We start from the raw sequence: 144,179 nt of genomic DNA on the forward strand, positions 1-144,179 counted from the left end.
GAGGATTGATCCATGAGAAAAAGAACCCAAGAAACAGCCCAAGAAGATACCAAGAATTGAATCAGAGGCAACGGAAGCAGAGCAGGTACTAGACCTGCTCTGATACCATAATAAAATTGGCCCAGCACTGCTCACTTGGATCTGCGGCCCAGCCCATGATGGCTTACTGCTGGATAGGCTTTAGGACGAATAGAAGGCGCCACGCAAGCAGTGTGTGAGGCGACTGTGAGAAGAGAGAGAACGGAGCGTTTGGAAGCTCCTCCAGGCGATGAGGCAGCAGTGGCGTCAGTGCAGACCGGCGGCTGTGGAGGCGACGGTTGGCGACAACGAAGAAGGCAAAGATGAAGAGGACAACAAGAGAGGTAAGAAAAATGTAGTCTTTTCTTATTATGTAAAGTTTCAAATATATTGATACAGAGAAAATGTATGTTCTGTTGCTTTCAAATGTAAAAGGGTGTTAAACTAACAAGGGAAACCTAATAACCGTAAAACCTAACAAACAGAAAGAGTTACTGTCTTTTTTACACTAAGGAATCAATTTGATTCCCAATATGTAACAATTTTTTAAATTAAAAATTATTGATATATATAAAATAATTTTTATTATTTTTAAAATTATAATTATTTTATGAATTAGAATCTAAATTAAGCTCTAAGTTGAAGTGACTGCAAATTTAATACTCTTCCAACTCGTCTAAGTTGGCTAATGCTTAAAATTTCACCTTTCTCCAAAGTTTTAGTAATGTTGAATTTGTTTCTATCACTATACACTGGCAGCTGTTTGTGCTTCTAATAAGAGCAAACTCTGTTAATGCTTAGTGATTCAATGAAAAGAAATTAGTGTAGTGTTTGATGACTACTCCCAATATATAACATATAAGTTGTAACGAATTACTACAAAAGTACATTCTTTTCATAAAACATTTAATAAATATTAATCTTTTTTATAAGATATTTTTATATTTATACAATTTTAAATTTTTGTTTCTTTGTTTATTAAATGTTATAAATATTCGTGTACTGTATTAATAATAAGTCATAAGAAAATTTTCTACAGAAATGTTATAAATTTTAGATTTGGTTTCTTTTATTGAATGTCTAATAAAAAATTTGAAGTATATGAATCCAAAATATCATTACCTCAATTAAAGAAAATATTTAATTCAGATTCATTGTCTTATGTTTTAAATAAGAATCCAAAAACATTGTAAACACGTTCGAGATCTAGATTTAGATTATTGTTTATCTAAAGTCTTTAACTTCTAGATTTAGATTATTGTTTATCTAAACTCTTTAACTTCTTTTTCTTCTAATAAATTACAAACTCGAATTAATGAATATCTAACTTTTATGATTAACTTGTACTATTTTTTTTACTTTTATAGGTATCTTCATTGACATCACAAGTCAATTAAATGAATGATGACATTTATATTGCAAAATTATCAGGGTCAATTGTCTTTATAATTTGTCATATTTCAACTTTCACACATAATCATTGCTAAATTTGTCTTATTTTTAAATATATTATTAACTAACTATTATTTTATATTGTAGGTATCTAATCAAGAAAGTGTATCAAATGATGAATGAAATAAAAAAGAACAAAACTAATCATTGTTATTGAACATATTTCTTTATAATGTTTACTATTGAATAATGTTATTATTTAATTTTGAAAAAAATAGTTTATCAAAACACGTTAATAGTTTATTTTATATATAATATTTAATTTTAGTTTCAAATTAATGCGTGTTTTGTTTATTAAAATATTTCTAAATAATTATTGTTATTGAACATGTTTTTTTAATGTTTATTATTGAATAATGTTATTATTTGATTTTGAACAATTAGTTTATCAAAACATGTTTTTAAATTATTTTATCAAAAATAATTTATCAAAACATGTTAATAGTTTATTTTATATATAATATTTAATTTAGTTTCAAAATAATGCGTGTTTTGTTTATTAAAATATTTCTAAATAATCATTGTTATTGAACATGTTTCTTTTAATGTTTATTATCGAAGAATGTTATTATTTGATTTTGAACAATTAGTTTATCAAAACATGTTTTTAAATTATATGTATATGTTTATAATTTATTTTATATATAATATTCAATTTTAGTTTAAATTAATGCGTGTTTTGTTTATTAAAGTATTTCTAAATAATAAAATAAATTAAATAATACAAAAAAATTAATTTAATTTGTATTTTCACTGTTTTGGAATCCTATTTAGTATTGGTATTTTTCAAAAACCTTTCGTAAGTTACGACAGTTTCCAAACCCTAATTAATTTTGACAGTTTCGAAATGGTGATTTCCAATAAACATTTACAAATAATGGCGATTTTCGTGAAACATATGTAAATAATGACAATTTCCATAAAACCTCTATAAAAACAGCAATTTCCATAAAACGTTGGTAAATAACGACAGTTTCTATAAAACCTTTTTAAATAGCAACAGTTTTTCCAAAATCCTAAAAAATTGTAGCGGTTATAAAAAAGTCGTTAATAATTACTTACAAATAATCTTACAAATGCTGTTTTTCTAATAATTTTTGCAACTTTGGAAATTGCATTTTTCAGAGGTTAAAATTATAGTAATGTTAAATTGTTAAAAAGTAACCCCTAATAAAATTTCAAAATGTTGTTATGAAATAATTTTAAAAATATTTAATGACAATAACATACTAAAAAAGTTTATTTAATAATAATTAACTATTATTGACTACGCTAAATGCTATTTTATAAACTAATAATAGTTAAACTTTATATACTTTAATTTACAAACTAATTATAAACTTTTATTAATAATATACTATTTTAAATGTTAATAATGATTTTTTATCAAATGCTGTCTAGTTTAATTAATATAATATAAGATTATTTTTTCTCTCTAAATTAATTACTATTCAATAATTTTAAATAATTTTCTTATAGTGCAAACTTAGTTGGTTTATAACATTCATGTAAAAATTTAATTTAATTAATTACTTTTATTGTCAGGCTTATGTCAAAGAACAGGATGAATTACCTAATGAATTATCTAATGATTATTTTTTTTCTCTAAATTAGTTATTATTTAATAATTTTAAATAATTTCCTTATAGTGCAAACTTAATTGGTTGATAAGATTCATGAAAGAATTTAATTAAATTAATTACTTTTATTGTCAGGCTTATGTCAAAGAACAGGATAATACCTAATGAATTTTGGAGTGACTCCCCTGAGTGAACATTATAATATTATAAAAATATAAAAAAAAGTTATGATTTATTTTTTAAAAGGACAGATAGCAACGACACAAAAGTTTCTGTATAAAGTACCATATTTTAACAAACAGAATTAAATAATTAAGATTCTTTAGCGAACATGATACCATAGCAGAGACGTGTTGTAACACCTTATTTATACAAATTACTGTATAATTGAGAGTCAGTCAACTTCTATGATTGGGAAACCAATTTGCATGGCAAGACTTTCCTTCGTCATAATGAAGGTTTTTGAAAAATAGTCTTGCAGTCGTAATTTAGCATAAAGATTTTTTTAATTTCTTAGTCTTCGAGGATAAAATTATATATATATTTGGAGAAGATTAAACAATAAAATAAACTATTTTATTCGTATAAGTAAAAATAAATATATGCTCTTAATTTGTATATGAAAAATATATTTAAATTTTCCAAATTGTAAATACCTAAACCGATTTTAATTTTGTGAAAATTTAATAAATAATTTTTGTAAAAAAATATTATTGAATGTGTTTTGAGTCTAATTTTAAGAACGTAAAATATTAACATCGTTAAATTAAAATAAATATATCTATTATTTTTAAAAATTAAAAAAAACACTGAAATTTAAAAGGTAAAAAATTACAATTATACATTAAAAATACTAAAAATATATTTAATTCATAAATTTATCTCTCACAAAGTGTTATACATGTCTTACTGGATACTAATAGATTTTAGGCATGGTGTTAGAAGTTTGAAAGGAATTAGTCTCCAACCAATGATTGAGGGTTGTTAGAAGGTAAGAAGAAAGTGAAAGAAACAGAGATATGATAACAAAAGAAATTGTGAGGGTAATTCAAAAAGAGTGATAAATACAAGATCATAAAACTATATGAAATAAAGTGGGAGAAATGGCAAAGATGGTGTCCTAATAAGATAGATTTGTGGCCCTTTGGAAGACCCATAATATGTGGCCATCATAGACTTCAATCTTGAAATGGATGGACTAAAACAAAATCCCAAACAGTGTAGGGGACACTTAGGTTCTCTGGCCAGAGCAGAATTTGCCACCTTTGTTGATGGTCCACATGCCTGAAAAAAATTCCTCACTCTCTCTTTCTCAAAGACTCTGAATTTTCCTTTTCACTGCTCTACACTCCAACTTTTCCTTTTCATAAAGTGACTAACTTTTTCTTCAGTAAATGAAATTCTAAGCCATCTTTGAAATTACATGTGCCACAAAAGTACAAACTCCTTCACTTCTCTCCTGCTCCTCCCTTCTATTTAATCCATTCTCATCTTTCATTAGCCACAGTGCCCTTTCTCCAATTCAGTTATCTCTGCTCCTTTGAGCCTTTCTACCCAAAAGCAAACACCAGCTACAGGCCAATCAACAATAAAAACACACTCTTTTTTGCCCATCTCTTTTCCTTTCTTTTGGGTGTTCGCCACCCACCCACTCATCGCAAATTTGCACTCACAAATCCAAACACAGCCCATTGGTCGGTTTCAGAGATGAGCACCATGCACATAGAAACCCCACAAACTTTGCCTGATGGCAGCAAGAACTTCGATGAAGATGGACGAGCTAAAAGAACAGGTATAATTAACTCTTCTTCACGTATTAATAATTTTTATGATAATTATGATATATAGTGAGTAACTGAAAGTTGGAAATGGTTAATTTGAAGGGACATGGGTGACCGCAAGTGCTCACATCATAACGGCGGTGATTGGTTCAGGAGTTCTTTCTCTTGCATGGGCAATTGCTCAGATGGGTTGGGTCGCTGGTCCTGCAGTGCTTTTTGCCTTCTCTTTTATCACATATTTCACTTCCACTCTTCTCGCTGATTGTTACCGTTCACCTGACCCTGTCCATGGCAAGCGAAACTACACATATTCTGAGGTTGTCAAAGCCAACTTAGGTACCAACATCATTCATATTTTGTTAAATTTTCTGTCGGTACAAGTGGCCGATACTTGACACGTGAGTGTTCTGGTTTTCTATCACTCTTGTTTTATTGAAAACATTTTTCTGTCTCCGAAAAGATAAGCCACATGAATATAGGAATACTATTTTTCCCGTGACAGTATTATTATACTTTGTTAACAATTTCAGTAGCAAAATTCACCTGACACTGATGGGATATAATTGTATGTTACGTTTGTTTGTGTCGATAGGAGGTAGAAAATTTCAGCTTTGTGGATTGGCTCAGTATATAAATCTTGTGGGGGTAACCATCGGCTACACAATAACTGCATCTATCAGTATGGTGTAAGTTTTCACATGATGATGTTTTGGCTTCAAAGACTGTGTGAGACTGTTTTTTAATGTTTTATTGTTTGATATTTGTTGAAAATTGATTAGGGCGGTGAAGAGGTCGAACTGTTTTCACAAACATGGACATGGAGACAAGTGCTACATAAATAACTATCCTTTCATGATCGTGTTTGCCTGCATCCAAATTGTTCTTAGCCAAATACCAAACTTCCATAAACTCTCTTGGCTCTCTATTGTTGCAGCTGTTATGTCTTTCGCTTATTCTTCCATTGGCCTTGGCCTCTCCCTTGCCAAAGTCGCAGGTAGATAACCATTTCATTATCACTCAATTTTGACCTTAGGCCTAATTCTTTTAAAACTATAAAAAGAAAATTAGGCATATATATAGTTCAGCCTTTTAAAACTTAAAGAAGTTCAAAAAATTGAGAATTTTGACTAAAAGTAGAAGCTATCTTAAATATATATATATATATATATATATATATATATATATATATATATATATATATATATATATATATATATATATATATATATATATTTTAATGATTGTATAACTGAAAATAAATATGAATTAACTTATATCTTTAAAATGTTAATAAACTAAATTATTTAATATTAAAATAGTTTTTAAAAAAATATGTTAATATTAGGATGATGAGTTTTGATTCTATTTATTAATAAAAACATGAGTTCTTTCTAACACATTAAGAATGACTGAAAATTACAAAATTAGAAAAGCTATATAAATAAATTATTCCCTGTTTGTGTGTTTTCTAAGCAAGAAGTTAAGAATTTGAATTTTAATAATTATTTTTAAAGCGTGCAATTTATTTTATATACATTAAAGTGTTTATTGGTGTTAATAGTGGTTTTTGTTGCAACTATAGATGAAAAAACAAAATTATTTACAGCTTTTTAATAAATTTTAGTTAATAAAATATGTGTTCTGTTAGTATTTTTCGTTAATGAAATAGTGCTAACGAAATAAAGGACCATGCTTAAAGGTGGGGGACACGTGCGAACAAGCTTAACAGGGGTGCAAGTTGGGGTGGACGTTTCGGGAATAGAAAAAGTTTGGAGGATGTTTCAAGCTATCGGTGACATTGCCTTCGCTTATGCTTTTTCTAACGTGCTCATTGAGATCCAGGCAAGTAATATTTATGTTATTAATTAATTAATTAAGTAATTATCTGCAAATAATTATAAAATAAGTGTGTGATTTTAATTAAATTTGCGTGAATAAAATTGTCTTGAATTATGTGTTTTTAATTTTGTTTCTATCCGTATGGATATCTGAAATTATTGAAGAAACTTCATATCAGTATAAGAATATTATTATTACGAAAAAGAATTAATTAATGGATTACGATAGAGACAACAGAAAATGCGGTGAAACGGTTCGTGTGTGATGGAATTTGAAAAATGTTGTGTTTTCTATTCGTATAAAAGTTGAAATGTGTGCCTGAATTGAATTTGGTAGCGGCATGTTGTATGAATTCAACTAGTCAATAGTCATACGTAACCCCAACTGCTATTGTTTACCATAACTTTTGTTTATTTTTTTCATTTTCTTCTTTTGTCGTTGACTTATGTCTATGCATTATTTAGTATCTAAATATAGTGTTGGGATTAGATGCATCAATTAATAACAACCATATTATTCTAAGATATTATACCAAAGATATTTTTATTTATTTATTTATATATTTCCAAATCATGTATGTACCACCTAGCTAGCTCTATCTAAACGAGTTGATAATTTAAGACTCCATAGATGTTTCTTTTCAGTTTTCAGTCCATTTGGTGTATTCGTTTGACTTGCGTGTCGTCGCTTTTGAACATAAAAGATACCCTCATCCGACCATAAGACCAAAAGTCAGCAAGAACGTAGAATTTAGTATTTAAAATTATATATAATTGTCATACTAATCTCTGAATTAAAGAAAAGGTCTATAAAATTTCATTTATATATATATATATATATATATATATATATAATTTATTTATTTTATATCTTATTATTATTACTTAATATTATGATAAATTATATATTCAACAACGAAGATACACAAATGAAATTCGAATCTATGTCCTTTAACTCAATATTTTAAAATAATAGATTTATAGATATTTTTGTATGATGCTCAGCACTTTTACATTTATTTAAAGTGGAAGTTAAATTCCTTAGCCTTAAATTTTTAGGATGAGATTCAAATTAGAAAAAAAGTAAAAACTTAAAATATTTAAAAATTGAATGAAATTTACTAATATAACTGCGAAGTGAAATTCGCCTCAGAAATTGAATTGAACATTTGCTGAGACAAAACTATAAAATCCATAAAAAACTTATCACATATCATATATCACGAAAAACAAAAGCTAGGGTAAAAGTAAGTTAAGACTAGACAATGTTTGAATTTATTATGAATGACACATTATGAAAGTTTATCCCACTAAAACAGAAATGTGGTCGATAATGTTGCAGGACACCCTGAAATCAAGTCCACCAGAGAACAGAGTGATGAAGAGAGCTAGTTTGATTGGGATAATGACGACAACATTATTTTATGTACTGTGTGGGTGCTTAGGATATGCTGCATTTGGAAATGATGCACCAGGAAATTTCCTCACAGGGTTCGGCTTCTACGAGCCCTTTTGGCTAATAGACTTGGCCAATATCTGCATTGCAGTGCATTTAGTTGGGGCATACCAGGTACATAACTTGCTAAGGAAAAATTTATTGTTTGTTAAGAATGTTTGTTAAGAATGTTTGGTATTGAAATTTTGCAATGGGCAGGTGTTTGTGCAACCTATATTCGGGTTCGTGGAGAAATGGAGCAAAGAAAAATGGCCAGAAAGCCGATTTATAAACGGAGAGCATGCTGTGAAGGTTCCTTTGTGTGAAAGCTTTAGCGTGAATTTTTTTAGGATGTTGTGGAGGACAACGTATGTGGTTATCACTGCTGTTCTAGCTATGCTATTTCCATTCTTCAATGACTTTCTGGGGCTCATTGGTTCACTCTCATTCTGGCCACTCACGGTTTACTTCCCAATAGAGATGTACATTAAGAAATCCAAGATGCAAAGATTTTCCTTCACATGGACATGGCTCAAGATTCTGAGTTGGGTCTGTTTGATCATTTCTATTATCTCAGCAGTGGGTTCCATCCAAGGCCTTGCTGTTGATCTCAAGAAATACAAGCCCTTCCAAGCACAGCAATAGAACACAACATTATTCATGTTTTGTTGCAACCTTTCTGTTTTTATTATTATGTTTTGAAGTAGTGTGACTCCAAATCGAGACAGCTTGTTAAAACCTAAGCAATAATGACATGTATACGTGTTTAATTTGCAATCTTACATTGTTTTATCCCGAGTCTCTTAATAAATTATCAGTCAGCTATCCCCAAGATGGTTACAAATTAGGTACATTGTATAATTACTTTCAAAGGATTTTTGTCTTACTGAAAATTCAACATGTTAGCCTATGTTTTCATAGAGTGAAACTTTTAAATTTTATAAATTCAGTTATATATGAGATAGAAAAAAATTTACATTAATAAAGTATGACCAAGAATTTAAATAAAAGTTATAAGGTAAAATTTAGTATTTAAAATTATTATTAATGTAATAATTCTTGTAAAATCTACACTAACGGTTAAGAAAACACAACAAAAATAATTAAAGAAAAAAAAGTAATAAACTAACCTTAAACTAAAGTCAAGTGCATAACTATAACAATAAAAATAGCTATATTAAATTTAGCATGGAAAAATGAAAATAAAAAGAATAAAATCACACGCCTAATTAAAATGAATAAATGTGATTGAGATGTAAAATTATGAAGAAGATAATATCTTTAGAAATCAAAAATATGCACCTAAAATTATAAGATAAAAATGATGAAATTTTAATTTGAAAAGTATGATGATCAAATTAAATAAAATCAAATAGCAATAAGACAAAAATAAAAAGAAATAAAAGGCTTAAAACAATAATAATGAAATAAGTTAATTTCACAATTTTTTTAAAATAAAATTCATCATTAATTTTTTTAAAATAAAATTCATCATTGATTTTTCAAAAATTATTGCTCAAATAATTATTATTTTAAATTTTCAAATTAATCAAGTTTCCATTTAATTTGTTGGTGTACTCATGATTAACCAAAATAACTTCTCAATTAAAACAAATACCTTTTAGATTCATCATAACAACGCATAATCATGTCTATTATTTTCTCTCTTTATCATGTAAAATTAATCACAATAATGATTAATTCTTATTTAAAATTTTATTTTATTAAAGTTTTTACCTTTAATCAAAATAACTTCTTAATATTAGCAAAATTTCATTTAATAGTTTTTTACTTTAACAAAAATTATTTATTAATTATAATTAAAAATTGTCAGGCCTCGGAAAAACCCCACCCAAACCCACCTGTTTAATCTCATTTAATGCGCCCAAAATCCTGCTCAGAATCATTAAAACGCACCCAATTCCCCTCTGCGCTGACGCCAGGTGTCATGAAACGAGGATCTAAAATCAGATAGTGGAATGCAGGTGGCAGCAGAAGAGCGGACGCTCGTTTTACGTGGGAAGAAAAATGATTTTTCTGAAACCTTCTTCCCACTTTCTCTGCATGCACCCATAGTCTTCCAAAAATCTGATCTTTCATTTTCTCCTTTTTCTCACTAGAAATCCTAGCTTCTCTCTAAGTAAAGTCACCCTTCTTCTTCTCCGATCATCATTCAGGCACCGTAGAAGCATCACCGACGTCCCAAGCTTCTATTTAAACCGAACAGTTCTGGATTCTGAAGCTGGTAAGTTTCTTCCCCTCAGTCGTTCGTTTTTTTGTTACATGCAAACCAAGTTCTGGTTGCATGAAGGGGTATAGTCTAAGTTATTCTTGATTTTTATGGTTAAATTTAGTTGGAAGAATTAAGTGATCCGTGAGGGTAGAAAGCTGTAGACGAACGAACCCAAAATCTTACATTTAGGACGTTTCACTCACTAATCCAGGTAAGGGAAGCTTATTTAATTTAATTTGAATTGTGTGCTGTAGAACTGTTGACGTTCGTTGATTTGATGATGTTGATGCATGATGATTATTATGGTTTGAATAATTGAACGTTCGTTTACTTGATGAGTTGAAATGATATATTGTTGTGTTAGGTTATGATGCATGAAATATATTAAACCTGTTTGATATGTGAAGTATGAGATATGAATATTGATAGTGATAGAAATTTTATAAAGTTCGGAAGTTATGAAAGTATAAGTTGAGAAAAACTGATTTGAAATAAATGATTCTGTATAAGAGGTTATACTATGATAAAGTACGTTCGTCATCGAATGGTCATTGACCGTTCAGTTTTTCTAATAAACCTAGTTTAAACGGGATTCTTTCATTTGGAGACAATCCTAGTATAGGACGAGCGCCCTCGTGTGGAAATACTATGTTTGAGCGTTCGGCCAAACATAGTTGTATACGAACGTCCCTTGATAGCGTAATATATATATATATATATATATATATATATATATATATATATATATATATATATATATATATATATATATATATATATATATATTTGTATACCTTAGTCGTTCGTAGTGCTCGGTCTTATACCAAGCGTTCGTACTACTTAGTGCTCGGTCTTACACCTAGCGCTCGTTCGAGCTTGGTCTTACACCAAGCGTTCGTATTCGATTCCTATATAATATATATTGATAAAATAACGTTCGTCCAAATTCAGTAAATCCTTTTACCGTGCTCGGTCTTTGACCAGCAGTCGGTTTCTGTAATTTTAATTCTTCTAAGTATGGTTCTTTAATTTTCTTAAGGGGCCTATATCCATTGGATCCGGCCTAGAGCCTTTGTACTTAAACTATTATTTGAGTATTTACCTAAAACTTACGAGAGTCAGTTCATTCAACTGACTCAAGTGGTAAATGACGTGAGTCATATGCGGTGTTATTACAGTCGGTTTTACTCTGTTCTGGAACGGGGAATTTCTCGGTCTCGTTCCTCACGTTCGTCCTCGTTATAAAGAGGGCTGAACGTTCGTTATTTTGTGCATTTGAAAGGGGTGACGAAAATGGTCTTACATTGAAAGATTATAATTGAAGAACAATATATGAGATGAATAAACGATTGTGGATTTTGAACGAGCCTTCCAGGGAGGAACGACTCTTGAATGAAAGTTAGAATTTGTAAAGTATGAATGTGGACAAAGCTTAGCTGACGATTCATCCTGATGTTCCGCGAGTGCTCGTCCTCATGTAGAGGGGGTACGTCATGTGTGGGAACGGCAGGAGGTCCTAGTCCTTAGGGGTACTTTGGACGGAACGGACTAACCTCGGGTGGCAGCTGATGAGAATTCCAGTTACTACATCACCCGGGTGCACGAACGTCGTAGCTACACGGAATTCATACAGTCCGGACAGTCGGTCTAGTATCAGGGCTTTGATTGAATTGTTTATTTGATATATATTTGACTATGCTTGCATGTGAAATTGTATGTTATTACTTGAATTAAATTACATAAGCTTACCCTGTGTATTTCCTTGTGTTGTCTCGTTTGTACGTTCGTCCTTGTCTTTGCAATGATCATCCGTGTGGATGTGAGCAGCTGGTGAGGCGTTACTGGAGGAGACGCTCGAAGAAGGAATTTTAGAAGAAGAGAACCTCGTTGTTGTAGAAGTGAAGGCCGAACAGTAGGATGTTCGGTAGTAGTTATAGCTTAGTACGAAGTGACCGTTCGGTTACTTTCTTCTTCTTTTGATATTTGACCGTTCGATACTTGTCTTTTGTAAGCTGTTCGGTCATGATCTTCGTTAATCTTGTACAGTTTATTTTGGAAACGTTATGTAAGGTCGTTCGTCCAAAACCTTGTTCTGGATTAGTATAAAACTGATTTAGTTTATCATTAAATGTAATTAATTCTATTATATGGTGTTTACTGTATTTTTGGGATGTTACAAAAATTCTTTTACTCATATAATTAAAATGCTGGTAAATTAAACATAGTATTAATTTGTTATAATATAAAAATCACTACTTTAATTTAATTTAGAGATAAAAAAACATAAATAAATATAAATTACATCTCAATTAATAAATTATAATAGAATCAATCCTAAAAGCTTAACCTTTCTAAACGAGATATTACACATCATGATGGTAAAGTAAAGGAAATTTTTTAAGATTGTAAAGCTCTCTTGATAAATTTCCCCAAACCTTCTAATACAGGAATTAACTGAACCTTTTTTCTGTAATTTTTGTTGCTATATTTTTAAGGTAGTTGTTAATCAGGATTTTGTAAATAAAATTTTCTGATATTAAATAAATTATTTAAAAATGTCAAATAAATTATAAACATATAAATGTTGTCCAAATTTCCGGTTACAGTAGTGGATTTCTGTTTTCAACTAAAATAGAATAGGCTAAGCACAAATTTATCTTCTGTTTTCTTCTCCTTCATTCTCGTGCAAGTAGAACAGGACAGGGGTTACCACCATTGAGCCAACGTCGTTCCTCAAAGTTGTGTGGATCTATAGTGGAGGTGTTGTGGTTGTTGTGTGGAAGCGCGTGCTAGAACGGTGGAGATTAGATCGGAGATCCAATGGAGCTTGCGTGGTGTGATTGCTGATGCAAGATCTACGTGGATATGCGACGAGGCCTGTTGCGTTTCTGGTAACTGTTTGGAGGTCCAGTGGTGTGCGTTTGGGGCTCCGGTTAAAAGGTGTTGTTGTTTATTGGGTTATTATGATTGCAACAATGGTGGTCAGCTTGGGGGTCTACGCGGTTTCCTGTGACTTGTTCGGAGGTCCGCGGGATTGCTGTGGTGGTTCGGTGACAGATTGACATAGATTTGTGAGTATATGGAGAAGGGCATCTGACAATATTGGTAGGATGGGTGAAAATGTTATTATTTTAATATAATATTCTGTGCCATCAAAAGCGGAAGCTTTACCTTTAGACCACAAGTTTGCTTTTAACGGTTGTTTCTGAAGATATTTACAAAGTGTTTTGTTGTGAATGTTTTGCAACGTTAATATTTATTAAAAAAATAATTTTTTAAGAGATTTTTATGTTATAGACGTGATACATAAACTCTATAAATAGAACACTTTTTTCACTTCAAAATACATTATTAGAATTATTCTTTTCTTATTCTTTTTTTTCTTAGTTTTATTCTTTCTCTTTTCTTCTACTCTTAAAAATATTTTGGGTTTATTTTATTCTCTCTTTAGAGATTCTTGCTAGTTGTGAGATCCTCAGAAATTCTGAGAAGTTCCTATTGTATCTCGGGGGCTTGCGCCACGGATAAGTCTTTAAGGACAGTGAATCTACACGTCTCAGGAAATATTATTCGTGATTATGTCAGCAATTTTATACAACAATCTTAAGGACTTATGACTGACATTAACAACTCAATCCTACAGGATCAAAACTTTGTCTTCAGAACTCAGATGGTATTTACAAAACCCATAACTTCCGGAGGTTGCCAAGGTGCTCGCAACAACGATGACTTTTGTGATCGCATTTGTAAGGACCGCGGATGAGGACAAAGAAGATGAGGTACTTGAGTAAATTTTCGTATACTTTACCTACAAAGAGAAAAGTACAACTAGGTATTTTCTCGTTTACCAATCTTAAATATTTTTAAAATTGTGGGAGTGTAGGTAATTTTTACTTAATTACTCGAAAAAATAAATTTTGGCTTTTCACCTAATGATATTAATAGTATTCTAAATTTTAAAATGGTGATTGTGTCATTATATATTTGTATGTGGATTGTAAGACCCAATTTAGAATTAAATTGTTTCTAGGATCAAACTTTGACATGGAAGACATGGGTGAAGCCAATGTGTTTTTAGGTATTAGAATCATAAGGAAGAGAGATAGTATATTACTATCCCAAGACCAATATATTGAGAAACTTCTTAAGAAGTTTAGGTTTTATGACCTCACCAGTACCTCTTATATGCTAATTCCAAATTAATGAAAAATATAGGAGAATCATTATCTTAGTTTTAGTATGCCCAGATAATTGGGAACTTACTGCACTTAGTGTGCTTTTCTAGACCTGATATTGCTTATGCAGTAGGTACACTTAATGTCCAAGTCAAGAACATTGGGATGCACTTGCTAGGCTTATGAGATACTTAAGAGGTTCAATGGATTATGCCATTGAATATAGTGGATTTCCCGTTGTACTAGAAGGGTACAATGATGCTAACTGGATATTTGATTCAGACGAGACAAAATCCATTAGTGATTATGTATTCACACTTAGGGGTGGTGTGATTACATGGAGATCAGTCAGACAAACAATTATTGCAAGATCAACAATGGAATCTGAGTTTGTTGCTCTTGAGATGGTTGGTAATGAGACTGAGTGTGGTTGAAAAAATTCTTAGCCAACATTCCTCTAGGAATGAAACCAACCCCATCGGTATCAATACACTGTGATTGCCAGTCGGCAATAACTATAGCTAAAAACAAGAATTACAATGGAAAGAATAGACATATTCAATTGAGACACAATTTGGTGAAGCAGCTGCTAAAGAGTGGAACTATTTTCCATTGATTATGTGAAGTTGGAACAAAATCTAGCAAATCCTCTGACAAAACCCCTATGAAGACAAATGATATTAGAAACATCGAGGGGAATGAGACTTAAGCCACTTGCAAACAAACAAGTGATGGTAACCCAACCTTTGTGATTGAAGATCCCATGAATAAGGTTCATATGGATAAAAACAAGTCACTTGTTAGTTCTGATAACACTAAATTGATTTTAATCAATTATGTTCATTCCTATGGTGTGTGTGAAAGTGTTAGAGACTGCATTATTGAGAGGCTAAACTTTGTTATTAAAATTCTATGTAGTGAAAGAATTTTAGTTTAAACAAAGTTTTTAAGAGATAAACAATACCTCCTTCTAACCAATAGAAAGATGAATATAGCTTGACTTTGCCTTACAGATGAGCTTCACCACTTAGACTCACTAAAAACAAGCTTTTCCTTCTACAAGCACCAAGAACTCAAGCTTTCTTAAACACTAAGAATTGCAGACAATGCTCTAGCTCTTTAACAATTTAAGTAACACATTTGGTTGCTGCCATCAACACCCTTGCCTAGAAGGTAGACCATCAAACCACATCGCGAACCCAAACCACATCACTTAAACTCTGATCAATATTGTCAAAATTCTTTCAAAAACCTCAAACATATTTCGTTTAACATGGGTATTTGTTAAACATAAAAAAGGGAGAGATTGTTAAGACAAAATCATCTAAAGAGAATATAATGTATAACATCTCAAGTTTTGAAGTTTAAAAAACAACATTTAACGAAATATCATTTAGAGAAATATAACGTTTGGACAAAAGACATTCTTATTAAACACTTATAAGACAAACCATGATGTGTCAATTATAAAATGTTGAACAATATTGATAAAACCATGTATAGTGAAAGAAGCCATAAACGCTATATATCTTATCAATTGTCACTACTTGAAAAAGTTAAAACTCGTGCTAAACGCTTATATTACGAATTATGCTTTAAACTCTATTAACGTATAGATCATTAAATGCATGTACTTACCACACTTTGTTTGTTATGTTGTTTCTCTATGTATCTGCGAAGATATTGGCAATACCAAGATCTACTCAAAAACACTACATGTGGATTAAAAAGACGTGAAATAGGAAGACATTCCTGAAAAGTTTTTTAAAGCTTTATATCCTACCATAGCAAAAGCAATGCTACTCTTTCCAAGGTGTATAAAAGTAAATATTTTCATACGAGAACCCACTTACTCTCAAGAAGGTTAGTTCTCTTTGAGTAACAATTATCTCTCGAAAAAAGCTATATAAGGAGGACTCATACAAGTGAATACAAGAATTTTTGTTATCATTGTATCATTACACTATTGTTCTCTGTATAAGATTACATCATCTAAGTTTGTTCATAGAACAAAAGAAAGAACTTCACAAGTTCTTATATTTTATTGTATTGTATTTATCCTCTTAGTGAGAGTTATTAGAATCTGTACTTGTAAACCAACATTGACTGTGTTTGTATATTATAAAGAGAATTAAAAACCACTTGTATTGTTTAACACATGAGAGTTAAACATTATAGACAAATGTCTAAGATTGATACCAAGATTGGTAAAAATACCTAGATAGTAGGAGTTGTTAAACTCAGACTAGTCAGGATTGGTTAGAGGAACCAAGAGTGGTTAATAATACTTGGTGTATACTAGGAGTGATTTGTATTTGGTTGTCATCTTCTATGAGATTTGTGGAACCTCTTAAGACTTCTTAATGGTTTGTTTGTTTGAGCGAATGATACTATGTATGCAGATTGACAAAGATGGAAATAAGAGATATTTGGTGTTAACATAACCTGTTGGTGATATTGTTGAAAGATTTGCAAGATTAATCACCAAATTCCATCTCGTTTATCAAGAGAGATTTGAAAGAGTTTAGACATTTTTATTATATTATCTGTACCAATGTGGACCGGATGTCGAACAGACCGGACGTTCGCAAAACCATAACGGTCCAACCACGCTACCCTTTCGCTTGTCATCCGGATAAACAACAACTATAAGGTCGGCCGGTCATACCGCCTGCTAACCATGCCGCCTATAAGGACCGGCCGAAAGGCCAAACTTTGGGGGATCGGCCGACCATGCCGCCAATTAACCAGGTTTAAGGTAAGTTGCGGTTAAAAGCTATTGGGCTGAATTTGGGCCGTGATTAACTTTTCACTAGTCCCAAGCCCATAGCGAAAACTATAAATACAGATCCAAGGTGAGTGGTAGATAGGTGGCATTTACTGTGCATTTATTACTGTTCGATAGAGAAAGCCATTGCTCTCAAACTGACTTTGGCATCGGAGAATCTTTCGTAGGTCTTCCACCCGCGCACTGAGAAGGAAATTGAGAAGCGAGAACCGGACGTTTGGAAGACGAAGAGAAGCACGTGGAGGCATTGGACAACTTAGTCCCTACATACCGAAACATTATCCCTTCTCTTTTTAAATAACTTACTAAATGATGATGTTTTTGTATGACAAAAAAATATATTTTTCTTTGTTTCTAAAAATGAACGCACCATATGATAATAATGCTAATACTAATATATATATATATATATATATATATATATATATATATATATATATATATATATTAATACTCTTCAAATTCACCTTGTAATGTTTTTCTATAATTTTAAAAAAGACACATAGTAATATAATTTTTAACTTTTATAAGTTGTGTCTATCTCAATACATAACTCTGAACCTCCTACAAATTTAGATAACAATTGCTTATTAATTGGAATTTGAATATCGACTGGTACTTAAAAAGAATAATAATTAATTAGTTTGTGGTTAATCTAAATTTGTTTAATGGTGCGCTTAGTACAAAGAATAAGAATGGTCTACAAAGTGACACGTGTCTGGCGCTTAGGCAAACGCGCGGTGTAGTCCAATTGCGCGGGCTAAAGGATGGAAAAGGGAAAAGGGAAAAGGCGTTGGCTTTTCCACAGTTTGGTGAGGAAGCCTCGTACACTTTTCCTGGTTGGCAAGCAAACGGATACGAAAATTCCAATCTCCTTCATACGACATTGACATACCCGTTGTTTCTCTTACTTGCCTCTCATCTCCTTCATTTTAAATATTATTTTTAACCATTACCAAAAACATTTCTTTTTAACCGTATTTTCAGTTTCTATAATTTCAATTAAATTCGATTTGGTTGTTTTAAACTCAAGATTAATATTTACAATGTAGACATCCTTATTCCTTGACATAATCAGAATACAACCTACTCAATCCGTATACATGTATTTTAAACAGATTTGATTTACTTATTTATAATTATCAAAATAAATATTTTAAAAAAAGAAAATTAAAATGATATGAAGGCATACTAGAAATACAATATCACGTAGACTGTCGTGTAAATAATTTATAATTTGTAATTATATAAAATATTTAAAATAAACATTTTCAAATTAAAATAATATAAATATACATTTTGAATGTTTTAGCTCAATTTAAGAGATTTAAGAAACGTTTATTTCGGGTTATCATGATAGATTTTCAAGAATCATATTTCTAATTAGAAATGCTTCTCCTATATATGTCTAAATGCATACCTCTTTTGATATTATTATTAGGAATACATTTTAAATAGAAAACTAGAGGTTAAAGTGAGACTATGTGAAATGAATTTTCCACTTTCTTACATTATTAGAAAATAGAATTTTCCTACACCGTTTATAAAAGAATAATAATTAATTATTATTTTTTAAATAAATGTTTTCAAAATTCAGGAATTTTTTAACAAATATTCTAATCTTCGTACTTTTCAAACATGCAAAAGATTGGTGAAAAATAAGGCTTATTTAAATAGATATTTATTTATTTTCCAAAACTTCTACCTCATTAACTCACATCACACAGAACACAAAAACACAGTTTCTCTTCAAAGCAGTTGGTTAGTGCTCTCTTCTTCCTTTCTTCCTTCGAGGTAAATAACCTCACTACCGCTCCTCTCCCCGTTTTCTCCAAAACGGCATCTCAACCCTTCATCTACTCTGTTTCCGTTCTCTTTCGATGCGTTTTAGCTCTCACTCATCAATTGAATTATCTCTTTTTTAATTCATCATCTAACGGTGATGGATGTTCACAATTTCGCTTGAATTTCGATATGTTCCATAATTTTTTTATCATCGTTGATGCAGGTAAACGGTTTATTGAATATGTAAGAGTGACATGTCGATTATGCCTTTAATGAAATTATTATTATTATCGTTATTATTTTTATTATTGTTATCTACAACTATATATAGTTATTTAATCATCTTTGGAAGGGGTTGTTAAATTTCGGAATGAACACTTCATTTTGGGTTTAAGAAATGAACCAAAATTTTGGGATCAAAAGTTTACTTTGGGTTTAAGAAATGATCCTCTTTTGAAGGAGAGATATTTTTGTCGACAAGTTAAATTGCGATGGTACTTTTGAAAATTTTCTGGGAACAAGTCCATGCATAACAGTGACAGTAGCTGAAAAGATTATATTAAACATTCCAAATACTAATTTCAATAAATTTGAGCTAAGGGCTACTTTATTGAGATGTTAAATAATATCAAAGTTGTTTTGTTCTATATGTTTACTAATTACTAGTATCGCACTGCTCTACATGCTCTTTCTGTATTTTACTCTGTTTTCTTTTGTTTGACTCTATGGGTTCTTGATTTGCTTGATTATGTGTTGTAGCTTGCCTAAGAGAATGGGGTGGGGAGATATTTACAGAAGACGGATTAGGGTATTTACTATGGCTATAGTAATATACCTAGATTATAAGGTGAATTTTGTTGCTTACGTCAGCTTTTTTGTCTTTGAAATAAGTAAGTCTATTGAGCTTTTATTCTCTTCAATTGATCTTCATAGGGTGTACAACAACGTGACAAATGGACTAGCAAATCTAGACAAGCTGCATTGTGGGAGAAGGCTCACGAGCGTAATGCTAAGCGTGTTCTAAATTTGATAATAGAGATGGAGGGCTTATGGGTTAAACTTGGGCAATATATGTCAACTCGCGCAGATGTGCTTCCTGCTGCTTATATACGTCTTTTGAAGCAGTTACAAGACTCTCTTCCTCCTAGACCCTTGGAAGAGGTTTTTCATCAAATATTTTATTTAAAAATTGTTTTAGTTTGTGCTATGGAGGAAAAAATACATTTAGGAAAACATATACATTGTGTGATTTTAATAAAAATTCCTGCAAATTTTGAGCATTGGAGATGACTTTGTTCGTTAAGTGCATACTATAAGAATTAAATTTTTTGTACTTTTGTTGGCTGTGAAATTATCACTTTGCTGTTGAAAATAAAACTGTTAGTTTGGTGTTGACAATCTTTGAACAAGAATAAGGGCCTCATTTGCTAATCTACTTGAGAATTTCTGTTTATTTCTTGAGTCACTACTGCTTCTAGACTTCTGAATTTAGTTTATACATGCAAGGTCTATGGCACCATACAGAAAGAGTTGGGGAAATCAATGGATGAGTTATTTGCTGATTTTGTGAACGAACCTTTGGCAACAGCATCAGTAAGATTTTAAGGATATTTTTTTGCTACTAGAGGATGATTATACAACAGATAAAAAATATTTGTAAGTTCACTGTTTTCTTTAATTTAGCTGGGTGAATTGTATCTCTTTGACACATTTATGCAGATAGCACAAGTGCACAGAGCAACTCTGCTCAATGGACAGGAAGTGGTAGTTAAAGTTCAACATGATGGTATCAAGACAGTTATACTGGAGGTTTGTTTCTTATTCTTTGGATATATAGATAAATAGGTCAATGGAGCCTTTCAAAAGATTTTTATGCATACATTTTTCTTTTCAGGACTTAAAAAATGCAAAGTCAATTGTTGATTGGATTGCATGGGCTGAACCACAATATAACTTTAACCCTATGATTGATGAATGGTGCAAAGAAGCTCCTAAGGAACTTGACTTCAATCATGAAGCCGGTATTTTCAGATCTTTTCTTTAGTTTGAATTTGATGCGGTAGATCTAAATTTATGCTTGAGAATATCTTTGGTCTATTTTGTCTACGGGTTTAGCACAAACTTTCTTAAAGGTATTATTTGAACAATATGTTTAGAAATTTATGATTTATAGTCATTGATGGCTTATGACAAAGTATTATATTTTGAAAACCACCTTTATTGTGGTATTTCCTACCCGACTTAGTTATGGTTAGTTTAGGAAATTTCTTAATTCAATCTTAAAGGTGGTATTTAGTTCCACAGGGATTAGAGATATGCTTGATTGTCAGACTTGAGATTCTATAGACTAGGGAGGTCTTGTAGACATTACTCGTAGACCCAACTCATAGACTTGTAAGAGTCATCAATATCAAAAAGAGAATATAGACCATACTAATTCAAAATTTAAACACCTTATTTAATCAATAGTTCCATAATTCTAAAATAACTAAGTTTAACAAACATGACTATTATATAAGTTCAAACTATTCTCAATACATGAGTTCATACAATCATGAAAAAGCAATTTGTAAGGCCACCATAAAATTTAAATAACTAAAAGTGGAAAAATATCTTATCCTTTAATGATATCATCTCGAAGATCATCATCATCTTCATCACCGTCTAGCTCTACCTTAGATAATAAGTGTGCTACATCAATATTGCCAAAAAAAACTGTATTGACAAGATCAAATGCTTCTAGAATTTGACTAATTGAACTTTGTTCAATTATGGCAACATTTTCACCATACTTTCGCCTTGAACTTGCTCAATCTCAACATTATCCCCATCTTTATTTATATATTTATCATCCGACTCATTATCATAAAATAGGAGAACAACAATTTTTCTAATTTGTTTATTTTTAAGCTCTAAGTTATCCTTGACATAAATAAAGTCATTGATCTTTTTCTGATGCAAACTGTTTCTTCTTTTTGTATGAACCTATAAATACATATGAACTTTTAAAAACTATATAAACCAAATAAAGAAAATTAAAAACCAATAATAACTTGGCAAACTTAAATTACCATTTCAAATGAGCTCCAATTACATTCACGACCAGAGGAACTGCATGTCAAACTCAAAACTCGAATAGCAAATCTATTCAATTATGGAGTTCCATCCCCAAACATTTCCTACAATCTTTTTGCATTTTCTGTAGAAAAAGGTTCTCTAGTATAATGAAAGTCATTAAGTTGCAAATTAGTTATTTTCCTTTCTGCAACGTTCTCAACCAATCCTCTCATGTATATATACAACCTTTCTTTTAACTTAGGGTCATGATTTCTGAAATTAGGTTCATTGTAAAAGTTCGGGTTAAGGTAATATGTAGCCGCATGTAACCTTTGAAGCTAATTATCCCACCTCTCATAAATTGTTTTCCAAATAGGTTCTTAACTATGCAAGTACCACTGATTCTATGATAGAAATAATTACAAAAAATAAATAATTAAATTTTAAAAGAGAAAAGGTTTAGAAATTTTACCTTAATATTATTAAGTTAAGTTTCATCTTCTCTTTGCACAATCCATTTCTTCATATATGACATCATTGCGGGTTTTATATCTAAATCCACTAGTCGAAGGATTACATTGAAAGGGGCAACAACTTTGAGGCAAGTGGTTTACATTCTTCCAAACTCGACTATCTATTCACAACTTTTCTTCCCTATATTGAAGTTCCAAACTTGCTATGTTTTCACTCTTCAAAGCTAAACAGGCTCATCAATGGTGCTTTCAACTCCTCAAAACATGCTAGAACTCGTGGCAAATCTATACATGCTATGTCTTATCAAGTCTCATCAATGGTCCTTTCAACTCCTTCATGTTATTACCATATCTATTCTGGGAGGATGCTAAGATCCTAGTGGTATAACCACCATAATTGGGATAGAAGCAATTGATACTAAGAAAGAAGAAGAAATTTTTTACTGAAAAATGTCAAGGAAATCAACTTGTTTTGACTCTAGAGCAAGAAAGGCTTTTGACTCGGAGGTGAGGAACCTTAGAGATAATAGTGAAGAAGTAAACTTACTGGGAATTTACCTATTGCATTCAAAAGAGAGAAAAAGACTGTGTTAAATATTCTATTTCTCAAAATGTCTGCATTAACAATCTCTCTAGTAGAATCAAAGCATTATTGTTGCTATTGATGCCACAAAATTTCTACCTTAGTAGTCCAAGAAGCCATTAAAAGTGAACATTGGACTCAAGCCATGAAAGAGGAGATGAATGCAATAGAAAGAAACTCAACATGACAGACTATTGACATACTAAGACAAAAAGATTGTAGGATGCAAATGAATATTTATAATGAAGCATAAGGTGAATGTTTTACAGGTAAAACACTTGATTAAGGGATATAGTCAAACTTATGAAATGGAATACGAGGAGAAGTTATATCTTATAGCCAAGATGAATACAATTTGAGTTGTTTTTGCTGTAAATGAATATTGACAGACTAAGACAAAAAGATTGTAGGATGCAAATGAATATTTATAATGAAGCATAAGGTGAATGTTTTACAGGTAAAACGCTTGATTAAGGGATATAGTCAAACTTATGAAATGGAATACGAGAAGTTATCTCTTATAGCCAAGATGAATACAATTTGAGTTGTTTTTGCTGTAGAAGCTAATAGTGGAAGAATTAGTTATAGTGTTATTGAGAATTGCTTATGGATGTGCCATGGTGGAAACGATGGCGGTTTTGTAGTTTGCCCCCACAACATGGTGGTGGCAATGTGGGTTTGTCATGGTAGCCCTTGGTGGTGGCGATGTGCGTTTGTCATGACAGCCCATGGTGGCGGCTTTTTTTCATCATGGTTAGCTAGCTTGGAACGAAGATGGTAGAAAAGGTTGAGAGGAAAACCATATTTTGTAGAGGCAACAATGCAAAAGAAGAAAACCCTATTAAGTAGGGCATAAGAGATTTTTTCCCTCTTTAGTGTCTTTTGTAGGGTTAAAAGCCCAAATGATAACATTGTTAAATAATCGGCTGAATAAAACATTATATTTTAAGCTAATACCTATACCCTAATACGCTACCTATCCTTCTCCTTCTTCTTCAGTCCCATTGCCACTTGAACTGAGTTGCTGCCACTCATCGCACTGCCATTCATTACCACTCTGCCATTCATTACCGCTCTGCCATTCATTATCACTCTGCCATTCGCTATTGGTAGCCTCCATTTCTTTTGACCCTAATTCTTCCGTCATAACCCATTATGTTTTTCATTATAATTTCACAAAGGATTTTTGGGATCTTCAATATTTTTTGATACCGATAATAGTGATAAGTTATGCCCCCTAAAGAAGGCCTTATATGATCTTCAACACTTTTCAAGGACATGGTTTGAATGATTTTCCAAATCAATGTTTTCCTTAAGTTATAACACTATTACAAATAAATTTACTCTACTCTTGGTGTATGTGGATGACATGATTATTGTGAAAATTATAAAAATAAGAAATCAACATCAAAGAAAAATTGGCAACCAAATTTGAAATGGAATAGTTGAGAAAGCTTAGGTATTTCCTTGAAATAAAAGTTGTTTATTCAAAAAAGGGGATTTTTATCTCCAAAAAAATTTGTACCAGTAGAAAATTGGGAATGAAGAGACCTTTCTTGCAGAAAAGACCCAATATCAGAGATTGGTAAGAAAACTTATGTATTACACACAAGACCAAGCAATGCTTTTGTAGTTAGTACAGTTAGTCAGTTTATTCATGATCTGAAAGAAAGGCATATGCAAGCAAGTGACAAAATTTAGTACTTGAAAGCCTATGAAAGGGGCTATCCTTCAAGAAAGAAGAAACTTTGACTATGAAGATATATACTGATGTTGCAGATTTTTGTTTCTAAAAGCAAATCTACCTTTGGGTACTATTTGTTCTTTTTGATAAAAGTCTGATTCGGGAAGCTAAAAACAAGATACTCATTCAAGTCCAAAAGCCGAATTTTAAATCCTAACTCAAGGTGTGGATAAAGATCATACTAGATGACATTAAATAAAGGTTGACATCCCTATGCAATGGTGTGTTTTAACAAGTCAACAATGACCATTTCTCTTAATCTAGTACAACATAAAATGTCCAAACATACTGAATTGATAGACACTTCATCGAAGATAAACTTGACAGAGGTTTGGTGGTTACAACCTAGTCCTTACAAGACTCCAATTAGCATATATCTTCACCAAGGGACTTCTTTAGGAAGATTCCAAGATCTTGTATGAAGTAGGGAATGATTGATCTTTATTTAACAACTTAAGGGGGAGCCTTGCAGGTAGGGATTATTTAACAACTGTTATGGGCCTTGTCAAGAAAGAAGGAACACAATCAGAAATGTATACTGAATATCTTGTGCAGAATTATTTCAGCAATTGGGAGTACTGTACACCAACATCCGCATACAATGGAGACACTTCCTTTCACATAGGGTATTCCCTGTTTACACAATCAACATCCCCAGAGGGGTGAACTATAAATATACTTTCTCAGAAAGTCTCTCGCAAAACTACTAACATGATGTACTATTTATTTTTAAATTTCTTTCTATATCGCACATTCCACTCTTTCTGATTATTTTCTTACCTAATATATACAAATATCTTAATTTATCGATATTAATTAGAACAAAATATCCTTAGAATCTTTGTATTCATTCCAATGGATTTAATTTCCTTTGTTTAATGTGATTGTTACTATTATAATATATAAGGAGCTAATCTTATATAATCAAGAATATAGTAATAATTATAAAAATAGGGACGTAGAGGATAACAAATCTTCTCTATTTATTGTATTGATTCCTTTTTCTGAATATAAATAAAGTACCCATGCTGTTTCAGAAATACACAGTTTTAGCCCAATATTTCTCTCTTCCTTGGAGTTTTAACAATTACAAATAGAGGAGCTCAAAATGTAATGAGGTTGATTGAAATTAATAATATATTTCTTTTTCCCTCTCATTATTCAATTATAGCCTTAGGTGTGAGGTTATTATAATGCTGCCTTAATTGTGGGCACTCATAGTCCACCTTAGTTGTGTCTTCTTTTTGGTCTACCTTAATTGTAGCTTCAATGGTGGTGTTTAGTCTTGCATTGTGACTTTTGTATTCCCTTGTTTACTCATCTCAGCAAGCAGTTTTCATTTCCATCGCATCACTTAAGGTGTGTTTCTTACTAGCACATTTGTTTCTCTAGAAAACACTAGAACGGTGGCTACAAATCTTGGCTGCAGAAACCAATATGATGGAAATATGAGTGCCAATAGAGTGGATGTTTTGATCCCAGATGTAATTCAGGTATATTCAATTTCTTTCTATGAAAAGATGTTAGAAATTAGGCATCATAGAGACACTTTTCCATTCATTATCATGTGACCTGATTAGACATTGCATATTTCTATTTGAGAATAGATGTACTCTGAATTTGACATATTTCACTACAAGGTACCTTTCTGAAGTATTTTTTTGTTTCTTTTACTTAATTTTAAGTTGATTAGCTTATTAATATGTTACTATATCATGGCTAGTGCGAACTTCTAGTGGGTGGATAAGTGTTGGTACCTTTAGTTTGCGAGGGTTCAAAATGAAATGTGCCTCAAGTTTATTCTTATACTTTTATCTTTTATTTTTCTTTCCTTAAGTTTTCCTATTTTTAAAATCTGGTTGCTTCTAATGATAGTCTACAGAAAAAGTCCTTGTTTTGGAATACATGGATGGCATTCGGTTGAATGATCTGGAATCACTAGAAGCTTTTGGAGTAAATAAACAAAAGATTGTCGAGGAGATTACTCGTGCCTATGCCCACCAAATATATGTAGATGGGTTTTTCAATGGTGATCCACATCCAGGTACTTTGTCTCTCTCCCTCTATGTTTATGCTTTGTGTGCTGGTGCAAATGCTGTACACATGTATGGCATTTTCAGTTTTTTGTTGAAACTTTATGAGAACATTCTGTAAACTTGTAATTATTCCATTTGATTGGGAAAGTTTGGTTCTACTACAGGAAATTTTCTTGTGAGCAAAGAATCTCCTCATCGTCCCATTTTACTTGACTTTGGGCTTACAAAGAGACTATCAAGCACCATTAAGCAAGCGCTTGCAAAGATGTTTTTGGCCTCTACTGAGGTTGGTTCATGCTTTAATGTTGTTCATGTTTATAGATATTAATAATATCATATATATCTAGTGGTTATAATTTTCATTTCTGGTGAAGGTGGGCTGGCTTGGATCCTAGCTACCTCTTTCCCATCTCACCTCATTTTTTATTGTAAAGTGACTTGAGAGCTGCTAGCCGATCCAATCTTTGGTTTTAGAGAGGAGTGTAGTAAATCAGGCCAACGTTTAGATGAATGTATCTTAGTGAATGTTAAAAAGTGGGCTTGAAACCTAACTTAGTCTTACAAAATTGGTTTGTAAAGTGAGGTTTGCATTTACTTATATACTATAAAGTCGTCTTATCTCTAGTCGATGTGAGATCTCTAACACATCCCCCTCACTCGAGACATATGCATCTTGAGCGTAAGACTATATGTTAGGATATAGGATGATAGATTAGATGGGTTTAGGAGTTAGGGGTGTGGGGGTGTCGGTTGTAAAAGGGGAAGCGGGTCAGAATTGCTATAAATAGAGCTCTAGTAACTCTGTAGGGATTATGGAATATACTTTGTGTAAAGTCAGGCGTTTTAGCTTGTAGAAAGGGGTTATGCCCTCAGCCAGGGAGGTTATGCTCCCAACTCAGTCTTGTACAGAGGTCTCTTTTACTGTGAATAATACAGAAAACCCATTCTTTCTTTCTGTCTCCATCTTTTGATTGTGTTCTTGTTAGGTTCCAAACCCAGGAACCTAACAAATTGGTTCGACCTGCCAGATCATCAAGGGAGAACTGCCAGATCATCAAGGGAGAACTGCCAGATCATCAAGGGAGAACCGCCGGATCATCAAGGGAGAACTGTCGAATTCGAAGTGGGGTGTGCCAGTTCGAGAAGCTGCCGTATCGAGAAGCTGTCGTTTCGAGAAGCTGCTGTTTCAAGAAACTACCGTATCGAGACGCTGCAGGATCAGAGTGAGGGTGAAGGATCAAGAAGTAATCAAGAAACTGTCGGATTCCAATTGGAGGAGTGACGTACGCGCGAGATGGAAGGAAGAGTAGTGGCGGTGGAGGGTCAGTTGGAGGCGGTGGAAATCGCAGTAGCGGAGACGAAGGCTGACACAGTGGTCTTGCGACATGAAATGGGAGTTTTGAGACAAAATTGCGAAGCGATGAGGCAAGATATCCAGGCGATCCTGAAGATACTGGGGGATCGCAATCGCGATCCAAACGGCCATCGCCAAGGGGCCAGTGAGTCATCGGTGAATGACAACGGCGGAGGAACCGAGGGAAATAGAGGAGGAAGGGGGGAAGGGAATCAAGAAGGGCCTTCCATTTGGAGGAAACGGGTAGAATTACTGGGTTTTGAAGGGGGCGACCCATTGATTTGGATAAGCAGAGCGGAGAAGTTCTTTGAGCAGCAGAAGGTGGCCGAAGACGAGAAATTACAGTTGGCTTTCATCAGTATGGAGGGTATGCCGCGTCTTGGTTTCATTTTTGGAGGGAAAAACCAAGAACAATTCTTGGGAAGGGTTGAAGAGAGCGCTGGTGATCCGATTTGGAGAACGAAACGGGGGTACCATGTTTGAAAGGGTGGCGGCCAGTAAGCAGTCGGGAACCACGGAATACGTCCCAGCATCGAACGTAAACGATCGTACAGTCAAAACGGTCTACCAGTCATTGGTCGAGCGGTCCGAGGCCATAGAAGACCACTCGTCTTGGGGACGAACGAGTGGTGAGGTGACATGGTCGGAGGCCGATCGCTATAACCCATGCCGATCGGGAGTTGCCGAGTGGTCTGAGGCCAATCACCCAGGCCGATCGAGAGCCACCAAGAGTGTGGGGTCAGTCTGGAATATGCACGGTCAGCCAGGGAACCAAACAGTATTGGTTATCAAAGAACGAACGGTTGAATGCAGGGGGAAGGAGCCGAACGACATAAAGATATGGAGAAGAGAACCGCACGGCAGAGGCCTGTTGGATCCGAATGTGAAAGGACCACCGGAACCGAACGGGAGAGGACGTCGGGAAGCGAACGTGAGAGGACTGCCGGATCCGCACGGGAGAGGACTGCCAGACCCAAACGGAAGAGGATGGGAGGAACCGAACGGTCTTATAGCTACAGTAAAAGGCCGAACGGTATTACACTCAAAACGGTCTCCTAGTCATTGGCCGAACGGTCTTACAATTACATTTAAAGGCCGAACGGTCTTACAGTCCAAACAATATCTCAGTAATTGGCCGAACGGGCTTACCATTAGAATGAAGGATGAGGAGTGAAAGGTGGATGGAAGAATCAATGCCCAGGAGAGAAGGATGGATTTTGTGAAGAGGTGGACCAGCAAACAAAAGAAGGGCCTTGCCGTTCGTGAGGCACCTGCAGATGGGAGAGAACTTTTTGAAGCTTTGAAAGACATCGAAGAACAATTCCTCACGGCTTATAATTCTGGAAATGAGGTGACCAGAATGCTGGAAGCTAATAAAATCTAAGAAAAATGGAAGTTATTGGAGGAGGAATTGCCACCACCCAAACCTCCAGACCTGAATTGGAGGGCAGTTGCCAAAGGGTTCCAATAATATGAGTACACGATGATGAAGCAGAGCAAGGAGATCAAATCTCACGTTTCCAACCTTGAGGACAAGGTTGTTCTGAAGCGGGGTGTAATGTTAGGATATAGGATGATAGATTAGATGGGTTTAGGAGTTAGGGATGTGGGGGTGTCGGTTGTAAAAGGGGAAGCGGGTCAGAACTGCTATAAATAGAGCTCTAGTAACTCTGTAGGGATTATGGAATATACTTTGTGTAAAGTCAGGCATTTTAGCTTGTAGAGAGGGGTTATGCCCTCAGCGAGGGAGGTTATGCTCCCAACTCAGTTTTGTACAGAGGTCTCTTTTATTGTGAATAATACAGAAAACCCATTCTTTCTTTCTGTCTCCATCTTTTGGTTGTGTTCTTGTTAGGTTCCAAACCCAGGAACCTAACACTATACATTTAATGGGTAGTCTGATAGCGGTCCGATTGCGGGTGAAACAATAGACCTAACAAATAACAAATCTCGCTATGATAAACTTTAACACATGGCTTTAAGAAGTGGACTTTCATGAGAGGACCAAACACATTGAAAGTGACATGTCCCTATGTTAATTGTTATTTTTACATATTCATTTGTAGTTGGGTTTAGCCCACATTCTCTTCATTATAAATATATTACCCTATGTGTGTTTTCTACACAAAAGAGATTAACCCCTAAACCTAGTTTTTCACTAATTTCAACAGCGAAGATTTTTGTGGTTTAGTTTTGTTATAATTTGAGATAATATCTTTAGAATCTTCCTAATTAGAAGAAATAGATATATAATCTTTTATTTTATTTTACTTTCCTAGTTTTCCTATTTCCCTTTTTAGGAGAATTAGATTATTTCAAATAGAGAGTATTGAAATGTATTTTTTATGATTGAGAATAATAAATCAGTCTTATTTTTTAACTAGTTTAATTGTATTGTATTAAGTGTTAATGTTTTCAGATAAACTTATTTGGTTTTCATATGCTATAATTAGTTGTAATTCTCAAGTTTAGGAATAATATGTCATATTTTATTTGATGAGATACGTCAGATTTATATATAGAGGAGCCTGACAATTTAAAGAAATAGGGAAACCTTATTCTAGGGGACAAATTCCTGTGATTATGGGAAGTCTTCTACATATACGTCCTGGAATTAATAGTGAGATACTGTAACGATATAGAGTAAAACTTCCTAGAATGTATCCGCAACAATCACAGTTTTGACAATACTCGCTGCATAATTTTGGTTCATCTATTTGACATGGTGTTAAGGTCACTGTTTCATAAATTGGCTGCACTTTGATCTTCATGACGTACATTTTCTACATTTTTCCAATGATAAGTTAAGAAAAAAATTGATGCTTTTACATGGCAATGTTTTCCCTGCAACACTTTGGCTTCTAAGGAATTGTTAGAGGCACAAAGGCCATTTTCCTAACATCACCTAGGTACGTAGAAAAGCAAGCTATTTGATTGGGTATGGGTGGTTTTGTACTAGTGCACTCATGGCAAAAGGCTCACAATCATCTGTTTTTAATATTCAGGAACTAAAGCTTTTAATATGTCAAGTTCATCTTTACTTTAGTAACATTTTTTTTTTTCATTTTATGTATTATAGTTTTTATTGAATTGTTAGTATATGTACAAGTTTCCCTTAATTGCTCAAGATGATCTTTCAAAACAATGACTGAGTATGCAAGCCCTTTTGTTAAAGGGGGACCATGTGGCCCTTCTGTCTGCTTTTGCAGAAATGGGGCTTAAGTTGCGGCTGGACATGCCAGAGCAGGCAATGGAAGTAACAACTGTATTCTTTCGTTCGACAACACCCGCAAATGAATACCATGTAAGTGTTCCTTTACCTCAAGTATAGTTTGGTTTGTTCAGTTTTCAGAGACTTAGCTTCTCCCTAATTATAGTGTATTTTTCCGTTACTAAGAAAACAATGAAATCTCTGGCTGAACAAAGGGACAAAAATATGAAGGTTATACAGGAAAAAATGAAGCTTGACAAAAAGGAAATGAAACGCTTTAATCCTGTGAGTTCAGATTGCATTTTCCAATTGTTCCGAAATTATTTTACTAATCGTATTTTAGGTACAATATAAATTCTTTATAAAAATATTTTGACAGGTTGATGCATTTCCTGGTGATATTGTAATATTTGGAAGGGTTCTTAATCTTCTAAGAGGTCTGCTGTTTTCCACTGGATACCTTGGTAATACTTATTTTCTCCCCACGTCTTATTTTACTCACCTGATGTGGTTGTAGGTCTTTCATCCTCCATGAATGTACGAATAATATATATGGACATTATGAGGCCATTTGCGGAGTCAGTTTTGAGTGGGTGAGTCTTTTGAAATATTTTCTGATTGGTATTTATTACATGCTTATTTCATTTGCGGCTGAACTTTGGCACACTTGTCAGATACATCAGTAGAGGACCATCAGTAAATGACAGATGGATTTTTGATTCACCAGTTCATTCTGAAGTAGAATCCAAACTGAGGCAGCTTTTAATTGAGTTGGGAAACAATGATAAAATACTTGGAATCCAGGTGCACGTTGTTATTCTTAATTGATTTGTAGAAATAATTTCTTTATTGATTCTAGTGGTAACAGCTGGCAAGTACAATTTAAAAGAAAAACAGAGGGAGACTATCTGAAGCAGAGCATATTATATTTTAGAGATGCTGAAAACTGTGTATGAACCACACAATAGAGTTCATTTTAATAGTCTGCTGACCATAACTACAATAATTATAGAATATTTTTCTACTATATACATCATATGATATACCTATAAGTCATATTCTAATGAAATATTCCTAAAACTATAAAGATCCTAAATAAATAATTAAATAAATAAAAATATAAAAGAAGAAAAAAACCTAAGATCATGTAAGTTACCCCAATATTTTCTAAAGATAATTTCTTAATTTATTTATGACAGAGAAAAATTCCCTAATCATAGGTTGTTATAATCATAGAAATAAGGAGCTCCACTTTAGGGTACTATGTTTCTACTAGAGGTAATTGTGGAAAAGTAAGACAAAATGTTGCGGAAGTAACAAGTGTAGAAGTAGAATTCAGGGAGGGTAATGACATTAGTAACTTGTGAGTTCACATGGCTGAATCAACTCCTCAAAAATCTTAAATTTGAAGAAAGTTCCCAAATGGACCTTGTATGTAAGAATCAGGCTTACACATTGTCTCTAATCCTGTCTCTTATGAGAGGACAAAAAATATTTAGGTGGATTGTCATTTCATAAGAGAAAACTCTAGTTTAGAGATGTCATCACTAGATTTATCAACTCTAATAAACAATTGACTGACATATTCACCAAGTACTTAGGATAGGCGGGAAATAATTACTATCCTAGGTGGAAAGAGGTGAAGAACTGGAGCTGACCGATTGAAGAGTTACTATCTTAACTATTGTAACAGTTAGGATAGGCGGAAAATAATTATAGTAAATAGAACTATATTTTAGGAAAATATTCAGTATAAGATAATTATAATAAATAGAGCTATATTCTAGGGAAATATTCAGTATAAGATAATTATAGTAAATAGAGCTATATTATAGGGAAATATTCAGTATAAGATAATTATAGTAAATAGAGCTATATTCTAGGGAAATATTCAGTATAAGATAATTATAGTAAATAGAACTATATTCTAGTGAAATATTTAACATAAATAGAGCTAGATTCTAGTATTAGGGTTATGCTTTTGATTATTGAGTTTGTTAACAGGCAGCTACAGTCGTGTGAGGGAGGTTATGCTCCCAACTATCCTTGTTTAGAGAATTCTATTACCATTAATAAGAGAAGTTCATTCTTTCATTATCTTTTCTACCTAATGTGATCGTGGTTAATTAGGATTCCTACTCAGGAACCTAACAATATACGACTAGGAATGTTAAAATAAAAGAAATAAGGAGCTAATCCTATATAATAAATATTTAAATTACATATTTTTTATTGAATTGAGATATATAAAGCTTGCATTGGGATATTTATAATAATACCAATATCTAATAATTAGAGTCAGAATTATTAGAACATATTTTATAAACATCTCATATCATGTATTTATTATCATCAGCTTATATGAAAGGAACTCTTTTGTGGCGTCCACACAGCTGACAGTTTATCTGCACAAGATCAGAGACTGGAGTGTACTGAATTTTATTGAAAGCAATAATTATTGAAATTTATAATCAATAATTATAGATTTATGTTAGAATTGTAGAGACAGAAACTGAGAAAATTGAAAGTATGTTTTTATTGAACTTACAGAAGAATGCAAAGGAGCTCTTCATGTGGAGCAATGAACAAAGGGATAAGATATGAGATCATATATAATTATATTACTGAATATGATCCAACTATATAACAAATTTACAGTTGGACGACTTCAAAAGTTAAACTCTAGCGGATGAAAATAAAGTGCAATTATTGGGCTTCTTATCAGTAACTCAAGCTTTTGGGATAGTTTATCCTTGATAATGAATTAGAGTCTCTATGATCGTCTGATTAGGATTTCGATTCTTGTAGTTCCCGTTCTTCTAAAGAAACTTGAATTTCAGCATTTAGAGTGGGCTTGGACATTTTCCATCCTTCAAGCCCAAAGGATTCGTATATGAGGGGGCATGTTTCATACATCAACCAATATTGGGCTTTCATCTAATAAGTTAAGCTTTTAGGATAGTTGCCATATTGAAAGAAATTTTATATATTCTGGGCTTTCTCTTTTTTAGATGTATATATTGCGAGAAATATCTATATTCAGACTAGTATGTATTTTACAAAATCTGTTTTAGTCCCTCACTATCACATCAAGAGCGAACACATTATTTTTTAACTTTTAAATAAGGGATTAAAACAAAAATAAGCCATATTTGTAATGCACTGAATTTAGACTGTATCTGAGCCTTTATGGTGTCGGGAGTTGGGACCACATGATAATTGATAGGACTACGAGTTTCTATGTTAGGAGAAAGGGAGTTAAAAAACAGAACATAGGTTGTTAGGAGGTTTGGCGTTGTTATAGTTTTCCTAGGGAGAAGACTATAGATAGGAGGGAGGGGTGTCTTGTAAAGGGGACGTTGTTTTGTAATTGAGAAGCATAGAGAGGGTCTGTAACATCCTGTGAGAAGGGAAGCGTTGTCCCTTGGCTGTATTCCAACATCCTGTTTGTTTTTGAAGTAATAAAAAGCTGTTTCCAGTTTTAAGTCTGAGTTTATGTTGTTTTTCTGGACCAAACCAGAACCAACAAGGTTTCTTGTCACCAAGAAACCTAACAATAATAATAGTACTTCTACTTTCCAAAAGCATACATGCTGCTTAAGAAATGTAATTACGATAATTATTTTCTTTGGTAAATTGCATTCTTATCTATTCCTTTGTAATAATCCTGACTATACTTTCCCTTGGTTGAGAGCTTTTCATTCAAGTAATCTCACTCAATCATCGTTTTAAATTCTGTTTTTATTCACTCAAATATTCTTTCCGGCCTCAAATCTTTTGTATACATATTATATATTGATGAGAGTCCATGGTTAAGAGAATCTTTACATTCCCTTGTTTTAGTGTCTCGGTCTACTACTGTTGTTGAGCTAAATGTTCCATTTTTGTTTTAAACATAATTGAGGGTTCACATTCTTGACTCTTATTGTTGGTGTTGTTGCATATGATATCAAGAGTCAAACAAATAGGTTATGTATTTTTCAATTGTTTTAATAAATTCTGAATAATCTCTTAAAGGTATGTGCATACAAAGATGAAGAGGTCATTATTGACACTGCTGCAGGAGTACTTGGTAAATATGATCCGCGTCCAGTTAAGCCTGATAGCCTTTTTCCAGTATTCTCTGTTACAAAGGGTATCACAGCAGGAATGGTACATTGGATGGTTGACAATGGGTATGTTGTAAAATTCTAAGACCATATAGTTTGTGTACACCTCTTTTGTTGCTATAATTTCTTGTTTGTTAGAATATAAAGTTTTAATCTCACATAGAAAAGGGACTATAGGTAGAGATATCAAAATGTGTTTCAACTCGTAAGCCAACCCGACATACCATAGATTCGAACCTGGTTGAGTTGGAAAAAGTGTACATTTTTTAAATATGGGTGAAATTGGACCTAACTCAATCAACATGTTAAACAGGTTCAAGCCGAGTTGAAGGTGTGTTGGTTTGCAACCCACCAACAACAACCCTTTATTAAATTTTTATCATTTTTTCACAACTTTTTATTATAATTATTCACTACTAATTGTGTAGGTTGACAATTTGATTTTTTTAAATACTAGAATGATGTTCAATAATGTTTGAATAGTTTGGATGTTTAATTTATTTGTTTGTTAAGTTATGTAACTTAACACTTTAATATTCAACAACTATATTTATAATAATGTTTGGTAAAATAGGTGAACACTTTGATTGTACTCCTAAAAAATACTGCTATAAAATAATGACCACTGACTACTCCACTGACATTTGCTTTATAACTTACATTTCATGTAACCATAGTAGTTAATCCCAAATTGTTGTGCATAGCGGTTGACCACAAAATTCCTCTAGAACATAGCAGGATGACTGCTATTTTGAAATTTAAGATACACAACATAAATTATATTGCACGTACAGCAGGAAGAAAAAAAGAAAGTAAATACCTATGACATTGAAGTCATATAAAAAAGGGCTTGGAACAGTAAACTCACTTTTTACATTCATCAGCATTTATTGATTCACACACACATATGAGCATGTGCTTCCATAATTAATTCAGCCTTTATGCTGATGATTACAATGATCGCTTCACTAAGCTTTGACTTGTGACTGACACAATTTATGCATTAATCAAGACTTTAATCATCTGTTGGATTGATATTTGTATGATTACACTTAAGATAAATCTTATAATTGTAGAAATAAGGAATATTAGGAGTGTTTTTATTTATTCCGGTATCATATACTTTTTTATTAGAGGATACCAAATCTCCTCTATTTTTTTTATTGATTCCTTTCTATCAATATAATTAAAAGCACCATTGTTGTCTAAAAAGCACACAGTTTCAACTCAACGTTTCTCTCTTTCCTAGAGTAAAATATAAATTTATCCATATTTTTTGACTGTCTTTTTCTATGCTTTAATTATTTAAGAAAGATTACCCATGGAATCTAGTTGTTGTAAGTAATTACTCAGTTTTAAATACTATCAAAGTTCGTATGTTAGTACCAGTTTTGTTAGTCAGGAATGCTTTCTTTGATTTAATTAAGATTCCTGTTTGTAAATTGTTATTGAAAGTTTAAAATCATATTTCATGCTCTATTTGAATTTGTAACGTCATGTTCTCTCTGTGCTTTTAACCTGAAATAAGTGTCTGCTTGATTATTATCTTGCAGACAACTAAACCTTGAAGACAATGTAGCAAATATATGGCCAGGATTTGGATCAAATGGGAAGGATCTCATTAAGGTCTGATATTGAATTTTCTCCATACTAAAGTTTTGTGGCTATTATTTTTAATGATAATAATCAGAGAGTAATGCTGAAGGGAGAGGGATGCTGTAGAAAAATTATTATCTAGTTTTCTAATGAGAAAGGAATGTTGATGTGAAAGAGATGCTGTAAAAAAAGTATTATCTAATTTTCTAATGAGAAAGTGATAGTGTCTTAAGGGTTTAAGTCAGGAAAAAGGGGGGGGGGTTTGGTTAGGCAGTTACGTAGGAGGTTGTTAGGAGTTAGCTATATAAGGGGGAATGAGTGTCTGGGACACATTTTGCATTGTTTGTAGTTGGGACAGGATCTGCACATCCTATGAGGGAGGAAGACAGGCTTCCTTGAAAGTGTTGTACATTGTTGTGTTTTTCTAAAATAAAGAAACAATGTTCTTTGTTGTGTTTCGTTTTCTGGAGTTAAACCAGAATAGTGTTCAAGGTTTCTTGCTCTTATGAAACTTAACAGTGGTCAGACCTGCCAAATATCAGAAAAGGGGCTAGTGATGGAGGGAAGAAACAGCACAATTGAAAGGTTGGTTAGCAAACAGGGAAGGGCTATTGAGGAGTTAAGAGATGGGCAGCAAGAACTCAAAGAAATGATGGGAGTTCTAATGAAAAACTCCAAGAAATCTGACAGAAGTTCGGAGGACAGCCAAGGGTCTGTGAATGGGGAGAAATGGGGAAAGAAGGATGAGATTGATGAGGAACTTGAAGAAGAAAGGGGAGAAACACAAAAAAGCTGGATGAAGAGAGTGGATTTGCCTACATTTGAAGGGGTGGATCCGGTGGGATGGTTGTCTAGAGCAGAGAAGTTTTTTGATATCCAAAATGTTTCAGCAAAGGAAAGACAAAGACTGGCCTTCATCAGCATGGAGGGAGGGGCCAACCACTGGTTCCAATTCTGGAAAAGGAAAACCAAGAACCCTTATTGGGAGGAGCTGAAAGAGGCATTAGTTTGGAGGTTTGGTGGTAAAGATAGGTGCACAATGTTTGAAAAAATGGCTGCGATAAGGCAGAATGGGTCTGTGGAAGATTATATTCAAGAATTTGAGAACCTAGTGGCACAAGCCACTGAGTTGACAGCGGAGCAGCTGTTGGGGTACTTCTTTGCAGGGCTGCAGGGGAATATCAGGAGCCAAATCAGATCCCACAACCCTAGAGAATTACTAAGGACTATGGAGATAGCCGGGGATGTCGAGGAGGTTACAGTAGATCCTAGACTTGACAACGGTGTGGTCACAAGGGAAAATCAATCTACAGGGGAGATTTCACAACATCCCTACCCTTCTTTACTTCCTTCTTTCCTTTCTTGTTGTCTTGCATAAATTCCTCTTTCCCTCCCCTTCTTGGTCTGTCAAGAGATTTCTCCCTTCTTTTTGAGTATTTCTTCTTGGATATTTCTTCTCCATTCTGCTAGCACCCTTGTCTGTTTGCTAGCCCACCTCTCCACAATATTGACTCTTCCTTTCAAAGTATTGATTCTTCCTTCCATCACGTTCTCCTCTCCAAGGGATCCAGCAGTACCAAACTTGATAGATTTCTTTGTCAAGAAGTCGATCAACCCACTCGTTTTCTCTAGAACACACAAAATATCACTGGATAATACTAGTGTTATTGAATGAATGAAAGAATTCAATGTAAAGGTTTTACACTCAAGGAAGCCTAACCTCCCTCCACTAGACTAAACTCCAGTCAAACTCAATTGTACAAAAAAATAGCTCTCTCCCACACAAGACCTCCCTGCCTTCTTATAAAGGCCCCCCAACCAACCAACCAACTAACAATTAATTCCTAAATTGTTTCCTTCTCTCCTGCACCCATTAACCAACTAACAATTAATTCCTAAATTGTTTCCCTCTGTACCCATTATATCCTGTCACCTTATATCCTATCAGTGGATGTTGCCTCGACATTTTGGTGACCTTGGAAGGAGTAGAGGTGAAGGATAAATTTTATCTATTTGAACTTGGAGGAGTAGATCTGATATTGGGGGTATCATGGTTGGCCTCATTAGGGGAAGTCAAGATCCACTGGAGAAAATTGACTATGAGTTTTTCTCATGGGGAAAGGGAGGTGATGATTAGAGGGGATCCTACTTTGGCCAGGAAAATGGTGACTTCAGAGGCTTTATTAAAGGAAACAAAAATTGAGGCGGTGACTTTAGTTTGGAGTCTGGAAAAAACAAAGTTGGAAGAAAAAGAGGGAAGGGTGGATCAATTAACACCAAGACGGGAGAAGATTTTAGGGAAGTATGAGGAGATTTTCAGGGAACCAGTAGAGCTACCACCCAGGAGAGACCAGGATCATAGGATCCCTATTAAATCCGGAGTGGACCCTATCAACGTGAGGCCCTATAGATATTCTTACCTCTTGATATCAGAAATAGAAAAGCAGGTAGCTGAGATGCTAGGTACAGGTATAATCAGACCCAACATCAACCCTTTCTCTAGCCCAGTGATCTTGGTGAAGAAAAAAGAGGGCAGTTGGAGGTTTTACATAGACTACATAGCTTTGAACAAGGCCACCATCCCAAACAAGTTTCCTATTTCGGTGATTGAAGAATTGTTGGATGAAATGCAAGGGGCCAGTCTTTTCTCAAAGGTGGATCTACAGGCAGGATACCCTCAAATAAGGATGAAGGAAGAAGACATCCACAAAACAACATTTCGCACTCACCAAGGATACTATGAGTTTTTGGTTATGCCTTTCGGCCTAGCAAATGCACTTGCCACCTTTCAATGCATTATGAACACAGTTCTGAGGCAGTACCTAAGGAAGTGTGTATTGTTTTTTTTTATGACATACTTATATATAGTAAGTCATGGGAGGAGCACCGAGAACACCTCCAACAAGTGATGCACACACTATGGCAACATTAATTCTTTGCCAACAGGAAGAAGTGTGAGTTTGGGCAAAGACAAATTAGATACTTGGGCCATGTCATTTAGGACAGGGGTAGCCATGGACCAGGAAAAAATCGATGCATTCCGTAATGGCCTATTCCTAGATCAATAAATGCTTTAAAGGGCTTCCTAGGCCTCACTGGCTACTATAGGAGGTTTATAAGGAATTATAGGAGAATAGCGAAACCCCTCACGGACCTTTTTAAAGAAGGGCAAGTTTGACTGGACCTTGTCGGATACTTTTTTTCTGGTATCGGGGGTACAATCTCCCATAACCTAATTTATCACTAATCCTTTCAACTTATATCAAGAGCCTAAAGTAAAAGACTTCAAATTATGTGCCTTCCCCCGGGACCACTGCCCATAGGAGTAAATTTTCAGAAACAGTGCACACTTTCAGTTTGTTTATTTTTTTCTCTGCCATCACAGCTACCGCCGAATAAAATATTAGCTGGTAAAATAACTGTCATCCACACCCTTTACTGCTCCTCTAATCTAACTTCTTTCAGTTACTCTTTTTATTCTTTCCGAAATACTTTCTAAGGCTTGACGCAATGCCTTTTACTGGCTCATCAGTTTTAATATTCTATTTCAGGTTCATCATGTGCTTAACCATACATCTGGTTTGCATAACGCGATGGGAGACATAACTCAAGAAAACCCTCTTCTGATGCTTGATTGGGATGGATGTTTAAATTGCATTAGTCAGTCAGTACCTGAGACTGAACCAGGCAAGGAGCAGTTTTATCATTATTTATCATTTGGCTGGTTGTGTGGTGGAATCATTGAGGTATGAATGCTTGCCCTTGCCCTTGTCAATTGCAATTTTTAATTCATATATAATTCTTATTCCTGTTCAAAACATATTCTCCAGTTTTATGCTTCACTCCACTGTCTGAGCAATTAAGGTTAAAAGCAGAGGATGATTTTATACATGAAAAATCATTTTATTTTATTAAAAAGAGAGTAATACAACTTTGTTTTTAAAAAATACAGTAAGAGTGTGATGTTTTGTAATACTCTTGCCATGCTTGTAATGGTGGAAAAAGCTATTGGGTGATTGGTTGGTGGGTATGTATGTACATAGGAACTTACATTTGTTTTTTAACACAAATGGTATAATTTCACATCGGAGTTTTAGAAATGGATAAATTTTAAAAATTTTATGTATGTGGGTAAGTCGTATTCAAAAGCACGATTTTGAAACAAAGAAATCGTGCTTCCAAGCATAAATTCGAGTCAAATAATCAGAAACCATATTTCAAAACAAAATTTCTTTGTTACGTAATTTTCTTGAAAATCTTTTTTATTGAAGTCGTGTTTCAAATACTATTTCTATTTTATTTTATTTTTCTTTTCAAGGTATGGGCTTTATTTTTTTATTGTATGGAAATTGTGTTTCAATAAACTATTTCCGTTCTTTTAGTTTTGCGCACAATATCTTTTTCTATGTAAGACTCTCGCAGAATAAGATTGTTAGAGATTTGTTGGTTGAATTGGATTGTAAGGACAACATACAAGAACTGACTCACAATTGAATGTCTGAGACCGAAGAAAAAGAGTTGTCACTTGTCATAGTTATGGTAACTCATGATAAACCTCCAAACTCCATGATTACCAGCATAGTGCACTCTGGTTTGGTTATGGTATGAGATTTTTCATTGCACATGTTTAAATTAGATAAACTTCAAGTCCTATACATATTTTGTGTTGCAATTAACGAAAAAGCAGAAAACGGACTTCACATAAATGTTGCTATTAATTAAAAACGCAGAAAAAATAGAGTCTATCAAAGCACGACTTCCATACACTCCAATGAAATAAAATAATGAATCTCATGTACAGTTTACGAAAATAAAATACAAGTTGTGGCTTAAAATACGATTTCAATGAAAAAGAAGCTCGCGACGAAGATGTATTAATAAATCTCATGTACAGTTTAAAAATAAAATACAAATTGTGGCTTAAAAAACGATTTCAATGGAAATATATGAAATTCGTGCTTTGATAGGGGACTTTCTTTTTTTATTTTTTCTGCTTTTTTAATTAATAGCAACACAAATAATGTGTATGGCGTTTCTTTTTGTTTTTTATGCTCCTTTTTAGTTAATAGTAACACAACACGTATATGGAGAGAGAACAGTGGTAAAATTTGAAGTTTATCAATATTAAATATGTGCAATGAAAAGCCTCACATACCTTGTACTGAAAGAAGCCGCAAATAGTGTTGTATGTTTTCATATCATGGTGTTTGGAGGGTTATTAGGTGTTACCATAACTATAACAAGTGTTAACTGTATTTCTTTCGGCTCAAAATTCATGTGACTTTCATTTGCGGTTGCCTTTAATTGTTAAGTTCATGCATCTTGTCCTTACGACCCAATTCAACCAAAAGTTTATTAGTCTTATCCAACGATGAAAACAATAGTGTTCAAAACTAAAATAAAGGAAATCGTGCATAGAGGACAGTTTCCATACAATAAAAAAATAATGCTTATACCTTTCACCAGATTTGAAATAAAATAAAAGTCCTGTTTTGAATTACAACTTCAACAAAAAACAAAAATAAATTACGTAACAAATGGATTGTGTTTCAAAACTCAATTTCTAATTATTTGACTAAAATTCATACTTCCGAACACGACCTATGCACATAAGTCTTTTAAGATTTACCGACTTTGGTATGTACAAGGCAAAGTTACACCATTTGTTTAAAATAACCACTTTCACGCGTAAGGATTATGTGTTTATGCTTATGTATGGCATGTCTCTCTAAGTTGTTTGTTGATGACATTCACTGTAGCACTTATTTGAGGTTGCCTATTTATGTAAAATAGTTATTTTGGCATGGTTGCAGTTGGTTTAAGTTATTATTTTTTCACAAAGTTGCTTGACCAGTTGCTAGTAAAATTTACATATCATTTGGGTTTCTCTCATGTTCTAATAATTTGTTTGGATTAAAACAGCATGCATCTGGGAAGAAATTTCAGGAGATTCTTGAAGAAGCAATAATTCGCCCCCTCCATATCGAAGGGGAGCTATATGTAGGGATTCCGCCAGGTAACTTTTGATGAGTATTATTTGTCATTTTATTTTATTTTGTGTAGCCCATCATAGATGGAGGTAACGAAATTTGGAACCTGTTTAGTACCAGATTTTTCTATCATTTTTTTATTTCTAGAAATAATTACAAAATGTCACCTTGTTTTATTTGGGTTTTAAATATTGTATAGATAACGTGGAAGCAACATGTTATTTTCATTGATTGTACTTTCGTTGTCATGTACAAATCTTTTAAATCACGAATCAATTTAAAAACAAAATGGCTTTGTTTTTATTATTTGTGAAAATATTTTTTTTTTCTTACCGAATGTGTATAATAGTATTTCTCTTTTGATTTCTTTGTAAAGTATAACCATGGTTCAATGCTTATATTTTTAGGTGTGGAATCACGTCTTGCTGCCCTGACTGTAGATACTGATGATTTAAGCAAGTTATCAGCACTAAGTAATCGTTCTGACCTTCCCTCCACCTTCCAACCACAGCAAATTGCTCAAGTGGCAACCACTTTACCTGTTGTTTTCAATACACTGAATGCTCGTCGTGCAATCATACCAGCAGGCAATGGACATTTATCTGCCCGGGCACTTGCACGTTATTATGCAGCCCTAGCTAATGGGGGCAAGTTACCACCACCTCATTCCTCTGCTTCTAAGCCATTGCTTGGAAGCCATCCTCATATCCCCAAATTAAATTCTTCCCAGAAAGTCCCCAAAAAGCGAAAATGCATTGGACGGAAGCAAGCAACTGTGCCTGCTGTTAGTACTAACAGAAGTTATGAAAAAGTTTCATGTTCTGATGATTTAGAGGCTGATGAGGGCAGCAATATTAATAGACAAAGTAGCAGTAGCGATGATACAAGTAGTAGCAGAATTGGTAATAATCTTAAAACCCATGTTGCTGGAAAAGTCTACCGGAATCCTAGGATTATTGATGAATTCTTGGGTACAGGAGACTACGAGAATTTAGCTTTGCCAAATGGAGGTTTTGGCCTAGGATTCAAGAGGTTTACTTCTAAGGATGGATCATCCATTGCCTTTGGTCACTCGGGAATGGGTGGGTCCACAGGTTTTTGTGATGTCACCAATAAGTTCTCTATTGCTGTGACACTGAACAAAATGTCCTTTGGAGGTGTCACCGGAAAAATTGTCCAACTCGTATGTTCAGAGTTAAATATTCCTGTTCCGGATGATTTCTTGAGATTTGCTGTTGAGCAAAGGGGAGAGGATGCGCAATTACAAATGGGAAGGCCTATGATTAATTGATGGTGAAAGGTTCATTTTAACCCTTTTTCACCACAATTTATCGTATAACTTTCTCGTTTACTTAAAGCTTTGATGATTATATGTACCGTGATTTTTTTGGTCCTCTTTATTGGCATTTGTAGCGACACATTCACGTGTACTCGCAAAGCTAAAATTTTAATAAGATTACTTAGATGCAGTTACAACTGCTGTTGTTTTTAATTAAATTTTAAATTTTACTTTAAGAATTTGTATTTTATTAAATATGTTGTATATTATGAAAATAAAATTTCAAATATGATTCAATGTCCGTTTAAAGTGTTCACCGACCACACAATTCCAACTGAACATGTGCAATTGTTAGACGCTTGGTTGAGGCACAAAAGCCTCACCCTAATTTCTCCTACGTGATTCAATTTCTTCATGTTGATGGATGGTGGAAGGTGTGGACACACCACGGTCTGAATATACCTTGTAAACCATTTTATCAGATATGCGTGTGATGGTGGTTGTTTAATCGTGTTGTTCTTTAGAAACTTAAGGAATCTTTCTTGTATGTCCTTACACATGAAATGGCGGTGTGTTGGAGGTAACACTTAAAACTTATGGAATGAGGTCTAGCTTATCACGCTTGTTCTCTTTGCTGGTATCGTTTAAGCTAGCTTCAACATCGAGCCTAATATGTTCTTCAGATGCAGCACCGAATGCTATTTTTTTTCCCTTTTGTTCGTCTCTCTTCTTCTTTGGCTTCAAAGGAAAATTCATTGGATTTGACTCTAACTCACATGAGTTTGGGTCAAAAAAGTTTACAAGAATTATAAAACTCATACGAAAAAGTTCATGGACCTAAAATGCCAACAAAAACCCATGAAACATTTTTAAGTAAAAATATTATTGAAAATAAAAATGAAAAAACAATTACTTAAAAATTTTATAGGCATGAACACCATTTACTCAATCTAAATCCAAACTTACTATGAGTAAATTTACGTTAGTTAAGTCCAATTATCAAATTAGGTTGAGATAACTCATGTCGAGTCAAATTGGGTTAGAATTATGTTGACCAACTTGGGTCATGCCTAGATTAGGTCTAGTTCAGCAACAACTAGGTTTATTTAAGATAGTTTCAAGTCCATACGGATATGGTTAGATCGGATTCAAGTTAAGTAGGTCAATCGAGTTGGGTCTAACTTAAACAAAGTCTAATTCAAGCCAAAGTGGATAAAGTTCGTATTGGGCGTTGACTTGAGTCCATGTTAGTTTGAGTCAAGCTAGGTCCATGACAAGTCAATAAGAAAACTGTCTAATCGACTTAAGTTGAACACACCTTAGGTCGAGTCGAATCGAGAACACTTAAGTTGAATTGAGTTGGATGCACCTTGGTTTAAATCAAGTCATATGCACGTTTTCAAGCTAAGTAAAGTTGACCCCCTCGAGTTAAGTTAAGTCGACCTACCTCGACCTAAGTTAAGTAAAGTCTAGTTAAGATCAGTTAAGTAAGGTCTATTAGGGTAAATAGAATAGCATTCATTTTAGACCTACATCAACCTAAGTCAAGCTAAACCTATCTTAGGTAAAGTTGAATTACTTCCACTTAAGTTGAGTTTACTTGTTCACACCTTGAGATTAATCGAGTTGAGAGTTTAGTTGAGTCAATGCCACTTTAGATCGAGTTAAGGCAAGTCCATATCAAGTATAGTTAAGTTGGCCTAAGATTATGACAAGTTGAGTCTGGGTCAGTCCAAATTGATTTATAACCACGTTTGATAAATCATGTTGGGTTGAGTAAGGTCGAACCCACTTAGAGTCAAGTAAAGTTGGACCTATATCAACTCAAGTAAAGTAAGGCCCATGTTGGACTAAGTAAAGTTGTGTCCACATTAGCTTGAGTAGAGTAGGGCTCATATTAGATAGAATTAAGTCAAGATCATGTAAGATAAAGTTAATTTAGGTCCATGTTAGGAATAGTTTTGTTCTGTTCACAAGTGGCAAAGTCGAGTTAAATCCATGTTAAGGAAAATCTAGTTGTGCCACCTCAAGTTAAGTTGAGTCAAGCTTTCCCTAGGCTATGTCGAGTCTTGCCCACCTCAGGTATAGTAATGTCCCAAGTTTGGAAGTCACTTAGTGTGTCAAATACTAACGAAAATATTAATTATCCATATCTAACACGAAAATAAATAGTTTAATAAAAATTCTTAATCCATTGCATAAGGTAAATAAAACTTTAAATAAACTCTCATTGCAACCCCTATCTCGTCAATCACATTTCTCTAACAACATATGTCTTCTTATTTGAGCTCCCATATAACTCACACGTGATATGATCATGACTACAAACACAAAACAAACAAATATATGGGTGAGTTAACCGAATAAACATTAACACCAATACAACACTTTTAACTTTGTTAAGTCCTTACCACAAGCATATGATATGATATAACATCAACACATAATAAGATTATAACAAGAAATACAATGACAATCCATACATCCCCCTTATAAGGAACCATGACCAACTTATTCGTTTTATACCAGTTGTCCCCTAAGGCACCTCGCCCAGTACCAACCATCTCTATAAATGTATGTTTTCTTTTAAACATTATTGCATCATTCCTGTTTAACAAACATGACAATTCAAGTGGGCCTCTACCGTAGCTTTGGACCTATCTCCCCAACTCCTCAAGTTGCTCACATCAGCTTTAAAATCAACATGAGCCGGAATCCTACGGACGAGACATTCATCCCTTTCTACCTCCTCACAAGAGGAAAGGGCGACACTCGAAGAGACCCATCTCTTCCAACACCTCTTAAGACGAATAGATTCACCTTTTTTATCACAAGAGAAAATGTGACTACCTTTCTATCCCCTCGAAAGAGGAAAGGTACAATCCTGGATTGACAAAGTATAACCATAAGACATACTCAAAACATAACTTCCACCACACATGGTTGCTCCAACATCGTAATTCTCCCACCAAGCTGAACAATGATTACAAAAAACCATTATCGCTCTTCTCGTAACCCATCATCTTTCCCTCCTCATATAAGCGTAGAGTACCTCTTTCCACAACCTCGCATCGGTGAAAAAGAGACTCTAACTTTAAAGATATCACCGCCAACTATACTAGATCACTTCCTAGTCTTAAATAAGTCAAAAGTAGTCATCTGAGTATCTTATAACCCACAATTGTCTTACATAAATATGTCTATTTTCCTATCTAGACCCAAACTCATCCTAATTGAGTATATCCATTGATACTCGAAGAAAATACAATCACAACAAATCTGGACAACCTTCATTCCTTCCAATAATATACACCACAACACATATCATTGTTTATTATAAACAATACCCATGTAGACAAATATAAACTGGACAAAACTCTCCATAAACACATGAGCTTTAAAATCAACATGAGCCGGAATCCTACGGACGAGACATTCATCCCTTTCTACCTCCTCACAAGAGGAAAGGGCGACACTCGAAGAGACCCATCTCTTCCAACACCTCTTAAGACGAATAGATTCACCTTTTTTATCACAAGAGAAAATGTGACTACCTTTCTATCCCCTCGAAAGAGGAAAGGTACAATCCTGGATTGACAAAGTATAACCATAAGACATACTCAAAACATAACTTCCACCACACATGGTTCCTCCAACATCGTAATTCTCCCACCAAGCTGAACAATGATTACAAAAAACCATTATCGCTCTTCTCGTAACCCATCATCTTTCCCTCCTCATATAAGCGTAGAGTACCTCTTTCCACAACCTCACATCGGTGAAAAAGAGACCCTAACTTTAAAGATATCACCGCCAACTATACTAGATCACTTCCTAGTCTTAAATAAGTCAAAAGTAGTCATCTGAGTATCTTATAACCCACAATTGTCTTACATGAATATGTCTATTTTCCTATCTAGACCCAAACTCATCCTAATTGAGTATATCCATTGATACTCGAAGAAAATACAATCAAAACAAATCTGGACAACCTTCATTCCTTCCAATAATATACACCACAACACATATCATTGTTTATTATAAACAATATCCATGTAGACAAATATAAATTGGACAAAACTCTCCATAAACACATTTAATATGCTTATTACAACTTTCACAATAGTACAAGTGACCAATATAATTGTATCACAGTTTCTGACCATATATCCAATCCAAACTGTCAAGCATTGTAATAAGACTCCATCATTAATACATCTTGTAAACAAAATCAGATGTCATCCCTTTACTTTTAACCTCTGAATTAGCATGTATTGAATCAACCACTTACATAATGAACTTTAGAACAGTTAATACATATAAAAACAAAGTGAACCTAAAAAAGGTTACTGTTGTTATCAACTTTAACAATGACACTCACCTAATCTGGTATGTACAACATATATCAGTGCAAGTATTTAATCATTTGATCACCATTCACTTATAACAAAGTATCAGTTATACATACACTTCCAACCCATATGATACTTCCTATAGAACACACCATGAAGCACAAAGTTCTAATAATCGCACACTTCAATTATGAAAATTAGATATGTGTTAAAAACATGTTAGTTTATGCTTTAATCCTACCTAAAACAACTATCACCCTAACTCACTAACAAGATAGTTCATTTAACTAAAGAGCATGATACTTATACTAATCACAATGCTCTAAAGGTGCTAACTAATTGGCTGATGATCAACCGTGATACAAGGATCAACTACCAAGTGGCATACCACGTGCAAACTCATGAAAAATGTGTATAAAAATATGTTAAATGTAGCAAAGAAAGTTCTTGATGATGAAGTAGCCCTTGGCACCAATAACATGCATTGAACGCCTCCATGTTGAGCGAAGCATTCAATGTTGAGCAAGCATTTAAGTTTTCCAAGCAAAGAGGTGATGGATCCTTGCATTTGGTGCCTTCTCCTGCAACCTTTCTTGATTCTTCCTAGCCATGCTCCTTGTTATGGATCCATTGGTTGGACCCAAGTCATCATCTCCTCTCCTTGAGAAGGATTTGTATTCAAATTTGGAGGGTCCTCCTTAACATCAGATTCTCCTGTAAAAGGTCAAAGGTCAGACACGTTAAATGTTATGTGAACTCCACATTTCTTGGAAAGATCTAACTCATCAACATTTTCGTTGACCTTCCTAAGAACTTTGAAAAGACTATCTCCTCGAGGATTAAGTTGGACTTTCTTTGTTTAGAAAATCTATATTACCTTAAATGAAGTCAAACTAAGTCCTCTTCTTTAAAGATGATTTCTTTCTTGCCTTTATTATTCTATTTTTTATATCTTTGAATTTGTTGTTGAAATTGAGTTTTAACCCTTTCATGAAGTTCCTTTATAAATTGAGATTTAGATACTCCTTCTTTATGAATAAAATCAAAAGAAGCAGGAAAATGTATTAAATTCATGGGTGTAAGAGGGTTAAAACCTTATACAACCTCAAAAAAGGATATTTTAGTAGTCCTATGAACTACCATATTATAAACAAACTCAATGGGGAAGATATTCATCCCAAGATTTGTGATTTCCCTTCAAGGTTATCCTTAATAAAGCAGATATAAAGTTCTATTAACTACTCCTATCTATCCATCAGTTTGTGGATGACATGTATAAAAAGATAAATTAGTACCTAATCTAGACCATAAGGTCTTCCAAAAGTGACTAAGAAATTTTGTATCCCTATTAGAAATGATTGTGTAAGGTAAATCATGAAGTTTAATCACATCCCTAAAGAATAACTTTGTAGTATTGTTTGCATCATCTATCTTGTGGCATGATATAAAATGAGTCATTTTGCTAAAATGATCCACAACCACAAAGATAGAATCAAAACCAATGGCAGTTCTTAGAAGACCTAAGACAAAATCCATGCTAATATCCTCCGAAGGGGTTGAAGCAATAGGCAAGGAAGTATAAAGTCCATGAGGGATTGTTGTAGACTTAGCTTATAAACATGTTATGCATCTATAACAATGTCTTTGAACTTCCTTCCTTATATAGGGCCAAAGGAATTTAAGCATACCCAAGGTTTTATCTACTCCGAAATGCCCCATTAACCTTCCCTCAAACATTTCTTTGATGAGGAGTTTTCTATGTGAACATTGGAGAATACAAAGCAATGGAGAAGTCGACCATGAAGGAAATGAAGAACCCGAATTTGATTGAAGGAAGCAAACCCGATATGTGATGATACACATGGAAAGATGGAGTGTAGGGATGAAGGATGAAAAAATTAAGTTTATATAGGAGTTTTGTTGGATTAAACTTAATTTTTTTGGGTTTATTAATAATCTTTTTTAAATCTTATTTTAATATTAGTTTGATTCTGATAGAGATAAGATAAAGATGGGTAGTTTTGATTTTCTATTATTGGATTGAGTGTAGTATTATTTTATTGTTGACATAGATAGAGATACATTAAGTAGTATTATTTAGATTAAGCAGTTGAAATATTATCTTTTGTTTTTATTCTTTATATTTGATTCAAGGTTCTATGTGCACCTATTTAAAGATTGCCAAGGTTCAATGGAAAATCACCATAGTAAGTTAACAATGTAGATTATTTATGCATGTCATGTTGACCTTCTTTTACTCTCAATTGGCTCAACTTCATGATAGACATATGATGAGGATATGTCATCATTGTGTTTTTAAAGGATCATTCCAAGCATCATATGCATCTTTCTATGTGCATTCTATTATAAACTTCTTAGGACATACAATAGATGACCAATTTCTTGGGGATGATCTGGTAACTCCTCTCCTATGGATGAATCATGAAGGAGTTTTTTTTTGCCTTATTTATCCTTATGTTTAATGCCTTAATTCTTAGACAAATGAGGTCAGACACTCCTTGACTACTACCTATTGAGAATTCAAGTGTGAGTCTAAGTTTCATATTGGATAGAAACGAGAAAGTTGAACACTATATAAAGGTAAAGACTAATGAATCTCATTGGTATTGTATCTTCCTAATATGGTTGGATTGAAATCTCATTGGTATTGTATCTTCCTAATGAATCTCTTACTTTATAAACCCAACACTACCTTAATAGATGTTTTAACTACTTGGTGAGGTTGTATTGTAGAAATCTTCAGCTTGAATCTCAACTGGTTCAACAAATTCCTTTACAAATACTATGGCCTCTTGGATGTGGTTGCCAGATGGTAGTGATACAGAGGTGGAGGCCATATTTATATTGCCCAATTTTGTGGGAACTCCATATTGTCTAACTTCTAGAGGCTTAACTTCTCCAAGTCCAAGAACTCAAGGTTGAGTAATTTCAGGTGATGTCAAGTTGCATCAACGTGACATTGGTCATAGAAAAAAAAATAGGTTGCTTCAAATTGCACGTACCCTTGATCAACAGCATATATCAAATTCATTTCTCAAGTTCAAAAATATTTACATATGCTTCCTGCTTCCACGAAACTTAATTGACCAAAGAAGTGTATGGAACTGACAGCATCTCCTTGATAACGGTTGAAAATACCGTTATCTGTGATATAATTTTGATACTAAATGCGTCCTTTTTGACTTAGAAACTTGCTTTAACTCATGTTTATGCTTTAGTTTTGTGAATAAGAGAGTTGAGGTTACACTTGATGATTTTATCACTAAATTTCCTTGATTTTGTAGGCTATTGGAATGATTTGAAAGAAGACTTAAAATACCAAATAGTTGGAATGCAGAAAAGTCAACCAAAATGCAGAAAAGTCAACCAGAATGCAAAAAAGTCAACAAGAGTGCAGAAAAGTCAACTAGTGTGCAGAAAAAGTAGCGTTGAGCGCCAGTTTTGGGCGCTGAGCGCTAGTTAAGTGCCGCAAAACTCGCCTGGGCGCCCTTTGAGGGGCCCTGAGCGCCATTACTCGCTGTTTCATGCCTGGGCGCCCTAAGTGGGGCACTGAGCGCCAGTTTCGTGGGCTTGGACTCGTTTTCTGTTATTTTTATGTTTTATTTAAGGACTTGCACGTCATAGGGATGATATCTTTTGATGGCTTGAGCACAAAAAAACACTTTTCACCCCTTGGGGGTAGATTTGGGGATGTGACAACTCTCCTCTTCTCTTTCTAGGGTTTTTCTATATCTTTCATTCTTTAATTCCATTGTTCATATAGTTTCTCCATGATAATGGGGAAATAAACCTTATTTTTTGTTGGAAAACGATGTAATCCTTTGAAACTCTCATGTATTGAATTGATTTATATTATAAATGTTTTACTTCATTAATTGTTAGGATTTTTCCTCTAAGCTCTATGCATGCTTTGTTTAATTCATTCAATTGCATGATTATTGATTTTGTCGATATGGACACATATGGGAAAATCTAGAACTGGGAAAATTCTCCCAAAAGAAATATTACCTAGACATAGGGATACGAGATTGATTGCCTTTAAGCTTAAGTGCGAATGTAATGCATAATTAATTGTTGGGGATACAAGACATTGTGATCTAGTAATTAAGAGTAGGCTTTCTTCACCGAGACATCGGATTTAAGGTAAATTAGAAAGTGACATTAACATTAATGAAGAAGATGAATTCTTATATGCATGTGAGTGATTAGGTGAAATCTAAACCCCAACAACATATTCATCTCATATTTTGAATATCATCCATTCACCCTTGTGTTTAGCCTTAATTGATCAAATTTGCATTCATGTTTATTTTTATTGCATTTGCATTCAAAAACCACAAAAATTGTTCTTAAGTCTTAATTGGTTAAGCGATTACATAACTGTTTAGTGTCATGAGTCTCTTGGGAAACGATACTTGGTCTTACCATTTATTATTACTTGATACGATTCGGTACACTTGCCGAGGTCTTAACACTCCTCACCAATCCTCTTGATAGTTCTTAATAAATTTAAATGTAAGAGATGGGGTAGGTTAAATGGAACACATGCTTGTAGATGGTAAATTATGTATTTGGTGAGCTCATTCACATGACCTTTTGAGCCCTCATTTGGAATCAAAATTTTGTTGCACAACTGCTACCAAATCTTTTCCATAGTTGAGCAAGTTTTGTAACACTTTTTCTAGAACTTTCTCATCTTTGAACACCCTTTCATACAACCTCTTTTCAATCTCTCTATTATCCTGATAGTTCTCTTCCTAGCTAGAGTGAAAGAAATTTGAAATTTTATCGCAACCAGTGGCATCAATGATTTCTTGAGGGTTCAAGATAACATTGTATCCAAGAACGAATGACAAAATGTTGTATTCCCCCTCAACCCTAGAATTCCTTCAAAATTAGTTCAAGGTATATCTTTTGCGGCTTAAAGAAGAAATTCCTATTTCTGCATTTCTCGAACGTCTATGAGAATGCCAATCCATATACATCAAAGTCCTCAAGATTGAGGAAATGTTCCACCAACAATGTGCATTCATTTGAATGCTTTCCATAAGCTATTGTAGTGATCCCGATGAAGTTAACGGAGCACTATAATGTGTTGTTGTGAATATAGAAATAAGAAAAATATATTTGCATATAAAATATCTTAATCGCATTTGTAATCACTCAAGGTCCTGATTGATTTCATGATCCAATGTTCATTAAACATCTTTTCTCGAGTCTTGTTGGAATAATATATTTCAAAAAAATATAAAATAGTGTGTGATAAGTATGAAAAATACATGTTTTTAGACTTATTAATTAACTCCAAATTTGTAATTATTCATGAAATAATGTGTTTTCTCATAGAAAAATTTGTAATAGGAAGTAGGAAAGTGTGTAGTAAATTGTACAAGAATTTATACATCAAAGTGGAGTACTGTTAGATGTTTCTTGCTAACCCAGTATTAAATCGCTCAGCTAAAATGATGATTATTCGCTCAGCGCACCAAAACAATTCGTTGTGCAAATTATGGGCAGTTAAAGAATATGCAGTTTATTATTCGCTCAGCGCATGATAGTTGTGCGCTAAACGAATTCATTAAACGAGAATTGACTCTTAAGTTCGAGTCAGACAGAAAGAAAAGCGGGGAGAAGTTCCGGACAGAAGAAAGAAACAAAAACATCTCAGGAACTTCAGGAGCCCACTTCAAGGCATCATGAAATCTTTGTTGCAAGGGATTGCTTCAAATGTGTACGTTCTAGATAACTAAGAGTAATTAAATTTTTCTTTCGTCGGAATTAGATGTAATGAACTCACTCTGATGTAATTTTCCTATTCAATATATCGTTATTCGTTCATATGCTCTTTCTTGAAGTTGATATCATTGTATGGAAATATAATGTTATTTGAATGTTTCTGATTACTGGAAAGTAACTTTGAACATGGACATAGATAGAGCACTTAAGTGATTTGGGATTTAGGGATAGACTCAATAACTTGATCATTCTTAGCATCAGACTTAATGCAAATTGTATGTTAAATTGACTACGGGATTCGAAATTTGATATATTAATTTAGAACTAGTTGCTAAGGGATTAGGACTAGTATGCCTTGATGTGAATGTTTGAATGAAATAATGAAATATTGAACAAAGTTTTATATTCATATGATTCATGGAACCCAATTCCAACGAAGTTTCTTTTAAATATAAATTCCTTGCACACCAACTACTTGATAAAATACCGAAAAGAGTTTCTTGTGTTGTTTTGTGCATTTTGATGTGTAATTGAGTTATAGAAGAAAGAATTGTCATGTGTTGCACAAGTCCTTTGGGAGAATAATACTCTGAACTTACTCTATATTACTTGGAACGGTTTGGTATACTTGCCAAAAAGTTAACAAGTTTTTGGCGCCGCTGTTGGGGACTTGTGTTCCAACATAAGGCAATTTGGGCATTTATGACTCTTTTAGACTTTGTTGTGAATTTTCCTTTTTAATGTTGTTGTGTATGCAGTTGGCTTTGTTTTTTTTAAGACTTTCTATTGATTTAGTTTAAACTTAATGCTTGTCTCGGGTACGCCTTAGAGCTTAATGTAGTTATTGAAAGTTCTTAGGGATGAGATTTCAGTAGCGGAACTAACAAAATCAAACCAGATGTGCAAATCACCAGGGATGGGGTTGTGTGTTTGGATTCACTGTTTTGGAACTTAAGTAAAGTTTGATGGACGTCTTACACCAAGGGATTGAGTGAGGGTTTATCATACTTAGGTAGGCACAACAAGAGGGATCTGAGTGTTCTAACTTTAGAAAACAAGAAAAGTGGAATTCTTTTTCAATTGTATGTCTGTTTTGTTTGTGTTTCTTTTATGCAATTTGCCTACAGATGTTTCTAGTTGTTGGAAGATCCTAGGGATGGGATTTCAACAGCCGAAAGGGGGAGTACTAAGTCATCTTGCAACAAGAGGGATTTGAGTGATGTTATTTAGGAAATCCATTTCAATCATTTTGAATATTGGAACTGTTGTTTGGTTGGTGTGTCACGTTATGCAATTTTTGTTTCTTCTTTTCTTTGTCTCTTTGTTTGTGTTTTTCATTTTTCTATTTTACTTTTGTATATGTTACTTTTATTTTTATCTTTATGTTTTTCAGTTTTCAATTCTCAAATTTTGGTTTTTATAAACACTGGACTAACGTGTTTGTTGAAGTTCTGTGCTCGTTGGTGTTGTATTGTGCTTTTTATTCGCTCAACGCACATCTGAGCTGCGCTTAGCGAATATGTTTGTGGGCATCTTGAAAGAAATTGAGCAATTTATTCGCTCAACGACATCTACGCGCTGAGCGAACATTGTGGAAAAAGAGTTTATTCACTGAGCGAATTTGTAAGATGAGTGAATCAAGAATAAATATTTTTTTAGTTTTATTTGCTTAGCATATATATCTGATGCACTCAGCGAATAAAGACAAATATGTTTAAAAAAAAAGTATTTTTATTCATTTAGCGCACAGATCTGGTGCGCTTAGCGAATAACCATATGTGCTTAAAAAAAACTGGTTTATTTGCTTAGCGTACATCTCTGGTGCGCTTAGCGAATAAACACAGATAAAAAAACAATTCCTCTGCGAGTAGTTTTCTCAGCAAATAGTTCGTTGCAGTTTTTGATTTTGCGCAATTCTCACCATATGTTCAATGTTCTTTTATGCTTAGCAAATATTTGCAGATGACTTCTCCTAAGACCACCACAGGATCTTCCTCACAGTCACAACCTGTTGAGGCATAGGTTCTCCTTTGAGTTTACGCATCTCCCATGGCCTGAGGGAAGGCCAGACTCTAGGTAGGGGAGTGCAAGTGCCTCATATGTAGAGGATGATTATGCAGGTGCAGATGGAGTTATCTTCAATGTTTTTAAAAGGATGATTATCCCTTTGAGCTTAGAATTTTTTCTTTCCACATTGAGCCTATTAGATGATATCCTACCTTACACCCTATAAGAGAACAAGTATTATGCTTTAAAAGAGGGTAAGGTTGAATTCAAGTTTGGGGGAAGAAAAATTGTTCAATAAAAAAAAAGTTGATCAAAAGGGTGCTTGAATTGAAAAAGAAGGTTGAATTGTGAAAGAATATGGTATGAAATGAGTGATATATATTGGGATTTGATGACTGAATTGAGAATTGAAGCATGTACTTGTGTTCTCTTTTTAAGAGGTGACTTTGAATCCAAGAAAAACCATGATTTTTTTTAGCCAAACCAAGCTTTAACCTGAAAAGACCTTTTGACTTAACCAATGGTATGTGAAGTGTGTGAATTAGATGATGTGCAAAAGTTGATGAAGTTCTATGACAAATCTACTATCATGTGAGGACAAACACTTAATTGGTGAGTGATGTTGAATTTTGATTTGGTCGATCATATTCTATGCACAAGTGATTTTGTGAGTGATGAATGCACCATGTCATACTTGTTTGAAATCTTTGGGAATGCATATGACTTTTTCTGATGTGCAAAGTCAATTTATCAAATTGTCAGATGTTTGTGTATGTGTTGTGATTTTCATGAGGACATGAAATAATTCAAGTTTGGGAGAGTTGATAAGTATGAAAAATACATGTTTTCAGACTTATTAATTAACTCAAAATTTGTAATTATTCATGAAATAATGTGTTTCCTCATAGAAAAAGTTGTAATAGGAAGTAGGAAAGTGTGTAGTAAATTGTACAAGAATTTATACATCAAAGTGGAGTGCTGTCAGATGTTTCTCGCTAAGCCAACATTAAATCGCTCAGCTAAAAAGATGATTATTCGCTCAGCACACCAAAACAATTCGCTGAGTGAATTATGGACAATTAAAGAATATGCAGTTGATTATTCGCTCAACGCATGATAGCTTTGTGCTGAGCAAATTAATTAAATCAGAATTGGCTTTTAAGTTTGAGATTGACAGAAAGAAAAGGGGGGAGAAGTTACGGACAGAGGAAAGAAACGAAAACAACTCAGGAACTTCAGGAGCCCACTTCAAGGCATCATGACACCATTGTTGCAAGGGATTGCTTCAAATGTGTACGTTCTAAATGACTAAGAGTAGTTAAATTTTTCTTTCTTTGGAATTGGATGTAATGAACTAACTCTGATGTAATTTTCCTATTCAATATATCGTTGTTCATTCATATGCTCTTTCTTGAATTTACTATCATTGTATGGAAATATAATGTTATTTGAATGTCTCTGATTACTGGAAAGTAACTTTGAACATAAACATAGATAAAGCACTTAAGTGATTTGGGATTTAGGGATAGACTCAATAACTTGATCATTCTTAGCATCAGACTTAATGCAAATTGTATGTTAAATTGACTAAGGGATTCGTAGTTTGATATATTAATTTAGAACTAGTTGCTAAGGGATTAGAACCAGTATGCCTTGATGTGAATGTTTGAATGAAATAATGAAATATTGAACAGAGTTTTATATTCATATGATTTATGGAACCCAATTCCAACGAAGTTTCTTTTAAATGTAAATTCCTTGCACACCAACTGTTTGTTAAAATACCAAAAAAAGGTTTCTTGTGTTTTTTTGTACATTTTGATGTCTAATTGAGTTATAGAAGAAAGAATTGTCATGTGTTGCACAAGTCCTTTGGGAGAACAATACTCTGAACTTACTCTATATTACTTGGAACGATTTGGTATACTTACCAAAAAGTTAACATTGTGTTGGATGTTTTTGTTTTTGAATATGAGAAAAAATTCACTTGCAACTTTAAGAAATTTGTATTTTACCAAGTATGTTTTGGTTTTAAATATGGGACAAAATTCACTTGCAACTTTAATTATGTTCTAATCAACATTAATTGATTAACTAAATTAATGGATCGTCTAGCACATTATAAGAACACTTGGAAGGTTTTGCATATAACTAATTAATATGTTAAACAAAACACATGTTAGTTTTTGAATATAGATTAATTCAATTATTTATTTATATTTGTTTTCATCAAAACTTTGCATAAAGAGATAATATAGCATTTCTAGGCATATATATAAAGAAAAGGTTAAGGCTAAAATGATGAAAATTAAGATTTATAAATTGGGAATCTTTACTGAAAATCAAATAGTAAACTGGCTATTAAAAACTAAATATTATTGATAGGAAGGTTATTGGGAATCAAACAAAGATAGAAATTTAGGGATATCTATCATTTCAAAATGGTGTGATCGATCATGAAGAGTATGTAATGTTTGTTTAAAACGAGGGAAGGGAATTTAGGGATATCTATCATTTCAAAATTCCAAGATGCATTTCTTTCAGACTTGTGTCTACATTGTGATACTGAAGGTACCCTTGCACTTCATTTTTTAGCTCAATCTTCACAAAAAATCTAAGACAACGTCAGTCACTAATTTATTTCTTAATAAAAATGTAACATTAAATTTTAGTCACTGGTCATTAATTTAAAAAAATAAATTGTCACTAATTGATTATATATTCAGTTATTAATTTTATAGTCACTATTATCAAATTTTTTTAGTGGTGTTTGTAGGAAAAAAATTATAAATACATTCCAGAAAGGAGTTATGTGAAGACATGCACTGCTTATTTAATATCTGGATATATCTTATAGAGAACATGGTTAATCACCTTAAAAGATGACCATTTTTGAAACATGATTAGTTGCATACAGAATGGAAAGTTGTCAACATAATGTGGATGTGTAATTAGTGTTGCAAGAGTAATCGTCTACAAAGTTTTATAAATAAAGTATTCTTATACTCTTCTAAGGATGAAAAATTAGGTATAAAATCCTCAAATTCTACAATGAATATGAATAATCAAATGTTAGTTTGTATCCGTTGCTGAGTTTCACTTGCCATTTTTTTAATTTACTTAGATTATGTAGTCATAATTTACAAAAAAACGTACAGTTTTTCTGTATATTTTTCATATTTCACTTTAAATTTTTTATTAGATTTTCGTTTAGTGTAACTTAATTGAAATCATATTGATATTATATTCACGTTTACTTTCTATTTATTAGTCTGTCCATTTAAATTTTTAATCTGATCGAATCTGAAACAGGGTAGAACTATAGTTTTAAACTCTTTAAACTTTGAATGTTAATTTTTATAAATGCATATTAGTAATATGTGCAATTATGCAAAAATCTATAGTTATGATAATTAGGAACACATAAGTTTCATCTTTGCACGTTAAAAAATGTAACCAAGTGTTTATTAAAATCTTTGCATGTTTATTATTTTTAAATGTGATGGATTTGTTCAGTTTTTTGTTTTTTGTTTTTTACTTTTAAGCCATTCAATAATTAACAACAATGATATTATATTAAACTAAACCTATTTCAGAAAACATTCACATATGAGTTGTACACGCCACTTTATTTGTGTTATCAAACGTAAGAGGAAGCAAAAACAAAACAAAATGAAGAAATAATTTAAGATTACGATATATTAATAACTTTTTTTAACATCATTTTAACAATAAATTATGTATAATTGTATTATTAAGTTTATATATTTAAAACAAATTAATTACAAACTATCACATAAACGTTGTAAAAATAGTTAATCAAGAAAAGTTGTTAAAAATATTCCAATAATTTAACACACATGCTAGTAGTCTAGATGGTTTCTTACATGTAAAAGTCTTTTGTAGAATGTAATTCTACAGTTTAACCTAGAAATTAAGCTAATAATTAAGGTGAATCTAACTGACAGCACTAGAATGTGTGGTGGATAGAAAGTGTTGTTGATTAAGGCCACATAGTAGTGATAGAGCTGACAGCATTATCAGTATTGAAATCAGTGCAAGGTATGTCCAAGTTTCCAAGCTCAAGAGGTGAGTTATGTCCACTGAGTGTGATTCCAGCACCATATGAAGCACCATCATTCCCATGCACAGTGATTGTTGGTGAGACATGTGCCATGCCACGCACATTATTCATATTGCTCAATTCACTCAGGTTTGGAAGAATCTGGTTGTTGAATGGTGGAACTGTACCTCTTCTCACCATGTCCTCAGCTAACTTTACCTAAATCAACAAACAACTTGAGTTAACAAATATATGTATGTATGCGCCTTTGTGAATTTGTATTCTGTGTAACTTGTAAAGACAGATAAGAGAGGAAAAAATGTTCAAAAATACATGTTTCCAGAATGGATTTCTTGTATTCCAGAAAACTCTTTCCAAAACACATGTTCGAAAAAACTTATTCCAAAATGTATTTTATCCTAATTTTTAAAATTTAAGGAGTGAAATATAACATTTTAAAAATAAATGAGATATATTGTACCTTAGCTCTTAAAGCTTCGACATCTGAGTTTAGAACTCGATTATCGGTATCCGCATCACGGAATTGTTGGCTTGCATCCCTAAGCTGCTTGAATAGGTGTGAGTTTTCCTGCCTCAGCCGTTCAACCTGGCAAAGGGAAAAAAAAAACAAAAAGTTTACGTCGTTTTAGGTTAAGGTACTGGTACCTATATTTTCTAATTAACATGAGTTTTTATTATTAATAAATTTATAAAAAAAAAAATTATTAACCCGTAAATAAAAGTTATTAAATAAGAGATGGAAAAAAAAGCAGAAAAGTGAGAAGAGTGTTGTTTGAGAAATTACTTGCCACTCCAGGTCAGCCAAATGGGCTTGTTTTCTTCTTCTGGACCTCCTTGCAGACTCTCTATTAGAATCCTTCCTGTGCAATTCATAAAAACGTATTGTGTATTTTATTATAAATTTGGTGGACGTAAGATTTGTAATCTTGATTATGTACCTTCTAAGACGCTTGGTGTCAACAGTGTTTGTGCTTTGTTCACAGAGACCTGCTTCATCATCTTCATCAGATGGCTCACGTGAGGAACCACTTGTTGTGGTCGCTCCTTTCACTTCGTTATCTCTTCCATTTGGTTTGTTACCAGAAACTGGGCTCCCAACTGCATCATGCATTCTCAATAAACATTTCAATCCAAAATCTTCAACTATAAATAGATATACCTTAGCTTAATTAATTAACGGTACCACAAATGGAAGACTGAGAATCAATTGTTGCAGAGATGGCGGATTGGACGGGAGTGAGGTTTTCCGAGTAGAAGACCGTACCATCTGTTATTCCACCACAACTTGAAAAGGCAGTTACTGCATCCTGCAAAACCAACAAAACCCATTTTTATAATGCCCAAACCAGATTCTTTAGTACAACCTACTTTATAAAACCATTCTCTCTTCATTGAAAGCTTGAAACAAAGTTATGAAATAAATATCAAACTGTTAATATAAAGAATACCTAATTGATTCTAATGTTATCTTACCATATTCGACGTAAAATATTAATTTAATGGCATAAATTGACCCATGATTAATGATTTGCGGTATAAACGCTTATATATTGACGCATATTTATTATTAATATTTTCTTAACCAGCGTACTGTTTTCTATTTAAGATAAGGTTATTTCATTAGTTGCAATTGTAAAATAAACATTTATTCCATATAATAATAGTTTGGAAATGAAAGCATAAATTATGACCCAGTCCTCTCCACGCCGTTCACAGCGACCTTCATATCCCCGCCGTCGTGACGAGCGTATTGCCATTTTCCGCAGCGGATGGGAACTTGGTCGCCGGCGAGGAGAGGCCGATGTCGAAGAACCTGATGGTGAGGAATTGATGAGGTGAAGAGTTTCTACTCGGACTCAGCAATTTATATATTTATTTTTTATTTTATTTTTTTAATAGTAGTTTAGGAGAAAAAAAGGAAAAAAAGTAAAAAAGAATCCGTCTTACACTTATATAGTTTATGTAAATTGTAACCCAGATTTAATGAATTAGAAAAAAGAAAAGAAAAACAAAGTCACAATTTTAAAGACGGCTTCCTTTTAATCACCACCGTGTTATCTTTGCCGTAACATTCTACTTTATTACTTGATTTTCACCTAAGTTTCATATTAAATATATCAATAAATAATAATATAAAAATTAAGAGTTACAATATGATAAGAATATATTAGTTTAGTAATATTTTTAAATAAAATACTTTTAAAATAAAAAAATATAAAAAAGAGTTGCTAACAATAAGTAAACATGCATCTACGTATATAAATTCGACTTATTTATAAATCAGCGAGTAATTAAAATTTTCATACATGATTCTTCCATAGATTCATTTAAAAAATATATTTTTTTCATTCTGAATTTCTTTTTATTGACATATGTAAAACTTTAGAAATCATCCTTAGATCATTCGTGATGTGTTCACTTTTAAGTAATGAAATTAATTGTTAGTATGACCATTAATTGAATATAGTATTGTTCGACAAATGAAATATATATACTGCAATCAATTTAACCTGATAACAAGTTTTTTAATTATGATTCCTCTAATTAGTTTCTAGGTAATAATAATTAAAGAGTGTAAAAGAAAATATTAAAAAAGTTTCAATAATACTACATCAATAACATTAAATATATTCATACAAACTTTTAAATTTGAACTCCTTCTAATATTTCATGGAAGTTAAATCATCGTCGTTTCCTTTCCAACTCACTTAATACTGAAAAAAAAACACTAATTTTACTACTTTTATCTCTCTGTATTTGTCTTTGCCTTCTTAAAAATAGAATACATAGAAAAACAATATATAATCCATGTTTTTTTCATTTATGCCAAAATTAATTTTAATAACTTTTAATTCGTAACAGTGACCTCCTCATAAATTAATAAGCATGTAAAATATTTAAAATAAAAAATAAAAATAAAATTGGAAAGAGACATGTAAGACCCAACCAAAAAATATAAACAAAAAATACAAATAAAGATATAGCACTTCTAAAAGTAGATAGTTATTGGTTTCAATTTTGTCATAAAGGGTTAAAAATAGAAAAAGAAAGAGACATGTAAGACCCAACCAAACCCTGAACTGAAGTATGCCTTCCCACCACTTCTGATTATGAAGAAAAGCTACTGATAATAAAGCAGCATGTCTTCTTGTTCACAAAACAATTCATTCTGACGTGGCTTTCACCTTTTCTAATTGCTTTAACTTCAATTCTGCCTATAAATAATCTTTTTCCCTTCATATGTTTTCTGTACAGAAACTTATAGATTTCATCTCTCTTCCCACAAAAATTAAAGATTGTGTTTTTTCATTTATTTGAACAAAGCAAAGTTAGATGCAAATTATTTATTTAACTGGATACGATTAATATATTGATAAATAATTTATTCTACTAAAAATAGTTTAAGTTTTTGGATTACGCTTTAAAGTTGATATTTCGTAGGAATAATATAACTATTATTCGTTAATGTCCTATAGTTGTTGTTCTATTTTTATTTATGAATAAGGGTAGGATGATGTATATTTAGATTTTCAATTAACGCGTCAAATAATCATAAAAAATAATCATAAAAATGAATTTTAATATATATTTTTAAAAAATAAAAAAATATCAAATAAATATAAAAAAGATGTGCATATCAAAGTACCCTTTCTCTCTATTTATACGAACGAAAAAATCTCCACAGCAGAAGAAAGAAAAATATGTTTTGTTTTTGTTACATATAGAAGCTGTGTTAGTCTTTGTTCTGATAAACTAAACAGTGCAAAGAAGTGCTTACCGAAAACATAACGTGGAGCATAGCAAATGTTAGAATAGAATAGAAGGTGAGAAAAGAAGAGTGAGTTTGTGAGTGTTGCGTTTGAGAAAGAGTGATAAGAGAGAACGAACCAGATTTTCGAAAGCGTCGTTGAGGTGACCAGAAGCGCCGGTGAAGGGGTCGAGCTTGCAGGGTTTGACGTCGTCGTTTATGTCGTGATCGAACATAAAGGAGATCCATTTGAAATCGTCGAAGGTAGCCGCCATAACGCCGGCGGCGCCGCCCAACTTGGCCTCCATTTCGCCGGAAAATGAAAAGGAAACGAAAGAGTAGAGAGAGAGAAAAGGGGACAAGAGAAGCTGTTTGATGCCTATATATAGAAATTTCCAAGCATGTGGCAACTCCAAATAATAATAAAAGCTACTGAGTTAATCCTATGTATTCTCACTAAAATATTATAATATTATTTTTTTAACAAAATTAAATAAATTATTACGCACTATAATTTGTGATTGAAAAACTGATTTAAATTTTTTTTACGTAAATATACTTTTTTTTAATTATATATATATATATATATATAATGAGTTTATTAAAATTATAATTAAATTCTATTGACTGCCACAAAATTAAATAAATTATTACGCACTATAATTTGTGATTGAAAAACTGATTTAATTTTTTTTTACGTAAATATAATTTTTTTTAATTATATATATATATAATGAGTTTATTAAAATTATAATTAAATTCTATTGACTGCCGGTATAAAACGGTCTTTTGCATTAGAAATCATTATTGATAATATATATTTTGAAATTATATTAAAGTTAATAATCTTATCGATGGTTTGATATTGAATTCAAAAGCTTTTATCAATGTACCTGTTTCGGTAGGTATTTTTGGGACCGAGAGACTAATCTGCTGATGTGTCTGGGCCGCTCGCTCGTTTCTAAACTCCTACAGTTGGCTGATCGGTGTTGGCGCAAACCTATCGGTCTCCTTCTTGACGAGGGTGGATGTATCTGCAAAAGATACTCCGACGCTCAAGTTAGGCGTGTGATTTGAAGAGTCTCGGCTCTTGGTTGAATATTTAGTGAATGATTATCACTCTTGAGTATTTGAGAGTCACGTAGAGTAAATAATGCGTAAGTGGAACGTACCTGGCTTTCGGCCCTGGCTTTGTATTTATAATTTACCTCATGGATCCTGAGCTGATGTAAGCCCAATTGAATATAAACAGAATCAGATATAAACAGATTACCTGAAAATCCGGTTGGTTCTTTATAACCAATCCTGAAAATCCGGTTGGTTGTTTATAACCACTCGGTCAATATTTTATACTGTACATTATGCCCCCCAAGTCCGAGTTAAGCGTTTGGCTTTAGCCGTGGTTAACTATAGGACTTATGAGTTTGAGGGAGGCTGCGTTTGTGGAACTGAGAGCGTTTTACCGCTCAACTCTCAACATTAACCGAGAGGGATTTACCGCTCGTCCTTCAACAGGAACTGAAAGGAATTTACCCCTCGATCTTCAACATTAACCGAGAGGGTTTGACCTCTCGACCTTCGACATTAACCGAGCGGGATTTACCGCTCGTCCTTCAACAGGAACCGAGAGGAATTTACCTCTCGGTCTTCAACTTTGACGTAGGACTTCTTCCTAGTAAACGGACTTTACTGTTTGGTCTTTGAGAGGGCTTTACCTCTCTGCTTTGATCTAGGAGTGCTTCCTAGTGAACGGGCTTTACCGTTCGGCTTTGAGAGGGCTTTACCTCTCTCCTGAGAGGGATTTACCGCTCGGTCTTTGACCTAGGAGTGCTTCCTAGGGAACGGGCTTTATCATTCAGCTTTGAGAGGGCTTTACCTCTCTGCTTTGAGCTAGGAGTGCTTCCTAGTGAACGGACTTTACCGTTCGGCTTTGAGAGGGCTTTACCTCTCTCCCGAGAGGGATTTACCGCTCGGTATTTCAACTAGGAGTGCTTCCTAGGGAACGGGTTTTACCGTTCGGCTTTGAGAGGGTTTTACCTCTCTCCCGAGAGGGATTTACCGCTCGGTCTTGGACTTGATCGTTAATTATGAACTTTGCTGACGAAATTGGCAATCAGTGTTTGCAATAGGAGACTTCCCCTTCGTTAATTGAATTCCATGATACTTTAAGCATGAAGTCCGTTTATGACTAGATCTTAGTCTGCACTTGCATAGTTGATGGCATGGATTTTGATATATATTTCGTCAAGATGTTCATTGCTGAAATTCTCATGATGGTATATATTATGGTATATAACCGTATAATAAATGATTCGATTACCAGATATTATGAATTGCACCGAATAAATAACATAGATAATAAACAAGGTATCAAAATCGTCTTAATATCTATTATCAATTAGATATTTTATGAAATATTCATATTTCAAAAAATACTTATCTTGTGGATGACGTCTCACGTAGAGATGATTATTCATCTAGTGTAGTTTTCACTTTGTCGAAAGTTTCTGGTGTTGATCTGAAATAGTGATGTCGAGACCGAACGCTCGTCTTGGTTTCTTGTGGTTTCTAATCATCTTTCTGGTGCTTTGTTGTTCATCCATGCTCCTCGTGGTCATCATTGGGTTTGACGCTCGGCCCCACGGTGGGCGCCAAAATGTTTCAGTTGATATTTTTGGGACCGAGAGACTAACCTGCTGACGTGTCTGGGCCGCTCGCTCGCTTCCAAACTCCTATTGTTGGCTGATCGGTGTTGGCGCAAACCTATCAGTCTCCTTCTTGACGAGGGTGGATGTACCTACAAAAGATACTCCGACGCTCAAGTTAGGCGTGTGATTTGAAGAGCCTCGACTCTTGGTTGAATATTTAGTGAATGATTATCACTCTTGAGTATTTAAGAGTCACGTAGAGTAAATAATGCGTAAGTGGAACGTACCTGGCTTTCGGCCCTGGCTTTGTATTTATAATTTACCTCATGGATCCTGAGCTGATGTAAGCCCAATTGATTATAAACAGAATCAGATATAAATAGATTACCTGAAAATCCGATTGGTTGTTTATAACCACTCCTGAAAATCCGGTTGGTTGTTTATAACCACTCGGTCAATATTTTATACTATACAGGATCTATTATTTATTTTTCTACCACATTACTTTTTATTATATATGTACTTGTTAATGTGAATAATTTTAATTTTTTACAGCCTATTCTGTATAATTTTAAAGTAATTTCAATAAAGTCTTCAATCAAGCTAAAAGTTTTTGTACTATTAACTGATAAAAAAAATTCTTAAGTAAAAAGAAACTTACATACACGGTATGTTATTAATTTAATGACAATATATAGAAACAATCTTCACATGATTTTTTTTTTAATTAAGTTGGAAACAAAAACAGTGAAAGACATACCAAAACAACTTTAAACTCTGTTAATGTGTTTATTTTTTAATTCAGAAAACAGTTAATAAAGAAAAGGAATTTGATTCCGGCATTAGTTTTTTAAAAGTTAAAGCAGTAAAACAATAAAATTGGACGGCACATGATGTCAAAACTGAGTACCACGAAATGCGCTAAATGGTCCTGATCTGTCACGTGTGATTACTTGTTGAGCCTTTGAGAAAGTGGAAAGACAAAGATTCGAGTTTACTGTGAATCATGTGTTATTGTTGTTGTATTTTTATTATTTACAATATAATGTACTATGTAAGTATATGATTTCAAGATTTATGTGAAAAGAAAAAGTTTCATGACTGAGAAATTAAATACTTTAATTTATATATCTAAATAAATAGTTCATAATTATTGGAATTGTGGTTTCTGATATTTCCCTGAAAATGATGTGTCTAAATAGAGATAAACTTGCGAAAAAAAGTGTTGTATATATACTGAAATCATAAGAAAAAAATAAGGAATAAAGAGAAAGAACGAGTTATGAGATTCTTTTAATAGAGATGTTTTCATGTAGTTCTTTTTTTGGAGTATTCATGAATAAAGATAAATAATAGATAATAATTAAGTTAAGTTTGTTTAGACAAAAATTGTAAAGTGATACAAGTGTTAATCTTCTAAGTATTGATATTAATATTTAATTTTTTTCATAAGAAACCACATAATTTTAGTTAAACTAATATAAATTACTTAATGTGAAACATGTATTACATATAAATAAAATATAACATTAAATCGAACATATAAATTATTTAATGTGAAACATGTATTACAAATAAACAAAATATAATATTAAATCAAACTAAATAGTTAAGACATCCAAGTAAAGTTTCAAAATAAACACATGTTTAAGAAGTATAAATGCATAAAAATTATGAATATGCATGAAGTGGTTAAAAATAAAAAACATTTTGCTCATTGTAGATATGCTAATCTTAAAAAGATAAGAGTATATAAGATAGGAAGTATTTCTTTGAAGTATTTATCTTTAAAAAAGCTTTGAAGAACTTAAGCGTTAAAAATTGACAAATATACAAACCTGGAATAAGTAGACATATGTTATACTAGAGATACTATCAAGTAACATTAGATGGGTTTGTTAAAAACTCAAAGCAAGAGATGATCCTTCATAGAGTAAATCTATCTGAGCCATTATTATTTATTCTCCTCACACTTGGAAAGGGTCATTCTTTCTAGTCGGAGTTTAGACTTTCTTTGAGTTAGGAATCTATAATTTCTTGAATGACCCTCCTTCACATATAATTTCATTTATACAGCGAGAAAAATGTAATACCCATAATTATTCTTATTGTTATTGGGTTGTTTTGGATATTAAAAATCCAAAAGTAGAAAACATTAATATAGTTCGCATGAAGAAGATTAATTAATATAAATGATATTAATTTGACTTAGATTTTGAAACTGTATATCCTCTTTAAGCTCGATAGGTTTGTATAACCTTAGTTAATAAAGAAAAATAAAGTATATATAAGTAAAAGAAAATACAACTAAAAGTGTACATATTTGTTAATCACACGTATATTCTTACATTTCAAACAACTTCTTCAAATTTTGCCTCATACTAATGTCTTCGGCTAATGGGTCAAGATAATGAATTATCGCTAATTTGAGATTGATTCTGAACTAGATCTAATGTTGGTTAAAATTTGAAATGAATTCAGTGAGTCGATTAGATTAAATTTTATTGATTATATATCCTCTCTGTAAAAACTACCTTTGAATTTGTGTAAAGTTATGCTATCAATTTTGTGCTATATTACTCAACTTAGGTCATCAAGGCTAGAGCACCCTTTCTAGGTTTTTGTTAAGACTAAATCGTCTACAAGACTAAAATGTATAAACGCTCTCATATGTTTTGAAGTTTAACAAAATAAGATTAAACGAAATGAGCATATGAAGATGGTATCACTAGAATATCATAATAGCTAAAATATAGGTGATAAATACTCTAAAACCAAGTAACTTAGGAAAGTCTTAGAAAATCACTTAGGCATAAACTGGACGCAACACTAAACAATTCTCAAGCTTAAGCGTCAATGAGAGTCTTGCAACATGCAAAAGTTATATTGTAGCAAACGGTAATCAATCAAACTCTCAATTTAGTTACGAAGGTAAAAGTGTCGAGACAATGTTTTTAGAAAGCACTTTGAAAAAAGTCTCAATTAATATTCCAAAAACTTGTGATAGAAGACAACTTGCTAAACACACTTACTAAATAGAGTAGAACCTAAAAGCATTTATACAGAATAAATGATACCATGAGCTAAATGATCTACTTCATCCAACAATGAAGTCTTCAATCAATTCTTGGTAAATTAATGAGAAGCTTAAATGATAAAATCCTACCTAAACGGTAGAAAACATAAAAAGCACTTTGTTGTTCTGAACAGACATTAAATGCCATTAAATGTTCAATGTTTAAAAACAACAAAAGTGATAAGAAAAAAGAGATATTTGCTGCATGCATCCACCTGTTCCATTCGATACAAATTAGAAGTGGACGTTGGGAATAAAGAAGACATTCACGGAATGTTCTCTCCATTAGAAGTCGTGCCAGAAAAATAGTACAACCTACTTCTGTCAAAGTACTGAAAAAGCAAGGATGCTTTGACAAGTTGACTTTAACCAACGGCTGCTTCATACGACAAGACTGAGAAGACTCAAGAATAAAGGCCAAAGCTTTGTCTAATGGATATATTTTGAGAAACCTTGAAATAGAAGATTATTTGAAGAAAGAATCAAGAGAATAACTTACAAAGAGAAAAAAAAAGAATGAGAAATATCATCAAAAGAAAAAACACATAAGAGCTCAAGAACTCAAAAGAAATTTTCTAAGAAAAGAAAAAACTCAAGATTAGAAATACTCTCAAGCTTCATTGTTATACAAGCTTACTATTGTAAGAAGAGAGAAGAGAGAAAACATTCAGAGAGTCTATTAGATTAAATTTTATTGAACATATATCCTCTTTGTGAGAGTAATCGTCTAAAGACTTGTACACAATCTATTTGATTGCACATTTTGAAGAGAATTCAAACACTCATTGATTAACTCAATTGAGTTAAAGGATTACTAGGTAGCGTGTCAAGTTGATATCAAGATTGTCTAATGGAAACCAAGAGTGGGTGAAAATCAACTAGATGGTGTATCAGGTTGATAGTAGGAATGTCTAGGGATGCCAAGAGTGGTAAAGAATACTACGCAACCAGGAGTAGGTGAAACTCAACTAGTTAGGGTAATAGGTGTTATTCGTTGACTAGGGATACTAGGAGTGGTGATAATACTCATTTTTAATCTTGTTGAAGATTATAGTGGAATCCTTTAAGGTGTTAGAGGAGACTGGACATAGCTTAGTGGAGTGAACCAGTATAAAACGACTGTGTGCTTATTGCTTTGTTCTCTTAAACACTTTTCTTATAAAACCTGCAGTTGCACTTACTTTAGATATAAACGCTTCCTTTGTTAAAAATTCTTTATTAAAAATGAAGTTTAATTAAAATGCTACATCAAAAATATTCTAACAACTAAAAAACACTTGAAAATATTTTATTGTTTTCCAAAGTCGAGCATCTAACAATTTGTGTAAAATCTTTCAATCCTCGACTAAAGTGCTATTACACTATTTGTGAAGAAGTTTTTCATAAATATTATTCAACCCCCCCACCCAAGGTACTTCAGTTTTCTCTAGCCACCCATCCTTAAGAATTTCCCCAACCCCTCTTGAGAGCACTTAAATGCCACCATAGTCTCTCCCTCTTGCTTGAGTCATATAGCTTGAAGGAAGAGTCATCATGTCATCACACCAAAACCACCATATGTGCACCATATTTCTACCATGCCTTTGGGAGTATCTCCATGGCTTGAATCATATAGCTTGAAGAATCTTATCCCTTAATTTGGTATCAAGGCTTAGGGTTTTTTTTTCTTTATGTTTTCCTAGCCTTTTCTTGTTGTAGATATCGTGGTATGGTCTAAATCAACCTTCCTTACATACAAAACAGTGTTGGCAATAAACATCTATGATTTCAAAATTAAACTGCATCTACCTCAGATGTCCAAAAATTATGTGATTGTACTCAAATGAAAGCCATTTAAGTCTAGTTTCCAACAACAAAAAAAGAATCAACTCATTTGGAGTTACTTGGAGAAAGTTATGAGCAAAATATTCAACAAAGGTTAGAGTTGCCAAAGCATTGTCATCAACGTTTTCAGTTTCTGTTTTGGTAGTTTTGCCTATTGTTTTGTGTCTTCTAAATGGTCCTAAATGTGTTGGATAAAATTTTTACATGTTCTTATCTTTTTTTGAGTCCTTATTGTTTTACATTTGGTCATCATATGTTGTTTGGTAATTTTTATTTTCAAATCATTCCATGTTGTCTAGAGTCACGTGTAGTCCTCTTTATGTGTTGGAAAAATCTCAAAAATATATGTTCACTTTCAAAGCTTCACCATATATGTTCATTTTCAAAGCTTCACCATGTATGTTCCTTTTGAGTACTATTTTTTCATATTTGAGTTCATATTTGTTCTTAGATCATTAAAATTTCATAGAGTTATGTTTCCATTATGTTTTGTTGAGTTTCTTAATCTATCTTCTGATTCTAATAGGTTTATTTTCATTTTGAGTTGCAAAGGCAATATATATGTTGAAAAATATTATGTAGTGGTTCTGTTTTTGTGTTGGAAAATTATTGAGAAAAATAGAAAAGAAATTCATTAATAGGAGAAAAAGACAAATCAAGAAAAAAGTGATCAAAACAAGTGCACTAGAACCACTACTACTACATTTTTTGGGATGTTTATTTTGCTTCCATTTGAAACTGTTTTGGGGTTTTAAACTGGACTTTCCAGCAGCTATTGGTCTGAAGTTTGAATTAAAAGAGTGACTATATGCACTATTAGCTATCAACCAAAGAGAACAAAAAGCATACCTCTCTCTATTCTAGTTGTTTTTTTGTTATGTTCATCAATTCTAGTGCCTTTCTTTAGGTTAATATTTGTGTGTTTAACCTTGTTTCTAGCCACTTAATTTCTTGTTTGTCCTTCTTGGTACTCTGGGTTTTGTCATAAAAACTCTCCTTTTGAAGTTAGTATTCTTTGTTTTAAAGCCTTTTCTTGATTTATCTTCTTTGGCATCCTCTCGGCTTTTGCTTGTTTTGGTTTATAGGCTCTCTTTTAAGGCAAACCAACCCTTAAGGTAGCATCTTAGGGGTGGAAACCTAAAGTGGACTTGAAGCCTTGGTGTAGGAGACAAGAAGAGAATGAGAGAAACACTTGGAGAGGAAAAGAATCATTTTGTTTATATTCACATTTACTTTTGAGTTGTAACCTTTATTTAATTTTGTTTATGTAATTTTTTTTCTTGTAACTTGGCCTAGTTAGGTGTGTTGGGGGCACATTTGGTGTTCAATCTCATATCCCCATTAGAACCTTTGAGTCTACAGTGAACTGTTTTTAGTTGGTGAGAGTTTTGAATGTTTTAAGGGCCATCTAACCTTACCATTAGGTCGCATAAATTAGTTTACTTGCTTTCTTTATTTTAATTTAGTGTGTGTCTACTTGCTTTTCAAACTTAATTCCCTTTTAGAAGATTGGTTCAAGAGGACTTGAGGTAAACTTTAGCAAGGAAAGACTTGGTTATTAAGTATTCCTTTAGGAATCACCTCTCTTTCCTATAAGTGAACTTGAGCTTCTTTTTCCTCTTTAAGTCTCTTCAAGAATTCTCTTTGAAATAATAAGTTTGTTTGTGCATAATCATAACATAAAACCTAATCATGTTTATAAATCATTCTTACCAAATGAGTAGTGATTCTAGTGAAGAGGCCCCACCAAGTTTAAACCATTTGGCTTAAGAACTAAAATCACTAAAAAGTTGGAGGAAGCAAAATGCTATATTAAAAGAAAAAGAAAAGATTGAAAGAAAGGCTCATCTTACCATCCTATAGAAGGAACTTATAATTTTAAGATAAAAAGATGAGAGGATATAAGAGAAGTTTAAGAGAGAAGAGAGGAAGACAAGATAAGAAAGAAAGAACAAATGGAGGAAGAGAAGGAAGAAAGCAAAGAGATATAGTAGAAGGAAATAAGAAAAGAGTATGAAGAGAAAAAGATAATAGAAAGGAATAAGAAGGAAAAGAAAGACAAAGAAAAGATTGAGAGAAGAGAAGAAAGGAAGTGCTACTAAAGGAACCTACCACTCCCTCAATAAGAGTTGAAACTAAGATGATAAAGGGAGTTTTCCAATTGTTCAACTTTTCTCAATTTATCAATAAACCATCTTTCATAATTCCAAGCTTTACTCTTGCAAAGTTTTCAACTTCATTTCCACTTCCCTTTATTTTAAACTCCTTAAATTTTTCAAAGTCACATTTTAAATTTTTAAATTTTCTTTTTTTTGTTATTTTATTTTTCTAATCCTTTTTTATATAATTTATTATAAAAACTAATTTATTATAAATTAATTTTGTGATAGGTGTTAAGAAGTGGAATTTAAATCTAACTCAACCCCACAAAACCGACTTGTAAGCTAAGGTTTGCATCCACTTATATACTTCAAATTGACCTTATTTCTAGTCGATGTGAGACTTCCAACAAACCCCCTCATGTCGAGGTATCTATATCTCATGCATGGGACTAGACATTAATGGGTGGTCCGACAACGGGTTGAACAATATGCCCAACAAACAACAAATATCGGTAGAATAGGCTATAACCAGACTCTGATACTATGTTAAGAAGTGGACTTTAAGCCTAACTCAACCCCACAAAATCAGTTTGTAAGAAACAACTTTTGAATTATTTTTATCTATTCTAATTCTTTTAATTATTTTTCTTATAATATTGAAGTTTTTATGGATAAATAATATTAATATTATCACTTCAAAAATATAGTTATCAAATACTCATATGGAAATGGATGGAAATTAATGCAATTTCAAAATATCGGTGTTTCAATAGTACCTCCCAAAGTTTTCAAAATGAAAATGCACAGGGAAACACTAGAGCAGAAGGGTGAATAATGTTTCTAAAACTTTTCGCAAATGACGTTCGATAAGTTTTTGAACGATTAATAAACAAAAGATATGTTTAGAGGATGATGTTTCCAAAATTCTTTATGAAAATGTTTGAAGGAGGGAATCAATAAAACATTGATTTTATACTAATTCACTCATCTCGAGCTACATTCAATTCTCCATTAAGAAGTCTTAAGAGGTTCCATTAATATTTATCAAGATTACAACAAGTTTAACCTCTCCAGGTTTACAACGATTATAAACACCACTCTTGGTCCACCTAGTCAACACAACTAGTCTGAATATTATAAACCACTCCTAGTTCCCTACTTAATCTTGACTAGTTCGATTTTACCTACTACTGGTTGTTGAGTATTATGACCACTCTTGGTATCCAAGTATTGTCAACTACTCTTGGTTCCCTAATCTAACCTGACAACTACAAGAATAATATGAGTGTTTTAATATAAACACGGTTAGTGTTTGATTACAAATACAGATTAAATAAACTCTCATGGAGAGAACTAATACAATATAAAACAATTTGTGAACTCAAGAGGTTTCTTCTCTTAAGTTGAAGAGCATTATACTATATAAGTTCATGAGGCTCTTTCTCTCTTTTTTTTCTCTTCTCATCTTTTGGATGAGCATTAAGCATTGAAAGCTCGGTGATAAACTTCAGAGTAGATATTCAACAACAATTCTTTGCTCTTCTCTTCTATTTTCTCCTTTTTCTCTTCTTTTTTCTTCTTCTCTTTTTTCCCATTGTTGAAGCACCAAACATTGTAGACTTGGAGTAGAAGATTGAATGTGATGATAACTTTCTCTTTACATTTTCTCTTGGTTAAGCTTGGCTTCATCATTTCTCTTGGGTTGAAAAGCATCAGACAATATAAGCATTAAGGTACAGTAGAACTAATATTTGATGATCTTTCTTGAACATACTTTCTCTCCTTTTTCACCTCTTCTCTCTTCTTCTTCCAACTTTTTAATTCTCTTTAGTCGATCTTCTTTATATAAATTATCTTGAGAGATGACTGTTGGACGATTAAATTTCAAGATAGGTTTCATAGCCTTTTCGGGTAGCTTGATTAAACTCGGGTCTACGTTGTAGGACAATAGTACTTTTTCACGTGAGTAGCTTGTACGGTCCTTTTGGGCTAGAGGCTTTCAAAGAGACTTTCTTATTTCTCAACGTTTCTTTGTTTAAAGCTTTTGGATAAATCTTGGAGCTATCATTTCCTACACAAATAAAGAGAACAAAGCATGCAAGCACAAAAACATTTTTTCGTGTAGTATTAAATATTTTATCCATTGAAGATTATAAAGTACATTAAGTGTTTAGAGCATTCTTGCATATGTCAATGTCATTTAATTAGTGCATCATTTAATAAAACATACATGATATTTTATATCATTTAGTGCTAGTATGAGTGGTATTTCTCTTGATAAAATATCTATCTTTTATCCTTGCTTTTTTCTTAAACATTCTATTGATTAGACATGTATATACTTTTGGTAGTGTTTAGAAGCTTTCGTTAAATGATACAATGATAAGATGTTTGCTTGCTTAAATATTATTTGAGTAAAACATAATTTTAGCTTTGGAAAAATGCTTCACTTTATAAGACGCTTTTGTAATGTGTTGAATTTTTAGATGTTTAAACAGGGTTTGTAAAATGTTGTTTGTTACATATATCGTTTATTAGATTATTTATTTGAAAAACAATTTTTTTAGACACTTTTTTGTAAACAATATTTCGTTGAGTGTTATTTGATAAGCTTTGAGTTGTTAAACATTTTGATTTTGTTTTGTTTGAACACATAATAGAAATATGAATTAAGAGGCTGGGATACTTTTAAACCAAGTGCACCAGTGAAGGTTAAATTTTCGGAAACACTAATGATTGTGTGTTTAATATGTATCGTTTATGAAAAATAAATTAGCACGATCCAAATTTGATTAACAAAGTCGATAAATGAAATATTTTTCGAAAACATGTATAGCTAATGGTAAAAATTGGTCCAATTAGCAAGATTAGACGGATCAATTGACCAACCAAACTGAACGTAAATATTAATTAAAAACCTACCATATCTGACTTATTGTTATTATGTTATTAAATATAAGTTAAAAAACAAAAAGACGAATTTTAATCCAAACCGAGCAATCAACGGATAAAATTAGACTATTAAATAAGAAAGTTATAAAGGATTTAGATCAATCTAACTTTCACTTTTAGTCTCTTCATCATGCCCATTTATAATGCATGCAAATTAATAAAGTAGGCTAAGAAAGTACAAAAGTCAGGTGCACATGTCTTAAGTTTCCCTCTCAGAACATATGGCAAGTGAAGAGACTATAGAGCAATAATTAATTAGGAAAAAAATTATTTGACACTCTTCTTAAAAATACATTCATTTTACAATTATTTTTAATAATATAATAATATGTATTATACTTTTAAATTAAAAAATAGTATAAATAATTAAAATATTATTATTTTCAAATGTCAAGTTAGTGTAATTTTGTATTATATAGTGTCAAAATATTCACTACTCAATTAATTAAAAGTTTTTTAGTGATAAATGTTAATTATTAATATTTTATTAATAGAAAGAATTAAAGTCATAGTTTCTTTTATTCTTCTTTCCATGATATCAAACTACATTTTGAAAGTTAATGAAAAAGTTGAACCCGACTCTTCCACACTTTCTTTTGGATCCACAAATCACCTTATAAATAAGCGTTTGGTGGAAAGAAACATTAAGAGGCATATTTTAGGCAATCAAAGTTCAATCATGCAAAAGTTAATGAGATTGTGATAAGGAGTGGGGAAGCACCATGCAATGGATAGAAATCTAAGAAAGCATGGTGCCACTAAAAAAAGAATAGCAGCCACCCAATGAGACGAGGTCCAAATTCCAAACCCAACAAAGCAAAACAAAGCCGTGCAAAAAACTTTACTTTTTGAAAAGCACTAAAGCCATTTTCAGCACCTTGATGTGGCTTATGCAGCAATGGAATATGTATCAGAAGCAAAGAACAAAGGGCTTTCATCAAATTAAAATTAGTTTCTTAGTGTGTAAGTTCTGGTTAAAGTAATGGAGATTGATGGGGACATGCACCCACCCTAAACAAAAAATAGTTGGCAACTTGGCCTTCTTTTATCCATTCCCATTACCCCAAAATATGATGGTAACTGGCAAACTTTGCTTTATTTGTTTATTATTGTTATTATAAGCTCACCTTTTTACCTGTTATCTTTATTCAGTGCCTAACTTTATGAGATAGATCACCCTGTATTCTTTCACGTTTAAACCACCATAATTTCTCACGTAAACTAGTGGGCACAACAAGTCACACGGTGGTTAAAGCTTGCTGATAACATTAGAGGCACATTAATATTTTACACAACTTTTGAAAGGTATGGTTTAGAGAAAAAAATTCAAATTATTGTTTATCACTATAAAATAAACAGTGTAAGTTTCGATAATTATTTTTGTATATTTTTGTATAATGTGACGATTTAACTGTCACAATTTATGTATATACCAGTTTAAAAAATTATTATAATTTATGTCTCCACAAAGTATAATAATAATATAGTAACAGTTTGAAGCAAATTACTATGATAACCACCATTTATTACATTGTATAAAGTGATGGTTCCTAAGACAAATGACAACAGTTAAAACTATTATAAAACTTATATTATATATATTGCAAAAGTCTTGTCTCCTTTGACGTGGTCGAGCTCTTGTGGCCGAGTTCTTATGATTAGATTCTTGTAGTTGAGTTCCTATGGTCAGGTTTATGTGACTGAGCTACTGTGGTCGACTTCCTATGGTTGAACTCCTCGGTTGAGTTTATCTGGCCGAGCTCACTGCAATAGCTTGTTGTTAGAAGATCTTCACTTGATCTGGTTAAGCTGCAACTGTAAAGAATGTGTAGACGTTGCTCGACTTGTCTCACAAGTCGCGGGACATCTTCACACCTCATGGACCAATCTCGTCAGCCAAAAGCTATGAGATTATTTCGCACGTTATGGACTTTGGGTCGGTCACATATCTTCTTCAAACTCTATAAATAAAGGTCCTATGATTATTTCAAAGACATGGATCACCTTCATGACCTCTTTTTCTTTCACATAATATGTTTCAGAGCTCTCCCTCTCCCGTCTCTTTTGTTCTCTCTCTTCTTTATTATTCTTATAATATGTTTTGTTTATTGTTAAATTACTTCCTAGTTTTGATATGCTCAACTTTTCTAGTATCTTGGGGGACTTGCGCAACACACCGTAAATAAGTCCTTAAAGACAGTGGATCTACACGTCTCAAGAAATTTTTGTTTGTGACTTTGTAAGCATTTTACAAAAATCTAAAGAACTTATGGCTGAAATCAACAACCTAATTCTGGAGAATAAAAACGCTGTTTTCAAGACTCAAGCGATCTTCGTGAAACCACTCCATAATGTTTCAAAAATCAAGGTCTTTTCTGGATAGAACTTCCAACACTAGCAAGAACGCGTGTCTACCCTTTTAGACTTGAATGGAGTTCATACTTCTCTTTCATCTCCAAAACCTGACTTCAGTATCCCTTCAAATTCAAAACAAATTGAAGATTGAATTCATATGAACAAGATTATGCCTAAATACTTATTACATACACTTTCTAATGACTTATTCGATGTGTATTATTCCTATAAGGAAGCAAAAAGACAATTGGGATTTTTTGATTCTCAAATACACTACTGAAGATGTCGTCAGATGAAGATTCATCATAAGGAACTACTATTACTAGAGGTGATTGAAGATAATGTCATAAAGTCTTAAATCAATGAGTACCACAAGCTGCTTGAAGATATTAAAGCAGAGAACATACTTCTACCTAATGAATTTGTTTCAAAACTTCTTGTTAAGAAATTATCACCATCATGTACTGATTAAAAACAACAACTGAAACGCAGACACAAGCAGATCATTACTGCAAATATATATATATATATATATATATATATATATATATATATACACACACTATGAGTTTCAAGCAATGGAGAATGACCACTCAATGTCGCCGTAAAGATGCATCAACTCGTGCACAAAGCTGCATCATAAGCTAAAATTAATCGATGCAAACGAAATTTAATTGGTGCAAATGAAATTTAATCGGAGCAAACTAAAGTTAATCAGTGCAAAATAAACTAACTCGAAGAAAATCAATCAAACATACATTGCAGCAGCAATGGCAAACGCGAACAAAACGAAAACCAAAACGAAAATGCGAAAGAAAGTGAGGCTCACATCTTGAGTTTTTGGGGTTTGAAAGGGCATTTGACGTTAGCCCCTTCTACCTCCGATGTCTAATTGCTAAAAAAATCCATTTTGGCGCTACTTTGGGTATTTTTGTAGCTTATTGATGTTCGAGGAAAGGGATCCGATGTTTAATGCGTAATAGACGTCGGCCCCTTCTATGTGCAATGTTTAATGTCTGAAAAAGTGACCTTTAAAATCTGATTTTGTAGAGGATTTGATGTATGGTATGTGGGGCGACGTCTATGTCGTAAAAAAATTAACATTGACGCTTAAAATGAGATATTTTCGGAAATTTTTGACGTACGTGAAGAAGGAGCAAATGTCAAATTCGAATTAGGCATCGGGAGGCCTATAGCCAACGTCTAAAGGTAAATAGTGACTTTTCAGTTTTGAACGCAAACCATTTGACGTCTGACCCTAGGGGAGCTAACGTTTATATCTTATTTTTCATCGAGGACCCATTTAACCGACTTCTATAATGAAATTTTATTTACAAAGTGTCACCAATCATTTTTTACGTTGAATTTTCTTTCATTAGATGTTAAACGCGTGACATTATATGTTATTTCTACACTAGTGGAGGTTTCTTCCTGACTCATTACACACAAAATTATTGAGGATACCAATAAGAAATAGTGTGCTATTACGAGGGCCGAGAATTTGCTTGCAAAAGCAAATACATAGAATTCAAACCTGCTCCCAAAAGGTACAAACACAAACCTGATCACAAAAGGAAAAATTATTTTCACAAATCTGATCCAAATGGATCTAACCCCACCTTTAAGAAGAAGGAAAATTACTTCATATATGGAAATTCAGGCCATCACGCACCACAATGCAGGTGTAGAGTAAGAAAAATTAATCCTCCTAGGGAAAATATAATCGAAAGAGAGGATACTATTGTTGCAGTCCTTTCACATGTAAATCTGATGACCAATGTGAGAAAGGAGGTGGTAGATTTGGTACTACCAGGCATATTTGTGTAAAGAAAAGTGTCTTTACCTCCTACACTAATGTATGGGATGAAGAAGAACATGTTTACCTCGGTGATTCTAAGATAACTTCTATTCTGCAAAAAGGTAAAGTTATTCCAAAGCTCACATCTGCGAAGACTCTGGCCTTGAGTGATGTTAAAGTTTCATTTGAATCTTTCAAGATTGTACTAACAAAAAATAGTGTTTTTTGGGGAAGGGATATTTTGACCAAGTTCTCTTTGTACTGAATATTTTTTAAAATATTAATGAATCATGTTCTGCTTATATTGTTGATTCATATGATATGTGGCATGCTCGATTTGGACATGTGAATTCCTCATATGTTATGAATTACAACAACTAGGATTAGTTAATATGCATGATAAATAGAGTGGTAAATGTGATATATGTGTAGAATCTAAATAACAAAGAAAACATATTATCCTGTAGATCGTCAAATTGAATTGTTAGGGTTAATTCATACTGATCTAACTGATTTGAAACAAATTATGTCTAGAGCTGCTAAAAATTGTTTTATAACCTATAAGTTATTATTCTAGATACATCAAAGTGTACTTAATAAAACATATAGATGAAGCCTTTGATGTGTTTTCAACTTAAAAAGTAGAAGTAGAAAATTAATTGAATAAGAAAATTATAAGGATTAGATCAGATATAGGTGGTGATTACTTTGATACCTTTGCAAAAGGTTTTACTCAAATCTCCAAAATTGATTACTTCAAGTGTTGTTAGTCTAGCAGTTACCCATAAGCTAGTGATGCACCAAATGGATGTTAAAACTACCTTTTTGAATGTTGATTTGGAGGAGGAAATCTATATGACTCAACTTGAAGGGTGTGTTGAACCTAGTCAAGAGAATAAAGTATGAAAACTTTTAAAATCTTTGTATGGATTGAAACAAGCATGAAAACAATGGCATGAAAAACTTGATAATGTGTTGCTTTGTGATGGTTTTCCATTTAATGATGTTGATAAATGTGTGTACTCTAAATCTGAAAATGGTGATTGTGTCACTATATGTCTGTTTGTATGTGGATGACATGTTAATCTTTGGTACATGGAAGGAAGTTGTCGCTAGAACTAAATTCTTTCTAGAGTCGAATTTTGAAATTAAAGATATGGGTGGAGCCAATGTGATTTTAGATGTTAGAATCATAAGGAAGGGGGATGGTATATTACGATGCCAAGAACAATACATTGAGAAACTTCTTAAGAGGTTTGGGTGTTATGACTTCAAACTAATGAGTACCCCTTATGAGGCTAACTCTAATTTAATGAAAAAAAATAGGAAAATTTATCTCTCGGCCTGAGTATACTCAGATAATTGGGAGCTTACTACATTTGATCAGATTTTCTAGACCTAATATTGCTTATGCAGTAGGTAGACTGAGTAGGTACACTCAGTGTCCAAATTAAAAACAGTAGGATGCACTGGTAAGGCTTATAAATTACTTAAGAGGTTTAGTGAATTATGCCATTAAATATAGTGTATTTCCCACTATATTAGAAGGGTATAGTGATGCTAACTGAATCTCTCATTCAGATGAGACAAAATCCACTAGTGCTAATGTATTCAAAATTGGAGATGATGGAATTACATGGAGATAAGCCTGACAAACAATTATTGTAAGATCAACAATGAAATATGAGTTTATTGCTTTCAAAATGGCTAGTAGTGGGGATAAGTGGTTTAAAAACTTCTTAGCAAACATTCCAATAGGAATGATGTAATATCCCAATTCTAGGAGTCACTAAAGAGCATCAAAGACTTAAAAAATTTCGAAATACAAGTGAAATATTTAAAATCAATTTATCACAATTTAAAATAACAAGTCCATAATCCAAATGTAATGTAAATTATAAATTATCAAATACATAAACCCAATAATCTGTTTCAGAGAAATAATAAAACTAAATAAACTTATAGTAATCCCCATTGATAATAAACCCATCGGATATCTGCACTACTCCAGAAGTATCTGTATTTACATATGCTCCCATATAACACAAACATTATACGATCATCACCACAAATACAAACAAATATCGGTGACCTAAGAATTTAAACATACACAAATGTAAAATCAAATGAAGAAATACCAAAGTAAAACAATCCAAACCATTCATCGAACCAAAACCTCTCTCATATCAACTTCCTTTCAGTGGTCTAACATCGCAACACTAATAATAGGGTGATTGAGCAGTCTACCTTCGTAGTATGAACCCATTTCCCCTATTCATCAAGGTCTTACGAGTAAAAACTTCGGTGCTTCGCACATTGAGAACTATACTCAACTTCAAGCTGGACTATAGGGTGACACATCTTTCCTCTCTTTCCTGCTTCTCACAAGCAAGAGAGTACAATACTCAAACTCACTCTCCCACTACTTCGCACAAGCGAAGAGCGCTCCTTTCCTACTTCACACATGTAAAAGGAAAGACCCTAACACTCAAGGCTATCAAAACCAACTCTCTAGACCACTTCTTATTCTTGGGTAATTCACGAGTAGTTCTTTAAGTATCTCAAAACTCACAAACAGCCCATAAATGAAATCGACTATATTTTCTCAAGTCCAAACTCACAGCCACCGAGTACAACTAAGTGCTTTACACAACATTTATACTAAGCAACAAGATTAGCGTCAACCAATTCATACAACACAAGCAATATATATATTCTAGAGACTTATAATTAGTTTAACAAAACCCATACAACCAATTTTAATTGAATTTAAATAGCAAAATGAAACATATAATAATAACCATACAACATCAAAACATAAGCCCAAACGTACCCAATAAATGCTAGTGTACCCAATACAACCTAAACAACCACTCTTAGCAACAATAATAGTTTAAAAATATTGACAAGGTCTCCAAGAAAACATATAAAGCTCAAACAATTATTAACAATACCAGTTACAACCACACAACATTACAATGTAACCCATAAAGATTTTTAACAATTCAAACAATTTTAAATATCATCACATAAGACCATACAACTACATCTATTGAATTTGAAACCATTATAATACACACAATGTCCAGTATCATTCATAATCAAAATGAGAAGGTATTCACACGGTTGCATACCAAGTAACAAATTCAACAGCATTGTCCTAGTATAGAGTTAATTACATAATATATTCAAGAAACAAGATGTTACAGTTGTTTCAGAAGTGATACACATTCACACAATAGAATAGACACAAAATACCCACTTTCATCAGGTATGAACAAAGATAAGAGCATAATATATGCATTTTATGCCTAGTTCCAAGTGTATCACATACATGCTTACCAAACTCATTCTTACCATTTCAGCAACATTGTATTTAACAAACACCTACCAAGTAATTTCTTATGTAACACACTGAACAACTGAATTGAACACTCAAAACCCTAAGATTATCATCGTGCCACCCTCAGATTCCCTTTTCCTCACCCTCGGATTGTATTTATCACCGTTCACTCCCCCCTTTCATCATTACACTTTTGAGCATTAAATGCTCCCTCTCCCTCATGTTGCAAAATTCCCCCTTGGCCATAGGGTTAGCAAGATCGAAAAGAAAATGAAGAGAAGAGAAGAAATGGAGGTCTCTCAAATGGTGACGAGGATACAATACCTTTGCTTTCTATTTTCTCATGGGGTTTCTCTTTCTTGGCCCACAGCAAATCAAGCAATAAAATAAATGAGAGCAGAAAAAAACCATATTTAGTTTTTGCAAGGTTCCATGGAACCTTGCATTCCACACATAACAAATACACAACTCTACCACTATACCAAGTCATTCATTTTGTTTATAATGTCATTTAATAACCATTTAACTTATTTTATTTTGAACACATATTACACATTTATAATGCAAACAATAAATATTTCACACCAAAATAAGCTTTGACTAATTAAACACAAGGTACTTGTATAAAATATTTATAAACAAACAATATTCCAGTACAAAACATATGTTCAATGATGTCTATTTTCAAGGTCTTACAAATGACACCAACTCCATCATTGTCTATACCCTGTGATTTTCAATTGACAGTCATTATAGCTAAAAACAAGAATTACAATTAAAAGAACAAACATATTGAAGTACCTGAAAAACACTATAAGGGGGTTGAATAATGTTAATGGAAAAATTCTTTTCGCAACCCTTTTGATATACCACGTTGTCAAACTTTCAAATTTTCTTTTAAACGCTTAGATGCTCTACCTAATAAATAATTATAAATGATAGTTGCTTTTGGCGTGCTATTCAAAATGTACATTACTAAGTTTGTAAGAACTTCCTTTGTTGAAGAATAATCGTTTAGCTTGGAAAGTTCTTGTGTTTAGAAATAAGAATATAATTGCAGGTTTTGTAAAAGAGTGTTTAGGCAAGAAAAGATATAATTGCACAAATATTTTCATACTAGTTCACTCCAACTAAGCTATGACCAGTCTCCTCCGCAAAGGGTTCCACTATAATCTTCACAAGATTACAATTAGGTATTTGCACCACTCCTGATTTCCACAGTCAGCGATAACCTCCTGTTACCCTAGACTTGGATGAGTATTCTCGCCACTCCTGGTCTCCACAATCACCGAATAACCACCTGTTACCCTAGACTTGGAAAAGTATTTGCACCACTCGTGGTACTAAGCAACCTTGTCTAGATTTCCTTAACTCAACTGAGTTCAACAAGTGTTTTAATTCTCTTCAGAATTGCAATCAAAGATTGTTTACAAGTCGTTCAGACTATTCCTTCCACCCCTTATTCGATTCCACTACACCCTTTATTTGATTCCCATGGTGATTTATCCAATTCCATGAGCCTGCACACCTCTCCATGCTTTCCCCACGTGTTGATGTTTATCCATACTAGTGGAAAAAGAGGATTCCATGACGGGCTACTATGATAGGTGAAATCCACCTATCATACTACATTGATCGGTGGCAATTTTGTGATAAAAGTAAGATATATTATGACGTATTTTAAGAAACCTATCATAATAGGTGTAACGGTGACATTTTTGTAATAAAAGTTACTTATATTCTGACAGGTAAAAGACCACCTATCATAATAACTTGGGCGCGGTGGCAAAATAGAAATTATGGAGAAAATATTACGATAGATATTAAAAAACCTATCATAGGTGCAAAACCTTTTTCTCATTTCACTTTTTTCAATCTTGTCGTCCCTAGCGCACAACATTTCATTTCTTCCAACTTGTCCCACAACTTTTCTTTCTCTTCACCATTTTCGTTTCTTTCAATCTCGTCACGCAAAGCATTTTTTTCTCTCATCCCAGAGCACAGAACACACCTACACATCTGGAAACTTTAAACGTCTGGAAACCCTAAACGTCTCGAAGCCTCCACGTCGCGCACACTAGTTAGAGCATCCACGCCGTCGATGGCATGCCTCCACACCATCTCCTGGTGGCTGCCGATGATTGTGAGCTTCCAGTCATCGATCTCAGCTGCTTAGAGGACAGTGACGAGACTGTGAGGGAAGAGTGCAAGTCTCACATTGTTAGGGATTCACAGGAGTGAGGTTTCTTCCAGGTGGTCTGTCTCAGGTACGTTTCTTCACTCACTACTCACTTCTATAAGTTTGTTCTGTCACAGCTTAAGAAGATGACTTGAAGAGTAAATACACTTTGTTGAAAGGACATTAATTGTTTAAATATGCTTTAGTAATAAATCTATATAATTATGGTTTCGCAACAGCGAAAGTGTTTAATGTGTCTTTCAACTCTACAAGGTGGAACGCCGTCCTGAACATTCCAAGGAGGAAAACTCTACCATAGAGACCACCAACATATCTGCTGACAATTTGTCTCATCAAGAGGATATATCAAAACCAGGTATTGCTTAGTTATGCAACTCCCAACATTCCTTCAGTTAAGAATTGTGAGGATAGACTCCTCTCCGCTTTATTCATAGCATGGTGAAAAGATATGGCAAACTTAGTGAGGATATGTATGTAATCTACATCTAACAATAGGAAAATATAACTACATGACAAGCAATATGCATCAGGTTTTATTTAAAATTTTGTGGTATTTATTATTTCCTTAATCTGAATTGTCTGTTAAATAGTAGTCTGTTAGGGGAATATTGTGAGAATTAAACTTCTCCAAAATAAACCAGATCATGCACTTAATTGAGTAAAAAAGATTAAGAAATCAAAACGAATGATAAACCAAAACTAAATTACTAAATTAAGCCTAAATTCTATGCATAATTATTAACATGATATCAGTGCATCCATGACCAAGTGGTATAGAATCAATCCTGCAGTTTGTCCTGTTTATTAATGAATAGTTGAATTTCAGCACAAGATATATAGATGAACCTTTATCCACATACTTCAGAAAGAGCATGTGCATGAGGGATTAGCATTCGCTTTTTCTTGACTGAACAATTTAGAGCACCTTGTGATTCCAGTGTTTTTACTTTTAAAGCAACAAATTATTTCTTTATCATTTTGTGCCTTGAAATTTGGGAATGAAAATTAGAATTTCTAAAACACTCTCTCAATTTTTATCTAAATATAGCCTTAACTCACCAGATTGGGGACCTAACTTTGATATCTAAAACACCAGATTAGTCTAGTGTCTCTTGCAGCAGATGGGCTGACTTTGAAATCTAGAGTTAGGAATATAAATGGCAAGCCATTTAGTTTCTCATTCGCATATCACACATAGTTATTGGTTTCTGACATTAGGTGTGGATAATTCTTTGTTGTACTTGGTCTTCATTTCCTTTTCTGAGTGTGTGGGATGATGTCCATCCATCATTTTTCTTTTCCATAGTAAATTGATTGTTGGAACACTTGATTAGAGTTTTATTTAGCACTAATGGTGCTTCCTTGTTCAATATTTATGATAGACAAATATTTGGTTTTTGTTCTGAGACGTGTATTTTCTGCATATATTATATAACTTTAAACCAATTGTTTGTTTTTTGTTATAAATATTAAAAGACTTGATCTATTTTGGATTTCGTTCTAATTAATGCCATCTGCTATGTGATGATTACAGATGCCCTTAAAGGCGTCAGAGAGGGATGTATATGAACTCTTCTCAAAAGCTAGCAAGGTCAGTAAACTTGCAACTATGTTATTTTGAACAATTGGATGTGGTTTTCTGTATGCTCGATTTAATAGTACCACTATTTACGTCTAGTATTCCTTATCTTCAGGTAAAGGACGTCTGTCTAATCATGGATAGGAACTCAAGACGATCAAAAGGAGTTGGGTATGCGCTCTCTTATAGCATAATTTATTCTTCATGTGCATGCACAATTGTGGTATTAGGTATCAACTTTCAAGAATTATGTTTAATTGTATTCTTAAATGGACTAGCAATGCGATAATGATGAGGGATGATGGGAATACCTTGGACTCATGTTTAATCAATTCATGTTGCGTACTGAAGGTAGATGACATAATCCCGGTTTCCTTTTTGGTCCTTTTACCAATTTTCTTCCTCTGCATTTCTGATATGCATGTAGTGAAGATTTCTTTCGTTTGTTGTTGAGCCTTTTCAGTTTATATCTCTTGAACTGGTTATTTCATATTTCTTGGCGAGGTTGATATGGAAGGACATTTCTCTCCATTCATTTTATTACTTTTTTGGGGGATAGGTAGTGGCAGTGAGTGTGGGAATAATTTCTTCTCCAGACCTGCCTTCCTTAGGTCCCTTCATAGCATTTCATTTGCTTGAACACATATATAAGTAAAGAAGAGTTGTTGCTTGCTGGTTACTATCCTCCCAACCGTAGTGGTTTCCCACAACTTTTGGTTCTGACATGTATCTTATTCTCTATTGATTGAAATATATGCTTTAAGAAAATTATTTGTACAAACATTACTGATTCAAGGAATAAGGTATTAAAAAACTAACTAAATACTTATGTAATTGTTCATTGCAAAATTGTTCTAACTTAATTATTTTATTTGTAGATCTTTAATGATTCATCTCCAATGTAAGCTCCAGACATTAAAAACATTAGAATCAAGTGGGCTTCTCTTATTTTAAGTGTTAGTAAATTGTAGAAACTTGACTACAATGTAATGTAGGTTAATGTTATATTTGGATTTAATATATGGTTTGATGCACAAATTATGTATTAAATATTATTACACAATTTGAAATGAATTTCATTATGTTAGTTTAATTAAATATGTTCATTTCATGTTATATTGATTATAAATTGATTGATGAGATTATAATAAAGGAAATTAATTGTAAATTGAATGGATATGTCAAAATGTAATAATTTGTTTTTTTTACAAAACAGTTTTTTTATGATAGGTGAACAATGTATGTAATAAAAGCTTATTTATGAAAAACATATATTATGATAGGTGAACAATTACTTATCATAATATATTTTACATATTATGATAGGTGAAAATATCTAAATCATAAAACGCCACATATTATGATAGGTAAATCCAGCTGCATCATAATAAATTCGTTATATTATGACAGATAAGTGAAAATTTGTCATAATATATTGGACCTATTATGATAGGAGATAGAAAGTACATCATAATATGCTGGACCTATTATGATGGAGTTTTTTGTACGTCACAAAATGCGCAAAACTATTATGATGCTCAGAACTATGATGTCAGGTTACTTATCATAATAGGTCATTTTTACCTATCATAAAAAGCAGTTTTTCCACTAGTAAGCAGTCCCAGTTTTTCTTCATCTCCTTATTTCTATTATTCAAAAACAACTTTTTACTTTATTTCTCTTTTACTTTCATCTATTGTATATTTTTTGCTTGTATATTTTACTTCTAATAATAATAATAATAATAATAATATAATAATAATAATAATATAATATAATATAATAATAATAATAATATAATAATAATAATAATTAACATTATTTTTTTACTCTTCATAAACATTTTTATAATTAAATATAACATTAACAATTATCATTTTATATAATTTTAATAATTAGGAGTATTTTAGTAATATTTAATTTTTAACAATTAAACTAATTTTTTTTATCTGTCACATCAATCAAATCCTACACTAATTCTCACAAACTTGAATTTCAAATTCATCTTCACTTACCTCTAAATTCACTCAAATAAACAACAAAAATTTATCTTTAAATTTCTTCAAATTTATCCACTCACTCCCCCAAATCATCTCCTCCAAGTGAAAATAGCATAAATGAACCAAATCGGTAGATAACTGCAAAGAAGTTGACTAAGTTTAGATAACATAGAAATATGTATAAAATTCAAGATACATTTTATCTTTAAACGAATCATCTTTATATACTACCTCATTACTTGGGCCTCTGCTTCCGGTGGACTAATTTTCTAAAGGGCGTTTCATCATGCACTTTCAAAGGTTTCATTATGCATCTTCAAACTTTTTTTTGAAATACATCTAGTGTCCTCCGTTAAGATGTGATTAATTTTTAATAAAATAAGAAGAATTTTTTGCCAGATTCATTGATCCAGATTCTTGATCTTTATTAAAATATCTTAGTTTTATAATTTTAACTTATATAGTTATTTTTTAATGAAATATTAATATTTTGTAAATATTTGAATTAATTATATTAATTATAAATTAAATAATTTTGTTTGTAAATATTTAATATTTAATTTAAATTATTTTAATGAATTAATAATACTGAACACTACCTTAAATTATTTTAAAATTTTCATATCATTTTTAAATAAATTTATCAATTTTAAATAAATTTAATTTTTTTTATAAATTAAATTAATTCGTACAAATTATCTAATTAAACATTTAAAAATAATATAATAAAACATTTTAAAATAATCTTACAAATAATTACAAATAATATAATTAAAAAAACTATAAAAAAACTGTATCGGATATGGAAATCCGATAGAGTGTTTTTTATAATAATAACTTCTATATGTCTTTCATTTATAAACATTAAGCACATGTTTTAGTTTCATTTGTCATTAATTTTTTTAATTTTTCAACACAACTCTAAATAACAATCACAACACAAATACTAACTTTAATATATGATAATAAGGTCATAAATGAGTAATAATGATAATCAATAATATAGTTACTATGATAATGTTCACCAAACCTTTTTAATTAGAGGGCAAATCTAGAAGAATAATGATATTTCAACTCCATTTTTTGACAAACTTTTAACTTCGCTAGGTGTCACGATTTCGTTGGTCCATGTGGAAGAGATTTGAAAATTTTAAAATGACGTGTAAATGCAAGTTAGAGGGGGGTTTGAGGGCTTTTTCATTTTCGAGAGAACCCGAGAGAGAATGTGAAGCCACCCACAATCGATGCTTGATCAGAACCGTACATTCACTGGATTTGCCTCGTCCAACTGACCGTCGACGTTCACCGCAGCGTTGTGCGCTGCTATTCCACCGTTTCGAACCACCAAGAAACGTGAAAACCACCATTTGTGTGGTTTTTGAAGCTTGATGTCGTTCCTTTCGCTAATCCTTTCAACTTGTTTGGTGGATTTGCGTTGTTTTAAAAAAAATACTATTTAGGGGTTCTTGTTTTTTTGTGGGTGTTTAGTGTGGATTTTAGGTGTTCTTGTTCAGTGGTTTGAAATTTTGTTGATCTTTTTTTGTGGTTGATGCGTTTTTTGGATGCAAAGTTTCAATTTTTTTGGTGTGTGGTTGTTGTTAAGTTACTTTGTAGGTATTGTTGCAATGGAGGAAGTTGGTCAACAAAGTGAAGTTTATCATCCCAGGAAGAAGGTATATGGGGTTATATTATATTTCCAAAAACTGAGGGTTTTTATGTATTTAAATAGAAACCATACTTTGCAGTTAGTCTTTGTATCTATTTTTTCATCAAACACAATTAATTTTTTTTTTTTTTAGTTTTGATGTGAATTTTTTTTTACATTTTGCAGCTTTGGTTTTTTCACCATTTTGTGACGTCAAATTCAAGGTACAATACCCGGGTAACAAAATTCCCAAGGGTGTTGAATTGAATTTATATTAATATTGGTGAGAAGTTCATCGGAAGTGTTTTGCATAAGGGTGCAATGAGTAGTTAGTTATTTGAGGAATGTGTTTGTGTAATGTATTGTATACTATTTGTTGTTTTAAAATTATGAAACTTTATTCATTTGTTGAGGTTGTTGTTGATGTTGGGGTGTCCAAAGAAGAACTTTCTTATGCTATAGTGAAAGAAGCAGTTCAGAAATATGGTGTGCCATTTAAGAAGCAAAATAAAGCACATAAGAAGGAAATGAAGGTACAAATTGTGTGGATAAAGTGTTTTGTGAAATTGAAGATTCATGTCAAAGTACGACGGTTCAACATGAGCATCAAAACCTGGGGTTTGAAGGTGACGTTCAAATGAAGAAAAATACTATGTATGATCGAATGAAGGTTGGACTGCGAAGACAGTTCAAGAGTCGGGCAACTAGAACTCCATTTACCGGACATGGCAAAAAAAAACAATGAGTAGTACAATAGGAAATGTTTTGATGTACAAAGAATAGGAAATGTTTAAATGTAGTCATGTTTAAATGTTTAGAATTTGACATTACTTTGTTGAAGTATAATAGGAAATGTAATTGTTACTTAATATGTTCATGTCCAAAGAATTGTTGTTTGGCATTATTTTGAATTTAATTTGATTGTCTGAAATTGGTTGAATGAGATTTGCTTTAAGTTCTTTGTTTGTCCACATTGATTGAAGTTGGTACCCAATTAATTGAATTTTGTTGGGCAACCAAATAAGGAGGTTTGTTATATTGATTTTTGCTATTATATTCATAAATTTGCTTCATTATTTAGTGATTTTGTCAAGTTCGGAAATTATTTTTGCAGGACATCTTGTGACTTAATGTTTTAGTTCATGGTAGAGTAACCTTGCTGAAATTAAGTTTGTATGGACATCATACTGAATTTTTGAAGTTGGAAACATTTATTTAGAAATCAGTCTACCTTGCTACGCAAAACTGATAACCTAAGTCCCCAATTATTTGAACTATGAACCCAAGGTCTATGTTTTGTTCATGATAGAGCAACCATGTTGAAATTAACGATGTATGGATATGATACTCAATTTTTTAAGTGGGAAAGATTTATTTATAACTCAGTCTACCTTGTTGTGCAAAACTTCTAACCTAAGTCCCCACTTATTTGAACTATAGTCCCAAGAGGTAGTGTAAGATTATTGTGTTTTTGAAGTTCATTTTGTGACTTTGGGTGTATGTTTTTTTCATGATAGAGCAACCTTATTCAAATTAATGGTGTCTGGTCATGAAACTCAATTTTTTAAGTTGGAATAATTTATTTAGAAGTCAATGTACCTTGTGTTGCCAAACTTCTAACCTAAGTCCCCACTTATTTGAACTATGGTATCAAGAGATAATGTATGATTATTTTGTGTTTTTGAAGTTGACTTTGGGTGTATGTTTTTATCATGATAGAGCAACCTTGTTCAAACTATTGGTGTATGGTCAAGAAACTGAATTTTTTATGTTGGAAACATTTATTGAGAAGTCAGTGTACCTTGTTGTGTAAAACTCATAACGTAAGTCGCCAGTTATTTGAACCATGGTCCCCAAGTTGGATTTTTTTTTTTTTTTAAAGTTGATTTTGTCACTTTAGGTGTATGTTTTGTTCATGATAGAGCAGCCTTGTTCAAATTAAGGGTGTATGGACATGAAAGTCAATTTTTTAAGTTGGAAACATTTATTTAGAAGATAGTGTACTTTGTTGTACAAAAATGCTAACCTAAGTCCCTTGTTTTTTTGGCACCAACTTTTGTATAAATCTTCATGCAAAAATGGGTAGGCACCAAAGGCCAAATAATTGGTGACTTAAGGCTAATGTTTTGCACAGTCATGTCAACAAAGGTCATGACAACAATTTTTAAGTGCAAAAGTAGTTTTGTAACAATTAATGGATATATAAGTCATATTCAGCTAGTGATTACCACATTTGTATCCAACTCCATCACCAAGGGAAAACCTTTTGTATAACTCTTCATGCAAAAATTGGTGGGCACCAAATGTCAAATAACTAGGAACCTAAGGCTAATGTTTTGCACAGCCAGGTCAACAAAGGTGAAATTTTGAATTTATAGGGTCTAAGGTTTTTGACAATCGATTACATGGGATGTGTAATTGATTACCAAAGCCCTCTAGCAATTTTTAAGTGCAAAAATATGTAACACATCAAGTGATAATGACATGCACATTTGGTGAGGAGTGCACAAAATATCTATAACACATAAAATGTTGATTCTATTATTCAACCCTCTTATACCCCAATGTGTAACACATAAAATGATCATTCTTATCTTCAAGTGGAGGATCACATTGAAAGCAACACTAAAATAAATTAAACTATAATTTTATTATCAAAAAATGTAATGAATACATTTCTTACAACATTTCTAGCAAAAATTATGTACTTCGAAGGTAATAAATATGGGTTTAATAGATTCGGAGATCCCTATATTTGCGGATTCGTTTCAATTGGGTCCTCTAATTTTGAAAGTGATCAATTGGGTCCCTAATTTAGTCAATTTGATTCAATAATAACATTTTCGTTAAATATAGATGGCATCCAGGTGACACCGTTTGAGCTGTATAGATAGATTTTTAACATTTTTAATTGTTAAATATATTAATAAATGAAAATATAATTAGAAATTATTAAAAATATTAAATTAGGCCGGTGGTGGGGACCCAATTGATCACTTTCAAAATTGAAAGACCCAATTGAAACGAACCCGCAAATATAGGGACTTCTGAACCTATTAAACCATAAATATGTTATCAAAGACTTCTAACAAAACAACAAATGACATTGCAACAATCCTAATTCTACAAAACATCTACAATAGTTCTAATTGTTGCATCACTTCGTCTTTGTGGACATTGCTGATATCCAGAATCCAATCACAAACAAATTTCTCCCTAAATTGTTGGAATTCCTCCTGAAAACAATAAAAACCACACAAAATTAATGAAATGACCAATCTTTTATGAAAGATCCAAAGTATAACAATTTCGCTCACTTACGCTTGTGTAACCAGGCATTATTTTGCCTTCATATTTATCAACACCATCCCACAACTCCATAAATTTCAATTCCATAACTCCATGATCATACCTACATCAAACAAAGTTCAAAATACAAATAATGTCATACTACTTAAATCACATGAACAAATATTATAATCACAATAACCAAGACAATAAAGTTACATGTTGGGTTGGATTGGAGTATGCACGTGTTGTACTTCGAATGATGATTTGTTCTCTTTATAACGGTTCAACAACATTCCAAAAAAAAGTTCAAGATTATGGGTCTTTAAAACAACAAAGTTAATTTTAGTTTATGGACTACTAAATCAAATTACAATAACAAAGTCAATGGATCAATTACAAAACTTACAATCAAGGTGTCAATCTTGTTATGATCCTTTCTATTGTGCTTGAGAGAGTCCAGTGCAAACAATTTCATCAATGGAATCTTCACGGCGTAGCAACACCAATGCCCGTCATGGACAATTGGGACAAACAAATGTGTGTGTCAAAACATTTACAATAAACCATTTGCATTGTGTCAAACTACATTGTATGATATTACATTGCACTCACAAATTCAACATTAATTATGTCATCAAAACCAATGATCTGGGAATGGACATGACGCACTCAGCTACACACACTTGGCAATTTCGAACAAATTTGCCCAGATTCGCCCAATCTCGAATTCCAATTTAGATTCATCCATTCCATCATATTTTCAAACATATTTGGAATCCAAAATCACTACACAATCAATCATAATCATCATAAACGCCAACATTTCCATTTTCTCATGCAAAACCAACTCTTTTAGTCACACCAATCAGATTTTTCTGCATAATTTTCTAGCACTAAAACACCCCTAGAAATGTGTCAAGTCCATCCGAAAATAGTTTATACACATCACCCATTCATCAATCATCAAAAGAGATTTGAAATAGCATAATACTCAAGTGAATTTCCCAAAAACTCATCATCAATTTTACGCATCAAAAAACACCTTTGGATTTATCATTTTCCACACAAACTTTTTACAACATCAAAATCTTAATGGTTAACTCACCATATTTCCATCTTACCGAAGATTTTCATACAATCCATCAGTTCATCCATCCAAAATTCATCAACCAACCAAAACACACAATTATCGTATTTGATAAAAAAAAAGTGAGTTGAAACTCCCTAATTTTCCATCTCATTTCACAACTTAATCCATCAAAAACTTTATATACATGTATATCAACATGGTAGAACGAAAATCCATCATCATTTCAACATTTATTCATAAATTTTCACAAGTCTTTCATCATAAAGTTCATACAAAAATTCATAGATCAAAGTCATGATAATAACCCATTTGAATCAACCTCTTGAAATCATATCATACATTTAATCAAACCAATTTTCCATACACTTCATCATGACAACATCAAGCATCTAACATCCACAAAAAATTTTAGAAATCAAGTTTGAGTTAGCTCCCCCTACCTCTTGAAGACCTCCTTTGCAAACCTTGAATTCATTTCTACAAATATTTTTCAACAAAAACAACCATTAATCAACATTATTGAAAGAAACTACAAAATTTTCAATACAACATTTACTTACATTGTTTTGAGGTTGTTGTCTAATGGAATCCATGACTGTCAAAGAAACATTGTACAAAAGATAAGTCAAAATAACCCAACAACAACCACAAGCATAAAAAATTGAAACTTTGCACCCAAAAACCACAACAATCCCAAAATGATCAACAACCCCTAAATGGTAAAAAAAAATAAAAACAACTGAATCTCACCGATCAAGTTGAAAGGATTAGCGAAAGGAATGACGACAAGCTTCAAAAACCACGTCAATGATGGTTTCCGTGTTCGTGGTTTGAAACGACGGAACAGTGGCGAACAATGCTTCGTTGAACGGTGGTGGTCCGTTGAATGGTGCAAAGCCAATGAACGACCGATTTTCCTCAGGCGACACTAGTGGGTGGCTTCACAATTTCTCTCGGATTCTCTCGCGTAAATGAAGTTCTCAATTTTGAAACCCCAAAAATGAATCTCGTCAAAATGAAAAAACCATCAGCGGTAAAATCGCATTTTATGAGTGGTAAAAATGACCTATTATGACTGGTAGCTTGACATCATAGTTTTGGGCATCATAATAGGTATGCGCATTTTATGACGTAGCAGAAAATTATGTCATAATAGGTTCAACGTATTATGATGTACTTTTTGTCACCTATCATAATAGGTTCAGTGTATTATGACAGATTTTCACTTATCAATCATAATATAACGAATATATTATGATGTAGCTGGATTTACCTATCATAATATGTAGTGTTTTATGACGTAGATTTTTTCACGAATATATTATGACAAGTAATTGTTCACCTATCATAATATATGTTTTTCATAAATAACCTTTTATTACATACATTGTTCACCTATCATAAAAACTTGTTTTGTTAAAAAAAATCATTATTACATTTCACATACACAATCAATTTCATGTATTATCATCTCATCAATCAATTTATAATCAATATAATATGAAATTAACACATTCAACTAAACTAACGTAATGAAATTCATTTCAATCATTAAATTGTCTAATAATATTTAATACATAATTTGTACATCAAACCATATATTAAATCTAAATATCACATTAACTTACACTACATTGTAGTCAAGTTTCTACAATTTACTAACACTTAAAATAAAAGAAGCTCACTTGATTTTAATGTCTTCAATGTATGGTGCTTCCATTGTAGATGAATCATTAAAGATGTACAAATAAAATAATTAAGTTAGAACAATTTTGTAATGAATAGTTAGATAAGTATTTAGTTAGTTTTTTAATACCTTATTCCATGAATTAGTGATGTTTGTACAAATAATGGTGTGCATGTGCTTCATTACTTAATACCCACACTCAACTGCCCAATTGACGTCGACACTGCAAATTAAATACAAATAATCAAGACTCGTTCAAACTAAGGACACACGAGATCATATTAGTAGCTCTGATCAATTTTGGTAAACCAACAAAAACTTAAATTCCACAAAAACCAACAAGCCAATTCCTCATAAAAATAGCAAAATTACAAAATAACAAAGGTCAACTTCTCGTACAAATAAAAGTTCCACCTTTTTAATAATTTTTATTGAATTTAAATACTAATTGAACTTATTAGTTGTACAAACGGAATCTTGTAGATATTTATGCAAATAATATGATCAATTGAGTACGTATTGATCAAATTTGAATAAAAAGTTGAAGTATAAATAAAAATAATATAGGATTTTAACATTGAATGTAAAGTAAACAACAACAACAATGTGAATAATTTAATAAACAAGTGGAAAAGAAATATAAGATAAATTCCAATGGTTATTTCTTCAAAAAGAAAACTTACATACTAACACATTTTATGTACACTATTATCAAACATTCACTTGTCTTTTCTTTTAAGGCATAAACACCTAAAAGTGTCCATTTTTAAAAGCAGGAACTTGATATTGGCATGACTAGAGTTAAAGAAAGAAAAGGGAATTTTAAAGTGGGTATGGTCAATCTCTATGGGAATTAATGTAGAATAGCACTAGTTTTTATACTCTGTTAGTAAACTGAAAAACTATATTGTGCATGGTTAATCTCATGAATAAATAGCTTATTGGACCTATTAAGTCACATGTCTCTGTACTTTGTGCAGGTGGCAGGCTAGCTATTTACCATCAACATTGAGTTCACTTCTCTAAATAGGTGAAAGTGAAACACCGAGATTTAATGAACAAGTAAAACAATACTCTTTGGAATTTTTCACCCAACTAACAACTCAATCTCTCAAATTAAACCAAACCAAAGTATGTAAGGACAAAGTGATGCACTGTTGTTTTAGACTACACGTGATCCCAGTCCCAAACTTCAAACCAAGCACAACAAAATATATATTTTAAGAACAAAATGATATAATTAAAAATTAAAATAAAAAGCCATTTTTGGACAACAAAGTAAAAGAGTATAATCATAATGAAGGAATGAAAGAGTTAATAATAGTTAATACTTTGAAGGATCAACTTGACGTTTTATCAATAATAGTTAATACTATTATATTCTTGTCCTTTCAATCAACCCAAACATACATTGCAAACCAGACTACAAACAAACAAAATGACCATTGAAAAATAAGTAAATTTGTCCTGGACTTGATGTTTCAATACGCTATAAAACACACCAGCAACGGAAGGAACTAACAAACTGGTAGCAAAACAATATGAGATCTCAACAGATGCATGCCAACTAGACCATGTGTGCAAATCCTTCACTTGATCAGTCACACCATTCTCATTTCTTCCGACCAAACCACCTTTTCTAGTACTCCCCATTAACTTCAAATCATTCCCTTCTTTGCATTCAACCTCACTCTGAAAAAAAAAACAAAAAATGTGCAAATAAGTTCAATTTCTTGTAAAACTCCCCTTTAATGCCCCAATTCAAAAGTTAAACTTACCATATTAATTCATTTTAGTTTTTTGTCTGCATCAATAATATTGTTAGAGATATAAATACAAAAAAAAAAAGTAATCAATATTACATTGAAAAGCTACCAGAAAATAGACTTCCACTCTTCCCTCACCGTTTTGCACTGTCCTTTAAGCGGCTGAGATCGATGACCGAAAGCTTGCATTCCTCAACGACACCAGGAGACGGTGTGGAGGCTCAGACGAATGTGCGCGGCGTGGAGGCTTCGAGACGTTTAGGGTTTCGACGGGTGTATTATGTGCTCTAGACGAGAGAAAGAAATGTTGTGCGGGACGAGATTGGAGAAATGAAATGGGGACGAGAGAAAGAAATGTTGTACGGGACGAGATTGAAAGAACTGAAATGGGGACGAGAGAAAGATGTTGTGTGCTCTGACGAGAGAAAGATGTTGTGCTCTCGGACAAACATAATGAAAAAAGTGAAATGAAAGAGGGGTTTTACACCTATTATGATAGGTATTTTAATATTTATCATAATATATTTTTCCCATAATTTCCATTTTGCCAGCACGCCCAACTTATTATGATAGGTGGCTTTTGCCTATCATAATACATGTAACTTTTATTACGAAAATGTCACCGCTACACCTATTATGATAGGTTTCTTAAAATACGTCATAATATATCTTTGTTTTATTACAAAATTGTCACTGGTCAATGTACTATGATAGATGGATTACACCTATCATAATAGCGTGTCATGAAATCCTCTTTTCTCACTAGTGAACCTTGAAACCTCCCTCTAACTTGCATTTCTACGTCATTTAAAATTTTCAATTCTCTTCCATATGGATCAATAAAAACACAAGTAAACGAAATTAAAATTTGTCAAAAAAAATAGAGTTGAAATATCATTATCTAATCTAAAATTTGGAGTTGCAAAGTGAAACCTTAAAGATGTAATTAAGATGAAACACCTTATCTGTCTGTATTAGGTATATGTCATGGTATTTTAGGAAGATTCAAATTTTTTCATAAATGATATAATGGATGCATAATGGTAACCCATACATTCATAATTACTTTGTCAAAGCTGACATGATGTCACTCTTCTTAGTTTAATATAATCTCTGCTTCTACATAACCTACATAACTGTTATGCTCATGACTGAGATGATGCTACTTTATCTAGTACAATATTATTTTTAAACATAAAATAATTTATTTTTCACATTTTTATAATAATGTAAAACTATAATAAATTATATGAACAATTAAAAAACCATTTTTTCAATTTCTAGGAAATAATTAGATAAATAATTAAAGACAATAAAGTCAATAGCTTTTTGTAGTTAAAAACATCGTAAAGAAGATTTATAATATTTAGAAATATAATTAAATATGCACTATATTGTAGTATGCATATATTAGTTCACTTGCCAGTTCACCATAAATTACCTCTTGATTAAAACAAATAAACTTGATCCAAAGTTTGCTATACAAACAACTCTTTCTAAGGATGTAAGAGAGTAGGACTACTACTTATTATCTTTTTAAAAGTAATGTAACAACTTTTTTCGAAAATTTGTGTATATAAAAATCCTTTTCAAATTTTCTTTTGCACTAATTATTTTTTACGAAAAATATCTTTAATTATGTTACAAATTTTTAAACAATAAATAAAACATATTGTAAATTATTTTACTGTTTACATTATGTTTTAAATTAATTATGGTTATCGTCATTTTTTTTAGTAGACAAGAGATTCAATTTTATTATATGGACATATTGGAAGGGGCAATTGTATAACGTTTAAATTTTCTAGATTAAATATGGTTTTATTTCTTCTAAAGTTTTCTTTGTTTGACTTTAGCTTTGTAAGAGTATTGTTTGATTTTAGTTTTTTCGACTCTATAATTTAAAAAATATATATGTTATTCTTTACGTCTTTATTTATAAGAATCCAACAAATATAAAAAAATTTATAAAAAAGTTTAGTTTGGTGGGCATATCTTGTACTTTTGTTGTTTTCTGACGCCTTGGTCTCTTTTTTTAAGGGTAGAGTGTTTCTGGAAAGTTGTTTTTGGGCCTTCTTGGGCTAGTTGCGTCGCTCTTAGCCCTTTTGACCCACATTGGGTGTTAATGTTTTTTTATCTTTGATATTTTTTTGTTTTGTTGGGGTAAATTTAAATTTTAGGGATTTATTAATAATTTTATTTAAATTTTATTTTATTAGTTTGAGTATGTAATATTTAGTTTAATTTTGATAGAGATAAAATGAGATAGGTAGTTTTAATTTTTCATTTATTTAGGTGCAGTATTATTTTATTTTATTGATATAAGTCTAAACTCGTTTCCATTTTTTATGGAGAATCTTTGCATTGATTTTGTACGATATGCATATGGATAACCTCCAATTTTTTCAATTAGGTTTGGGGATAGAGAAGAGTATGCATAAATTTGTCTCGTCCCCCGTTCTCATACTTGCTCTAATACTCAACTTACCGTTTAAATTACTAAAGTACCCACAATTTATTAGGTAATCTAATATATATATATATATATATATATATATATATATATATATATATATATTATTCTCTTAGTCTCTAATTTTATAATCTTTCTTTTTCTTTCACTGAACACTTTTTCCTATCCCTTCTAATTTTTTGCTTTGCTTTATATCCATGAAATCAACTCACTAAAAACTTTTTGGTTACCCTCTTATCATATCCTTTATAATAGCAACCGCTTAGTTAGGTTAGGCCAAAGCATTGAGAGATGTTATGGTGAGGATGAAGGTGCAGAAGCAAGGTGGTAAGAAGGATTTTAGCTCACGGTTTTGGTATTTGTGATGGTGGAATGGTGTTTGGATGATGCTCTTAAAAAGGTTAGGCCAACTCTAGAGGAAAGTAGTTGGAGGAAATCATATAAGATGTTCTAGCCTTGACTTTAGAGACTAATAGAATGACTCAACAATTTGGTACCATTTTATTATTAATCTCAAAAAACACTGCCTTAACCTAACTTCAAGACAAATGAAAAAAATCATTTAACTCTCAATTTCAAGCTTTCAATCGCAAAACTGCTTCATTTAGTAGGTAATTGCAATTAATGATCTTTTGTAATTCTGATGACTTAAGCTTTTATATAAGTTGAATCATTTTCATCAACAACAAAAAATAGAGTTTTATTTGGCAATAATAGAGTTTATCTCTTTTATTTTAGTGAGAGTGATTCTCCTAAGTCTTTGGGTGATTCAAAAACTCCTTGGCTATATCAAAGGTCCTTTGTGTCTTGCCTCCTTTGGAAAGAGTAATTCTTTCCTTCCACCTTTCATATTCACCTCTTACCTTTTCTTTACTCTAAGTGAAAAAACTAAATCTATCCATATTTCTTCGCTGTTATAATTCCAACCTAGATAAATCCATAAAACGAATCCACCCTCTAGATTCACATCAAAAGTTATGGAAGAAGATGAAGAAATACTTCCTGATGAGCCCTTAACACTTACAAAAGATGGAGGAAACTACTTAAAGAAATTAAGCATAATTAGGAAGGATGTTTTCTTCACCTTCCTTCTTTTAGTTTGTTTAGTTTTTGTATTAAATTAATTTTGGAATTGTTTTTACTTGTGGTTTTAGGGATGCTTTTGGCATCTCCTTGGCTTGATAAAGAGACCCTTTGAAGGTTAGGAGCTATGGAGATTCTTAGTCAAACACATGGCTTGCTCTTGACACCTATTGTTTTTATGTTGCTACCTTGGTGGAGAATAAAAGTGTTTGGATGGACCAAAGGGAAATCACTTTTGAACACTTCTACCTTGCTAAGGACACTTGTTTGGTAGAGTGGAGCTTTGGATAAAGGTCCAACACCTTGGGATTGACCTACAAATCAAGAGAGGTCATCTTTGACCTTCTAGAAGGTAAGAGGACGTCCTATTTACTCTCTAAGCCAATGGGAGTTTTCCTATAGGTTGCCTTAATTTCTAGAAACATGTTTTTATTTGGTTTAAACCCTTTAATTGTCCCTATTTATGTGGGGTATTTCCATTTTGATCTCCTTCTTATTAGAATCCCCAATTGAGTCCTTAAAAGTGTTAATTTGAATCAATTGAGCCTCTACCGTTAAATTTACTTAACAGGGTTAAGTTTGTGCACAAGTGGAATGTTGATGTGTCTATTTTTTAAGACGTGGCATGGTGAGAGTTGAAACATGGCATGGTGAGACCTGAAATTTGGTAAAATGTAATAATTTAATATTTATATGGGTAAATGAAGAAAAATTATCTTCCCCAACAGTAGAAACCATTTTCAATGGAGAAAAATCCACTAGGGGAGCTATTTTGCTTGAAGAGATTGGAGCAATTCCTGGCACCCATTTTAGATTGAAGAGGATTCTCAGAGGTCATGGAGCTCACCACATCAAAAGAGCCACCAAAAGCATTGTCAGAAGCACTAGAAGAACCATTTAACATTCAGATCAAACTGATCCGCCCATAAATTCTCTATCCTAAACAAACCCAACAGAATTGTTCTTCTTCAAAACATTCTCAACAAAAACAATTAACTTTTTTCTTCTAATATGTATTTTAATCCACTCACATTGGTTCCAAATCTCCTACCATACCTATTATCCTTCTTTGTTTTAATTTTCTCTAACTAATGCTAATTTTAAAAAAAAGACACCCTCTTTGACGTGAATCGATTGAAAAATTGGAACCAAAGGTGAACGAAAATGATACCTTGGAGTTGAAGGGCATTAAGGTAGAAGGTAAAGATGTCAGTTTCAGTGTTGCAGTGACTGAGAAATGATAAGAATGGATATTGATTTTGTTGTTGGATTGTTGATGATGAGAACCACCATAAGAATATTCATTTTGTTGTTGTGGTGGTGGTCCTTGTGGTAGTTTTTGGGACTAGAAAGACCAGAAAATATTGAAAAGCAATAAAGGGCATACATCAGATTTTGCAAATCAAATCCAAAGTTGAGGTCTTTGAACTCCTTGAGTCTGACTCTGAACTGAAATGTACAAACACGAACAAAGATGAGAAGAGGAAGAAAGTAAAGAGGTGTGAGGGTAGAAAACGAAGATTATTATTTTGTCCTTGGATCTAACTTTGCCTTTGTCTTTGGATTAACTCTTGTCGTTGACCATTAAACTCCTTCAACATTGAGGCGCGACGAGATGGTGAATGCGTGAAGAAGGTGGCGGTGCAGCGAAGACGCTACTGGCTTTACGGCGGCGACACTAGGGAAATTAGGTTTGTGCTGTTGGAAAAGATGACTCTGACGTAGTATGAGTGATGTGGCAAAAACTGGTCACATCAACATTCTAACCTGTGCACAAACTTAACCCCTTTAAATAAATTTAACGGCAAGGACTCCATTGATTCAAATTAGCACTTTTAAGGACTCAATTGGGGATTCTAATAAGAAGGGGATTAAAATGGGAAAAACCCACATAAATAGGGACTACTAAAGGGTTTAAACCTTTTGTAATTGCTTAGAGGTCCCTGTCCATGCCTATATAAGGATTGAATTTTGAGAGTAAAGTTACAATAGCCAAATTTTAGTGTCTTTCTTTTTTAGAATGTGCTTCTCCCTAGTCTTATCTTGAGGCTCACTTGTTTTCACATGCTTTACTTACTAAAAAGTTGATTGATAATATGGCTTTGAATGCTTAGTCATAGAGCTTCAAAATCTTGAGTTAATTTGCATGATAGCTACATGTTTATCTTTGTCTATGTCATGTTGAGTCTTTAAATGCGCCTAATTTTGCTTGAGTCATATCTCTCACATGCTAATTTGTCGTTTTCTTTTCCTTGTTTCCAAATACTTGGCATATTTGATAAAATTCTTAGCTAAGTTACATATATCTTGAATTGATTTGTTGAACCTAAACATTGGAGCTAAGAATTAATAAGCATCTAGCAACTAACTAACAGTCTCAATTCAATTCTAGAATCAAATTTGAAACTCATTTTGATGCCTAAATGTCACTTAGCCGAGACCTATAAAGCAAATTTGGAGAAATAGTTTGCCAAATGCTCGTTATTTTGATTCCAGAATTGAAAGATCTAAGTGTATTGATGAGGATGGCAAATTAGTTTCATCATTGTAAGTTCCTAATCTTCTTTGTATGTGTAGTGAACTTACATTATTACTGCATTATATTTTCAAATAAGATTTTAGTGTCCTTGATTATTTTGCTAACTATTAATATAATCGAAACATTATTGCACACTGTGGTTGGTCGTACAAAATATTCCTAAAACCATTTACAACTCCCCATGTAGTTTTCGAGTCCAACAAATTCGGGAAAAAAAAAACAAAGGGTATCCTACAAATTGTGAAGAGAAGGTAAGGAAGTGAGGGATGAAGAGCCTCATGCAATTATCTTGGCAGACCTAGCATAAAGACTGTCCACGACTTTCCCAATAATAAAAATGGTTTGCAAGGTTGAAAGGTGTAAGGCACCTGTTTTAGGATTATCAAATATCACAAGGCATCCAGATTGATCCAATTTCCCAGCCAACTTCCTGTCCAAAATCATCTGAGACAACTTTCGTTCCACATGATGAACAGGAAGTCCAATTAGTTCAGAAACGTGTGCAATCTCAACCCTTGAGAAAGGTTCGATCAATCTGCGAAGGTTGCGTTCCAGAAGATTACCATGCAGGAATGAAAGGTGTTTGTGGACAAATGGGTCTTCCTCCAACTCAGGCTTGTACTTTTCAAAAACGATTTTGAATGATTGCAGAGATAGCCTGCAAACAGCATCAGCTGCTTGTGTCAAGACAGCCAAGACGGGGGGTACAGGACAACCAATCGTGAAAAATACTCTTGATAAAATTCCGGGCACAAGATGACCTTGACCCACCATGATCTTACACAACAGCCAGTATTTCAGGCTAAGTACCTCCCTGGGGTCGACCTCTTTAATAGAACAGAAACACACAAAAGCTTCACCGAAATAATGGTGTGCAGTATTGTAATCCTTGTCCTCGGCACGAAGAATCCCATTCTGTAATTCCATGGCACCTTGTAGATCTTGAGGAACACGAACAGCATTATTTGCAGCTGTCCTTGCAGCTGTTAGGGCGGCGTTTGCCTTTCGAAGGCATCCCAAGGAAACGTGTAGCTTGCTTTCAAGCAAGTGTATTTCTACAAGTAGAAGCTTGTTGTCTATTCTTCTAACCTCTTTGATCAGGCCATTGAGGAGAGCCAAAGCTTCCCAATACTCCTTATTTTCCACAAGTAGTGCAGCAAGTCTTGCCTCAAGTCGCTGCCTCAGAAGGCTACGCCTTTCAGCACGAGCCCATTGCACCATTTCTTTACAGATTATAATTTGTAGATCAGAACTTCCTGGTATTTCACCAACGGAATCAATTACTCTCCTCATAACTTTTGCCGTTTGTGCCGTTGGAATCAAGGAAAAGAAGAACCTCAAATGAGTAAGAAGGCTGCATAGATCCACTGCCCTATTCTTTTCCATGAACTGCTCAGTGAGGTTTACGATGGCCAGCTCTTTGATGCTCAAAGTAAACGAGGAAGAAGAAGGATCATGAAGTACCCTACAAAGAATGGATACTTTTTTAGATGGGTCTTCCGTTTCCTCTGCCAGAAGCATTGTCCCATTTGTGGCAGGAAGATAAGAATCCATGATTGCTGCTTAGTTCTGCAAAGAGAAACATATTTGGTAAAAAGGATAAAAACCTGAAAGCTAACGACCTTTGCACCAGTATAGATTCTTGAGTGAAAACTATTATGACACAAATTCAGATGTTCCACCGCTCCCCAAAAGTAACAAGTCTTTACCACTTAAAACTAAATTATACAGAATTTACAAAAACGACAGGGTGTAAGGTAAAATGAAGCAGATCATTTGCCATATTTTAGATGAAAAACATATCATAAATAATGTAAATCAAATATTATTTCAAGGTGCAAATTTGGATGTCAAGTTTTAATTAGCAGTAAATGCTGACGCAGAGAACAACAAATGAGTAGTGGATTTCCGCCGTAAAGTTCCCTTACATGATGAAGGAAAGCTATTTACAAAATAAGTAATATATATATATACACACACAAACACGCACACACAATAAAACACATACATCACTCAATAAAATGCATAAACTTGATGAATTAGACCCTTTCAAGTCAATATTCATTTGACCGTACAAAAACTGAAAGGAAAACCAAATGTCATTAGTCCATGTGGAACTGAAGTCGAATTCCTTAACCAAGAACTCAATTTACTCGTTGATGAAAAACATGATTGAGACTGAGAAGAAGATATCCCACTAAAGTAACCCAGAAAGACCTCTCACCACAAAATCAATCATACCAAAGAAAGTACAGAGTTACCCAAAAGAAACTAAAAAGACAAATTGGAAAGAAGGCATTCAGGTTTGCTAGTGCAATCTAAAGTTCTAAAGATTTGTTTCATTTCTGAGTCGCGGTCACACATTTGTTCGAGAGGAAACTAAAACCATTTGAATTATGAATGTAATATTTGGGTATAGCGATTGTTAGAAGTATGGCATGTGATGGCAAAAGTTGGTTGGATTATTACGAGCGGAAACAAAAAGGGAAACGAAATGAACCCAAAGAAAGCAAAAGAATTAGGTGTGACAGAAACATACTCCGAATTGAAGGAGAAAGACTCCTTACCGATGATGATCCAAACCGTAAGGTTTCCGTACTGAGACGCGGAGAGCGGAGAAAAAGAATATTGGGGTTACTTGTTGCTCAATCTTTCCGAAAAACTGTCAAATGATATTTCATATATTTTTACACATTTAGAAATTTAAAAACTTTAAAGTGAGCAATTTCTCGTGTTTGAACGCATAAAAAGAGTTATACTTGGAGAAAGACTTCTTCATAAATGGTCACTTCAAAAAAACATTTATTTTTTTTCTCGTGGTAAAACATAAACGAGAGAATTTTATTATAATTCATAAAAATATATTTATGAAAAATAGCTATAAAATATATAATTTTATCATATCTAATTTTTTTTATTGAAAATAGTTAATTAAATTTTTAAATTTTTTTTATAAAAGCATAAAATAATAAAATTTGAAATGTTTTATTGGAAGCAATTGAATTTTAAAAAATATTTATAGAACTAAGAGATCAAATAAAATAAAATAAAATTGGAAGAATTGATATACATCAAAATAGTTATTATGAACTGTTATAAAAATAAATTCTCCCTTATAACATTTATTATAAATAAAATGCTTAAAAAATAGACTTTAACTTCCTGCAAATATGTTATAGGTATCATTCTCTCCAATTTTAGGGTCTTTTTATATCAAATAAAGAATAGAAATATTAATTAAAATAATTTACGAAATGGAGTGATTTTAAATTAAAATAATTAAATTTTAGATCCTGTTAAATTATGTTGGTAAAAGTGATTTCAAAATAAATAACTTTAATTAACATACTTTACAATCGGACCATATAATGTGTCATTATTTATTCTTGTACATACCTAATAAGAATAAAAAGATATTTTTATGGACGGAAACATATTATTTAGAGAAAATATTTTAAGTGTTAATTTAAAGGCTTATAAAACTGAATTAAACAATCATTTTAGGGACTACGAAGCAATACTTATAATAAAGATTGGTTCATTTCAATAGGCGTAAATTAATTTATTATTAATTTTGATTAAAATAAATTTAGAATAGTTTTTATAAGAGTATAAAATATTATCCGTGGAATGAATTAGATGGACTCAAGTTTGGGTGTACTTTTTAGAACCGAGTCTAATGGTTAACTTAAAGTAAATAAGAGTAATTACATATTGCATGATGATTTTGGTTTCTAACACGTGGAGCTAAGATTTAAATCTAAATTTAATAAAATGGATTAAATTTATATTCTAATTCATTTTAATTAAGGCTTAATACCTCTTTTGGTCTCTCTTTAGGGGGTAATGTTCAAGTCCGTCCTACCTTTTTAAAAAGTTCAATGTGGTCCCAACTTGTGAAAAAAGTGTACAATTAAATTCTTTTTTGTCACAGCGTTAAGTATTTAACGATTCAGCTGACAGCGTGGAGTGATCTGTGCAACGTGGCTGTTTAGGTTTATAACGTGGCTGCATAAGGGGTAAACTTGTGATTTTCATTAAAGTTCACATCAAGTTCATCTTCTACCTCCACCAACCGTGAATTTAGGGTTTCTTCCCTCCACTCCTTTGTCCACCACGACACTCAGAGTCATGTGTCGCTGTCTCCTTCTTCCTTCCCCTATCCCTCTCCTCCCCACAAAACCTACTAGCTTTCCAAGCACGTCTCTCCCTCCCACTCTGATTCCGCCGGCTCCCACCTCCATTTCCACTCCAACTCCGATGATCTCTCTCCAAAATCTTATTTCCCTGGTTATTCCATAGCAAGATCAGATTAAATGATAAAGATTAGTGTTTCGTGTTTAATGGAATTGAGATAAAGCATTTTCTTTCATGGAATTGATTAAACTTGGGATTGTAGTTGGTAAATGAATCTTATCTGATATGTTAACTCTGTTTTGTTTCTGTTCTTTTTTCGATTTTGTTTCACCGATCTTTATCCCCGTTAAAGACCTTGCCAACTACAACGATCTCTCCATTGAGGCGTGCCTCTGAGAACGTAGATCCTGATGCTGTATCAATTTGTTGCCCGCAATGTATGTAGAACTGCGAGCGAGAAGTAGCACAAATGTTGAAAGAAACTGAGAAATCAGATATTGAACTCAAATCAGAGGCAAGAAGAAAATCAAGTATTGTTTGTGGGTCCTGACAGAATTGACAAGAAGAAAATCCTCACTGCAAATGGTTTGCCAGTGGACCTCAAGTACCTCTCCAAGGATGTGAGAGAAGAAACCCTAAATTCAGGATTGGTGGAGGTGGAAGGAGAAGATGATGTGTCAAGCAATTTTTTTTTAAATTCAAAATTGACACGTCACCATGCCACGTAAGAGAAAAAATGAACAGCTCATCAAGTTTAGTCCAAATGAGCAGTTTCATCGTTAAATATTTAATGTCGTGACCAAAAAGGATTTAATTGTACACTTTTTTCACAAGTTGAGACCACATTGAACTTTTTAAAAAAGGTAGGACGGACTTGAACATTGCCCCCTAAAGAGAGACCAAAAGAGGTATTAAGCCTTTAATTAATTAATTAGATCTCAATTTTTTTCAATCAAACTTAAATTGGATTAATTTAGATATTAACTTCATTTTGTCAATTATAAATTAAATAAAGTGAGATTGATTTAATATATTTAACTATTGGACCTAATAGATATAGATTAGGTTGACTCGACTTATGTTAACTTTTGGCCTGGACGAACTTAGGGCGACCTTTGATTGGAACTAGTTTAGGTCGATCTTCAATAAGGATTGACTTGGATGACCTTTGTTCGAGGTGAACCGATAAAAGTTTAGCAGATTTATCTTGGTTGACCTTCAACTAGGCTAACTCAATCGACTTTTGATCGACTAACTAGGTAAACCTTTGGTGTGACCTTCAATTAGGATCGACTAAGCTTGACCTTTTGTTAGTGACAACTTGGCTTGACCTTCAACTAGAACAGACTCAACTCGACCTTCATTTAGGGCCAATTCAATTTGACCTTCAGTTGGGGTCAACTTCGCTCAATCTTCAATAGAGGTCAATTCGACACAACCTTCGACCGAGCCCAAATCGGGTCGACCTTCAATCAAGGCCAACTTGGGTCGACCTTCGATTAAAGGTGACTAAGGCCAACTCGGCCTAACCTCCAGTTAGGGCTAAGTCAGGCTTACTTTTAGTAGGGAACAATTCAAGTAACCATCAATCAACCATCGATCAAGGCGGACTCAGTCACTCTTCAAATGGGCTTACTCACCAAACTTTTTCCAGGCATGACACAATTGATTGGTCGAATTTCAATGACCGATCCGGTTGGCCTTCATCTAAACCATCTCAATTGACCTTCAACCTTGACCTACTAGGGTCGAACTTTGGTTGTGACTGACTAGGGTCGACCTTTGGTTGGGGCTGACTCGGCTCGACCTTTGACAGTGACTGACTTGGCTTGACCATCCGACAGGCTAACTCGAGTCGACCTTTAGTAGAGGCTGACTTGACTTAACCTTTGGTTGAAGTTGACTCCAACCCAACCTTCGTTCAAGCCTAACTTGAGCTTACCTACGACCAAGGCCATTCAAGCCAACCTTTAATCGACGCCGATTTTGGTCGACCTTTGTCAAGGATTAACTTAAGGGACCTTTGGCCAACAATGATCGAGGTTAATTTTGTTTACCTTCAAATGTGCCAACTCCACAATCTTTAGTCAACAGACTGAGTCGACCTTCAATTAGGCCTACTCGGTTGACATTAGGTTATTGTCGGCTCTAGACGATCTTTAGTTGGGAACAACTCGACCTGACCTTCTAACAAACTTAAATCTGCTTGACCTTCGGTTGAGGCTAAGTAAATCAACCTTCGGCCAAGCCCGACTCGGTGGATCGTCGGTCGGGGCCAATCGATCAAAGGTAGAGGAAACTTTATTTGAAGAGCTTGAGAAGTACTTTTTGGAAGCTTGAGAGTTATGATTATTCCTAGGAAATATCTTACATGTGTGATGTATGAAGGACTATAAGTAATATGAAGTGATCCTAAGTTTCTATAGATTTATATGTGTGGGATTGGAGGATTATGAACACTCCAAATTGTTAATTCAAGATTATCTAGAGAGACTAGACCATCTAGCAACCCAAAGATTCAAAGTCTAACAATAAGCATTAAACGAAATATCCTTTCAGGAAGAGAAGTGTTTACTTGACTTATAACATCTAAGCACTTAATCAAGTCAAATGAAAACCTAAAACTTTATATAGGAAGCTATGCAAATTGTCCAAATGTCAATACAAAGTCTTCTCAAAGTAAGAACATACACAACAATGTTTCTATGAAATTTATATCGTCTAGCACATTATTTCTTTGAATATGCAAAAAATAGTAGAATATGTTCTCAAGGTCTCAAATTGAAATATCTTTTATTGAGAATCATAATTACACTGAAACTTAAACATCTTACAACAAAAAGGAATGTTAAAAGTGAAAATATTTCATAAAGAACATCGTTTAATAAAACACACACTAAAATATACATCTAAAACAACTTTTCATAAGAGTCTAATGTCTTATGTCATCTACTATCAAAAACATTGTACATCGTCTAACCTTTCTTGAGTAATATAATTGAACAACACATTAGTTACTAACAAGACGTAGGACAAGATGTCTATGAACAATCAATATAAATTAACGATTATAAACCACTATAAAGTACTATTTTGCTTATAAACCTTCTCCTGTGCATAACAAGAATATACAATTTACTAATTAAAACATTTCCAATATAGTAAAAATATAATTTTCTTATTAATGTAATTTCATTTTTAATTAAGTGATTAATAGTTAAACTGTAATTAATAATGTTTCAAACTATTACTTTAAATTTAGAAGAATTTTATTCTTTCCAATAATTTTTTAAATATTTTGAATTTTTTTTATTTAATTTTATTATCATAAATAATTATAATGTAATATGATTCATTTCTCTATATTTTTTTATACCATATTATCATCATTAATAATAATTTTATATTAAAATTATTAAAATTCTCTATTTTATTATTTAATCTGTTACTTAGAAAGCGAAAAATAGATATAAAAGTATTTGTTTTTCTTATTTATTTATATTTTCATTAATTCCTAAAAAGTTGAAGAAAAAGAAAAAAATAGCTACAATTTGGTTATTGAATAAAAAGCGAAAATTCAGCTCTTGATTATCAATTCTGCCTTTAAATAGTGTTCATCTTTTTTTTTTCTTTAATATAGATTTGGTTTGAATTTACTGTGGTAAAATATTTAAGAAATGATATTTGGAGAAAGAAAATGCAAAAAGTGTTTGCTAAAAATAAATTTCTTAGCTTCTGGTACGTACTTCAGTTTGAACCAAAGAGGATCTCGTTTAAATCTTTTTTCAGAAAGAGTAACAACCATGCCAGCCTTGTAAGTTACGTGGGGCCATAAAATAAAATTCCTTCCGTAACAGTGGAGGCACATAGAAACGGTGGTAATGATATCAGCAGTTATTAAAAAAGTGGGCTTTGGTTGTTCAAATTGGTCATTGTTGGTGTCACTGTCCGTGTTGCTTCTGTCTTCACTCCTCCATCTCCTTGAAATCGAAAGAAAATGAAATGGGATATGCAGATGGAAGAAATCGAAGCCATTCTCGAAAAAATTTGGGACCTTCACGACAAGCTCAGCGACGCAATTCACTTGGTTTCCAGATCCCACTTTCTCACTTCCCTCAAAACCCTCAAAAACTCTTCGCCGCTTCCCAATTCCACCGCTAACCCCGCTGCTGACACCTCGGGTTTCGTCTTCGTTAAGGACTCCGCCGCCGACGACGACTCCGCCGTTCGTGAAGCCAAGAGTCTCAACGCTATACGGACCGCACTCGAGAACCTCGAAGACCAGCTCGAGTTCTTTCATGTGAGCTTTTTTTCCTTTTTATCTCTCTCTCTCTCTTTTTTATTTATTTATTTATTTCACTCTGTTTTTGTTTCGTTTTGTTATAATTTCTCTGCTGTTACGGCTTGAAATTGGATGTTAATTCATTTCTGGGTTGTTGTCATTTGCTTGCCGCGTATTTTTGCTCAAGACTGGGCGTTGTTACCAAGTGAGGGTGGTTCTTTTTTTTTTTTTTTAAATCTCAAGAATTCATTAATAATGAAAATTCTAAATTGAGCACGAAATTTGCCCTAACTTAAGATGCTATTACACAATGGAAACTCAAAGGCAGAGGCAATCAGTACCACAGAGTACTATGCTAAAACAGGCTTGAGGTTTTTTTAACTTGACGAGTCTCGGATATGCTGTTGCTCGAAATACTCGGAGAATTTTACTAACTATAGTTGTTTTATCCTCTTCGACCAGGATTGTTTTCCTTGGAACATACCTAGTCTATACAAAAAATGCACAGATGCACACTAGATTATGTGTGATTATTAATTTATTTACTTTTTGGTGTGCTAATTCAGATTTTGGTATCCAGAAGCCATTTTGGACCGTTATAGATTCAGGTAAAGATGGTAGGAGCAAAGCTCCGTAAGCCATTGTTTCCTCTATTTGCAAGCTTGATGTTAAGGGAACTGAACACTTTGGTGGTTGATAGTGTCAAGATAAGTGTGGGCTTGTGTTGGGGTTTTTCATCTTTTAAAATTTGAATAGATACTTGCATCAATGATCTTTGGTTAAATACCATTCATGGTATTGCGAATTAGCTTTGCTATGTTGTATCTTCTTAAAAAGTAAAGGCTTTTCTTTAATTTGAGACAGTTTTGATTTGGAAAATGTTGTTTATGTATTGTTGTATTGAGCCAGTTTAGTTTGAGTTGGACATTAGGACAAATGGATATGACTCTTAGGTGTGACTTGAGGGTAAAAGGCAAGAAGCATGTTAAGAACCAGATTTTATTATTATGGTTCCATTCAATTATTGAAAAGTGAAAAACAATAAAAATTTTGCCCTTAATGCAATTGTTTATGGACTTTATTGTTTTTATGGTCGCAAAGATATTGTTTACGGATGTTTATCCCTTCCAAGTGTTCTGAAACTTCTATGTTCTATTTATTGGAAATCATTTTTGAAGTTAACTGAAAATCACGAGTTTTTTGTTAAGGAAGCGAACTGAAGTTATGGTTTCATTCTGTTATGTAGACGTTGTACTACATTTTGGTGATTGTGTCATATGTTAAATCTATTGTCATGGTTCCCCAATCTTGACCCTTTGCTTTAAGGTTTCATCCATTGTTTGCCACATTTTTTCTGTAACTGCTTACTGCTTGTGTTTCTTCTTTCACTCCATGATTTCTCTATAATTAGCCCCTCTCGTTCTCCTTTTATGGATATTATGTTTCTCCTATCCAAGTGTTATGAAATACAAAGAATGAATTTTGAAAATCTTTTTAATTAGGTTTGTTGTGGATTTTAACTCATTTCTGTAACTTCTTACTACCTATGTTTCTTCTACACTGTTATTTCTCTATAATTTGCTGCTTTTGTTGTCCTTCTATGCACATTATATTTTTCCTATCCAAGTGTTAGGAAACATTCTTCCGAATTTTAAAATCGTTTCCAATAGGTTTGCTGTGGATTTTAATTCAAGATCATGCAAACAAACAATATTCATGAATGTCACAAAAACAAACACTACAAATAACCAAAGAATAAGAAACAAGAAGTAAAAAAAAGAGAGGACACAACAATAATAGTATCTATGAACACATTTTTCTTCCTCAGAGAGTTACAAAGAAGACTTTGGAGATTAAAACTCGAATTGATACTCTTTCACACTCCTAATGCCTATTGCATGGTTGTATGTTGTTGGTTCATTTCATGCATTAAATTCTGCTGAGTAACTAAGGCTTCCATCTCGTCTTGTTTGATACTTAATTAGGGTTCATTACTAAAGTGATTCAATGCTTGTCATGCTTGTATGTTGGGAGTGTTTTATGCTAGGCCTTTTTTACTACATTCCTATCAGATCTTCCAAAATCTGAACAAAAATACCAGGGAAACCGATTAATTTTCTAGTCCTTTTAAGAGAAGAAAGTTAATGGGCATCTTAGTAAGTGAGTCTATGCTTAACTCGATCCTATAAAATCAATTTGTAAGGTGAGGTTCACATTCTATTTATGTATTAGAATTTGGTCTTAGTTTTAGTCAATGTGGGATCTCCAATAGTTGACTGGGACCTTCAACAACACATAAAAGTGAACCACCAATATACAAACATGCAATAGGCATTGTCTTTCCGCTAGTTTCTCAAGGAACTTCAGAAGTTTTATTAATCAATTAATTACAATCTTACCTTTTTTAGTAGCATTTATGTTTTGGTCTTATGTTGCATGATATTTTATGGGAGTCTTTAATTTGGAACTTCATTCTATATGTAGACTATTCAAACCCAGCAGCGTGTTGAGAGAGATGCTGCAATTGCACGCTTAGAACAGAGCAGAATTGTTCTTGCAATGAGGCTCACAGAACACCGTGGTAAAAAATATAAAGTCATTGAAGAAGCTCTTGCTTTTATTGGAGATGTGCATGATACAGGCTGTATTGTCGCTCCTGATATTCTTCTTTATGGACAACCAAACTGTTCGGCTGAGAATTTTGCCACCGTGAAAGCGAAGAGATCTAATATTCTTATGAACATTTTTGTCTCAAGTTTCAATTTTGTGAAGAGATCTCTTGGATTGGATCATATGGGCGGAATAGTCGGAAATGCTGCTTTGGTTGCAATTAGCATGATAGCTTTGCTTCATTTACATCAGGTAGCTAATCATGAGCAGCCATATAGGCTAGAAGATAATGTTAACAGCAACAGAACAACCGTTAGAAGAACTAAATTGGTTGGTTCTTCATCTGATGCTCATTCCAGTAATTTGGATGTATTGTTAGCTAGAGGTTAGAATTAACCTCTACCTCTGATAAAATGATGATTGGATTATGTTTTCAGAGTGTTATCTTTTTTTCTCCATTTTTGTGCTCTGGGTCCTTTATATTTTTCCTAGGTAGCAAAGGATACCTGAGACTAAGGCTAAAGTGGAGGCAAAACTTGTTGTCACTTGAGCTAAGGCTCTTTTGCGTCGTCTTGGTTTTTGATGCCACTGGAAGCTTTAAAAGTGGCATAACAGCTTGGGTTGTTTCCACCTGAAAAGTTGCAATATATATAGATCGTGTTTGCTGGATTCCTTGTTGAGGTGCAGATGCTTGAAATGTTATAGTTAGTTGGAAACCAACACAAAAAGATTCTTCTTTCTGCTAAGTAGTGTCATCTATGATAAAGTCCTGCGCAATTTTCGTCAGCTTTAGTTGAGGGAGGGAATGTGAATGCCTTATACCTTAATTTTTCTTGTTAGGATCTATTTTGTGAATACTTTTATGTTGCAATGAAGGAAATATTTTCGGGATTCCTGCAAAGAAATTGATCATGCTACTGATGGCAAATGGATTTGGACTTGAATCGGTCCATTGAGTTTTAATTACATTTTTCTTGGCTTTTTGTATTCATAGCAATAGGAGTTAAGAGTACAATTACTCGGACTTTAAAATTAAGTACTTTTTTATATTTAATGCACAGCTTAGAACTTAAAACTTAGAACTTAAAACTTATGATTTCAAGTAATACAAAAATTAGAACTAATATTTTAATTTAGTTATCTTTGTGCTTCATGCAATAATTATTATTGGACAATCTGATGCCTCTTATCATTAGCCACGTCTCCATGCAATAATTATTATTTCTGTGTGACAGTAGATTATGAAGTTATAATTTAATTTAGAAGTATGGCATTTTATTTTAATATTGTATATGTTCTGAACCATCAATATAAAGAATTAGTTGATTTTAATATTACATAAATTATTAAAATCGATACTAGAAGAATTCGATTAGCGAATCATTATGAATGCATTTTTTTAAAATATAAATGTTGATTTCTTTACGTTTAAAATTTGAGCCCAAATTATAAAAAAATTCATTTTAATCTCTTAAGTTTTATAAAGTGTGGTTTTAATCTCGAAATATAGTGCTAAAAAACCTATTTTAATAACTCAATATATATATATATATATATATATATATATATATATATATATATATATATATATATATATATATATATATATATATATATATATATATATATATATATATATATATATATATATATATATATATATATATATATATATAACTCAACTATATAAAAGTATCGTTAAGCCTTGAATGTTCTTTGGAGATTGAGAAGAGGACTTTGTCTTTTGATATTTTCCATTTCTTTGATGCACGTCCATTTTTTTAATTTAATTTTTCAACTTTTGTTTTATTCTATTCTTCGTATATTTAAAATAATAAAAAAGATTCAAACTTATTATAAGTTAATTAGAATTACAATTAGCATCCTAAGTAACTAAGTAAATATATACAATTATTACTAATTACTAGATGGTCTACTACTTCCTTCATCAAATACTCCTACTCTATTAGCTTAAAGTTCAACACACCTTTTGTATCTTTTTTTAAGATCCAAGCAATATGAATATCAGAAGTTAGATGTTTGGGTTTGGTGAGAGTAGACGAACCTAGCTATAAGCAAGTACGTTTAGAGGGATGGACCTATATAAACGAGAAAATAAGTAGGAGGAAGTTAATAGTGGGATGTGCCATCAGCAAAACATCCTTAGAGAAGCAGACGACACGAGCAATTGCCCTAACCAGATGTTATGAGCTTGAACAATATGCACTTGTGTTAGACACTGCATGGTTATGCTCATTAGACGAGGCCTAATACCTTAAGGAGTTGAATGAGTCTTAGAAGATTCAATTATTCTCTTGAGCAGTGACCGTAGTTGATCAAGAAGAGACGCGAGGAAGACGGAGAAAGAGAGAAAATATTTGGTGGGGTACATGGACCTGAACCTTTATATGATGTCACCAGTGTTTTACCCTACACCTCCTCTGACTCTTTCACCCTACACCTCCAAACTTAAGGGTGTGTTCTTTTGGATGTATTTGGAGAAGATGATTTGAATGGATTTGAGGATAATTTTTTAGTTGTTTTTTTGAGTGGATTTGTGGTTAATTGAGAGTGAATTTGGAAGTAAAGTTTCTGAGAATTAGTGTAGGATTTGATTGATGTGATAGATTTTAGAAATTAGTTTAATTGGTAGAAAATAAAGATTACCAAAATGCCCCTAGGTATAAAAGTATTATAAAATGTTATTTTGTAATGTTATATTTAATTGTAAAAATGTTTATGAAGAGAAAAAAATTATGAATATTTTATAAAATTAATGGTGAAAAATTATAAAATTTATAATGTAGTAAAAAGAATTTATTTTAAAATGTAGTACTTGCTTGTAATATAATTCAGTACGAAGTGATATCAATTTATTTGTTACGGAAGTGCGAATGATTAACATTAAACAAACAAATAATTAAGTAGCAAGTTATAATATTACATGACCTAAAAAAAAGTTGCAACAAGTTAGAATACAAATATTCTTTTAATAGTTCATGATGACGTTGATTCAGTAAGGAATTGTTGCAATGCATTGAAACGATATTGTATTGGCATCCCTATTAGACGTCTTGTATGGGATGAATGCGAAGATAAAAAATCGAAGCACTGTCTGAATATATTATGATCTTCAATGTTCATAGTCCGTAACAAGTTTTCAATTTCTTCTGTAGTTGGATTAGATGATTGAATCGTAGCATTTACCAGGGATATTCGACGCTCCATGGCCTGTGTATGTCGTTCAAGAACGACAGATAGTCTTCTTGATAGATTTATTTGTTTTTGCACTTCATCAATGATTTGAGAGTCCATCTAATTTGCAGATGAGAAAGTACACAATAAAAAAAACTACCGAAGCTGATGTGAAAGATAATAATTGGAAAAATAAGTAATGTAATATTTTAAACACATAAGTCAATTTAAGCAAAACAAAGTCATGTAATACATTATTGTAATAAAAGTTAACTCAATCATCTAAATGGTGAAGAATCAAGTTAACATTCTGATTGAGGTGAGCAAATTGGCAGTTCATGTCCAGGGAAAGGTTTGCCAAGTTATCTTCAATACGTTGAACTCGCACCTGCATTTGTTCCATACCCTGCATTCTGTGTTGCAAGTCTTGTACCCCTTCCCACGTTTGAGTCATCAAATTAGGATTTGGAAGAGGTGGAGGAGGTTGCACAGGGTTGTCATCATGGTGTGGTTCGTCTTCTTCGTCATCATCATGGACATCGTGTCGTCAAACACCGTTGACATTTACAATATTCAACCTCTTCAAAGAATTAATGGAAAAATGATGTCGGGTCCCAATAAGAGTGTTGACATCGCCATCAACATGAACTCCACAATATTGCATTATCTGTGTGATAAGGACACCGTATGGTAGGGGTGTGTCAGCGGCCTTGCATTTAAGCATATGTTGCATGATGTGATGAGGCCAATTGATAGTTATAGAATTTTTAAGCACCCATATCATAAAGATATCTTCCTGCAATAACCTAGCATAATTCGCTGCTCGTGGAGTCAACATGTGCACAATAACATAATGCAGAAGTCTATCATTAATATTCAAACAACCAACCGTTTTAACATGGTGACCCTGCATTTTTGGTATAACCATAGTAGCTAATGTCATCTCCCGGTCATATGGAAAGTCGTCAGGGACATTTGAAAAAGACAATTTATGACCCTCATACTTCATTTTAGCTACATTCAACCAATCAGCAAGTTTCAATCTAATTCTTCTCTTGTTTACCTCGCTGATCAAATATCCATTTCCATAAATCTTTAGATTTGAATAAAAAAATTTGATTAAATCAGGATAGTAGGGTCCTTGCAATGTAAGAAATTCGACAACCCCTTGAAACAGAAGATGATTTGGAGCAATAACCCTGAACCGGCAAATGATTCAAAATTCATTATCTTTGGACCAACAATATTCCTTGTATAGAAATCAGCTGCATAGGTTTCCATCTGATGGTTGTTAGTGAAGAAACGACGCTGATCTAATTGATCCTCTACAGATGGTGTGACATGGGCTGCATCTTCTGCCTCATTGAGGGATTTTTTTCCCTTATGAGTTTTTCTTGGCCTTTTCGTTGATGATGAGGCCATTTCACAATCCTATGGTACAAAGCAAATAATGAAAACAATAACAAATGTAGTTAACCAAAATTATTTATATTTCAAAATATCAACAACCAAGGACATACATGATGCCTCGTAACCATAACCATAACTTATACATTGTTGATAGATGGAAAACCAATAAGTCATAAGTACATCACAAAAACATTAATGAATATAATACTACTACAACTAGTTAGATAACACTTCCTAACAATCACCTCCGGAGATCATTTTACATAATTTATTCCACCGCTTGTGGGGTGGAAGTCCCATCAACCTCTTTGTACATGTGGGGTTCCCACACAAGAAATCATAACATTGTTCGAGTAAGTTTTCATCAGCAATGTTCATACCACTCAATATTTCATAAATGTCGCCCTCTGTGTATGTGTACGTCGAGCTACGACGGAGTATTTGATTTCTATCTTCCATTGCTGAGACTTGACGCACGACTGCATCAAATATCACACCAAAATGAACATTTGATGAGCTAAGCACATTTGCGATACCATCCAGGCTGGTCGTCAACTTATCAAATTGAGAATCAATAACATCGACCATAGGTGCCTTCCTTTTTTAGCCTCGTGAGGATGAAGTTCCACCAGATGGGACGGAAGGCACAGACTGAGTCTGTCCTGGACTATATTCATCCACAGATGGAGGAGGTGATGGTGGAGTTGGGTCTCTATACCTCGTCCAATCAGGCTGTTCTGGAATGTACTCAATATTTTGATTCAAATCAACACTGACACGAGGTCCAACACGCTGTCGACGTGCTTGACGAGCAGTTCGAACATCACTCCCAGCAGTTCCAACACCACTTCCAGTAGCTCGATCAACTGTGCATAACTCGACCATTAAATCGTAGTGCTTTATACTATTAACTCTCCACTTTGCCGCCGTTTGCCTCGACTGAAACAACAAAAAGAACAAACACATTGCTTCATATGATGTATAATAACGATCCACAAAATGTTAGTATTTGTATAAATACCTGAATAAGGTCCATCCAAACCTCGTCCTCAGCATGAAATGTCATACTATCCGGGTTCCACGCAAATCCACTCAATCCAGAAAACAAGTCATGTACCTCGCGCCATTTATCTTTCAAGACTTTCTGACGATTTTTGACATTATTTTTGGTAATTGCGACATACCCAGAGCTATGAAGATGATCAACTATATTACTATATGCTTGGGATGTCCAGCTTCCGTCAACCCTACTACCGATTCGTGATTCCTCAATCATAGAGTGTAGAAGACGTGCGTCCATGTCCTCTGTCCACTTCATGAACTCTCCAGTAGGAGCAGAGGACTCAATGGCGGTTGCCTTACCTCTGTTCATTTTTGACCTATTTCATAAAAAAAATGGTAACAAATTAACATTAAACATCCTTAATTGCTTGTTCTTGTCATACACATAACATCAAATAGTCATACAACACAGTAACATAAAATAACTACGAGTTTTGATAATCTCGCCACATATGATCTGCTATACAATCCCTGATACTACTACCAATCCTATGGTCGTCTTCTCTGACTTGAGATGATGAAACATTATGGTCTTCCCTTTCATTCAACTCGTTATCTACTTCATTAAGTAATGAGTCATCGTTATCCACGCCACGAAGGAAGTTGTGCAAGATACAACAAGCTAGTATGATGTCTGTCATTGTCTCCAATCCATAGTGTGGTTCAGTGCCACTTGCAATGATAGGAAATCTTTTTTTCAACACACCAAAAGTTCTTTCAATAACATTTCTCAACGATGAATGGCGATGATTAAACAACTCCCGTGCATTTTGTGGTCCTCTAGGTGTAAATTCTTTAAGGTGATATCTTACGCCTCTATATGGAGTCAACATTGTGCTTTTCAACATAAATCCTGCATCACCGAGGTAGTATTTTCCTGCAATTTTGGGGATATAATGGTAATTAGTCACTACTACACTAAATCTTCAACATCGCAATGTAGACACTAACCTTCGGGGATAACCAACGGATCATCTCGATCAAGAGAATTTTTTAAAATTCTTGAATCAGATGCAGTGCCTTCCCACCCAGCAAGAATGTATGTGAATTTCATGTCAAAATCACAAGCCGCAAACACATTTTGAGTTGGCCAATCTTTTCTTCCACGAAATCTCGGAGCTTCACATCTTGGCACGTTTACCCGAACATGAGTATCGTCTATGGCCCCTAAACAATCCTAAAGATAAAAATAAGAAGTCATCATATTACTCATAATTTGAGTTCATCCTTTGTTGAAATAACATGTACGAATATAATGAAATTACTACCTTAAAGTACGAATAAAATCGATTGTTGTTAAACACATGTGGATGAACTTCATTTCCTGAGGGTTGAATTAGAAACTCAGATTCCAAAGTTAAGATCGCATCCAAGACATTGTGAAAGTGTCTGCTAACCGTCGAGCCAGATCGATGAAAGAAAAATGCGACACTTCGATTCTTAACATTATGGCCAATTATATGAAGAAATTGAGCAACTTGTTGCTCCACTGTCGACCAAATGGTGTCCTTAACTAACTCAGTTGATCTTAGCCTGTCACAAAGAATAATAAATGCCTTTGGACCCATCCTAATAATGTCGCAACACCGATTAGTATGCACAAGATATGACATCAATTGCTCCCTACGACGGTCTCTGTCTGGTAGGTAATTCATTACACTACTGGAATCACTAGAGTACTTATTCAAGATACTCAACGCGTGTCCAACAATGCATACCATTGTTAAAGCACCCAATGAAGTGGTTATTTGTAATTGTTGACGTATCATTGCGATAATATTGAAGTCTACACCAACCACGTCATCATATATATCTTCACGGTCCACATATGATAAATCTAATTCTTCTTCCATCTATATTTACTTAACAAAATAATATAATTGATGAACTTTATACATACAACTTACAAATAAACAATATCAATAAAATCCATATCTTCATATAATCACATACTAATTAACAATATTCATGCATTCATAAAACATTTAAACAAAATTAAGTATATTTATTCAATAAATAAACCACATTCATGCATAATAATTAAATAACCTAATATGAAACATACCTAATCAACAAACTTAGGAAGCTTTAATTTCAGAATTGTTGACTGGATTTGAAGGAAGATTGAAAACGCTATAACGGTAAGCTCCCAATAAGATACCAATTTCAATTGTCAATATTGATATAATTGAGTGACAATTCCAAACCAAACCTGTTCAAAAAAATATATCACTATCTTATATCATATAGTTCAAAAAAAAATTTGGTTTGTTAAATATGTACCTTTAATTCACCCTACATGCGACTTCAAGAAACTCCGAACAATGATTCAACACAAAGCAACTTCGAACCTCAACCTCTTACTGCGTCAACATTATTAACATACAGCCACCAAGATTTTTCAGCCTCTAATCAGACTATAACAAGAAGTTCAGTAATAATGTACACATTCCAAATAACAAGATTTTCTTTAACAATAAAACATTCAAAAATGGAAACAATAGATCTCCCTAACCTTCACAGCTTAGTTATCCCTCTTTTGACCTCCAGCTTGGTTATCCCTCTCTTCACCTCGGTGAAGTACTTCGTTGCTTTCCAATTCTAAGATCTTGATAAAAAAACCTACAAACACATACAAATGTTTAATCTTCATGCCATAAAAATCTATTTCCAAAAACAACTTATGACCAAATCTCATTGGTCGCGCATCTACGTTTTGATGGAAGCCATATCACCCCAACCCGTAAGCCACAAAACATTCCTATACTTTGCCCTTCACCCTCCTCACAACTCTCGTACTCCACCTTCTGCCACCTCCATGTATATCAACCTCACTATCTTATTCATCTTCTACTGTTACCATGCATTCTCGGACCACCACTTCATCTGCAACTGCATGCCACACATGTCCCTCATCTTCGTTGATTGATTTCCCCATTTCTCCGTCCAAGGGTGGTCATAACAACACACCTTCATCCTCTTCGGCGTACCTTCCGCCAACCGCTGCTTCCAACGCCGATGTACACTTTCGACAACCACGCCTCCAACATCATAACAGCATCAGTCCATGGACGACAGCTTACACGCTTCTTCACCTTCACCTTTGTCGACGGAGCCACCATTCCTGCACCTTCACCTTTGCCGACGGAGCCAGGATTTCAGCTATGGGGATCCGCTTACTGGATTTGCAACACAGCGCTGCCATCCGCTTGCAATAGGAAGTCGCACACCACCCTCATATCTGGATACGTGAAACACCATATCCGAATACACCAACAAACGAAAAACTTGGTAACCCTGGATCCGGATACATTTTACCCTTTATCCGAATACATCAACTCTGCCATCTTCTTCATCCGCTTGCGTTGTCATGCCTTGTTCCTCCTCCTTCATTACTTCTTCATCCACTGCCGTCGTCTCCGTCAACCCCCTTCTTCCTCCTCCAAACACCCGTCTCTTTCGTCTTCACTGCTTGCAGAGGTCTTCAACCTGCAGCAGCCAAATATATCTGTTCCACAAACATCAGCTCACCTCAATTGTTCTCCACAGCTGCTCACTCTCAGATATCTTCAACACACACACAACTCTCACTCACGCAAACCTCTGCTAAATAAAGAAACCCTCACTCACAGTTAATACACACCAAACTTATGTACAAACACCGTCTTATTAATGTTGTTGATGGTCTGAGATTCTTTAACAAATTCAAAAACGAATCTCTACTTTGCAGCACCGAATGGTTGTGTCAACCAGGGAATCTCGGTAGCACACTGTGCGCTGCTAAACCACCATGTAAAAGCTTGTTTTCGGACACTCCAAAGACCTCACATGGGAAGGCACAGTAACACGCGTGAAAGCACAGTGCATTTGCTGAGTACGGTTCAAATGAAACCCAATACGTTAATACATGTTAATATATTATGCATGCTTTATTCAATGCTTCTGGAATTATAGAATTATTAGAGGGACATAGAGGACTTTTCATCCCAAATCGTTGCAAATCTTTCCAAAACTGCGAGACCCGGAAAAAGCAATAATTCGCGCAAATCAGTCCTGTTACCTGCTTTTCCATCGTCGCAAATCATACGTATGGAACAACGTTTAACCCGCAAAACCATCCTTGCAAATTGGCGACTACAGTAAATCACCCCAGCCGAACAGAGGCTAAAAGAAAATGTCAATTTCATCCTTAATTAAAATTGTTTTTAATTTATAGAAAACTAAAAAAAATCTGGTCAAAGATTCTTAAACATCAAAGATTCTTAAACAGTTACAGTTCAACTTTAGGGTTTTTCTCTCACCTTTTCAAACTTTCAGATTTCATTCTTGGAGGGTTTCTCCCTCCACCTCAGTGACTTCACCCTACACCTTCCATTATTTTGATATTTCCAATTCCAACCCTGTCAGGAATATTTTGATTTTTAAAAAAGTTGATCCATTCATTGAATAATAAAAAGAAGCAAACCCTACACCCCTTGTTTCCCCCTTCTCCTTTTGTGTCGAATTTCATATCTCACCCTATACTCCTTTGTTTCTCTTCTCTTCCAGCAGTCCTCCCTTCCTCCCCTCTTTTCTCTCTCACTTTGACCATTTATTTTGAATCTCGTCCTCCCCTCCTATCTGGTTTCTTGTTTGGTGGTTGTTTGGTGTTGTTGTTAGTGGCTGTGTGGTGTTGTTGTGGTGGTGAGGTCTAACATAGCAGTGATTGTTTTTCTTCGAGCTTAGCTTTGGCGTCCATGTTAGTTGTTGTGTGATTTGCTTAAGTTGCTCGTATATAATGCATCGTGGTTCTGTTAATTGTTGTTATTATGGTACGCTTGCTGGTTGAATGCTTGATTTGGGGTTGGGGTTGCTTGATCTGGGTTGGGATGTTTGGATCTAGGGTTAGGAAGAGTATACAAGAGGGACACCTTAACTACACATATAGTGCGCTTAGTGTTCACGCAGAGTTGCACTTGGACGTGCGGTTGAGGAGCGCCACAATTGGAGGTGCGGCTGGTGTTGTTGGCCAAAGTTCGCGAAGTGCAGCTGAGGAGCGATGCAATTGGAGGTGCGACTGGTGTTGGTCGAAGTTCGCGAAGTGCGGCTGAGGAGCGTAGCAGTAGGAGGTGAGCTGGTGCTTTGCCGAAATTGAAGGTGTGATTGCTATTGGACGAAGTTAGAGCTGCGGTGAAGCTTTTTTGGGTTTTCTTTATTTGGTTTTCTTATGAAAAATTATGTTAATATATTAAAGTAATTTTTTTAATATTTTATATATATATATATATATATATATATTTTTGTTAATATGTTTTCGTAATATGTTTTGTTTCTTTTATTTGTTTGTTAACTTTTTTAAATTTGTTGTTTTTTTTTATAATTTTAAATTTTGTGTATATTATTTATTATGTATATTTTTTTGTTTTATTTTATTTTATTTGTTTTTGAATTTGTTTTTAATATGTAATTTTTATGAAATTATTTATTTCGTTAAATAATAATTATTATGCCTAAATTTTTTATTTTTGACTTATTATTTTGTATCTTAATTTATTTTTTATTTTTAATGTTTTTGTTATAATTTGTAATTGATGACAATGGAGGACCAAGTGAACCATCACCTGAGACTAGCACTGATAAATCCAGGTTAGTATCCTCTAACTCTTCTTCTAAAAATTCTTCTTCATCTTATTCTCCACTTCCTCCATATCCAAATTTGTTGAAACCGAGAAACAAAAAATTGTAGGAATTAGACCAAGAGATTTTAAATACTTTCAAGAAGGTGGAGATCAAGCAGTTTTATAGATTACAATATAGTGAATGAAATAAGAATGATAAAACATTCCTTCGGCGAACGAACCGAAAGGAAACTTCCTTCGACAATCGATTATATGCGAGACTTGGAACAGTTAGGATATTTAACTCTTTGACCGTTCAACTCCAGTTCTTCACGTTCAACCGCTCATTTTAATTCGACACATCCTCATGCCGTTCGGTTCAACCCCTTTTCACCTTCTATCGTTCGGTGCTAACTTCTCGGTCTTGGTTCAATACTTATAAACTTTCCCACTCTTAAAATTTTCTTCTACAATGTTAGTTGGACGTAATTTCATTCGGCTTGTGTTAGACATCGTTCGGTCTTCAACTGTTATGCGCCATTCAGCCTTAGAGTAGTGTTCAGCCTTCAACTGTGTTCAGCACCGTTCGGTCCTCAACTTGTGTTCGGCTAGTGTTAGTGACCATTCGGTATTCAACTGAGTTTCGCCAATGTTCAACTTCGTTCGGTCCTGAACTGTGTTATGCCAATGTTCATCCTGTGTTCAACCTTGAACTGCTATACACTGTCCAACCTTCAACTATTATATGTCGTTCGGTCTGTTAGTTGTGTTCGATTATGAACAGTGTTCTGCCTTAAGTTGTGTTTGACCTTCATCTGATTTTAGCCGTTCGGTCTGCATCTACGTTCGGCCGTTAATTGATAATGTTCGTTCGTACTTCATCTGCTTATCTACCGTTCGGTCTGCAGCTGCACTCTTGTTCTTTTTCTTTGCTGATCATTATGCATATATGCTTTTAAACTTGATGCAGTAAGAGTCTTCATATTCTTCACGTTGTAGCATCATCAAAATTATTAACTTCAAAAACACCAATGCTCCTCATTGCTAAGAATCTCCCCTTTTTTGATGATAAAAAATTCCTTGTTTATAAGCATCTTTGTGTATCTGCATAGAATACAAACTTACAAACAGTTTAGTAGTAACTGCTATAGAAGTTTGTTCAGTTTTGTTCTTCTCCCCCTTTTTTATCATAAGAAAAAAGCAAGTAGAAGTACTCCCCCTCAATTTGTACTCCCCCTCAACAAATCAAATTATGCAAGAAATGATAACAAGAGAAACTTAATGTACCAAATGAACTGTCCGGTTTAATTAAAAGAAGGAAAACACAATTACTGTATACTTCTTAAACCCGTTCGGTAACTGATGTATTTCTCCCTGTGTACCATTTGAACCATCCGGTCCGTATCACAACTATAACCGAATAGCGGAGCATGCGCCGTTCGGTAAATACATCAGGCAACTGGCTTAATTAAAAGAACATGCTAGAATAATCGATTATAGCCTCTTAATGATCGATTAAATACACTAGACTTACGAAAAACTCAACTATTATGAATTTTGCTTCTAAGATATAACTAGTATTCCCAATGCTCGTCATCAACGTCAAATTTCTAAAGGGTTCAACATTTTAGTATGCGATCGAAGCCAAAGGGTCACTCATATCACGTCAAACTCTTTGGGGATTGGATGTCAATTGCTCCCAGCAGTTATTGAAGTAAGCCATAGGCTTATGACTGACAATAATCGTCCAAGTATTACAACTATAAAATGTCGAATTTTCCAGGGCTTCGAAAATTTGAGTTTTATAACTATGTCAAGTTGTCATGGTATTGGACGTGTTATTCTGAAGTTATATTGAAACTAAATCTACTCTCTAAATCTTATTCTCAAATGGCTTCTTCATCAATTCCCCTTAGCAGTCAGATTAAGTCAACAATAAAAAATAGCCATTCACACTCATTGATTTAAAAGGGAAATCTGATTTCATTCATATTCATAATTATTACAATCAGATAGAAGCAAAAAGATGTGGCATATAATACCAATAGCAAAACAAACACAAAACAAATGATAAACCAAAACAGACTCCATACTAAAATTCTAAGCCTATATTCTGATTCAGAAAATTTCCATTGAATCCTCCTGACTAGACTTTTCACTTGAATCTTCAGTTAGAGAATCATTTTTATTCTTTTTCTGATGCAGAGCGTCTATCTTTTGTTCGAGTCTCCTGAGTTTTTCAACAACAAATCTTTCAAAATTGGGTTCAGGGAAGAAGTTGGTGCGGTCTTCATTTAGTGCAGGTGTGCTTCCAGAACTTTGAACCATATTCTCTTCATCCTTGAAGCACCATTCCTTTGTGGTCTTCACAAGGCCAATGACAGTCAAGGTGTTTCGATTTATCACATTTGAGCAGTTACAAGAGCATTTCTTTTCACCACTAACATCCACCCCTCGAAGGGTCAGGATTTTGCTGATAAACACAACATATGGTAGATGTCGTGCATGTTTGGTTCCTGTGTAAATCATATGATCTTTTATTACTTCCACCCAATTGGTAGGAACATCATTCTTGATGGCATATAGCAGAAAAACATCTTCAATTGTCATTTTGTCTTGTAGAAGTCTAGCAGGTAAAATCACCCAAGCAAGAATGTGTGCTGTTATCTTTTCTTCTTTATTCAGTCCTTCATGCACATATAATCTTTCTATTGTGTATCTCCCAGGAAACCTTAACCAGTTACTGTACACGTCCTTTTTCTTCAGGCGTATGTTTGTTTCTGAGTACCGTAAGTGAGAGAATAACCCTTCAGCTTTAAATCCTGCAACTTGAAACCAGACATCATTGTCAATGTGAACATTTACTCCTTTTACTCGAGAATGAAGGACACCATCTATGTTTCTCATATTGTTGTAGAAGACCCTTACTAAGTCAGAGTACCAATCAACCTTCATCTAGACAAGTGTAGAGAGACCTTGAGTTTCAATCCATTCCTGGAAGTGAAATCCCTCTTTTTCAAATAAGTCGACATTCAGATATTTGTGAGGAAAAATGTGTTTAAACTTCGTCCACCTCAGAAACTCTAGATGAGTATCCTCATCACTGATCCACCCGGAGAGATCAGCATTTCTTGCAGCCACAACAACCTTTCCTCTATCTCTTGCAGGATGTGATGAAGAAGCCATTTGAATTTGGATACCAAATAATTTTCCTCAGTATTAGTGGATATGATTTCTGCCAGAAATCTTAAGTCACTCGTGCAATATAGAAACAACTCAGTGTACACAAGATTTTCAAATTCAGTGTATATAAGGGTGCGCAACGTCAGGCGTTCAACGTCAAATAACAAAACAACCAACGTTAACAATAACCGGTGGCATTTTTGTAAATAAATTCATTCGATCCACGTTGTGTGGTATCAATATTGGATGTGGATCTCTTCATTTCAAATATTACGTCAAATCTCTTAGAGTTTGACGTACTCTTGGTGGTTTAAAAGAAAAAAGAAAAAAGAATTAAAAAGAGAGTGACTCTTTTGTTTTTGGCTTACAATAACACGTCAAGTGGCTTTAGAACCGACGTAATATTGGTTGTTTAAAATAAAAAAGAATAAAAGAATGGCGCACTTGTTTATATGAAACTAAATCTATTACTAAACTTATATTGAAACTGTATCCTTCCTGTAAATCTCTAAATCCTGTCCTTAAATGGCTTCTTCATCTTCACGGCATGGAAGAAGGCTGCACAGGTTGTAAGAAATGCTAGTCCAAATGGTTGGATAAGTGATCATGAAGCACGATACAAATTTGGATGTTATAGGAAACTCTTCGAGGTGGTCCCTCACAAGTTCTTGGATCTGGAATTATTCAGAAGTGAAGGGTTTCTTTTTCAAGAATGGCTTGTAGATGTTGGTCTTGCAAAATGGTTTCTTTTGCATCGAATGATCTTAATATTCGACGTCAATTATGTAAATAGATTCGAAATTTAAATTCTCTTGAAGTTGTTTCCACCATAAGAAATTAGATAGCTCTGAAATCTAACGGTAGAAAACAAATCCAAGACAATTTAAAAAAAGAATCATACATTGCCAAATGATGAAGTTAAACAACTTTTTTATAAATATATTTTAGTTCTCAAAATTATTTCAACATTAAACATATTGTGATCCATATTTCTTTTTCCTAAGCACTTCCCTTTCAGTAAGATAACTTAACCATTTTTGTACTATAAAAAGCATTTTGTTGACTTCAATTTCAAAGGCCACCTTCATATGAACTAAGGCCTGAATGCGGCACTTTGAAATTCAAGTCAATAAATTGCAATTTGAAGAACAAACATATTCGGAATTTAAGGAAAGAAAAGCACTCAGGAGATAAAAAAATATGAATCATAATATGTTGAATACGAAAACAGGAAGCAAGGTATTACATATATGCAAGCTATATTTATAGATGAATCGATGACGTACATCGTGTAATTATGCTTAGTAACTGCCACACTCCACCATCTTGTAGGAATGTCGAAGCCCAGCCGAATGCGACGTTCAAACATCATTCAATGAAAGAGTAATAAATCTCGTTTGTTTCAGATAAGAACAAATTGACCCACAACGTCCAAACCCTACGGGGTTCGACATTATATTGGATGATTAAAAAGTAAAAATAAAAAAGAATAAAAAATGCACGACCTTTGTCTTCTAGTTGAAGAAGACATCGAATGCACTCAATATTCGATGTCAATTGTATAAATTTAACTTGTATTGGAGTTGTTTCCACCATAGGAAATCAAATAACTCTGAAATCTAATGGTAGAAGACAACTCCAAGACAATTTAAAAAACGATTCATACATTGTTGAATGATGAAGTTGAATACTAAAAAGCAAAGAAATTATTTAAGAGAGGGTCAAATTTGTTTTTCTAATAATGTTAATCATAGTATTTTTTTGATATCATAATCATTTATACTAATAACTTATTATAACTATTAAATTTTTCAAAGTAATTTATTTGAATGTGACCAAATTTTTGGACTAAGAGTTCGTTTGAATTTTTATCGTCGTATTCGACTTTTTAAATTTGACTTTTTATAACCGCTTATGTAGTTGCTGGTGATTGGTCTGCTTCAAATATACAGACCAATAAAATAGTGACACATTATCTATTGTCAAAAAGTTGTTAACATATCATGGTCCTTAACAAAATTTTGGTTGTGGTCGAATTCTGCCTAATTTCTATCATGACCTGGCCTGACCGTCTCAACTATTTGCTTGGACACGAGATTGATAAGACAGAGGTGGAGACGCCACAATCTAGCAGATTGATAAGTAAAGGAAAAATCGCCACAAAGATGTTAATCTTTATAAGAATCAAAGTTCTAAACCAATAACCAAGAAAATCCTTTCTCAAAAATGGAAATGCATATTATTGCATCCAAAGTGGCTACATATGTATTTGGTGCCCCTACATATAAGTATAAATGTTGAAGGAACCTAAGAAACCCTAAAAGAAAGTCCAATGACATTGGGTCGACCTTCAACTTATACTTATGTTAGTCTGTCTCAACCTTTAGTCTGAATCACCCATCCCGACATTCATTTAGGGTCAACCAGACTTGACCGTTACTCAAACTTAACCTGCCTTAATCTTCGACCCAACCCATTCTGTCTTAATTTTTGATCGAGATCGGTCGAACTTAACCTTTAATCCAGGACGAGTCTTGGACTTCGATACACCCTGATTATTCTTCATACACGCTGTCTCTTTTCGATCTTTGGCTTGGTTTGATGCTACTCAACTTTTCACTAGTCTCAATCTTTTTTTTCTAACTAACTTATCTCAATTGTTGTCCACAATAATCTATCTTAACCTTCAGTTTATCACTCAACTTAATTTTTCTCAAATTTAAAGTATTATTTTTTAAAAATCAATCAAATCTTTTAGTATAATCATACCTATCTTTATCACTCAACATTGAAGACTTGATTTATGTTTTATCATACCTATCTTAATCATAAAACTTTTAAAGGAGAGGAAAGAAATATAAGGTTTCAGGATGTTGTTGAATCTAATAAAAAAAACTATTTACGGTGTAGACTATTTTTCATTTTTGGTACGAAAAAAGTTAGTTCGGATGTTAAAAAAACATTCATTTCACATAACTTTTAATAATATAATATTATTTATTATGATTTTAATTATTCTGATTATAACTAAAACTAAATTCTCATAATTATTATTATTATTATTATTTTCCATATGATATTAAAATAATATTTTAAAGAAATAAAGTTTTATTCTCTTTAAATTTCACCCAAAAATATTTCTTATATTTTATAATATGTAAATATTACAAGAAAAAATTATACAAATTTATAATATAAAAATATAAAAAATAAATGTAAATCTTGTTTTAAAATATAATGATAATGGGAGATTATGGGAGGTTTTATAACGGACACTAGTACAAAAATAGCGTATTACGTCGTTTATTTTTTGCTTTTAACGATAAATTCGAGTCCGACGTGATATCTGGTGACGTAAATTTTACGCCGAACATCACTGGGCGACGTTACTCGAACAATTTGACATCGAATGGCTAGAGAATTAACGTAATCCTAACGTCAATTTTGTACAACGACGTGACGTTACGTCGACTAGTAAAGAGAGTGACGTCCAATATTTGAATAAATATTTATATTTATAGTAAGATTTGTCGTCTCGTGTACGGGGAACCGACGTAAAGTTGACGTTGTTGTGGAAGATATTTGACGTAATGTTCACGTCGAAGTTCAAAGTGAACGTCAATTTTTGAGTAATATTTGAATAAATATTTATATTTAAAGGAATATTTGACGTCACGTATAAGGGGAAAGGACGTAAGGTTAACTTTGAACTTGTCGATATGTGATGTTACTATCGCTCAACCGTAGAGATTCTCGCCCAACGTTGCATTATTATCGTTATCCACTGCATTATATGAACGTCATTCAGTGCATCGTTCGACGTTATGATACATATATGAACGTCGAACAGTGTATAATTTGACGTTACCGTCAGTGTTTTTTTAAATCTGATTCGTTTTAGCTCATTTAACCAAACCTGAAATACAGAAACCAGTTTTCCAATTCATATATATTCACAAAATTAATTAATTAAAACCATGCTATCATCAATTCATATATTCCAATTAAATAGTCAAACTAAAAGATGTTAATGTTATCATCAAAACTTAAAAGAACCCAGTTTTCCATTCATCTATTCACAGTATTCATCTATTCACAATAATCTATTCATAGTTTAAAAGCTGCACAAGTAAGAAAATGCTACTATCATGAAAGGAAAAACCTAAAGCTATAGCTATTTAAAATGTTTATTCAAATAACCTGCCCAATCCTCTCTTATCGTCTTTATTACTACATTGGACAATGAAGCGGTAATGTTGAACCGCTGAAAAATCAAGAAATTTTTACTATTATATTCATTTTAATGTCAGAAGTTTATTGATACTTGTAAGATTTGAATGGTCTGAGGTTCAAGAAAACCATAAACTGACGCCCGACCTGATTCCACTACGATGGTGTCCATGTACCTATAAGAATAAAGCTAAGTATATTTATTAAAAAGTAATAATACTAATATACAAATTGAAAAATAACAAATAAAAATCTTACATGCACCATAGTTGTATGCATGCAATGCTCAACATTTTTTCTCCACCAATGATCTCAAATGCATCATCGAAATTAATATACAATGGAACATGGCACTCGAGGCCAAATGTTCTTAACTCCCACAGCAGCTCTACCGGTTCTTTTCTCAACTTATTTAATCTCGAGGTCAATATGGATAGAGGATCATCGTCTTCTGCTTCCCCACGAGCCTCATTCACAGGTTGAGCCATTGGTTGTTTCTCAAGACGATAAACCTGAAACTCACATTTACAAAAGTTAGGAATCATTTAATTATAACTTGAAGATTTAAAATAATAAAAAGAAGAATATAATATCGCTGGTGGGCCAAAATATGGCATCATCACAACCTTAGGCCAAGCTATAAATGTGCCTAAGGCCTCCCCAACGAATTGGATTTCAGATGTAGGCATTAACATTAGAGTTTGGGGGTCTCTTGGATCATCAATAATTACCCGTGCGTGAGTGGACAATAAAGGAGCACCATGAATGGTCTGGCCTCCTACAATTTGTCATCCCACGGCCACTACACGCGAAGGATCCTCGTCAACCAAAAACTCATAGTGAATACTGTAATCAGTAGAGCATGAGCCTTTGGTGCTCACACGAGGTGTAGTAGGATCATCTGTAGGGGCGTCTTCCTCCTATGATTGTTGTTGTTGTTGTTGTTGCTGTTGTTGAGTGATCATCGCAAGTTTTTCTTCGAGCGTTCACCCATGCGTTCCTATAATTTGACTTGCACCTGTTGCATGATGCTACTAACCATTTCTTGAGTCACGACTTCTGTGCTTCTTGGTTTAGGGCCAAAGTAGTCCCTTAATCCAGTAGCTCCTTCAACAGCACGCACACGACCTGGACTGTCAACCAAGTCAACCCTACCTTGTGCCACAAATGTGCATTGAGTCTGTTAGTCAACCAAGTCATCTGCATATCATAATGAAGTTAGACACATTAAAAAGTTTGTTAGATGATTTTTTTATGAAATATGGTAATTAGTTAAAAGTTTCCACTTATAATTCTCTGGGATATCTCCTGAGCATATTGGGATGTAAACTGGCCATTGGACTTTGTCCGTGCAACCTTCCACAATTCATGTCTAGTTGGTGGAGGTGCTAGATCAGGTGACTCAAGACCTAACTCCTCAGCACGAAATTTTTTCATCTTTTTCTCTAATAACGGATAACCACCACGTGACAGTACATGTGGTGTATCATTAAGTTTCTGCCTCTGTTGGACGGCTATCCTTTTCACCTATGAAAAAATGAAAATCATTAAGCATAAATCACAAATTAACATCTTATGTGACTAGAGAAAAATATTAAAAAACATACCTGCCACTCAGGAGCAAGTCTAGATTCTTTAAACTGCACCCACTCCTCCTCAATTATTTTATATTTTGTACAAGGAGTGTCGTTCTGTTTAGAGCCAAAGACATATTGATGTGTCATTCTTGTCTTGAAGTCCCTCCACCGGACTGCAATTTGGGATAAAATCTTCTTCCTTATCCTCTCATCATTAGGAATCCCAATTTTCTTGTTAAAAGCAAAATTAATGTTAAAGCATGTTCACCAAAAATAAGTCAATGATGAAAGTAAAACATCTTAAACATACCAAAATATCCTGTCATAGTAGATTTTTGTTAACCTGTGGGACATCATCCCAACAGGTAGCGACAATAGGGACATGATATTTTTCCATCACGCCCAAGTAACTCCTAAACGATGTTGCATGTGCCCCAATAGGGACAAATGTTCGGGGATCAAACTCCATCGTCACTGGTTTATCATTAACCCGACAGGATGTGACATCAGGATGGTTTATCATCCCAAATTTCTTGTATTATTCCAAAATAACTAATTGATGTTGTAATTGGATTCTTATCCTTGGAACTGGAAAAGTGTACAGCCTCGGCTTGTAAAGTAACTCCACTATTTTGAACTCTACTTTTATCGTCTTCCTCCTTTGAATAGAACAAGTAATTGTTTATGTAATAGCCGCCGAAAGTGATCACATCACTGTTAGGTCCACGCGTTAGTCTCAATAGATTTTCAGAAACATTCGGAGTCGCATAAATCTTTTTCTTAAACCAAGCTAAAAAGGATTTGTTATGTTCATTAAGTGTCCACTTTTCACTCATACGTGGATGTGCTGACTTAATTTTATCAATGTGTTGTGAAATGTAAGGAATAACATCCTCTGTGTTGTTTAAAATGTACAAATGAGCTTGATTAACTTCTTTTCGACTAATACTTTCAATCCTTACTCCTCCAACTCCCTTTCCTTCACTTCTGTTTTCATGAAGATAACTAATATTTTCTTCACAAATCGGACATGCAAAATGACCTTTAATACTGTAACCACTCAATTTCCCATATGCTGGGAAATCATTTATGGTGCAAAATAACATTGCACGCAAACACAAATTTTCTTCTGAATATGAATCGAAGACCTCGACGCCCTCTTCCCACAACATTTTTAAATCGTTAATTAACGGTTTTAGATAAACATCAATGTCATTTACAGGTTGTCTAGGACCCGATATCATCATAGACAACATCATGTATTTCCTCTTCATGCATAACATAGGAGATAGATTGTAAATCATCAAAATAACAGGCCATGAACTATGTTTGCTACTTAAGTTGCCATAAGGATTCATACCATCGGTAGCAAGTGCAAGTCTTAAGTTTCTTTGCTCTGAACTAAATTCGAGAAATGTGCCATCAATGTTCTTCCATTGTGGGGAATCAGTTGGGTGTCGAAGAAGATTATCACATTTTCTTCCATCAGTGTGCCACATAAGATTCTTCGCATCTTCTTTAACAGAAAACAATCGTTTCAACCTAGGTACTATAGGTAAATATCACATGACCATAGCCGGTGGACCTTCATTGTGTTCATCGTTATTTCCATCAAGTTTCTTCTTAAGTTGTGACGAACCACACGCGGACACACCATCATTGAACATACTGATCTCTATACAATACAGAGTCATTGGGACATGCATTTATCTTTTGGTATTCCAAACCCATTGGACATAGAATTTTCTTCGCGTCAGAATTACGGATAGGTAACGTGTTATTTTCTGGAAGCATCTCCTTCACCAACTCCAACAATTCCATGAATCTTTTATCAGTCCATCCGTTTCTTGCTTTCAAACAAAACAATTTCAAAGTAGCCGATAACCTTGTAAAATTGATGCATCCTGGATACTACTCTTGCTCTGAATTGTTCTTAAGACTATTGTAAAATTTTCTTTGCCAACGTCACGTACCATTTCGTCTAAATGATCACTCATCCATTCGTCGACATAATCCGAACCTCTTAAATTTGTTGGCTTATATAGTACTTCCCCATGCCAAGTCCAAACTATATAACTTCTCATTATTCCCTAGATGAACAGATGATCACGGATGGTGTCCAAGTCTTCATATACTTGATTGAGACAATGAACACAAGGGCAAAAATATGCCTCGTTCACTGGTTTTGTGTTCTTTAACATGTTGTATGAACTCATATACCCCTCGCTCATAATCTTCACTAATATGACGCTGATGAATCCAGCTTCGATTCATACTACTACACTAAAAGCAAAGAATCCACGAAAACAAAAATCTAACTTACGTAGAGAACAAAAAATAAATACCTATCATACGTTGAAGGAAAAAAAACTATCATAGTATACGTACATGAACACAAATATCTATCGTTATACCTATATCATACGTCCAGAATCGACAAACACAACATAAACACGAACACATATATCATACGTAAGAGATATTGAAGGAAAAAAAAAACTTGAAATGGTGTCATTAGAGAAGATGACGAAGTTCGCTGATTACGAACGAACACAAATATCATACGTTGAAGGAAAAAAAAACTATCATAGTATCGTTATACATATACATATATCATACGTCCAGAATCGACAAACACAACACAAACACAAGCACATACATCATATGTAAAAGTATTTTAAGAAAAAAAACATATTTGAAATGGTGTCACTGGAGAAGATAATGAAGTTCGCTGACCACATACAAAAAACATCCTCAAGATTAACGAAAAACAATCGGTCAACCTTAGAAATGAGAACCAAATGACATTACAAAGACAAAAACGACTTAAAAATAACCTTTTATCTTTATCGCAGTCGTGCACCAAGAAGAAAGTTCAAGCAGAAATGGAACCGCGAACAAACAGTGAGACTGTGTTATGTTTTTACATTCAATAAATAAATTTCACGTCGAATACAATACAAAATTGACGTTATATGTTAAAAAAACGTTGAAGCCCAAATCATTCGACGTTTTCTCTTAAAACAACGCGCCTTTTTTTATTAATTTCTTCTTATAAATTGCAAAGGTTACGTCGAATTTGAAAGGGCTTAGACGTAGTATTGGAAGCCAAAATTTTCTACCTTTTTAATTATTTTTACTTTTTTCTTTTAAACACGAGAGCATTAATAGAACGTCGAATTCTGTTGGAATTCGACGTTTTCTTCTTCCACCGGTATAAAAAAGTATCGTTATTTTGGATCTTTTTTTCTTTTCTCCCGTCCCATAGAACGTTGAAGGTTGCGGAGATGGGACGTCAAGGGAATTGAAGTAGTTTGGAGCATTAATTGTGTGCTTAATAGAACGTCGTATTTGATGAGGCTTCGACATTTTTTTCTTCCGTCAATAGCCAAATGTGGCGCTCTTATGATTCTTTTTTCTTTAAAATCGGACATGAAATTTTTTCTTTTTACTTCTTCCTTAATCGATTCAAGTTAATAGTGTACTGAAATTTGCACTTTTAAACTAGTGATAAGTTTTTTGATCAATATCAAAACTGCATAATCTTCTCTTCTCAACTAGATTGAGGGTTAGTCCACATACAATGCAATCAACATTCACCATTCACATATCGTTTACTAAAATAAATCTTCATTTCATTTCAAAATAAAACCAAACCAGAGGTGACTTAATAGCCATGATTACAAAATAAAAAAAAAACATAGAAAAGTAGTCCCTATCCTTATGAAAAAGATTCCATTCAATCTTCATCAGTTGACTCATCATCAGAATCTTCAGTTTCAAAGCCAATGCCATTCTTGTTTCCCTTCTTCTCTTGTCTGAAAAGAGTATCTTCAACTCTCTCATCCCTTTCAGACTTCTTCCTAAATTGATCAACAACATTTTTCTCAAAATCAGTTTGTGGAATGAAGGCAGTATGATCTGCAGTAGGAGTAGGTGTACTTCCAACAGTTAGCTCATCTCTAAAGAACCATCCATTCACAGTCCTTTCCAGCCCAATAGAAAACAGACTTAGTATACCAATTTCTTGTGAGTTGTTGCACAAAAGTCTATCTTCTTGAGATACGTTTACTCCTTGGAGTATCAGCACTTGACTGATAAATACTCCATATGACAATTTCTGTGCATATTTATCATCTTCAGCGATCATATGGTCTTTTAGTACCGCAACCGAGTTGGTTGGGATTCTAGTCTTAATAGCATTCAACAGAAATACATGTTTTGTGGACATTCTGTCCTCGACAAATCTTCTAGGCAACAGTAGCTAAATTAGGACATAAGCAATTAGTTTCTCCTCCTTGTTTAAGCCATCATGTAGGTACTGCTTATCCACCTTGTACCTTCGTGGATATCTTAAGCAGTTTATATATATAGCTCTCTTTGTTAGCCATCTGTTTGAATCAGAATCACGGATATGAGAATCCAAACCTTCGGCTTTCAGTTCAACAACATATGCCCAAACATTATCGTCAATAGTAATGTTAACACCTTTTACCATTGAGTGAATGACCTCATTTAGAACCCTAAGGTTTAAGTAGAAAACCTCTACAAAATTTGAATAGCAATCTCCTTTCATTTGGACAAAATCAGTAAGCCCTTGATATGCAATCCATTCTTGAAAAAAGAACCCTTCTTTCTTGAAAAATTGCAGTTCCAAATACTTGTGACGAACTACAAATTTTATGTCTCAAGTATAAAACGTTCCTCGGGTCTCTTCATCACTTATCCATCCATATGGGTTTGCGTTTCTTGTAACCCGGGCAACCTTCTCTTTTCTCCTTGATGATGATGATGATGAAGAAGCCATGTCTGAATAAAATTCTTGTAACGTCTTTCACAATCTAGTGTTTTTAACTTCTAAATAATACAAATGATACGTCGAATTTTACTGGGCTTTGACGTATTAATTGTCAGTCAGAAGACTGAAAAAACACATGTGATACGTCAAATTCTACGGATATACGACGTTTTCTTCTTCAGCCTCTCGCCCTTTTTTCCTTTGGTAACGGGAGGTTATGGGATGTTTAAAGGAAAAAAGGAAACAAAAGGGTCGGAGGCTGAAGAAGAAAACGTCGTATATTCGCGGTTTGCCAACATCTCTTTCGTTCTCTTCTTGGTCTCTGTTGAACCCTAAACTTGTTCCCTATCTCCATCTCCACCATGGCTCTTGGTCTGTCTCGTTGTGCTTTGTTGTTATGCTCTTCGTGTGTGGCGCGAACCACCACCTTTGTCTGCAGAATTGAAGTCTTCTCCCACCTCCCTCTCCACCCTTGCTCTTGGTTCGTCTCGCTCTCGTCTTTTGTTATCCCTTTCGTGTGTGGCGCAAATCGCCACCTCTATCTACAACATTGGTGTATTGGTGTGGCAGGAACCAACACCTCATCTCCATCATTGGTGCATTATGCCTCTTTACCGCAAGCCACCTAGGATTGAAGCTTTATCCTAGGTTGGTAGGATTATTTGTTCTTGATTTATTGTTTTTGTTAGTGATAGGCTGTTGATGTGGATTAAATTTTTAAACCCTAAAGAAATTATTAAGTCAATATTGTATTTTCAAATTTTTTGTTGTATTTTTGTAACTATGGTTGTTGTGTATTGATTATTTAATAACTATTGTATATTTCATAACTACAGGATCATTGGAAGACCAAAAAGGAAATGTAAGTTTAAATGTAATTGTTTTTATTGGTGATGTGTTATGGAGGAATGTTAGTTATTAATCATGTTTTCTTGATATTGTGTAGTGGCGCCTGCGAACATGGATGGATTCATCCTACATTGTGGAAATGAATGCCTTACTACGAGAACCACATGAAAGGCGCATTCGTAGGACTCCATTCAAGTGGTGTTTTGACATTGGTAGCCCGTTAAAGGTGAATTTAAAATTGTTGAAGGAGATGGTTTGTCGGTGGGTTGGGCACCATCAATGTTTTAGAGTTAGTCAACATATGGTTCCATTCAATGTTCTTGATGTGTTTATGACCTTTGGTTTAGAAATAGGGGGTTTAGACGTCCCTAATGATGAATCATTAGTTAGTATGGTAGGTGGAATGTTTAATCCGAAAACAACTACTTTGAAGGAGCTTAGAAACATGTTTGATATGATTGTGCACAATGATGAGATTGAGGTTGATGTAGTTTGTCGTTTGTATCTATTAGTGTGTTTTGTTGTATTTTATTTTCCTAGGAAGTCTATGTATGTTTCTAACATGCCTTGTGCAATGCTAGATGACTTGGACTGCTTAGGTCAATATGATTGGGCAAGTACTGTACATAAATATATTGTACATAGTTTAAATAGATGTTCTAAGAAAATCATGGGGGGAGGTATCATTGAGTATTAGTGACAATGTCGTTGTGTTGTAGGTAATATGAGTTATAATTGATTATGTTAATGGAATGGACTACATTGTATATTTTCTAACTATTGTTGTTAATATTGTAGCTTTGGGCGTTTGAACAACTTTCTTTGTATCCTTGTTCTGGTACAGCTTCATTCCCCCTCATGTTTAGATGGCATACTTTAATAAAAGGACCAAAACAATTGAATTGTTGTTCTAGACAACAAATAAGTGTCTTATCCTATGGGGGTGTTTTATCTTTTTTTAAGGATGTTATTTGAGTAAATATTTGTGTTTGATTGTTATAGGTATGTTTCAAATGGTACCTAAGGCCACATGATCGTCTGAACCCCCTTTGTCGCGTTACTTTCCATATGAATCAGCGACCGATGCCTAAAGGATCGATGGCTGAAGGATCGAGGGCTGAAGAAGCAGTAGATGCAAAGTCAGATGATGATAGCTGGGAAGCAACTATTGAGGATAGAATGAGGAAAAACAACAAAAAGCTAAGAAAATGGAAAGAGAAGATTGCATCTCTTAAGGAGGAACTACATGAATTTCAAAAAAGTGCAAACTTAGGAGATGACCGTCCTTCTGGTCATGATTCTGGTTTTAGTGATGAAGTTGAACGCAATGAAG

The 144,179-nt window shown here is 33.3% G+C and overlaps 5 protein-coding genes and 2 long non-coding RNA genes across 12 annotated transcripts; 5 read left to right on the plus strand and 2 right to left on the minus strand.

The window, feature by feature from the left end:
• Positions 1-4,303: 4,303 nt before the first annotated feature.
• Positions 4,304-8,896, plus strand: LOC108338608 (amino acid permease 6). The gene is made up of 7 exons (XM_017575590.2): positions 4,304-4,842; positions 4,934-5,167; positions 5,424-5,517; positions 5,611-5,825; positions 6,531-6,673; positions 8,012-8,239; positions 8,324-8,896. Exons 1-7 carry the CDS (start codon positions 4,758-4,760, stop codon positions 8,747-8,749), a joined length of 1,425 nt encoding a protein of 474 aa, XP_017431079.1. The 5' UTR covers positions 4,304-4,757; the 3' UTR covers positions 8,750-8,896.
• A 4,036-nt stretch (positions 8,897-12,932) lies between these two features.
• LOC128197985 (uncharacterized) lies at positions 12,933-16,355 on the plus strand. The gene is made up of 3 exons (XR_008250757.1): positions 12,933-13,442; positions 13,981-14,116; positions 16,193-16,355. It is a non-coding gene; the product is annotated as an uncharacterized LOC128197985 (long non-coding RNA).
• A 2,652-nt stretch (positions 16,356-19,007) lies between these two features.
• On the plus strand, positions 19,008-44,816 carry LOC108337960 (uncharacterized). 4 transcript variants are annotated; one of them, XM_052881059.1, is made up of 19 exons: positions 19,008-19,094; positions 19,845-19,932; positions 20,019-20,246; positions 20,592-20,678; positions 20,805-20,894; positions 20,980-21,106; positions 26,335-26,435; positions 26,818-26,986; positions 27,143-27,264; positions 31,508-31,636; positions 31,730-31,828; positions 31,923-31,980; positions 32,061-32,136; positions 32,218-32,347; positions 35,561-35,718; positions 37,206-37,278; positions 40,800-40,994; positions 43,171-43,264; positions 43,646-44,816. In XM_052881059.1, exons 2-19 carry the CDS (start codon positions 19,858-19,860, stop codon positions 44,527-44,529), a joined length of 2,895 nt encoding a protein of 964 aa, XP_052737019.1. In that variant the 5' UTR covers positions 19,008-19,094; positions 19,845-19,857; the 3' UTR covers positions 44,530-44,816. The 4 variants fall into 4 exon arrangements, with proteins under 4 accessions (XP_052737019.1, XP_052737022.1, XP_017430039.2 ...); XM_052881062.1 differs by having other exon boundaries at positions 19,015-19,061; XM_017574550.2 differs by lacking the exon at positions 19,008-19,094 and adding an exon at positions 19,101-19,328.
• A 15,646-nt stretch (positions 44,817-60,462) lies between these two features.
• On the minus strand, positions 60,463-64,847 carry LOC108337140 (basic leucine zipper 9). 2 transcript variants are annotated; one of them, XM_017573598.2, is made up of 6 exons: positions 64,606-64,847; positions 61,901-62,024; positions 61,656-61,815; positions 61,502-61,577; positions 61,178-61,303; positions 60,463-60,915 (listed from the first exon to the last, which is right to left on the minus strand). In XM_017573598.2, exons 1-6 carry the CDS (start codon positions 64,771-64,773, stop codon positions 60,637-60,639), a joined length of 933 nt encoding a protein of 310 aa, XP_017429087.1. In that variant the 5' UTR covers positions 64,774-64,847; the 3' UTR covers positions 60,463-60,636. The 2 variants fall into 2 exon arrangements, with proteins under 2 accessions (XP_017429087.1, XP_017429088.1); XM_017573599.2 differs by lacking the exon at positions 64,606-64,847 and adding an exon at positions 62,409-62,562.
• A 22,161-nt stretch (positions 64,848-87,008) lies between these two features.
• On the plus strand, positions 87,009-89,355 carry LOC108337928 (uncharacterized). 2 transcript variants are annotated; one of them, XR_008250759.1, is made up of 4 exons: positions 87,009-87,118; positions 88,298-88,354; positions 88,458-88,513; positions 89,221-89,355. It is a non-coding gene; the product is annotated as an uncharacterized LOC108337928 (long non-coding RNA). The 2 variants fall into 2 exon arrangements; XR_008250758.1 differs by lacking the exon at positions 87,009-87,118 and adding an exon at positions 87,678-87,981.
• Positions 89,356-106,080: 16,725 nt separating this feature from the next.
• Positions 106,081-108,561, minus strand: LOC108337868 (26S proteasome non-ATPase regulatory subunit 11 homolog). The gene is made up of 2 exons (XM_017574467.2): positions 108,484-108,561; positions 106,081-107,485 (listed from the first exon to the last, which is right to left on the minus strand). Exon 2 carries the CDS (start codon positions 107,468-107,470, stop codon positions 106,193-106,195), a length of 1,278 nt encoding a protein of 425 aa, XP_017429956.1. The 5' UTR covers positions 107,471-107,485; positions 108,484-108,561; the 3' UTR covers positions 106,081-106,192.
• A 5,251-nt stretch (positions 108,562-113,812) lies between these two features.
• On the plus strand, positions 113,813-117,731 carry LOC108336430 (plastid division protein PDV1). Its single transcript, XM_017572880.2, has 2 exons — positions 113,813-114,353; positions 116,820-117,731. The coding sequence occupies exons 1-2, from the start codon at positions 114,051-114,053 to the stop codon at positions 117,333-117,335; spliced, it is 819 nt and encodes a 272-aa protein (XP_017428369.2). The 5' UTR covers positions 113,813-114,050; the 3' UTR covers positions 117,336-117,731.
• Positions 117,732-144,179: the final 26,448 nt, after the last annotated feature.

The sequence above is a fragment of the Vigna angularis genome, chromosome 7 (genome assembly GCF_016808095.1).
Source record: "Vigna angularis cultivar LongXiaoDou No.4 chromosome 7, ASM1680809v1, whole genome shotgun sequence".
In the NCBI taxonomy this organism is placed as follows: domain Eukaryota; kingdom Viridiplantae; phylum Streptophyta; class Magnoliopsida; order Fabales; family Fabaceae; genus Vigna; species Vigna angularis.

Bases quoted from the DNA above. Each gene is read 5' to 3' on its own strand.
- LOC108336430 (XM_017572880.2), top strand. From the start codon at position 114,051: ATGAAATGGGATATGCAGATGGAAGAAATCGAAGCCATTCTCGAAAAA. The intron at 114,354-116,819 runs GTGAGCTTTTTT...TTCTATATGTAG, and splicing joins ACCAGCTCGAGTTCTTTCAT to ACTATTCAAACCCAGCAGCG.
- LOC108337140 (XM_017573598.2), bottom strand. From the start codon at position 64,773: ATGGAGGCCAAGTTGGGCGGCGCCGCCGGCGTTATGGCGGCTACCTTC. The intron at 62,025-64,605 runs GTTCGTTCTCTC...TTGGTTTTGCAG, and splicing joins ACGACGCTTTCGAAAATCTG to GATGCAGTAACTGCCTTTTC. The intron at 61,304-61,501 runs GTAATTTCTCAA...TCCCTTTGCCAG, and splicing joins TGGCTGACCTGGAGTGGCAA to GTTGAACGGCTGAGGCAGGA.
- LOC108338608 (XM_017575590.2), top strand. From the start codon at position 4,758: ATGAGCACCATGCACATAGAAACCCCACAAACTTTGCCTGATGGCAGC. The intron at 5,168-5,423 runs GTACCAACATCA...TTGTGTCGATAG, and splicing joins GGTTGTCAAAGCCAACTTAG to GAGGTAGAAAATTTCAGCTT. The intron at 6,674-8,011 runs GCAAGTAATATT...ATAATGTTGCAG, and splicing joins ACGTGCTCATTGAGATCCAG to GACACCCTGAAATCAAGTCC.
- LOC108337960 (XM_017574550.2), top strand. From the start codon at position 19,303: ATGCAGGTAAACGGTTTATTGAATAT. The intron at 20,679-20,804 runs GTAAGATTTTAA...ACATTTATGCAG, and splicing joins AACCTTTGGCAACAGCATCA to ATAGCACAAGTGCACAGAGC. The intron at 26,987-27,142 runs GTACTTTGTCTC...GTTCTACTACAG, and splicing joins CAATGGTGATCCACATCCAG to GAAATTTTCTTGTGAGCAAA.
- LOC108337868 (XM_017574467.2), bottom strand. From the start codon at position 107,470: ATGGATTCTTATCTTCCTGCCACAAATGGGACAATGCTTCTGGCAGAG.